Source organism: Melospiza georgiana, chromosome 15, assembly GCF_028018845.1.
Source record: "Melospiza georgiana isolate bMelGeo1 chromosome 15, bMelGeo1.pri, whole genome shotgun sequence".
Taxonomy (NCBI): Eukaryota; Metazoa; Chordata; class Aves; order Passeriformes; family Passerellidae; genus Melospiza; species Melospiza georgiana.
The window spans coordinates 9,525,927-9,667,905 of record NC_080444.1 but is presented as its reverse complement, the minus strand read 5'-3'; the positions used below and the strand labels follow the sequence as shown (position 1 = coordinate 9,667,905).

Here is a 141,979-nt window from a genome sequence, read left to right as displayed (position 1 = left end):
CACAACACTTTTTTTTTAACCATTAGTGCCTACAACTGCATCTCAGTGAATATAGTAATTATAACATCAGTGAATTTAAATTAACTGAAATACTTAGAAAACTGTGGACTGGCACTTACACTTCTGAATCTCCTTGGCATTTCTGAAAATCCCAACTTCTCTAATTAGCAAATTCTTATATGCCACATTCTTCCTGTGTGGACAAACCAATTAAACTCTGTGAACTCTCCATATGACTTTGGGGTAACAGACTGTAACTGGATGGGATTTCTAACAGGAAATGGGGTTTCTAATAGGAGATAGTATTTCAAGTAAAGCAGTGAGCTGGAGAAACCTTTTCTTTGCATTTTTAGGATGCTGAAGTTCAGAAGTACCATCCCTGAAAATCCTGGTTTCCATAAAAACCTCCAAGTTTTTTTTGGAAGTATCCAGCTGCTTGACAAACAGGACATTATGAACAGACAACAAATCAGCTGGTTAAAAGAGATATAAAGATTGTATACCATATTCTTTTTTTGTATCTATGTGGGGATTGGTAAAATACATTCCAAATCTCTCATCAAAAAGCCTACTGTCTTCAAAACTGAAATGAATCCAAATATCCAACACTGCTGTGCTGCTCCCTGTGCTTCCTCTCAGAGAAGAATCCTTCTCGCTGACTCATTCTGCTCTATAAACTGAGGTTTGAGACTAAGGGAATTATCCTGGCTTGTTATTTACCTTCATGTTTGCAGTTCAGCATGGCCAGCATAAGTGCTGCAGGGCGCTGCTGTTATAATTATTACTACTACTAATAATAATCAATATCTAAAGCATAGAGATTGAGACCATGACTTAGCACAGGAGTTCTCTCTCCTCTCCACAATTCCAAACCTCTACAAAATTTCATAATAGTAGGTGGACAATAACAGAATTTTATGCAGAATACAGTCTTTAGTGGAAATTAAGTACACACTTGGAAAAACTTCCGAGTTACCACATTGTTAACCATGTGTGCTATGTCTCCAAACTTCCACATTGTTGCTTCATCTTTTCCAGCATTTTCTCTTGCACTGCTCCATAGAGAACCCTTGTCACTGACCATCCAGGGGCTCAGTGCCAGCACTGATGGATGTTTTTGACATGGACAATATGGAAAACCATCTGCAGGGCAAACAGGCACAGGTTACCTGTGAATAACACAGATTGCCATCTTCTACAGGTTTATAAAACAACTCTGCTCTTTGGTTTATATAATAACAGCACTATTTTTAAAGATGAACTTTGCACTGCTTTGACTGAATCTGGAACCAGAACATAATGGCAACTCTGACCTTAAATGTAGGCACATTACATGTCACCAATTTAATTTAGCTTTTATATGATCATTTTCCTTTTGCTGATGTGGCACTGCATTTAGAAGTTCATGTGCAGAAAACTGCTTTTTCTGTGCAGTTGAATCAGAAGTGCCATTCCCCTCCAAAAAACCCCACACATTTATTTGTTTTGTGTAGGATCTCCTGAAATCAGTTAAGGAGCCCTGTACACTGTGTAAGCACATAATCTGTGTAAACATCACCAGGGGCAGCTCATCTTCAAGAAAAACCTAAACCAGCAAGTTTAGTAATTCCACTTTGTGTTAACAAAATATTTTCAGATGAAATCATGGTGTATAACAAAGGAAGGGGAAAAAATAAAAACCCAACAAACCCAAACAATACAGTTCAATAAGAAGCACATTCTGTTTGTTTTAAAAGTACTCAAGGCATGAAAGCATGGACTGAAAAAATCCTCCTGCTACATCAGAACTGACTCTGAGGCACAGAGTGCCCTCATTTCCCAAAGTCATCAATGTCCTGATCCTGCTGCAATTAGCAGCTGCTAATGTAGGTGATGAGCAAAAGGGAGCAGGATTTTGGCACAGTACAGAACAGATTTGGGCACAGTACCCAACCCATCAGCAGCAGGACAAACCAGAAGTGATTAAAAGACAGAAGACAGAGTGAAAGAGAAGGACAAGGTGGGAATGCCAAGTACTGAACACTTTTGGCTCTTCCGAATTTCAGAGAAGGGTCCGAGTTCTCTGGAGCAGCGCTGCTGCTAGCCAAGTCCTCCTTCAGTCGTTCAGTCCAATGTTCCAATTGTGCAGGCAATTTCATACCAGCTGGAAGCCTTAAACTACAAAACTAATCCTTATTCTTAATAAAAAAATAACACATTTGATATCTGTATGACAAATCAAAACAGTGAAGAAAAGGTGTGCTCTAGAAACAATAACATTTTATTTATGATTAATCTTTCCATGAGCTCTTTCATGATTATTGTGAAGGTACTCGATTGCTTGTTCTAACTGGAAAAGGTATTTTTAAGTCCTTTGTTATCCAAGCAATAGAAATAACACTGGAGCTCATCTAGAATTGTATGATTGATAAATTCCAATTCACTAAGTGAAGTTTTTTCTTTCTGCTTAAATACATTAATCAGGTTAACAATATCCTTGTGCTGAAATTGCTGGTAAAAGAAGAAAAACACTTTCTACCATGGCTTTTTATTTCAGTTCATAGAGACTTCCTCTAAAAGGCTGACAACAAAAGCTGAAATTTGCTTAAATAAAGACTGTCATTAATTTGAAAACATGCTGAAAGTCTTTGTTTCTGCTCCCTCAGCCTTCCTCCAAAATTCAAACACATTTACCACATTACTTTTGATGGTGCTCTGAACCAATACAGCAGCACCAGGGATACAGCAAAGAAAGGAGCAGCTGCTTTCAGCGGCTTAAAAATATCCTCTTGAATGTGTTTTATTTACACTAATAAATCATAGATAAGCACTCCTATATTAAAAGAATCACAGTAAAAATATACTTTTTCACACTGAGGTCCATTTACCATTTAATTTGTACATTACTAGCTGCTGATAATTTGAAGCAGTTTTAGGTTAACTACAAAGCTGGTTTTAACTCGATACAGAAGTTACTTTAATTACATCTCCTCCCCCATTTTTTTTTAATTGAGGGCTACACTCTCACTGGTGCCAGGTCTCCTTAGTGCTACCAAGAGCCAGGACATCAGTCTGTTTTTAGAGGGAACTTCGAGGGAAGCTGAGGAACCCATATGGCAAAATGCACCATTATCCCTAATTAAAAATTGATAAGAACTAAATTTTTAAAACATCCAGTTACTGCAGAGAGTGGAAATGGGATGGATATAAAGTACAGAAGTAAGAATCCAAATAAGTAAGAATCTAAATTTATACCCTTGCAATCTGACCACAAGCTATTGTTTCTGTACTTTGCACAAGTTCAGTTAAATCACAGTGAGCTGGTGTGTCTGGCAAGGAGAAAACCCAGCCTGACCCATGTCCAGACTGAAATTCTTGTGGACTTTTCACAGGCAGAGGTCTGGACTCAAACTGAGCTTTTAGGGGAAATCCCCACCACAATGCTGAAATAGGTCTGCGAGGAAATGCCTGTGGATAATCCCGGTGGTGTTTGGGGATGGCACAGCCCTGGTGCAGCAAACACGCCGCCCCTGCCATGGCCAATGTGTGCTGGGGAGCTCGGGGAGGAACCAGAGCCCAGTGATGCAACCCACGGCTGGCACGGGGCCCTGGGGAGGCACAGGGCTGGCTCTGAGGGTGGCCCCGACCTGCAGGGCTGGGAGAAGCCTCTCGGCTGCACTGCTGTCCCTCTCCATGGCTGGCTCTGCTGTCCCTCCCATGGCCACCTCTGCTGTCCCTCCCCATGGATGGCCCTGCTGTCCCTCCCATGGCTGGCTCTGCTGTCCCTCCCCATGGCCACCTCTGCTGTCCCTCCCCATGGCCACCTCTGCTGTCCCTCCCCATGGCCACCTCTGCTGTCCCTCCCATGGCCACCTCTGCTGACCCTCCCCATGGCCACCTCTGCTGTCCCTCCCCATGGCCAGCTCTGCTGTCCCTCCCATGGCCACCTCTGCTGTCCCTCCCCATGGCCATTTCTGCTGTCCCTCCCCATGGCCAGCTCTGCTGACCCTCTCCATGGCCAGCATTGCTGTCCCTCCCCATGGCCACCTCTGCTGTCCCTCGCCATGGCCAGCTCTGCTGTCCCTCCCCATGGCCACCTCTGCTGTCCCTCCCCACGGCCGGCTCTGCTGTCCCTCCCATGGCCAGCTCTGCTGTCCCTCCCCATGGATGGCCCTGCTGTCCCTCCCATGGCCAGCTCTGCTGTCCCTCCCCATGGCCACCTCTGCTGTCCCTCCCCATGGCCAGCTCTGCTGTCCCTCCCATGGCCAGCTCTGCTGTCCCACCCCCATGGCCAGCTCTGCTGTCCCTCCCCATGGCCACCTCTGCTGTCCCTCCCCATGGCCAGCTCTGCTGTCCCTCGCCATGGCAGCTCTGCTGTCCCTCTCCCACAGCCAGCTCCATTTTCTATCATGGCAATGGTCCCCTGAATGTGGAATAATCAGCATTGACTCCATGACTGCAGGAGGCTGATCAGCTGTTTTATTGTGCTATACTATATCATACCATACTATTGAGAAACTCGTAACCCTCACACACTGTCCCATCCAGCTTTGGCCTAATTGGTCAATCAATCCAAACACCATCCAGTGTCCAATTAAGAAACCACCCTTTGGTAAACAATCTCCATAACACATTCCACGTGTGCACAACAACAAGGGCAGCAAATGGGGATGAGAATTGTTTCTCATTCTCTTCTCTGAACTTTCTCACAGCTTCCCGGGAAAATCCTGGGAGAGAGCCGTGTCTCTCTGTGTTCAGAGGATATGTGATTAGCACAGCTGTCCCTCTCCCTCTGCCATGGCCAGGTGGGGCTGAGGACACCCAGGAGCTCCAGGATGGAGGCACCCACAGCAGGACCCAGGCAGGACACCAGGAGCTCACCCAGCTCACACACATCATCTTGTGATGGGTCAAAGTTACCCGTTTGTTTGGGTTTGAGAAATTGTTTGGGTTTTTGAAATGCTGCACAAGAATCTAGTACTTACTTGAGATTAATGTAGAATGTGCTGTAAAAATTAAAATTTATTTTAAAATATAAAAATAAAAATAATATTTAAAATATTAAACAGAATGTAAAACAAAATATATTAAAATATAAACAAAAATAGAAAAAAATAATATAACTAAATAAGCAATATGCTATAATAAATAATATAATAAAATATATAAATAAAGTATAAAAAGAAAAATAGAAAAATACAAATATATAAATATATAAAATATGCCTTATCAAATGGCATTTTTAAAAAAATAGAAATAAACATTGAACTTGAAACAGCTTCCTGATCAGGAAGTTGTTACATCCATCCCAGTATTACTCAAGAAGGAACACATTGCTTTCTGTTCTAGACCACAGGCTGTGTAAGGATTTTTTCCAAGTGTTTGAAGCACTGTTACATTGGATAACTTTAATGGTTGCACACAAAAAACCCTCTCCAGGAACCAAATGACAAAGTTAGTGTTGAAATTGTTGTTTCCACTCATCTTTGGAAGTCAGTGGTTTACAAGTACCTGATAAATTGAAAACATTTGAACTAAAATGCCCATAGTGACATTATAATGGCAGTGATGCATTTAAGTTCATTAAGCAAGGAAGTACTGGAAATAATTATCAGCAGATACAAATCTAAAGTGGATATTTAGTGCCGATTTCATTTTGAGACACATTAAACCACCTTTGCAGGGCCAGAGCCTATCTTTTATTGTTAGCTGGGACTGATTTTTTTTTTTTAAGTAGCTTGGGATATATCAATTTTAAAATATATACATGCCATGCAATCAACAGAACATAAATTGCACCTCTTCAGAGGAGAAAAAAAAAAGCTTTTAATTTATTATTAAAACTACCCGCTACACATGTTAGTGCCAGGTAGGATTAAAATATTCCATTAGATAACATCAATACACTGTTCCCTGGTTGTGTCAGAGAAGAAATATTGTCCCTGATGAGATGTTGCTGAAAAAGTTCCCAAGCTAGGTGAAAATACCAAAGGGTTTCAGGTTCAGCTCCAGCTTGGCGCTGCTGTTTGGTTTTTGTTTATTTCCCCGCACAGGCTGAGGGTGACTTGGGCTTCAAAGGGCAGAGAGCTGCCCTGGGGACAGGGGATGCCCTGTCTGGGCTCTGAAGCAGCGCCTGCTAATGCTGAATTAATTAAAGTTGTTAAGTGACCTTCATTTTGTGTACAGGTCCCAGCTTGCACTGGTTTTTACAGATTGCTTTCTGCCTTCCACGTTAACAGGAGCAAAATAAAAGCTGGATGAAGTTAGAGGAGCAGTGGAATGAAAAATGGGGACGTGTGTGGTGGGAGGAGGAGTCCAGAGGAGGGGATGGCTTGCCAGGAACCATTCCTCCTCACTGGTGTGGGAATCATGTTTTAGTGGCTGGGGTATTATAGTTTCCTATTACCCAGCCTTTCAGAAAAGCTTGCTCCCCTGCAGCACCAGGATCTGTGTGAATTCCTCACTTTTGGCATCTGACTATTTTTACTAAGCTGGGACATTGGATTAAAATGGTCTGAGTAAATCTTTGCAGAGTTAAATCCCACCCTGTGTGAAATGCAAATTCCTCTTCTAAATGACCCAATGAGTGGTGCTGCTGCAGCAGGGGGCATTAGCTTGGTGAAAAAGCATCTCTGAGCTTTGTGCTGTGAAACCCTGGGCTGTGCTGTTCCACCACCTGGATGGATGGCTGGAGGCAACGGGAATGGGCAGGGGATGCAGACAGCGTTTATTTCTGTCATTTCATTATGAGTCCCATGATGTTTTGACCTCCTTAAAATGATCTGAAAGAAAAGCAGGGAGGCACATGTAACCACACAAATCCAAGTTCAGGGATAACTTCCAAGACTGCATGTAAGAACTGGGTCACGGCTTCAAAGAGACCTGCTCTGTCTGTTGGAGTAATGGGATTTTCAAATAGGGCTGAGAGCCAGGACATCAGTCTGTATTTAGAGGGAACGTAAAGAAATGCCGAGGGACCCATATGGCAAAATGGACCATTATCCCAAATTAAAAATTGATAAGAACTAAATTTTTAAGACATCCAGTTACTGCAAATAGTGGGAGTGGGCTGAATACACAGCACAGAAGAACCTAAGCGTACAACCTTGTAATCTGACCTGGAGCAATTGTTTGTGCGCTCTGCAAAGTTCAGCTAGATCACAGCGAGCTGGTGTGCCGGGCAAGGGGAAAACCCAGGCTGAAACGCTCCGGGAGCGTCAGGCAGCGCTGCTGCTGCCCGTGCCGGGGGCGGCCGTGCCGGGGGCGGCCGTGCCGGGGGCGGCCGTGCCGGGGGCGGCCGTGCCGGGGGCGGCCGTGCCGGGGGCGGCCGTGCCGGGGGCGGCCGTGCCGGGGGCGGCCGTGCCGGGCTCTCCCGGACCTTTCCCGGGCCCTGTCCCGCCGGCAGTCCCGGGGTGCGACAGTCCCAGGCTTTCCCGGACCGTTTCCCAGATCCTGCCACCCGGCAGTCCCGGGCTCTCCCGGACCTTGTCCCTCCCGGCAGTCCCGGCTCTCTCCTAACCCTTTCCCAAGCCCTGTCCCTCCCGGCAGTCCCGGCTCTCTCCTAACCCTTTCCCAAGCCCTGTCCCCCCGGCAGTCCCGCTCTCTCCGGACCCTTTCCCAAGCCCTGTCCCCCCGGCATTCCCGCTCTCTCCCGACCCTTTCCCGCTGCCTCCTCCCAAACTCCGCCGAGCGCGGAGCCGCCTCCCCCCCGTTACCCCCCCGGCCCGGTGCGATGGTGCGGCCCCGCCCCCCCCGCCCCCGCAGGCGCAGTGGTGCGGCCGGCGCAGGCCCCGCCCCGCGCGCGGAGCCGCCATTGCGGGTTGTTTGTGCGGGCGCGCAGCAGCGCGGGCGGGAGGCGGCGCCGCGGCTCCGCCATGTCCACCCCGGCGCGCCGCCGCCTGATGCGCGACTTCAAGAGGTGAGCGGGGCCTGACCCGCCGCTGCCCCGCGCCCGGGGCTGGCACCGAGCGCCCCGGGCAGGGGAGCGGCAGAGCCGGGGGGAGCGGGGACGCAGCGAGGGGAGCGCGGGGTCCCGCCGGGCAGCGCCGGCTTTGTTCAGCCGCCTCGCCCGGGCGCCGACGGCTGGGGGCGTGTGAGGATCGGAGTTGGAGCGGCGGCTGCGGGGCCGCGAGTGCCCGCGGGGTCACGGGGCGCCGGGCTGGCGGGGCTGCGGGGCCGGGCCCGCTCCGCTGCCAGGGCCGTGCCCGTGCCCGGGGCTGGTCCGTGCCGCCCGGCCCGCAGCCCCGAGAGCGGCCGCAACCCGCCGGCTCCGGCTTTGGGATAGCTCCGGCGGAACTCACAAGTGTTCCGGGCTTGCTGATCAGAGGGCCTCGCTGAAAATAAGTTTGTTTTGATAGGCACCTGGAAAGAGTTAGCGAACGCTTCGTTAGTGTGTTATAAGAAGCAAAATGCCCTTTAATGTTTTTGGGTACTTTGTTTCTGTGATCCTGTGATAGTGTGTTTAAAGTTTGCAATCGTGAAGACTCTTGTGTAATGTACGCGAACTGCTAAAGGAGCAGTTATTAGTTGCACTTTTAAATGTTAATGACTGAACCACTGACTCTGGAATAAATTATTTCCAGTCTGACACGTAAACATACTTAGAACAGAGTGTGGAAAAGGGTGGGAGGTTTCCTTGCAGGATGTACAGTAAGAGCTCTCCAGACTGGGTCGCTCAGGAGTTCTTGGAGGTGAGTCAGCTTGATAGTGTCTCTTTTTTTAGCATAGCCATGTTATACCAGGCCCTGAGAACACATCAGTAAACACTTGACGTGTATTGTAGTTAATTTACGTGGCTGCACGTAAAGCAGCAGCGACAAAAGCCTGATTCGTGCATGTAGAAGCAGGAGGAGGTTTTTTGGGAAGTGGAGCCCTCCCCTGCTGTTGTGTGAGTGTTGGTGTTTGTTAAGTGGGTGTTGCTTGATTCCTGTTCAAATCAAAACAGGATATTCAGACTTTTATTTGTATTTGCTTACACAGATGAACCAGTGATTTTTTTTCAGGCTGGCTACCTCAATTTTTCAAGATTGCAATCAGATGTGGAGTTTTTATGTCTTTATATTCCTACAAGGACTGGTTTAATAATTTTGAAGTTATGGCTGGAGAGACTATTTAGAGAAGACTCTAAATCTGTGGAAAAATATAAACAAGTAGACAATGTAAATTAAACCCATTTGTTGTATATATAGCGACTTTGATATTCCAAAACTTATGTAACGTTTTCATGTCAGTTTTTGTTTTGCTCTTTTTTGCTGCAAGTTATGCATTTGTTTCTTATGTTGCTGATACTTCATACTGAAAGAACAGACAATGTGCTGTGAACTCTGATTCACTTCATTAAATATAAACTGCTTTTGCATACTGTGATTGTCAGGAGCAGTCAAGAGAGAAGAGTTCAGCAGATTTCTTACCTCTTCTAATTTGTTTGAATAAACAACAAAAAAAAAAGGCTGTTTATTTACTTTGCTGATAAAAAGGGAGTACTCAAACCACATTTTCCCTGCTGTTTAGGACTTTTCAGGATTCGCCCTATTTGCAGTCCTTGCCAGATCCTGTCTGCAGTTAGACCCTGTGACAAGCAGGGTGCACAGGTGCTTTGAAGTTGATCTAAAAACCAAAGTCATCTCCCAGATGCATTTGTCAGGCTAATGCTCAGGCACTGCTGCTGGCCTGCAGCCTGGCTGTCACGTAGGAAGAAATCCTGTTCCTGCTTTCCCTGACCAAAATAGTAGGTGGTTTATGCTGTTGATACTCAGCTGTCTGCACTGTGTGTGCTCCAAGAGCAGAGATGTAAACACAGAGTTTAAAGGGGCTCTGTGGGGCAGCAGCACTGCTCAGCATCCTTGGACCATAATTATTTGGTAAAACAGTGGTGTTTTACCCATGGTGTTACCCCAGGCTGAGGCAGAGCAAGTGCAGGGAGGATTGCCTGCCTGTGCTGCTGACAGCTCTCAGTAAATCTGCATTTGGCATTTAGTTAGAATTTGTCCCTTGGTGTGCAGAGCTTTTTGTAGTGACTTGTTTATAAGTGTGCTGTGATATTATCAAACCTCATGGTAACACTCAAGAGTTGTTTGTGACACAAGGGCAGTCTCTGCATTTTCCTTATTCTTGCATAACTCTGGAGGTAAAACAGGTGAGGGCAGTGGGAGCTGTCACTGAGGGGGTTTGAGCAGGTGGATTGATTGGGACCTGCTGGTGTACATTTGTCGGGGTCTTGTGATCCTTAATATGGATCAGTGATGGGCACAGGGGGCATTTGGATCCTGTCCTTTGGCTGCATTACATATTTCTGGTTCAAGTTTGTGAAGCTTTCAGTGAGCAACATGCTTTTGCCTAGTCCGAGGATTAAGGAACTAAAAATAATTTTAAATGTTCCTGTAATTGCTGTAGAGATAAACACATTTGTGGGGCTGGTAAGAGGGAGTAGCAGCACGCAGGTTTCCCCTTTGCTCTCTTTTGAAGCAATCAGCTTGTCAGTCAAAATAGGCTTATACCAAATATAGCCACTTGTCATGCACGGATCTGGGTGTGCAGGAAAAGCTCCTCTGATGGTCCCTTGCCTTGAGTCCCAGCAAGAATGCTCTGTGTGTGTGCCACTGCCTGGATTTCAGCTCTTGCTTGTGCCTGCAGCTTGTTCTCCTCTTCACTGAGGCAGCCAGCAGCAATTGCTCTCTCATAGTTCACAGTGTAGCACCATAAATCCCAGCTGTCCATGGTGCATAAGTTATTCTTACAGTTAATCCTTTGCTCCCTGAACACTTAATCAGACCTCTCGTGCCCTTGTGTCTCAGTGTAAAACATGAGAAAATCTTGGTGTATGTTGCCTTGTATATCTGTCTTTCAGAGTGTTGATAATCTGCATGTGATGCTTTGTGTATTCTCTGATCTGGAATGAGAAATAATTTATAAAATGTGGATATTACTGGTAAGTTATATCTGCAGGTGGAAGTATTTCATATATATGACTTGTCATTCTATGTTTGTAATTCTTAGATTGCAAGAGGACCCTCCTGTGGGTGTCAGTGGTGCACCATCTGAGAATAACATAATGCAATGGAATGCAGTTATATTTGGGTAAGAGTTTTTGGTCACTATAAAATTTGGTATTAGAAGGCTAACTGTGACAACCTGATGTTTATTTTTACAGTTATTCTCTTGTTTCATGTATGTAAAGTCAGTAAACTTAAAAAATTAGCCAAGGTAAAAATCTCTTTTCACAGATAATGGGGAATGGTTAGGAACAAAAAAAAAACTAAATTTAAAATTTGTTCAGCTTTTTTGTTGAATAAAGCTTGCTTGTGGCTTAATAAATAGGTTATACTGTGTTATGAAAAAGCAGAATTCCTCCTTAAAGTATGTAAGTGCCACATGTTCTCAGCCATTAAATCCAGATGTATTAGTGATTGGATGGAATCCCAGTAGGACAAGGTACAGGATCTGTCTGGGAAGTTACATTAAATATTTTGTGGAAGAGGGGGTGCCTTAGTATCCTTTCATCAAACTAGTCACCTAAAGGCCTGTGTATTGTTTGGGATGATGATAAAGTTGATATCCCAAATAGCAGGTGACTGTGGGACATGTCTTAGAGACAACAAATCTCTCAGAAGTTACCTATGGATGCTCTGTAGTCATTTAAATAATTGCTTCTGCCTGTATCTTGGAGAGGATGAGAAGTAAGATATACATTTATTGTGCCTGTGTGGAAGTAGGTAATGATCATTTTTAACTAGAGTTTCTTTTTAAAACCTTTCAGGCCAGAAGGGACACCTTTTGAAGATGGTAAGTTGCTAACCTTTGTATCCTTTGTCATTCTAATAAATATTAACAGTACTAACATTGTTCTGCTTTTGAAAAGTAATAGATGTGTATAATTTGAAACAAACCAAGTAAGTGAAGCAGTGAGGGCTATAAAAATATGTATCTTGATCTAAGCAGTGTCTCATTGTGCTGGCTCATGGTTGGATAGAAAGCTACAAAGCAATGCTCCTATCAAGGCTTTTTCATACATACCCACAAGAGCTTTTAGCAGGGATTATTGGCCTGACACTGCCAGGTGTGTTTGCACATCTCTTTAGCTGAGCTCAACAAGAGCTTTTCTCGTTTCATCTTTTGGCATGTTTGATTCATCACTGTTCCCCTAATGAAGAACAGGTGAAAAACCTGGAGGTGTTCTCGGTATAGAACTCAGTGAGGTTGAGGGAATCCCAGATTTGTACATAAACATGAAAGCTGGTGTGTAATGACCCTCCCTCAGGCATATGAGGAATAATGAGTTTAATAATTATAGTATTATTGCAGTAATTGGCAGCAGATGGGTTTTTCTCTGTGTTGGGTTGGAGGAATTACAGTAAATTATTCACTGATCCATAACAAAGGTTTTCAGTGAATCAGTTGTGAGCTCCAAAGACTGAGATTGCTGATTATGAAATTCCAGTGCTTCTTTGCTGGCACCACAATGCCTTCTTAATGAAACGCCTTAAAGTCACCCGAGTCCATGGGCCCAGCATCCCTGGGTCATGGAGAAGTGGGATAATGCTGGATAAAGCTGCCTTTGCCATGTGTACACGGAGTCTCCAAGCTCCTACCCAACCACTACTGCTGGGTTTGTTACTCTAAGCAGTAATTCCATAGTTCCAATATCACTTGAAATATGAAAAGCAATCAGATTCAGTGGTGCTTTGTTTTTTTTTTTTTTTTAGGTAATGGTGAGGAGAAATACTGTTCATGGAGTACATAAATTAATTTGTTGTCTATGTTCCTGGATATGTTCTTTTGTTGTTAATTATCTGATTTTCTTTATCTTTGTTTGGACAGGTACTTTTAAACTAGTAATAGAATTTTCTGAAGAATATCCAAATAAGCCTCCAACTGTTAGGTTTTTATCAAAAATGTTCCATCCAAATGGTGAGTAAAGCATCTTTATTTAGCTCTAATACTCATTAAATATTACAGTGTGGTCAGGCATTCTCTGCAGCTCCAGAATGCTTAACCTCTCTTCACTGCCATCTCCTAAGTAGATGTCTAGGACAGCAACTGCTTGACAAAAAATTGAGAGTTATGATGCTATTAAGAAGCAGCTATCTGCCTCTTACTGATCAATATGTAGCCTCAGTAGCAAAGCCTGTGAGTATTTTCAGCAGCAGAGGCTGCACTTTGGTTGGTTTAAAGAGGCAGTTCTGGCTGCAGATTCCTGCCCCTTCCATTTAACAGCAGCCATGTCTGTGCAGCCACAGCATGAGCTGCAGGCAGCTGCTGGAGCCAAGTGTTGATTATTGCTGCCAGGTGAGGTTTCACCCAAGTCCCTGCTTTCATCTGGTGCTCTGCGCCCACCAGGACAGCACAGGGAAGAAAATGAGGATGCTCAGTTGTAGAGGAGACATCTGACCCCATCTCAGTGGTGAGGGCAGCTGTGAGAGTGCACTGTGCTGTCTCCCCCAGCACTGATAGGTTTTGCTGAGTGCAGGAAAAAACCTGCCTGCTGCTCCTCTGTAGAAATTATATCTCAGATACTGTGCAGGCCAGGTTGTCTCTGCCACAAGGTCTGTAATTTGTTGGGAGCAAGCTGGAAGACAAAGGTGTAGAAGTTTGAGCAGTGAGTCTCAGGTTCATGTGAACTCCAGAAGACTGATAGGTATCCAGACAGAAGCAGGATTTCAGGCACTTTTCCATATTTTCTGTCTGCCTTGGTGCCTCTGATAGTGAGTGTGTGAAAATGGGGCAGGAGCTGTCCCTGCTCATGGTGTGAGGGTTCCACTCCTGCAGTGAAGCCTTGCTGCTCTCTGGGAGCCTCTCCATTGTGACAGTGTGGGTCAGTCACCCTGGAGGAGCAGGACACCAAATCTGCCCCTTCCTGTGCTAATGCCATAATCTTCAGACCTTCCTTCTTTCCCTCTTAGGTGTTCTGTTAATTTCAGTAATAAATCTTCAAAGTATGTGTCAGGCCACAGAAGATGGTGAGACAAACTGCTGTCCTTTTTCCTAAAGCATTAATAATCTCAGCACAGACTGCATTGGAACAATAACTGTGCCCTGAGCAGTGCCATAAATCTGACAGATTCTAAGTGACACCTGTGTTGTATTTACAGTGTATGCAGATGGCAGCATATGTTTAGATATTCTTCAGAATCGCTGGAGTCCAACATATGATGTTTCATCTATTTTAACTTCAATTCAGGTAACTTTGCATCTGTTTTACCAAATAATTATGGTGTTGTTGGTCTCTATTCCAGAATTAACAGCTCAGTGATGAGGATAGCCAGGTGTCTGTATCAAGGGGAACTTCAAATCCTTATGAGCTAAGCGGTATTTTTAGATCAAATAAAGACAGAGATGCTACATAATTGCTAATTCTGAGATAAAAAAAAAAACTGCCATTATATATTTTTGCACAGGAAAGCAGCTACTGGTTTGTGTTCATTTTAACTGTTTTTACTCAAGATAGGATATCAGATGCAGAAAATTTTCTCATGTTTGAAACATTTAACTTTACTGTGAAGCCCTCAAAGGGACAATATTGCTGAAACACACTACTTGGAATAAGTAAAAATGGCCGGGCACAGTGGAAACGCACAATTCCTTTGCTCCTGTGTGATTTTCTAATTTTTCAACAGTGATGTTTTGTAGTAGACATCTTAGTCCCTCTTTAGTCCTGAATGTCAGGATAATGTAATTACCAAATAGTCATTTAGCTCCATAGTGCTGACTAGCACACAAACTGTCTCTGTTTGGTTTGTGAAGCTACAAGTGTGTGCAGCACTGATGCTTAGGCAGGGTGTAATTGTGGGTCAGTAATATAATTAGGGGTGCCTAACCATGAGTTAGCTAGGTTTTTTAACTGGGCCATTCTGAGTTGTGTCTGCCTCTGAAACACATTTGACTTGAAAGTAGGTTGATTTTTTTCTTGATTTACATGTGTTGGTTTGTCTCACATTATATTTTCCCCTTTTTCTAGTCTCTGCTTGATGAACCCAATCCAAACAGTCCAGCAAACAGTCAGGCAGCACAACTTTACCAGGAGAACAAACGTGAATATGAGAAAAGAGTTTCAGCTATTGTCGAACAAAGTTGGAATGATTCATAACAGCTGCTGTGTTACTCTCCATCCTCATAATCATTATGTACAATTTAACTCTCAATAGAAAGGCTACCAGAAATTTCAAGTGCCACAGTTCTATGAATTTGCATAAAAACTCATTTGCAAACAAAATTAAGCCCTCCAGTTTAGGGGAAGCTAAAAGCTTGTGTATCTCAATTAACGTCCTTTTTATTGCATGGTAAGAACTAAGTTATTGCTACATAAATTTGTAATATATCCTGTTTGTATTTTTTTTCCAAGTGTATAATGTTGGTGTGGAGTTTTCATGACAGAATATACACATTTTGTAAATCTGTACTTTTTCAAATATTGAATGCCTTATTTTTGAATTCTTTAGATTTTTAAATTGGAGAAAAGCACTTAAAAAAAGTTTTTATATATGACTATTTCATGTAAAACTGTTAAATACATAACCTTAGTGCAAGACATTCTGCTCTTACTCTTATCTTTTTCCAAGGGCTCATTTTTTTTGTCCATGCTGTTGATAACCCTGCACTTTACAAACAGAAAAGTTAATCCACAATGCAGCTGTCTTCATGGCATGACTTTGCTTCTGCACCACAGCTTGACTTGACTCTGTGTGTCCTCAGTTGTATGAGGAAGAGACATTTTGGTAGCTGCCAATTACAAATGGGGAAACAGATAAAACTATTTTGCTAAAAGTCCCACCTTAAACCAACAGCAGAGTTGCAAACATAACCTGGGTGACCAGGCTTGATGAGAACATATTCTAATAAGTTTTATTTTTCTGAAATATTGTATTTTACAAACCTGGAAAATGTCATCTAAATCTGCCCTATATTCACATAGTGATACTGTAATATAGTTTTGAATATCTTCTAATAATTAAAGAGGTTTCCCATGAGTTTCCCTTGGGGGTAGGGAAAAATTAATCACCAACAAAAGAAAACATGTCTGCAGATTTAATGGAGTTATTCTTTAAAGCTGGACTGTGTACTGTGTGGTCAGGTCTCATGTCTGTATCACAGAGGCTCCACATATTTTTAAATTGACAGTTTAAGGAACTTTGGCTTTGTTTTTGTGTTGATGTGGTAATTTCTTACTGTATTCTGTAAACCAGGCTAGCTGACTGCAGTAAAGAATTAAGCCATGTTTTTTCTTCCAGCATTAAAATTGTAACAACTTTTTGTAATTCCAGCCAGCATTACATATATATTAAACTCCCCAAATCCCATACCAGAATACATGGCCTTTGGTGCCTAAAAAGCAGTGGAAATTTATTTCACCTAGAAAAGAAAGTGTTGTTTATTTACAGCAGTCATTAGTAGAAGTTATTATCAATGCACTGAAACAAAAATATCACTTTACACCTCACACCTGCTTGTAAAGGTCTGTGGCTTCCAGGAGCAGCACTGAAGTTTAGAAATGGCACTCAGAATACTGCCAAACCCGACCCTGACAGTAGCTTGTGGAGTAAAACTGCTGTTCCTTGGATAAGCATTAGTGTACAAAGGCTCAGAAAATATCAATGCTGTGTAATAACTTTGCTCTCATTAAGTCAGTTTGCTTTCCTTGAATTGCTGAATTTGTGTTTAAGAATTTTTCAATCTATGGCTGATTAATAACAGAAACTCCAAAGGATCCAATTTGCTTTTGGTTGTGGTGAAGTTTCAGTAACAATGACAAAGTGGTGCTACATGGCTTAAAACATCAATGCAAAGATTTTTTTGTTCATAAATATAACATGGAAAAGCTTCCCCCTTCTTAATCTAAACTTTGATTTATCTTTTTTTAATTTGCCTCCTCTTTCAGTATTTTTGTTCCTTTGACATGTGCATGAGCTGAGATTTGCTGTTCATTAGTATTCACATTAATTTGATTTTTCCTGAACAGCCAGTTTGGCCCAGTTATAGATTGATGACGCTCAGAACGTGTTTTTGTGTCTCTGGGATGTGTGAGAAACAAAATTGGAGCAGGGGTTTAATTAATGATGGGTGCTGCAGGCTGCCTGTGCTGGGACCCACACTCCTGTTCAGGGACAGGAGTGTCTGAAGGTGTCTGAGAGCATTCTGTGCAGAGGGCAGAACTTGGAGCCTACACCTGGAAAGTGTCCTGCTGTCCCTCAGACAAGGGTGAGGTGTCCCAGGGTGGGGAGGTGTAGGGAGATAGAATATAAGAAAATAAAGGGAATATAGAAAGTAATCTTACCCCTAAGGCATTGCAGCTGGGCTAATTAGTAAAGATTGGGGCAGCCCTGACTTTAACAGGCCACAGATGTATCCAATGAGAAGAAGATGCTATAAAAGAGTGGGGTGGCTGGTTTAGGGGAATTGGAGTCAGTTGGCTGCTGTGAGAAGAAAGAGTCAGTGCTTGGAGGAGCTGCCCATGAGAAACACCAGGAAGGTATGGAACCCCTGAAATGCAATGACAACAGGCAGGAGCATTCCCTTGCTCACCAGATTTCCCACAGTAACATTTGAGATGACTCTGCTCTTAACATGACTGTGCAGGGAATGTGGGAATGGTGAGAATCCAGGCTCCATGGTGACCTGTGGGGACACACTGGGACAGAGGAGCTCCTGTTTCTGCAGCTGGGATCCTGCAGCTGCACAGGACATCCCCAGGGGGTGTGGGAGAAAGGGTGACTTCTGTGAGCCTAATGCACATTAAAACCAGAGAGCACAGGTTAAAATATGCTAAAACTTGCTAGAGAGCAGATAAATTAGCAGGCAGAAGGAAGCAGGCCAGAGGTCATGGTGTACAGGATGCAATGTGTGTGAGCTGTCAGCACTCACTGGTGCTGCTCAGGGCCACAGATTCCTCCTGGAGCCTTCACATGCCCATGTTCAGCATCTCCAGTGGGTTTAGATGCAGTGACTGTTCAGGTCTGGGTGTTCCTCACTGCTCCCACCTCCAGCCTTTTGGGACTATCTGATCACTGGGCTGAGCCCTGCAGGCTGCCCTGAAGCTGTGTGTGGGTGCTGAAACAGGTCAGGAGTGTGGGTAAGGGACAGATGAAAGCCCTTTTCTTCTACAAAGAGCAGGAGTGATGACAAAGACAAAAAGGTTCAAGTGCCCTGATTCACAAGAGCACTCAGTAGTCACAGTGGCACAATTACCTTCTTAAATACTATACTGGGATGCTTGATTTTTAATGTATTGGGAGATGTAATGCACTAAGCTTGTTAGGACAGTGGGATTAATTAAGGAAGGGCTGATGGGTTCACATTTTGGATTTATAGCTTCTCATGGGGCTTTCGTTCATTGATATTAAACAGTTCATAATCACTTCTTTTCCATTGGATTCATATAAAGATTGAAAAACAGTGGAGATGTCTTTAAATTATTCACCCCAGAGTTTTTGTCCTATATATCCATGTCATTCCCCTGATTTTACAGTTGGACAGATGGAGGCATCCAGGTTTGCAGAGTTCCTGGGTCAGTCAGGAAGCCACTGGTGGGGCTGTGGGTGTGAACCATTCCTGGGCATTCCCCAGTCTGAGTTTCAGGTATAAAACCACCTTTGCCTTCAGGTTTATCACACTAACATTATTCATAAGAAGAATCAAACACTGCACTGCTCGTGCTGCTTTCTTCAGATCTCATTTCCCTGAAGATGTCTCATCCAAATGCAGTCCCAAGCCAGAACTAGGGGACTTGGATCTTCACAAATGTGATTAACTTCACTCGTGTGAGTCGTCCCATTGGGATTCTTCACCATAGTACAGATAAATGTGTGTAATTGAAGAATCAAGGCCTTAGGCTGTGAGAAGTGAAGAAATCACAGCTTGAGGTACTATATCTGCAGCTTCTTTGTGGGAGGTTTTGTATTAATAGTCAATTAATTCAGTGTGTCAAACAAATAAAGCTCTTAAATATTTAGAGATTAGGAGGTGCCTAATAAAAAATTTACAGGAAAAAAGGAAGATTCCCTGATCACTACAGGGACATTGAGATATTCAAAATAAAACAGGTAGGATAATGTAGACAGTTAAATACTTCACATTTAACACGTCAAGAGTCTGTGAAAAGAGCTTTTGATGTATATAAAAATGCACCAGGAGAGGAAGCAACTTCTCATCCGGCCAGACTTCCCAGCCTGTGTTTTTATTTGAGGTTTTTACTGTTTGTGGAAGCTGTCCCAGGCAAATACTATGCCTTATTTGTTTGGAATTGTTTTCTGGAAGAGGAAAGGTGTAATCAGCAGGCAATCTGCTGTAATGTGTGAGTTGGCAAGGCAGGTTCTCCACCTCTGCTTTGGATGGGGCTCCGTGGTGAGTGGGAAACAGTGACCAGAGACTCTGGGTGAGTGGGCAGCATTTGTGTGAGCAGTGCCAGCTCCAGCACTCTGTTTAATTTGTTGTTTAAGTATTAAAACAATTATCTGACCTCCTCTCCCTGATTTTGTTAATCTTTCTAATGGAGGAGCTTCAGCAGAGTACAGAATGTGTGTGTCCTGTTGTCACACTGACAATGGATCACAGACCCTCCTCAGCAAACCCAAATTCCTTAGAAGTGTAAAGTGGTGTAAACCCTTGGATCCAGCCTTGGGCCATATGAACACCTGTAGCTAGAGCAGTAAATGATTTAGGTGGTGTTCTTTTTATTTCATTGAAGTTTTGGGGATAAAACCTGTCCAAAACTAGAAGACCAGCAAAGAATGTGCGTTATTGCAGGTAAGTGGACAGTTTTGTTGAACATAAATCTTCACAGATAATCTCTGGAAATCTCTTCATATTCATGATGGTGAAAGAGGTGAGAGGAAAAGGAGCTAAATCTAAAAAAAAAATTAAATATGAAGAATCAATGAACAAACCCCATTAACAGGATGCTGCACTGCTTTAGCTGAGCATCCAAAGGATAGGAGTCTTCCAGAAAATAATTTATCTTGGATTATGTGTGTGTATGTACATAGGAGAGGGCTTTTTGAGCTATTGTAGAAACTTTAGGTAGTAGTGTTTGAAAATAATTGGGCTTTAGGATTTGAGGAGTTTTTGCTTAGCATTGTTATTGCTCCTTGAATTCATCTCATAGCTCAGCCACCATGAGCAGAGAACAAAAAACAGGCAGAAATTTTTAGACTTTCTGATAATGACTGAAATTAGCATCACAAGCTATGGAAATTGTGATATTCCCTAAAGCTTTCTTGTCATTATCCTCGGTTTCTGCATTAAAAATAAAGATTTTTAAGACAGGGTATCTTCTGTATTTGGTACTATCCCACTAATGGTAACATTCAGCCTCCGTGACTGCGTGAATCCATTCCTAATGCTTGTGTCTGCTGTGGTCTGTGTGAAAGCTGGATCCTGCCAGAAAGCAAACACACTCCTCCCAAGCAGGGGATGTTGTTCAGCATCCAGATGAGCCCTTTTTCATGATGTGGTCAGAGCACGTAGCGTGGGATTTTCTGAGCTGGTGCAAATGTTACTAGAAGAAAGTTTGTTTTAAAATCCCACTATGTCAGTGTTTCGATCAGGAGTTCGGTGAGGTCATAAAATAAATTATTTTTGCCCTTAAACAAGTGCCAGAGCTGGGTCACACCACACTGCTGCAATAAGGGAGATGTTGTTTGGTGGCACTGATAACAGGCTTGGCTGTAGAGGCTGTTAGTGCTGAAGGTGGGCAGGTGTCCCTGCCCCAGCCTCCACCTGTAGCACAGGGTGTTCAGCCCTCAGCCCCTAGGACTGAAAAGATCTTGTGTTTCTTCCCCTGTTTTTCAGTTTGGGTCATTAACTGCCGTGTCTGATGCATTTCTAAGCTGAATAATTTTGACAGCTGCCAATTTGGTACACATACCATGCGCTGAGCTGGGAGCCACCAGGCTGGGGAGGATTCTGGAGCCTGAGCAGAGGCTCTACCTGGCACAGCAGCAACCTCAGGCACAAAGGGGGCCCTAAATAGATATTCATCAGGGAAAAAGTTGGTCAGAGAAAGGTCACCCCAAGCATCTGAGACCCACAGAGGTTTTTATCCTGGATAAAGCTCTGCTTGCAAAAATCATTGAACAAATTCACATTGTTTTCAAACCCCTGTTTTAACCGCTCTGCCTCAGTGTTAGAATATTAATTACACTGTTCATTATCATCACCATTTATTTATTCCATAAATAATATTTTTTATATTTTATGATTTTTTAGTAGTTCTGTCAATTTTGAAATTGATTTGGTATGACTAGAAGATTATGGGTTCAGAGGTTTGTCTAGAATTCTGCCAGATAACTGCAATGTCCAGTAAATATAAATATTGCTATTTTATTACTTCATGTTAGTTCTATCATTATGGGACTTGAAGGATTTAATTCTGAAATATTATTATTCACACAGGCTGAGGCAAATTGTCTTCAATGACTGATCAAAATGGGAAGAAGGCAGAAATGCCATCTCCTCTGAATTAATTATGAACCACACAGCTCTTGCTATTATCTGTTTACACATTATTGGCCTTGTGATGTGCTGGTGAGAGATTTTCTTTCACTGTCTGGTCCAAACGTACATGAAGTCCAATTTCATTAAGAAGGCTGCTCGCCTGCCCTGTTGAAAGGGTCATTGTGTTAGTTATTACAGTGTTTTCTTTGTGCTGCCTTCCCCCAAATTCCAGTAACTATTTTGTAGAAAAGTTTGAAAGTGAACTTTTGATGCCTGTGAAAGCTGCTTCATTGACTTTATTGACTCCAGAGCCTGAAGTTCTTTATCCACAGAGATCTTTTAAAGGACTAAAAAGTTTCAGCCAAAGCTTATAGAATTTGGTACTTATAGTATAGTTAAGTATTATAGACCCAATGCTGTTCCCATGGAGACCTAAAGGAATTTCTCCATTGAATTAAGTGGTGGCAAAGCATCCCCTTTATTGGGTGGGAGAAGGACTGGACTGGAGAACTCCATTTGTTGTTCCCAGTTTTGTTTGTGTGCTCTCTCTTCTGCACAAAGAAATAGCAAAATTAAATTTTAGATATTTTCAGTGAAATTTAAAGTATTTTCATTGTGATTCATCTGCTTCAAGCTTGTGTTTGGGGGTAAAGGAGTATGTTGTTGTTGGGTGATAACCCATGGCAGGCAAAGGCAGAGCTCTCACTCACTGCTGGTGCCTTTCCCTGCAGTCTGGGATGTGATGAGAGTTTCAGTCTCCCACTCTCCTGCTTGGGAGAGGTCAGGGGTACAGCTGGTGGTGTCAGTGCATCTCTCTTGGGTTCTGTGCCACTATTCTTGAGGACACTTCATGTCAAGTTGTGGAAACACCAACTTGTTAGTGCTGGGATTCCAATTCTTTGCTTAATACTCAAAGAAATCTCAGGTAGACTCATAATTAGGAAGAGCTTCCCCATGCTGGAAGTTTGGGATATTGCTCAAAGTGTTGTTCAAAGTCCCTGCTGCAGCCATGGCTTCAAGTGGGAGCTCTGCTGCAGGCACATGGCCAGATCCTGCAGCTCTGGGGTACAAACTTACAGGAAAAAATAAAATTGAGCCCTCAGATTGTACAATACGGTGCTAAAAAGTGGTTTTGGTTGAAGCTGTGTCATTAAATCCTTGGCTACTGAAGTCATCAGATTTATGATTGATTTAGCCAGAGTGAGGGTCTTGTCTATAATGAAGTCCTTTCATTTTGTCTCACTGAGATTCCTCTTGTTCTTTCTTAGTGCCTTATGACACATTGACTCCATCCTTGCCTCAAACAAAGAGAAATTATACTATCATGATAGCCCTTTAAATATTTTCTATTTGAGGACCTACTGAAAAGGCTCCAGAGGCAAATTCTTGGTTTAGAAGTTGCTATTTATGTCTAGACACATCTGAATGTTGTTACTCTTTGAATGTCCTGGATTGCTTGCTGCTTTCTCTGTAGAGTTGGATGAGTCAAGAGAGAGAATGCATTATTTTAAATTAACTTGAAATAAGCTTTAACCAGCTCGGGGTTCTACTTGTTGCAACTGGCTCCCTTGATAAAAATACATAACAGAATAAGTGACACCAGAAGGAAAATCCTTATTTATTGATGTTTTAAAGCAGAGCAGAAACAGGTTCTCAATACATGACATTGGATTCTGTTTGCATGTTATGATTTGAATTATTATAGTGTCTCAGACTCCTGGATATGGCAGGGAGCCTACATGGGCTCTACACAAACAAATCCAGTGCCTTGTCTTTGCTCAGGACAGGTGTGAAGCAGGTGATGACAGGGAATAGTCAGGTACAGAAGGGAAGAAAATAACAAAACCACAATTAGTGCCAAGAGAACTACTGGTCTGTTTTTGCTAACCAATTATCAAATATCATAAAAAATCAATAGTTAAGCTTGGCAATTTATATATTTCATTAAAAATATGCACACCTGAAGTAGAAAGCCAGATTGTCCTCAGTGTGTGTATTTCAGCTCCACAAGGAGGTTACACAATACAATCCTCACAGACCAGCTGATCTCCACCTCTGTTTTTCTGCAGTTCTGCATTTTTAAAAGTCTTGTAAAGCACCACAAGTTAAATTGCTGCTTGTTTCTGTTCCTTCCTGCACACTGCATTTGCTTACCAAGCAGGTGAGAGTTATGAGGGTCAGCATGAAGAGCAGCCTGGTTCTCCAGCTGTCCTGGTGCACATCCATCTGAAAAAGGATGGACTCACAGCTCTGAAATTACACCTTCCTTGCTGTTTTTTAGGTGTTTATCTCACAGCATCCCTGGGTGGGTTATATTAACAAGTACACAGTTCTCTAGGATTTTTATTTCATGAGAAACAGTTGTTCTGGGTCAATCACAAGACTTCTTGTTTCTGAATTTGGTACCGGCAGGGCAGGTCTCACTACAATATTAGGAGGTAAAATGTTCAGTGTGTACAGGTACAGACACAGAACAGAACCATGGAATCATTTAGGTTGGAAAACACCTTTTAAATCATTGAGTCAAAGTGTTAAAATCTCCATATCTGCCCTGGACCTCAGGGGTGGAGCTGCACAGACACTGAGGGTCTGTCCTGGCTCTGGCATCCACACTCAGCTCAAATGGGAGCTTGGGCAGCATCTCCAGCAACATTTCATCCTTAAACCCAGCAAGATAGAGGCCAGATGTATGCAGGAGAAGTGAAACTCTGGGTTTACATCACTTGAAAGACCACAAAATGTCATTAAATCTCTGCATATTAATTTATCCAGCTAAATTGTCTCACTGCTGACTGCATGCTGGGTTACATTCATTTTCAAAGGATGAAGCAAATATTTCAAATGAATGATCAAAAGAATATTTTCCTCTTTTTGCATTCTGAGTATGGAGTCTATGAAACATTTATTCAGGAAATGAAGAATTAGGGCCTGACAGATATCTCTAGTGTCACAGAGTAAGCAGGTTATCTGGAGATTTCTAGTGCAAACAATCCTGCACTTTGATGAATACACGAGTAATTGCCATTACAAGGGGTTGAAAGCAATATTAGATTGAAGTTACAGTCATTTCAGCAATTATAAATAAAGTCTCAAAATTAAGTCGATTAAAATGAGAAATATCTTTTTTCATCTGTGCATTTCTTAAGCAAAAATAACAGAGAATTGTGGTTTAGAGTGTAAATAATAATATTTTTGTTGAGCAGGGGGCTGGATGTAAGGGAAGTGATTGATGCCTGGTGTCTTAGGGAATTCTGCAGGAGGATCTGTGAAATGCTGCAGTCCTACATGGTCACAGCTTGTTTGTCCTTGATTTTGCGTCTGACATTCGTCTGGGATTCTGACACTTTATTTTCACTCAGTGCTGTTGTCAAAATGATGCAGACCTTCTCTGTTAACTTGAGTGTTTAGGAGCTCTGAGACCTTAAATTGTAATTACATTGCTTCAAATGTCAGGTTCTTCAACATCATATCACTGCTGGTGATAGAAACCTAAGCAGCTTAGGTGATATAAACCTAAGGAGCTTAAATGGCTTCAGGATGCCATTTAATGTATGGGGAATCTCCCTGCCCAGGGAACCTGATAGGGGACATCTGAGTCACGGTGACAGCCTCAACAAGCAGGCAGGAGGGTGTGATGAGCTCACAGGAGGTGAGCTGATGACGGTTTGCTATTTATAGATGCACAAAGAGGCTCGGAGACAGGAGCTCCAGGCAGGGCCACTCTGCGCTCGCTACGGAAACGATTCCTCGTCAGAGCTGCGAGCAAAACACAATTTGTAGCTGGCAGAGTCTCGGGGTGCCCTCCTTGTATGAGCACATGGGCATGCCACAGCAGCAGCAGCTTTTGATGAGAGCCTGAAATGCGCACGTTTTAGCAATTCACTGCTGAATTTCATCTCTCTGTTCCTTGGTGTGTTTTGGTTTTTACAGGGAAGGAATGAGATGATGCTGTGTATCCTCTACACTAAAAGCAGCCTCCTCTCATTATTTTAAGCTGAAGGAGTGCCAATTTAGATCAGATATAAAGAAGGGGTTTTTTACAATGATGGTGGTAAGATACTAGCACAGATTGCCTGGAGAGGTGATGGGTCTATTGAAACACTTAAGGCCAGGCTGGACAGGGCTCTGAGCAACCAACACCATGGCATTGATGTCCCTGCTCATTGCAGGGGGTTGGACTGGAAGACCTTGAACAGGTCTTTTCCAACTCAAACTGTTCTGTGATTATGATAGGATAATATTCAGGAATTAATTATTCCAGTTTATTTACTGGAAGACTCTTCTCAGCCAGTTCTGGAAACTAGAGCTGTAGCACTTAAATCCAGTAACCTTCTCTTCAAAAAAACACTGATGATTACAAAAACCAGTTGAATTTAGCATCCCCATCACCTTCAATCAAAACCAAAGAGATTGTGTTTGTTTCAGTCACTTGGTAAAAAGGTGCAATGGTTTAGTGATTTCCTTAAAAAAATAAGGGCAGAAAGAGCAGACTGAGCTCAGAGTTCCAGCTAGAAGCCTCACAATCATTGCTTGGAGACCATGAGCAGTAGCTGTGGCACTTTCCTAGACCATTTGTGTCCTAGGTAGGGCTAAAGAGTAGTTTGGGCCATTTTCAAGCCATGGTTTGGCCATGCCCCTCTGCACCAGGGAGGGGATGGCTTTAATACTAAAGGTGACAGCGACCCTGTCCCAGCTACTCCCGGTTCCAGAGAGGAGTCCAGCACCTTCTGTGCAGCCAGGGAGACACCCCCTTTTTACTTGAGAAAGGAAAACATTCAATTAGGTGAAGCTGTAAACCAACAGACACAATAATCTTACAAGCAGGTTGGGAGTTTTGTCATAAGTTATTTTCTCAATACTCATAGAATCATAAAATAATTTGGTTTGGCAGGGCTCTTACAGATGATCTCATTGCGATCCCCCTGCCATGGGCAGGGACATCTTCCTCTATCCCAGGCTGGTCCAGCCCTATCCAGCCTGGCTTTGAACATTTCCAGGGATGGGGCAGCCACAGCTTCTCTGGGCAACCTGTGCCAGGGACTCACCACCCTCACAGGGAAGAATTTCTTCCTAACATCAAGCCTAAATCTCTCCTCTTTTGGTTTAAAACCATTCCCTCTTGTTCCATCACTGTCTGCCAGTATAAAAATCCCTTTCCCTCCTTTTTATAAGCTCCTTTAGGTACTGGGAAGTGCTGTGAGGTCTCCCTGGAGCCTTCTCTTCTCCAGGCTGAACAACCCCAATTCTCTCAACCTGTTCTCACAGGAGAGGTGCTCCAGCCCTCGGAGCCTCTCCATGGCCCTCCTTTGGAGCTGCTCTAATAAGATCTTTCCTGCCTTTCTGCTGCAAGAAAAAAATAAGATCTTTTGTGCCCCCACCCCACCCCTGCATGCCTGAATGCAGCTCTGCTTCTGCTGTGGCTCAGACCCATCCCAGCCCAGGATCAATGTCATGGCTGTTTCCCAGATGCTGAGCCCAGAGCCTGCACACTGTTAAACCCCCATGAGAGGAGCTGGGAGGGAGCTCATCAGAGGGAGCTCATCACCTCGGATCAGGCAACACTGAAGCCCCTGTCACAAGCTTAGAAAGGTCAGCCCCATATTTACAAAAGCCCATCAGAGCTGAATTGTGCCCTGATTGAGATTATACTGGAAGGAAGACCTGGCTGTGCTGATGTTGACATGATTTCCTGAGAAAGTGAAATTGAGGCATTTATTTCTGATGGTTTTGCACAGCGCAGAGCTCTCAGCCTGATTTGTATTCAGCTGCTGCATATTAAGACTGGTCATTGCTCTTGTAAATGGTAGATAGGAAGAATTGCTATACAGAGAAATATTTCCTCTGTTTTAGGGTAGATTTTAGCTATAGCCCTTCAAGTCCTGATAACCAAAGCCAGAGTGATGTGTCTGGCATTCTCTGCCCTGCACTCCCAGTTATTTATTCTGTGATGTGCAGGAAGGAAGGAGACGTGTGCAATCTCCATTCTTGTTACCAGGAATTGTGCACTTAATTCTCTGTGCATTGTACTGAAAATGAACTAGTAAGATGTGTTCTGCATCAGCAAAAAGGCTCCCTTATTCAGCTGGAATGAGAACATGCACACTTTAACTCGGGAGTAAAGAAAATCGCTGTAAACGATTTCTTTAAACAGAATCTGTTGGGTTTTGCCTTCAATTTTTGCTGAGAGCGAAGATTCTGCAGAGTTTTTTTCTCCTTTTTCCTACCCAATTGCTAACCTTGCTGTTGCATGTGTTTTTGCTGCTTCTAGCACTTTTCATTCTGATGGCAGTTTTTCATCTCCTCACTAGCTTATGGCTAAAACAGTCCTGGTAACAGGAATTCCAGTTACTCACTTTCCAGAATAATTATTTCCATTTGTTCCCACTCTGGTCCTGGGGCAAAGGGCTTCCTCGTGTCTTGCCTTCATGGATCTGTCCTCCCAATTCCTCTGCTTTGTACAAATGTCTTTTCTGCAGGTGTTAACACCAGGTGACAGCACATCCCTGAGATGTATTTTAAGTCATTCCTAGATAATATGTGATCTGTACATATTAGGACTTATTACTAGGACTGGAATTTCCCAGCTGGCTACTCAATTAATAAAAATGCATCAGCATCCACATGCATAATTATGGAAATGTGTGTAATTCTGTGACTTATTCAGTCTGAAAACTTTGCAGAATGCTTCACAGACGGGCTGTGAAGTACCACTAATCACAGCACAAACTCCAGACACACACAGGGAATGGAGTGGGTTTTCCTCACACTGTTACTCAACAAGTCCCTAAAATAACCAGGGAAACACATTCAAATCAGGATCTCCTCACCCACTGTTCTTTGTGTTAGCTACTACCTAGATCCAAGGTTGTTTCTGTAGCAAAAGTTAGAACAGAAAATTGCAACTCAGAGATTTTTACTGAAGCAAAGTCATTGGTGCAGTATGTGGTTGTTTAACAGTACAGACCCACAGCTTTATATGGTGACTAGAGCTTTGAAAATTACATGTCTTGATGAATCTGGAGCATCTTAAGCTGATAGATATCAATTAATGAAAGAATCACTAAAATTAGAGGGAAAAGTAGCTTCTTACCTGCTCCCTCCAACTAACAGCTGAGCACTGCTCTGTACAATCTTTTCCCCATCAAGGTGTGTAGGGTGAAGGTAAAACCACTGCAGTTCTGTAAAGGCAGATGTTGGGGTACAGCATGAGCACCTCCACACCAACCAAACATGCACCAGGGAAAGGACCAATGTTGGGAGCACAGGACAAGGCACTGCAGAGGGAATTCTGGCAGAGAATCCCTCTGGGGACAGAAAATCCCTTTGGGGACAGAGCCCCCTGTGCTGGCACTCACTGAGTGTCCTCAGCCTCACAGCTCAGAGATCACCTACAGGACAAAGCCACCTGCTACACCTCATCTCTAAATTTCAATCAAAACAAGTTAATATCAATTTTTCCTGGTTTGGTTGGGCCCACATTTGACTAACCTATAATCAGCCACTTTATATGGAAATCAGTGTCAGTGCAGTCCTGCTCCAGTCGGGCTGTATCAGTTTATGGATTCACATTAAGTTCTGCAGCAATACAACTTTCTTCTGCAGCAAAGCCCTCAGAGAGTCATCAGCTTCCTGTAGCATCAAGGCATGGAAATATGAAGTGAAGGCTTAGGACATTTCAGCTGTATCAAAGTTATGAATTCTGCCTGAATTCATGAGGCTGCTGTATTATTTAATGCCTCGCTGTATAAAGACTCAGAGCTTTGTTTCAAAATTTATGTTGTCTGCTTCAGGTCTGAGCTTAAAGAGTTTTGAGAGGAGCAGCCCAGTGTCACTTACTGCAATGATCTACTGGAGGGAGGTGAGGTTGCTGACCTGGGTGAAAGGCAGAGCAAATCTGGGCTCTGGCAGCAGTGGAAAAGCCCCAGCAGAGAGTAAAAGCAGATGTGTATTTAAGGGCTGTGAAGAGGGGATATGTCTGGTGATGGGAGGACTGGTTACAAACACATTGAGGGCAGGAATCATGAAGCAGCCCATGCCCACGGAGGCCAGGAGGCAAATGACAAAATTAAAGCAGAAACCAAGTGATGATGTGGGTTCTGAAGGGCTCAGAATCGCCTGGAGACGTTTAATATGCCACTTAAATCTGTGTGCACACTCAGCCTGTGAGTGAGTAAATGCCTTGTGAGCCTGTCTGCCTTCCCCTGAGAGCCCTGAGCACAGCGAGCCGGCTCAGGCTTTATTCCTCAAGGGTTAAACTAGAAACTGAAGTACCCTTGACTCTGAGCTTGAGTGAGGCTGGTTTGGAGCATCCAGCAGTCTTACGGCAGCTGGAATGTGGAGGCTCATTCCTGAGCAGTAATGCCTGTGCACAGGAACTGTGTCTGCAGAGACACACGGACAGCAGACACACGGACAGCAGGACACACGGACAGCAGACACATGGGCAGCAGGGACACACTGACAGCAGGGACACACGGACAGCAGGACACACTGACAGCAGGACACACTGACAGCAGGACACATGGACAGCAGACACACGGACAGCAGGGACACATGGACAGCAGGGACACACTGACAGCAGGACACATGGACAGCAGAACACACGGACAGCAGGGACACACGGACAGCAGGACACATGGACAGCAGGACACACTGACAGCAGGACACATGGACAGCAGACACATGGACAGCAGGGACACACTGACAGCAGGGACACACTGACAGCAGGGACACACTGACAGCATGGACACACGGACAGTAGGACACACGGACAGCAGGACACACAGGCAGCACGGACACACTGACAGCAGGGACACACTGACAGCAGGGACACATGGACAGCAGGGACACACTGACAGCAGGGACACACTGACAGCAGTTCCCAGGTTTATGTTAGTCCTAAGCCTCCCAGTATTGATCAGAGGGGTTTCAAGGGTGCTAACCTGCATAAAAGCGGTCTTTAAATACTAAATAAAATAGCCATTTAGAGTTTCACCACTTTGAGGATCTTTTGCTTGCTGGGAGCAATGTCTTGGCACTCATGGACTGTAGAGCTGCTTGAGGAATGAACCACGATGGATAAGCACACACAAATAAAATACTGACCCCAGTTCAGAGCTTCTAAATTTTACCCAAATCCCTTTGGCCAGTGTTTCACACTGGCCAGGCTTTGCTGGCAATGGGCACAGGGACCAGAGCAGACACTTCACACTTTATGATAAGTAAGAAGAAGGTTGAAAGACCTCATCCTTTATGAGAAGTAACCATGTGAAGTCAGAACATTCCAAGAGCAGAGGCCTCCTTTGGCTGTTTCCAGCTAATTAACATCGTAAAAGTCAGTGCAAGCATTTTGGGCAGGAGATCTTCCTGGGATGTGGGGCTGGGACACTGAGCCCTCCACACCCACCAGGAGCCAGGGCTGCCCACAGCCTCAGAGCTGGTTTTGTGTCTGGCCTCCATTAGACTCCAGTGCAGAGGTACCCAAAACTGCCTTTCAGGGTATATCCAGTAAAAGGATGATTTCCCTTCACCCTCCAGGGTTTGCACACCTAGGCTGGAGAACAGCAGGCTGTGTGACCCTGTTCACCAATACATCCACATACAGGGCCAGATTTCTTTATTTTTGGCTGCCTTGTGGTGTTTTATTTGTCTTCAGTCTGGTGACTCCATCCTGCAAAGGAAGTGTATTTAGGGAGGTACATCTATAGTTGCAGCCTTTTCATCATGTTCGCTTTCCCCTGTAGAGAATATTTAACTGCTGCTGCTGGAATGATTCTCCAGTGGTTCATTTACTAATTATTGAACACCCATTACAATTAAAGTACTCTCTTCTTTCAACCCTGGGGATAAATTTTAGAGTATTAAGATTTATTTTCTTTTTTTCAAAACCAGTGCAAAGCCGAACTTTCTGTGTTGCCCCTGGGTTTCACACTGCAAACTTGGTCAGTCAAGCATGCAAAAATCTGGTAAAATAAACCCTGGAGACCAGGTTTTAAATGTCCCTTTAACCATCCAGAATTCTCTTCTGCTGAAAGTAGTTGCCCAAACCCAGCACATAAGGTTTAATAATAATTAATTACTCTATGCCAGATAATGAAAAAAGTGGTGAGGACCGACTCCATGTACATGTACCAGTTGAAAGCATTAAATTTATTTTCTTCTGGTGCAAACCATCAGTAATCAAATTTCCATTACCCAGTGATGGGTGTGAATGGTCAAGAAAAATACTTAGTCAACAGAATTCCAATTAGAGATCTGTGAGTGTCCTGCTTTAAATATAGCAAAGTAAGGAAATATTTTCCCAGGAGGATGGTCCTCTGATGAGTAAGTGTGGTTCTGGGTATTTCACTGTAGCAAGTATTTGGCAGGAGCAAGACCAGTGAAACAAGCCTCTCTAAGTGCCTGAAGAGAGAAGGAGAAGTGGTTTCCTTTGTAAATGAATCAGTCCTGCTTTGAAATTGTTCTATAAAACATGGAGAAGCTTAAAAGTATGGTGAGACTGTCTCCCAGACATGACTTTTCATGCTGTATTTACAGCATGGTACTATTTATTCCATTTCTTCTGATTTGGAGGTACCGCTCAGATTTGGATGGTTGTTTGTGCCAGGTGAAGGTTCTCAGATTTGGATGGTTGTTTGTGCCAGGTGAAGGATGCTATGAGAGGCTACAGAATACAATCATTGCTTGGAAAACATGAGCAGCCATCCTTGCAGCTGGGGAGGAGGCAGGGTTGGGTTTGGTCCCAAAGACGAGGGCGTCAGGAGAGGGGTGCACTGACTTCACTGCAATCCTCACGCCTTTCACAGTCATGTAACTGGGGTTTGCCTCAAAACTCTGTCTTAGCTGCATCACCCATGAGTTGGAGACATAATTAATATTAATAAAGCCCATTATGTAAAATTAGCCATAGCCAGGAGATTCTTTAAAAGGTGAAATGATAATAGTCATGATCGGAGTGTCTGTGTTGCTGGGAAACTGGGAGCTGTCCTGGGCTGCTCCTCAATATCTGCCTTTCATTGCAGATCTTTCCTCCCTACTTGTAGAAAATGGGGTTTTAAAGGAGAGAAATGACAATGACTACAAAGAAAATTCTTTCTCTGAGTTTTGGTATTTTTTGCAGTTGGGTCTCAGGTCTGGCAGCTAAAAGACATGTGGAGATTCCTTAGCAATGCTGCCCTGCAAGGAAAACCAGCAGCAGCACAGGTGGGCGTAGGGCATGATGCTTGTTTGTTTGGGAGTATTTCTGGGGGATCCTCATTACTCATTCTTCCATTTTGTCTTCAGAAATTGTGGGGCAGGTTCCCAGTCAGGTGTTGTACCTGCAAATCCCTCAATTTCCCAGGACAGACCTTGGCCACTGACCTGCAAACATCTCCTTCAGCCACTCCAGTATCTGTAGATCTGCCACGAGCATTTAGGTGCAGCCTTCAAACAGAGCAGCTACACACTCTTGGAAAACCTGCAGCAAAACAACCTAAGCTTAAAAATAATCCCACAAGTGGAGCATTTAGCTAATCAGGAGTTCCAATTGTCTTGTGTTCCTGTGCACAAATCAGTTGTATTTCAGAGGCTGGAGCAGGGAGTCACCACTGGAGCCTGATTACAGATTTTAAGTGCTGCCTGATTAAATTAAACTTGGTGCTGTTTAAGGCTGATTTTGAGCAAATGGGAAAAATCAGAGATGCAATCCAGGCACTCTAAGCTGATCCAGATTTTGAGAGTGAAAAATTCAGGACTCAGACCTAGATCCAAGTTTTATCCCGAGGCCCCTGTCTTCAGAGTGGGCTGATTCAAAATCTTGCAAGGAAAGTCTCTGGGCTATTCCCCTGTAGTAAACTTATATTTGCTTAGGAATAAGTGATTTAATTCTTAAGGGCTCTGGAAGGCTCATGTCCTCAGTACTGAGTTCACCAGAACAAAATGCTAAACCACTGAGTGGTTTACGCAGACACAGAAATAGGCATCAGAAGGTATTTCATCAGTTCCTACAGTACAATCCAACCTTTGCAGGTTGGCACATGTATTCTCTTTCAGCCTTTTGATTAAATGCATAGTACCAAAACCATACGTATTTATAGCTTGCAGAATTAGATAAATTCTCCAGATGTGGCTTCCTTTTAGTTATGCTGAGATGAGTGGAGATCAAAGCCTTTGATCTGCAGCCTGACTGAAACCTGCTGCTGACACAAGTCTAGAAAATGATGCAGTGAGGGGAGCTGGCCACTCTCAACTTGCCCCAGAAGCATCTCAAACAAAATGGATGGGATGAAACTTTGTGAAGGGTATTTCTATACACACCATTGAGTCTTTACTCCTGAAAGTACAAGGCAGTTTTCAATGAACCTTTTACTCTTAACAACACATTTAAATAGATTGATTTTCTGTTCCAGCTCAGAAATTATTTAAGACTTTTCAGTGCATGCATATCCTCTGTGACACACAGAACTGGCAGGAAATGTCATCATGAGCTAGTTTATAACCTCAATTAAGGCCATTTCCATTGCTCCAGATGTGTAAAGCAGACTTGTAGCCGAGTTCCTGGTATAGGGAACTCCCTGATGCATCCTAGGCTCAGCACTGCCAGCTCCATGATATCTTCTTCATGACCCTTGGAAAAAATGATGAACAGCCAGGGAATTGCAAATTCAGGCTGAATTCTGGCAACATGAGCACTCTGTACAAGTCTTACTGGTTAGGCAGATAGCACAGGCTGAAAACCCTTATCTGGCACCACAGGCTGGTCCAGCAGCCCCAGTGCAAAGTTCTGTGTGGCCACTCCTGCCTTCTCTATCTCTGCATCTTCCCAAGCCCCACAGCAAGGCCATGAACCCTCAGCTCTTTGGGTGATGCTGCCCAGAGAGTTCTGACTCCCATGGCCCCTTTCATGAGCTGTTTGCTGTGAAAGAAGCTGATAGCAAAACACAACACACAAAATAAACAAAAATCAAAATAAGCAAAATAAATAAAATATAAAATATATTAAAAATATAGAATATATAAATATACAAATATATATACTATATATAAAATATACAAAATAAACAAAATAACTAAAACCAAACAAAATAAAACCCAACCAACCAACTACAACCAAAAAAAAACCCACTCAAAAACCTTATATTCAAACTTCAGTAAAATCACAGAATGGACAGATGTTCATTGGAGAGAATACAGAAATGTACTACCCTAGAGAGAGCACAAGAAATGCAATTTATTTACTAAATAATAAATCCTTTATCAACATCAGAAGGAAGAACTATAATTTTAATATTACTGAAAATTATCATAAAATATTAGCTCAAATATATAAGGGAAAATTCAAAAGGTAGAAAACCAAATCAAAAAGGTAGAAAAACAAATGAAAAAGGTATAAAACCAAATGCAGTCAGGAAGAGACATCAGGGTCAACAAGTCCTTAAATCCATTAATAATGTGAGGAAAAGCAAATGAAAGGCTTGTTCTCCTGAGGGGTTTGGACTAAGTGATCCTTGGACCTTATTTTGGACCAAATAGACCTCAAGGTTCATTCCAACCCATTCTATGCTTCTATGAATTAATGCCTATTTTACAATATTCAGTACAAAGTAAATAGTGAATAAGAGTTTACTAAATTAATACTAAGGAAAAGAAAATTCAGCACAGATTAGGGTAAAATCAGGTTAAAGAATACTTAGATAAGTTAGAGATTTTGAAATTGGCTGGGGCTGACTTAATCCTGCAGTCCTTGAAGAGCTGTAATCTCAGAACTATTAATGGTATCTCTGAATTCCTGGATGGGCTGGGGTGATAGCAGAGAACTGATGTATTGCCCATCTTTAAAAGGTGGGAGAGGTGAGAGAAAAAAGAACAGGAGAATTGTACAACAGCCAGCTTACCCTCAAAATCTGGAAAAATGCTGCAGCAAATAGACACATATCTGGAAAATAAGAAGATGAGCAACATCCAATACAGATTTGCCAAGCATGAATCATGTCACAGTGCTCTAATTTAATTTTAAAGAGTAAAAGGCCATGGGGATAGAAGAAAAAGAGGAAATATCAAATATATTGACTTCAGTAAGGTTTTTGACACACTGAGGGTGTTCTGCTTTTTGTCCCGTGCAGAATTTCTATTTCTTATATAATTTCTTTAAAAAATAATCTAGAGGAAAATTAAAATCTAATATTAACCAAATTAAAAGACTCTTTTAAGTTTAACAATTCAATATAATGCATAAAACAGAGGATAAAGCTTACAATTTGTGAAGGGTGCCAGGACATACTTCCCCCCACCTTTCAAGAACCCTTATGGGGGTTCACACCCCTCTAAGGTGATGAGATTTTGTGTCTGTGAAATGCACGAACACAAGGAAATGTGTGAGGAAGGAGATCTTCCCATTGCTGGCTCACCTGAGACAAGGACACCCTGTTTGCTCTTTTTTATGGTGTGGGTGTTTGGTTGTTGGTTTTTGTTGTTGTTATTGTTTGGGGGGGTTGTTTTGTTTGTGGATTTTTTGTTTGTTTGTTTGCTTACTTGTTTTGGGAGGTTGTTTGTTTTTTTCTTCTTCTTTTTTTTTTTCTGTAAGTCTGCTGTTCTCTGTTACAACCTTACCTAATGGAGACCACTAGGGAAATAGGGAATGGAAAAGGGTGAGACTGTGGAGAATGAACAATGGTCTTGTTTTTGAAATAAGCACAGTGCAGTAGTGTAGGGGAAGCAGAGATGAGCACAGCAGAAAGTCAGCAGTGAGCAGAAAGATAAATGACAAGTGCAGAGCTCACAAGCCGAAATACGGCCCTCTGGAGCTGTGCAGAGTGAGTAATGGGCCCTTGCACAGGCACAATGTGTGGCCTGAGCCCTCCAGCCTCTCTGGGCTGCCCAGCCGAGCTGAAGGCAGGAGCAGGAGAGCTCTGTTGTGTCCTGCAGAGCCCAGGCATTGCCCTCAGCTGATATTCTGACACACTGTGCTCTCAGTGGGGCAGACTTTGCCCTCCAGCCTTTATGGGATGTCCTGCTGTCACGCCAGACCCAGCAGCCTGCAATCACCTTCTGCAATTTTATCTCTCTCTCTATTTTTATGGCATCACCCTCCATCCCACTCCACCTGTATGTCCTCATTGCTCTTGGCTTGCAGCTCTGGGGCACACAGCTGTCCCATCAGTACCTCTGTCTGTAATGAAAAGAGTTTACAGCCTCCAAAAGCCCCAAACCCATATGGTTCAACATCTGATTTGCTTCAAGTCACTTAAGTCACAAGTTAAAAGCCCTGCCTTGTGCACATGCCTGGGAGTCAGGGTGTGGATTTCTCCAGGGAAAGGTCTCCTGTCTGCCTTTAAAGGGAGCAGCTTTGCTTTGATGTATCCATAGGTGAGGATCTGGCCTTGTCTCACCGTGTGCTCCCTCCACAGAGCCCTGGGCTGCTGGGCATTATTACAGCTCATACAGAAAACCAGAAGCAGAACAGCACCCTGCTAACCCTGCCCAGGCTGGATTTACAGACACCTGAAGCCCAGTACAGATGCAGGTTTGGGTATTGTCACATGTAAAGTATAGACATTGTCGCATATTTGAAGGGAAGTGAATGTTCCCACAGCTCCAGGGTCAGGTGTGGGCACTGACAGACAGTAATGACCTGGAGCAGCTGCTCCCTCTCAGCTGGGGCACCCTCACCCTGTGCCCAGGAGCCCATTTCAGCTCAGCCCAGGAGCCTCCACCTCTCCCTGGGCTGTGCCAGGGGGTGCTGGATCCAGCTCAGCCCCAGCCTGTGCTCCCTGTCCATCCCCTGCCTCACCCCACCCTGTGCTCCCTGTCCATCCCCTGCCTCACCCCAGCCTGTGCTGCCTGTCCATCCCCTGCCTCACCCCAGCCTGTGCTGCCTGTCCATCCCCTGCCTCACCCCAGCCTGTGCTGCCTGTCCATCCCCTGCCTCACCCCAGCCTGTGCTCCCTGTCCATCCCCTCCCTCACCCCAGCTCTGTGCACCTCCTGCCATGATGGACCTGCCTGGGAGCTGCTGGATGCTGTCTGACCTGGATCACCTTCCCTGGGTCTCACCTTGGCCTGTGGGTGTCCTTTGGGCTGCCCCATCTCCTGATGGTGTGGGCTCCTGGCTGTGACCCGTGGGGCTGCTCTACCCCTTGCTCAGGTACTGGGGGCTTTGCTGGGTGTGTTACCAGGCTGGGCTCCTGCCTTCCATCCCTACAAGCATTTTTAAACCTTAAATCTCTTTGTTTGAAGTTAAGTTTAATAAAATGACTCGTGGCAGAGGCTGAAGAACTCAGTAAAATATGAGCCTTCCCCAGGACTACAGGGCTGGTGCTGGGGAGATGATGCTGTCCAGGGCCACCTTCTAGCTGGTAAATGAAAGTTCTATTTTTGGGTGTAGGTGGATTAGGCTTACTACTGCAGTGTGGGGTATGACAGGCCTTTTTTGGGGTGCAGGAGGGCAATGGGAAGTTCAAAGGGATGTGGAGTGTTCAGATGCACCCACAGACTCCAGCTGACACAGGCCCACCACATGCTCCCAGAGCCCTGTACTCCTGAAGTATTATGAACTTAAAAAAAGAGAAAAATTATATTTATAGGCAATATGAATGGTTGAAAACACAGGTACTGTGTGTCTAGGTTGTCAGTGTGGAAGATGTTGCCTGATCCCCTGGCATCCCAGCCAAGACTGAAACCCAGGGATGTTGGTGTCACCAGGAAGGGCGGCAGGCAGTGACATCTGTGATGCACTCTTAAAATGTCTGACATTTTCCTAAAGAAGCCTACATGATATCAAAACAATGCATTTTATTCTGCTGCATAATGGAACTGATCAACCCAAATAACTGAGGGTTTATCCCAAACTGGGGCTGAATCTAAATTCTGACAGTTACTGCTGCCCACAGCTTGTTTTATACTTTGAACCATTTCTGCTGCCTTTGCTCCCTCCCAAGCAGAGGCTTTCCCTGTGAGCCCTGCAGACCTGCACAGCTGAGCACTGCTCCCATCTTTCTGCACCTGGTGCACATCCACTGTTTTGCCTGGATTAATCACTGGCTGCAAGTTACAGTCTTCTGCATCCCAACATTGGCACTGAGCTCTGTCAGAGGGGGAAAAAAACTCTTTTCTGATTATTAAATTGTCTGTCCAAAGTTGAAGAGTGTGTTGCAGCTGAAATGCTGATAAAAGCCCTAAATGTGGAGCTTGCTAATACAAAGCTCTAGCAGCAATTTAGCTGGTTATCAGGCAGTAAATAAGACTTACCTGCTATTCTTTGATCAACCTTTTTTCTGTTACGAACTGTGTGTGTTGACAAATTATGTCACCCAAAAGAAATCCAAGTCTTTGATGAAATAACAGGAAACATGCATGTGCTGGAAGGCTAAAAATTTAAATAAGGCTGCTTTAGGATTTTGGGTAGCAGTGGTGGATTTGCTTAAGGTGCATGAGGAAGGGCTGGGCTGGACATTGGGGGCCAGGAGAAGCTGGAGTGGCCTCAAAGTCACCCGGAGCCCCACACAGGCTTTGAGCAGTGTTTCCAGGACAGTGGAACTGCAGCTACCAGATGTGACTGATTCTCTTTGGGTTTGTAACAATAAACTGGCAGTTTCTGTGAATGGATGCCTCTTTGGAGGATGGGTGCCTCAAAGAGAGCTGTACTGTGCAGTACCCCACTGTGATAAGCAGCTCTTTAACGGTAAGATTTGGATCCAGGGCTCTGACACATGAAACATTATTATTATTAGAATGCTAACAGCGGTGCTTGAAGGGTCCAGTGGAGCTTAGACATGAGTCTTGGTCAAATTCCAGCTTTCTGAGCCATTTCCCAGAATATCAGACAGAACTGAAACCAATAGGTTTCCACGGCTGCCTCTTGAAAAACACGGCCAGAGAGCCAAGTGAAAGGAGATACCACAACAAGGGAGAAGTGTGAAGCTGGAAAGCACAGATTTGGCCCTGAATTCCCCCAGAGTCTGGAGGCTTTTAGATCCAAATTCCTCATTTGCTCCATCTCAGAGTGTGAGGCTGCCCCTTGCAAACTCCCTGCCTTGAACTCTTCCCAAGAGCAGGAGGGAGGCTGGGACTCTTCCTGAGGTCAGTTTTTTCTGCTGTAACCGAGCTCTGCAGTGAAAATCCCCAAAAGCTGGTTCTTCCCTGACTGCAGGCATGTGACTGAGATCAGCTTCTGTCAAGTGTGAGAGGTCTCAGACTGTGCCATGCTGGGGTCCAGCTGGCTCAGCCTCTCCCTGTCTCAGAGGCTGCAGAGAGCATCCCGGAGCTGTGGTGGTGGGGTGTGCACAAAAAACCTGTTCCCTGGAGTGTTTTCTCCCCCTAGATATGCTAGTCTAATACTTAGGGGGACTGGCTCAAAACTTGATCTCTGGATATACAGACATATTTACCCACACAGGACGTGGGGCTCTCCTTGGTTGTTGCTGATTTATGAGCATAGGATTTCTTCCAGCAGATCCAACAGTGCACTTTATCACTTTTGAGTTCATCTCTTCACCTTAATGAACATTAATTGACTACTAGATCAGGTATTAGGAAGAAATTCTTCTCCATGAGGGTTGTAAGGTGCTGGAAGAGGTTTCCCAGGGAAGCTGTGGCTGCTCCATCCCTGGAAGTGTTCAAGGCCAGGCTGGAGCAATCTGGTCTTGAAGAAAGTGTGGCAGAGGGATTGGGATAAGATGGGGCTCTAAGGTCCTTTCTAGCCTAACCCATTCTATAATGATTAATTAAACAATATTACAGTTAAATTATCCTTTATGTAGTAATATATTCAAATTAATAACAATTAAGCCCAGAGGAATTAAACAGGAATCTTTCACATATTTTTCCAGTGGCTCCAGCACTCATTGATCTGAGTCCTCATCCCCTTTTGCTGAACATTTCCCATGTGAATGGGAGCTACCCTGCCAGAGCAGCACTTCAAATTGACCTTGTCCAGCACATTTTAACCATGGCTGCTCTAGGAGTAAATTCATTTCTCCTTCCCCATTGGCTGGCACATGCAGGATGGTCAGGTAGACCCTGCAATTAACAGGGAGAGACTCACAATTCATCTTCATCCCTCTCACATGTGGTGCTCAATAAATGCATTTGATTGCAGCTTTGATGGAGCTGCTGGAGCTCCAGAGGGCTCATGAAATCAGTGTGTTCAGTCAATTTTTAACCTGCAGAAGCAACCAGTGAAAGGTGCAGATCCATTTGTTGGGAAAACAGCTGAATTGGAGAAATGAAACATCTCACCAGGAACAAATATTGTTTGACAAGGTCGGGGGTAGCAAAATACTTTTCACGGTGTTTTTCTGCCTGAGGCACCTCCCTTTTGCTGCCAGCGTAACATCCAGGAGGGGTGATGGAACAGTGCTGAGATGGGGACAGCTTTCCCCTCTTCTTTGCCTCTCATCACAGCCACCAGCACAGCACGGGGAAAAATTCTCAATGGGAAGCTCCTTTGCTGCCTTTTTGCTAAATTAACCTGCACAGGGGTGATAGCCATGGAGGAAAAAGGGGATTAGCCTTTCCAAATCCCTCTGATCCTCAGTTCCGCACGATTCCTCCGGAGACATTTTTCCCTTGCAGTAAGTGCAGAGGCATCCATGGGCTCCTCCCAAAGGTCTGGGAAGGGTTACTGAGAAAAGCCAACCTACTGCAGCCCCTTGGGGGAAATACTGGGGGTTTCTAAGGTGGAGAGGCTGCTGACCACCCCTTGGGAGCGGAGGCACAACCAGGTGGAGCTGTGCCCCTGCCCGAGCCTGCTCGCTCCTGGGCTGTGCTGCACAGACTTGCCAGCTGTGGCTGCCCACAGAAACAGGCTCCATAACCTGAAGGGAGCTTTGTGATTCCAGACAAGCCTTGCTGCACCACCTGTGCTGGGGCAGGTCTTTCTCCTCCCCTCTCCTTAGAATTCACCCATTTGTTTTGTCTGCATCTGCTGGATCTGGCAGGAGAGTCTCTGTAAGCCCAAGGAGTAGGAGGTCACAGCTGTGCAGGAATCAAGGACCTTTTTAATTTAGGAAAGGGCCAGAACTGCCGTGGGAAGCCTGGGATGGATTTCTTCTAAAGCTTTTTTGTACTATTTGGGTGATGTGAAGAGGACTTGACATAACCTGACTGCATGAGAAAGCCAAGAGACCAGCCCAGCCGTGGTAAAATGTCTGTGGTCTCCAGATCTGCCCTAATTTGAACTTGAAAGTGAGCTCCAAAGCCCTGCTGCTCACTTTTGAAACTACAGCCTTCTCCTTGAGCAAGTGAAGTTCAAGCAGCTTGAAGGCTCTTAGATCCCCATCCCTGCAAAGAAGAAGCTCTGCCTTCCCACCACCCCTCTCTGCAGGGGAACATCAGTGCCGTGGATGAAGCTCTGGGAGGATTTTTTTGAGCTTCCTGTAGTTATCTCAAACCTTCATCTCTCAAATGCAAAGGCTTTTATAGCCTTTGTATTCTATTAGTGTAACACTGAATGCCCTCGTTCTTCAGGTATTTATAGCAACTTCTGCAGCTCCCATAATAACTCTTGGTGGCTCAGCACCTCACAACATGATGTCTTGTTATCCCCATTTCACAGATGTGGAAATAGGGCACAGGGAAATTAAGTGATTTCTGCAGGATCTCCTGTAACCCACTGCAGCGCCTTGGCTGTGCCACCGCCTTCAGCTGAGTCTCAGCTCAGGTAGGATATTGTGGGCTTCTGCTATTCTCTTCATTTAAGATTATATAAAGAGACATAAATGCTAATTCTAGAGCAATGCCCTGATTTTCAGCAGCTCTGAGGAACCTCAGATGTCTCTGGACTCAATGCAGACATCCAGGAACTCAGAAAATTAGGCTGAGCTTTACTTGCCTAAATACTAAAGTGGTGAACTTGCTGGTAGAGCAGGGGATGAGCAGGAGGTGGAGGGTTTGGTGAATTCCTGCAGCTCCCCTTGGTCTCAATGAGGAACTGAGCTGAGGGGAGCCAGGGCCAGGCCCTGTGAAGCAGGGCAGGGGTGCAGGGCTGCCCAGGAGCTGTGTGGGCACACAGGGCATCAGGGCATGGAGCAGCAAGGCTCTCCCCCTGGCCTGATGAGGGTCCCAAGCACACTGCTCTCCCTCCATGCCTCAGTCTCCCCACCCACACATCATGCATGGTAATAGTTAACCACCACACTGAAGTGACAAACAGCTGGGTTATTTTCCAGCTTGGGTTTCAGGTCTTTGACTATGTGACAAGAGTGTGATGCAGGGGCTGGGCTATTTGGACACTTGATAAGCATGATGCTGTTTTGCAAGGCGATGCCACGTTATGGATTAAGTTCTTTGTTCCCTAACGATGGAGCAGCTTTGGAATGCTCTGTGCATGCAGGCAGTGAAGGATGACTGCTGGGCAAAGGGCTGGTGTTGGTACAGGAATCTTTCCCTAAGCTGATGGATAAACTGCTGCTGTGGGATGGTTTCATGCATCCAGAGATGTCTCCTCTTTTTCTGCACAGCAGACCATCACAAAGCTTGTGCATCACCAAAGTCCCTGCTTTGTTTGTGCCATCAGGAACAACTCTGGCTAATCACAGAATCACAGAATAGTTTGGGTGGGAGGGATCTTAAAGATCATCTAGTTCCACCCCCCTGCAGTGGGCAGGGAGACTTACACTAGACCAGGTGAAAGGTCTAAAGAATGGCACTGGACAGAGCTGGATCAGCAGGTGCTCACCATCAGTCCCCATCCTCAAAAAAACATCCAAAGCTGAACCTTCCATTTTTTTGAGGAGAGCTAGCCTTGTCCTGAGCCACACTGCTCTTGAGACTATGTGGGGAAATTCCAGGAAAATGGCTTCTCCCAATAAAAAACTGTATGAAGACAGCTGTTGGTAAGGTTTTCATTAACCTTGCTCTGGGAATGTCTATTATTTCCAGCCACAGTGTCTGGCACTGCTTGGTAGTGAGCACACGTGGGACAAACCCCTCCTGCCCCAAAAGAGCAGCAGAGCAAAGCTGTGCCTGCTCTGGGGCCGTTTGCACGGACATCAAAGGTCTGCAAACCCCTCTGTGTCAGTGCCACACAGATGGAGTCCTGGAAAACTGGCAGGTACCAGCACAGGACATTTTTGGAAGGATTACATTTGGTGCAGCACAATAGTTCCTTTATAGCCAGGGCTTGATGTGCTGCTGGTTCACGATGGCAATTAGCTGGATTAAGTTGCACCAATCTAAACAAAGTATTAATGAGACAGTTCCAGTAAATGGAACAGGCAGCACTCGGCCTGTGCCAGCTGCAGGGGCACTGTCAGGCATTTGGGATGCAATGTTTGTGGCACTGGGGAGGACATTCACAGCCAAGCCATGAACATCCACCTGCTGTGGTGGCCTCTGCTGCTAAACAGAGCAGGATGGGGAGCAGCAGCACTGCTGGCATCCCAATCCCAGCAGGCAGGATGGATCCAGCCCCCAGACAGGCAATGACAAACACTTCATCCTGGGCTCAGAGGAAAAGGTGAAGCAGCAAGGCTAGAAGTAGGACATAAAATCAGATTACAGCTTTGCTGTGTTTGAATTGCATTGTTCAATTCCAGTTTCTGCTGCTCTAAGACTAGACATCAAATAGAATGTTAAAATTATTTGAAACCAAGCTACAAGTCTCAACATCAGAATGCCTATTATACTTATCTGTGACCTTCTCACCATTAAAACCACCATATTATCATTATTGTACATTTTCAGATTATTATTAGGCTTCTGAACTCTGCTGCAGCTTGATTTATAGAAACTGCTTAGTCACTGGCAGCAGTGCTGTGCTGGGAGAGGCAGAGATGCTCGCTGGTGTTTCAGCACAGGCTCCTGCCAAGAAGCAGACACTGCCCTTGACAGATCATTGAGAGCTGGTGAGCATTTCCCTCTCATGTAAAACTCCTGGAATAGCTGCAAACCAAACCAACCTTCTTCCCTACCAACAGCGGGGGTGAAAAGACTCAAGGCTCAATTAAGGCGTCCCCTCCAATTGTTTTGGTAGATTTATGTCACCCTTTGCATGGAAAACGACCTTCTGGTTTGCTGTGTGCCCTGCTGGGAGTACTGCTGTGGCCTTTGGGGAGGCAGAGCTCCTGTGAAATTGGGATTTAGGCTTGGAAGGAGCAGTCTGATGGGACAGGAGCTGTCAGCAATGTGGGAAGGAGCCGGGCTGGGATGGGAGTGGGGGGCTCAGCAGGTCCAGGCACTGAGGAGCACATCCAAAATGAAATGTGGAGGAAGCACCTGCTGCTTCAGGACATTAATGATGTTTCTGTGACCCCATGCAGGGAGCAAATGCTCTGAGCAGAAGCTGCAGACAGGCCCTTACATGAAGGGTGTTTTCCCTGGCTTGTACACGCACCAGGGCACAGTAAATGCTAATAACTCACAGCCGTCTGAACAAACCAAATTACAAACCTGTTTCTTTTAGTTACTTGCTGAGTAGTGACTATGCTGAGCTCTTTATAAAGTGTAGACAAAATCAGAGTCCTCGGCCCTGTATGCCCTGAACAGGTAGGGAGTGATGTTCACCACTGCTTCAGTCAAACTTGCATCATCCCCAGGGCTGGTGCTCCAGAGCCCTCTGAAACCTGCAACTGAATTGAGCTGAAAATAAAACAATGGGTATCAAACACTTCCATTCTGATTTGAGGAAATGTTTCAGCAGCATTAATGAACTGTGCCTGTTTGCAACATGCTGGTATCCTGGAGATTCAAATCCAGCACTTCAAAGAACACACATTGGTTAAGTAGCTTACTCTTTAGTTTTATTCATGCTGGAGTAAACCACTGCCAGATATTTTCAGGGAGCTAGCAGGAGAGAAACAATGGCTCTATTTGGCAGAGTCCAGTGGATGAAAAGTATAAAAGTATAGAGTCCTAAACTGCTGAAAATAGTGAAAAATAATGGATTGGTTCTTCTCTCCTCACTCAATACCTTCATTCTTTTTGACATTTATTTTTTTTATTGCCTTTTCTCCTCTAATGCACTGTGGTGACTCATGTGAAAGGTCTGTGATAATGTTCCATGGCTGTGAAGTCACCAGATAACCACCACTCCTGCTCAGGCCCTGCACACATGTATGTTTAGAATATAGCCAGAAATGGGCTGACATTGATAGAACAGGGTAAAATAAGAGGTGGAAAGAGCATTTAAAAGCAGGTGCTGAGGAGTCCCACGCCCAGAAGACAATGATTTCTATATCTGTTGGAAATCAGAAAGGGCATGCTATAATCTGATACACAGAGATATTTCATGGGATAGCTGGTGCCACAGCAGCTCACGTTCAAATAATTGCACTTGCTCACAGACACAATGCTTGAGTCAATATTTTCAGGAACTTTGCAGCTCATGTCCAGACAGTATCTGACACTTTTTGCTGTCTCAAAGAGCAAACCCCATTCCATGTAGATCCTGCAGATGTGCTGGGATGAGGCTCTGGAGAAGGGACCCACTGCTTGGTTCAGCCTTGGATTTGGTGCTCAGGAGGGAGGTGCCACCTCCTTTGAAGTCTCTGTGCCCAGATTTGAGTTTTCCAGCTGGTTCAGATGCCTGGGTGTTGCTGTAAAATGCAGAGAGCCTGTTCCCAGGAACTGAACTTTGCTCTCTTAGCAGGGACATCCGAGGGCCATGTTCCAAGTAGAGACATCATGGCTTTGCCTAATAATAAACCTATTGACTTAGGGCATTTGGGGGCATGAATTCAATAATTTTGTGTTTTACTGAACATAATGTCAGCCAAGTCCCTTCTAGCCAAAGGCCATCTCTTCTGAAGCAATCAGGGCCTTAAATGCAGCAAAATAGAAAATTTATAACTAAAAATGGAGTGAGGAGTGCTGGCTTGACAATATTGCACAGGCCTGCCCCAGTCTGCATTCAGTTCTCAGCTATTCTCTGCCTGCAGTCCAATAGTAAAGTCATATTTATTTTCTTGGCTCTGCTGTGTTAATGAAAAAGCCACTTAACAAAACAAATAGAAGGAAGGACATTTGCAACCAATTATGGTATTGCTGATCAGTCACATAGTGCTGGAAATTACACACTGAAGTTCAGCCCAGGCAGCTGATCAATGACCTGGTAGCTTGGCACCAGTGCACGCCATCAACTTAATAAATCAATGTAATTCCAGTCCCTGTGCCAGCATATATATGTGGAGTCAATATGACATCAATATTATATAATGATGGTTAAAACTAATTGCCCAAACACTGAGGTTGAGGTCTCTTATCTGCTGTGCAACCCCACCAGAGCTGCTCCAGCGGGCAGGGTGGAATTTGGCTGTTCCTTAAACATACCCCTGGGCATCACTGAAAATCATGGGTTTAAGGCTTTTTTTTTTTTTTTCTGGAAACCACAAGGGAAGTCAGCACCCCAGCATGTCATTGAGGGCTGCCCAAGCTGCCAGCCAGCCCTCAGCCTCTGGGAGGACGTGGTGTGCACGCCGGGGCCTGGCACGCGCGGCAGGAACGGGCTTCTCCTTGGTGGCAGATGCACATCTTGGCTGCTTTATGCATGGCTTCCTCTTCTTAATTAGCTCTGACATTTTAGCTGTTGGAATATGGGTTTGGTTTAGGAGCTAAGGCTGAAAACTCTGGGAGTTTTCTGTTGGAAATGAAGTTTGGTTTAAGTGCAGGGAATCTGGGATGCTTCTAACTGAGTTTGAGCTTTGTGGGCCAGGGAGCTACAGGAGCTTCTGAGAGTGCTGGGGTCACTTCCTCCCACACCTGTACCCCCAGCTCCAGGGCTCTCTGCTCTTGTCGTTCACTCTTGTCACAGGAGCTACATAGTTTGTATGTATAAGAAACCTGCAATTTATATTAACTATTTAGAAACAGCTTTTTTTAAGGGTACCTGGACACTGAAGACATCATAATAGGATTTTTGTAAGTCCCAATCCTCTCCAGCCAAGTGATTCACTCATTTTCCCACCTCCAATGATTTATACACAATATTTTACCTGGAACCATAGCAACATCCATTCTGGCACATACACCAAGCCTCTTACCTGGCCATGGCTTCAGCTCTTCTGGGAACACACCTGGCCCTGTGTTATGTGGGACCTACTGTTTGTCCCATGTCATGACAACAGGAAAAGGGACATTTGGGCAGTACACACCCACCTGGGCACAGTAATCTGGTTGTGTCCTCACACCTCAGCTGCATTTCTCAGATTCATCATGTCCTGGAGCCACTGGAAAGGTATGTGAGACATTTCTACCTCATTCCTCTGTGCTTAGTTCTTATTAATTCAAGTGTTTTACTACATGAAGGATATTGTAACTGTAATATTGATTAATCAGTCATCAATGAATCATGATAAAATGGTTTGGGTTGGCAGAGACCTTAAAGTACATCTTGTTCCAACCCCTGCCATGGGCAGGTACACCTTCCTCTATCCCAGGCTGCTCCAAGCCCCATCCAACCTGGCTTTGAACCCTTCCAGGGATGGGGCAGCCACAGCTTCTCTGAGCAACCTGTGCCAGGGCCTCACTAATATCACAGAGAAGAATTTCTTGCAATAACCAACCTCTGTCAGTTTGAATCCATTTCCCCTCATCCTGACACTCCAGGCCCTTGTCTGGTCACTCTGATCTCCTGTCCCCCTCTGCTCTGTGCCAGTGCCAGCTGCAGCTCAGTGGTGGCTCCCAGTTCTGCTGCACCTTTCCCCCAGGGAATGCTCTGTTATCAGCACATGTTCATATTCTGGGAGCCTGTACAGGAACTGAGCCATGGCTCTGCAAGGTGCTCTGAAAAGTGGAGGGGAAAAGGCAATCTCTGCCCTGAGTGTCTTCTGTTCTGTTCTGCAGGCACTTGGAGCCAAGGGGATACACAGCTCATGCACACACACAAAATATATGTGTGTATATATATACACACACACACATATATATATATGTGTGTATATATATATGTGTGTGTGTGTGTATATATATATTTTATATATATATATATATATATATATATATATTTTATATATATATATATATATATATATATATATATATATGGCAATGACCTTTCTTTGGTACCATAATTTGATTTGCCTAATGCTTAGCTGAGAGCAGAGACAGGGAGCAAGGAAAGGAAAGGAGGGAAGAAAACCCTGATTCACGTTGCCCAGCCACAGCTGAAGCCAGGTTTGGCTGGGATTTTGGCAGAAGTGAGCTGTGAGGATAGTTCTGAAGGAGGAGAAAGGAGTGGCTGCTCAGATTTTATCAGGATGGTTTTCCCAGGCTTAAAAGAAAGCTGGGCAGAATGTGAGTGTGAGCTTTGGGAAGGAGCTGACAGCAGCATTACAGAGCCTGGTGGGGCAAAGGTTGTGGGCTGGCCATATGTGGGTAGGTGGTTGGTTCAGCCAGGTAAGAGGAGATGTGCAAAGGTAACAGGAATAAAGACTAGAAGGCAAGAAGCTCGTAAATTATGTAACTGAAGGGCTGGTATGGCTGTGGAGTGAATTGATGTGGCCTTGAGGGTAGCTGCTAAAGCTGAAGTGTGTAATAACTGATGGAAGAAGAGAGGCTTGGAGGAGATTATTTTAAAAAATAAAGTTTTAGACATGATAAAAAGAGTGAATTTGAGACACAGTTCCAAGAAATCCAGCCTGGTATCACTTCAGTGAGAAGGAAATGGAGAAAAGAAGGAGGATGGCAGAAAACAATTCCTGACTGACTGGGGGTGGAAAACACTGTCTGGGCTGCTCTATAGAGCTCTTGCAGTCTTTTTGAGTTATTTGGGTATTTTCCCAATTTATTTTTTGATTTATGGATTTTTTTTTAATATCGTAACTGATTCTGGTAACTCACCCAGAGTCACAAAACATTGCTGACTGTGGGTGTGCCCAGCCTGGTTCTTCCTCATGGGACACCAGCTCCACACCAGCTTGGTTTCTTTTGATATTTCCAGAAGTTCATAGCAGAAAAATACTCTGAGAAAATTTTGTCTTGTGGTGGTTTATGCTTTATAACTCTGGCCATCACTCAAATAAAAAATGGCAGCGGTCTGTGGAAAAAAAGAAAAATAATTGAAAAATTGATTCTTACTTATGTTTTTCCAAACCACCAGAGCAGTTTACCATTTCTGGGAAAAGATGCAATCAGGCAACATTTCCCTTAATGTCAGAATGCAGAATAATGCTCAGATGAATTTTTCAAAGAAGGCACTCTTATATTTGTGCTGTCAAATGGAGAAGCTGATTATCAGCTTTTTCTTTCTCTTACCTTAAATATTTACATCTAGAAATGTTAAGTGGATTTGTTTTCCTTCCTTAGTGTGCTTGGTTTTGGAAAAAAATAATGGGATTTTACATTGATTTTTCTGGTTTGTTTGTGTTGGAGTATAAAACCAGAATGTAGAGCAGCTGGAATTGGTTTGGGGGATTTATCAGTTACACTTGGAGGGCACCATATCTCAGTATGGAACAATGGGTGTGAAATTCTGGATCCAGCAGCATCAGCAGCAATACTTCCTTCAGTTTTCATTACCTTTATTAGATAAGAATAACAGAATAACTTGTACTCTTTCAAGGTTTCTCCAAAATAAGTGACTTCTTTGTGATCATCTCCAAACTGGAAGCTGCCTGACTCTGAGCTCCCAACCACAGCAGCAACACCTGTGTTGATGTGTGGAGAACCCTTCATCACAGCCTGGGCTCAGGGTTTGCACAGGAGACCCCAAACCCCTCCTGCAGGTGGGGTGGGATGGGATGGGATGGGATGGGATGGGATGGGATGGGATGGGATGGGATGGGATGGGATGGGATGGGATGGGATGGGATGGGATGGGATGGGATGGGATGGGATGGGATGGGATGGGATGGAGGAGCAGGGATGCTCCTAATCCCTGGCAGGAGATGTGGATCACACCTGGGCCGTGCTGAGGAGGGAGCAGCTCTGTGTGCTCCAGCATCATCTCCCCCTGAGAGCTTTCCTGAGGCAGCCAGGAGCTCTCTGAGGCTGCCAGGAGCCTCTGGACCTGCCCCCACATGCTGTGACAGACATTTCCTCTCCACAGATGGTGATGAGGAAGGTGAAGTGATGCATCCCAGGCTCTGTCCCCACCGAAAGATGCAGCTCCCGAGGCTCCAATTTGACCAGTGGACCCACAGCTCTGCAGGAGCACTGTCTGCTGACACACACAGCCCCAGAGGAGCCCTGTGCCTGTCCCTGTGTGTGGCACACACACGTGGGCATCTCCAGCAGCCTGAATTCCAGCTCCTGCCTCTGCCATCCCGGTGACAGCAGCACATTTGCATCAGGAGCCTCTGGGTGAGTAATCCCTGCCTCTGCAGCTGCAAATCCTGCAAACTCCCTGTGGCAAACCTGCTGCTGCTCTGGGCAGGGAGGATGCACTTTACTCCCAAAGCAGAGGATGAAAGACTCTGTGGCAAGGGCTCCTCTTTGAAAGGGCTGAGCCCAATGCTCTGCACTGTTTATTATCAGAATCACTGATCTCCAGAGCATTAATGCCCCTGCCTGCACACACTGCAGCCTGGCTGCCTTCTGCTGAGCATCTCAGCCTTACTTCAGCAATGCTGCTGCTAACTGCAATGAAACACTGGATTGAAGGGATTCACCTGTTTCAGCCACTTGTCAGGAGGGTGCACAGTGACAGGAACGGCCTGAAATGGCTGCATTTGCCCAATTCCTGAGCTACAGGTGTGCAGCCAGGCAGACCTGTGCCTGTCAGCACAGACCTGTCTAAAAATTAACCAGATTTGCACCTTCCCTATCTGTCTGCAGATAAGAGTGTTACCCCAGAGACAGGCAGGGGATATTGCTGATAGACTGAACCTGGGTGCTGGGGAACTCCTGACTTTGACCTTGGCACTTCTATCACTGGAGCAAAATTCTGCATGCTTCTGTTTGCTTACATGGAGATAAGGATGCTGGTCTCTGGATTAAAAGTGTCATTAAGGAGGCACATTATGATTATAATTATTATTTTACAAGCTGGCAGGGCTGCTGCTGAGGTTCTTCAAGGAGTGTGTGCCTTTGCAAAAAGCTGGAAGAAGCTGTACAGGAGGATTTTCTCATACATAAGCTGAGGAAAAGGATTATCTGTGAAACAGCTAACAGTTTTTATTTACTGTGAAAATCTGAGTCTCACTCTCAATTTCCCATCAAGATAAAATGCAGGCATTTGGTTAAAATGGTAACTTAATGCTCCAGAGGTTTAATTACCACCACTCTATAATCAAAATCAACACAGAGTGCAAGCTGTAGCTCCCAACTCCTACAAGAAATGCAGCTTCCCACAAAGCAGTCAATAAAAAGAAGATATATAGCATGTGCTTGGATTTTGTGGTCCTTCCCACAGCTGAACTTGCAAATCTGTTATTGCTAATGGTTTTCTTTCAAACCTCAGGTTCTCCCTTAGCTTTTATCAAGATCCAGAGCTCCTTATTTCTATATTTTAACTTTCTCTGGGTATAATATCTATATACAAGGTAATGAATTAAGGGAATTTGCAGTGCTGGAAGCTAAATTTCAAATTTTTTTCCTGTACCAACAGAAAGCACTGAACTAATCTCCATAGTGGTTATTATTCAAACTTTATAAAGGCCTTGGTTGGAAAAAGTGTCATGAAAGCAGGGATGTCTTCTGGGCTGAGGCAGGTGTGATCCCTGGCATGGATCTCCATGGATCAAATGATCCATCCTCCTCCACTGCAGTTCCTGGTGCTTTTCTTTAAGGACTTCACAACTTCTGGGTCATAGGACCAGCTTGGGCCTTGCTTAGGACAGATTTCCCTCTGCAAGTTGAGATTTCTTTTCTCCAGCGCATTTTCTGAATGGGGCTGTGGTGCTGTGCCAAGTGATGATCCCTGTGAAAATTGCACATGCTCTGTACTTTTCTGTTTCCTTGCAGGTCAAGTTCCTTGTGAGCAAAGCTTTTACCTGTCCTGCCAGGCAGAGGGCAAGGTGTCCAGCACAGGTGCTGTTAACAAGGCAATCCTCTGCCCTCTGCCAGGGGCTGAGCCCTGGATTTACATCCTGGGATGCTCCCAGATGCTCCACTAGCAAGCACAGAAGTTGCTCTCCAAAAAAAAATTTTCTATGGTTTCTGCCCTCTAAGCAAGGGTTAATTTTCCTCCTCATCAGCCCCCCATAAAAATCAGCACATTTTGTGACCTGCTCCTACCGACTTGTGGGAATAAGAGATACCCTGTTAGCAATCCCTGTCCAAACAGTGCTGCACTGGTTAGTGCCAGCACTTTCCATCCAGCACTAGTATTTGTTTTTCCATGCTCTTAATCTTAGAAATTGAATTGAGTCTGATAAAAGTGACTTCCTGAATATTGCATAACAGTTTACGTCTGTCAGGAGCGAAGACAAACAGACCTGACCTTGAACTGGAAAAGTTTCCTCCCAGCAGGTAAAGGCTTCCAAAAGTCTGAGCAGGGGCTCCTTGTGTCCCCACTGTCCTGGGACAGCAGTGAGGCTTCCCTGGCAGCCATTCCCTCCATAAAAAAGCTCAGTAAAATGTTGTGGATCCTCCTCTGGGACCTGAGAATCCCCCGGAAAGAGCCGCAGCAGGAAGGCAGCTCCGTGTTCTTGCTCCAAAAAGGAGGCAGAGGAGAAATCCTGTCCATATCTGGCAGGGTTTGGCCTCCAGGGATTAATTAAAGGCTTTTTCAGTTTTTCTTTCAAACCTCACAACATTCATCCCCGCCTCACTGAATAGGGAAAAGGGAGAGGCATTTTCTCTGGTGAAGCACCAGCCTGTTTCAATTTTCAGTTTTACATTGCAGTAATGTGCTTTTCCTAAGGGAATACCACAGGAAGGGCAAACTTTGGCTTCTCACCATTGGAGCATTACGTCATTAAAACGAGCTGGAAATCTGAGCAGCGGGCAAAACAAATTCCCTAAACTCAATAATTCCCCCTTTCCTTGGTGCTCCTGTCCCTCTGCCCTGCCCAAGGCAAGGCAGGTGGAGGTGTTGAGATGGGGACCAGTGAATGAGGAGTGGGTGATGATGCCACAGGAGCAGGGAGGTGTCCTGCAGCTTCTGAGCTGCTGGCACTGCCAGGGCTGGGACCAACAGAGCTCTGGGGAAGCCAAATCCTTTTTTCTTTGACTCAGGCTTTTGGTGGTGGCTGCAGTGGGAGGAGAAGGTGGCTCTCAGGACTCCCTGTGAAACATTTGGGGTCTTATGTTGGGGTCTTATGTTGGGGACAGCTTTCCCACTGCCAGAGAAGTGCAGGGTTTGGGAGACTCTGGGTTTTGGGCAGCATCCTGAGGAAGCAGCACAGCTCCCAGCTCAGCCCACCCTGAGTGTGTGTGTGGTGCCCTGCAGAGCCCCGGCTGTGCCCTGCAGGGTTTGTTTGCTGACCCCATTACCTATTCCAGTTTGGTTTTCAGCTGCTTAGGCTTGATTATTTTAAACCCCTCTATCTGATTATCAGCAGCCCAGCCAGGCCAGATATGGGGATTCTGGGGGATCCCCAGCAGTGTCACAGAAGGATCATTTGCCTCATTCATGCTTCTGAGGGCACTGGGCAGCTGAGAGGGCAGGGGCAAGAGTCACGGGGATATTCCAAACAGGGAAGGCAGCTCCCCATGAAGCCCCTGTGCCACAGCCTGAGGAATCCCAAACTGTGCTGCAGGATGCAGGACCTTGCTGAATCCCAAACTGTGCTGCAGGATGCAGGACCTTGCTGAATCCCAAACTCTGCTGCAGGATGCAGGACCTTGCTGAATCCCAAACTCTGCTGCAGGATGCAGGACCTTGCTGAATCCCAAACTGTGCTGCAGGATGCAGGACCTTGCTGCCATGGACATGTGGGAGTTCCTGTCACTGTGCCCAGCACCCCCAGGAGATCTCAGCGCTGGGCACCACAGCACACACCAACCCACACTGGCACCACAGGATGCTTCTGGAAGCAGAGCAGCCCAGGGACACGCTGGCATGGCAGAGTGCAGCAGATTGGTACCCAAACCAGGCATCCCCGTGCAACCTTTCCAGAGCTGCCTTGCTCCTGCTTTTCAGCTTCCTATTGTTGTCCGAGAGCTGTTTTTTCCTCCTCCTCCCCCCAGCAGGATGAAGAAGCCTCCAGCTGGCCTAGGAGGCTTATCAGCTCTGTCTGGCTGGGTGTTAACAGTTTATTTGCATAAGTACCTGTCCCCGTCATATGCCGCCTGCCTTTGTGACTCACTGGAGCTGTTTATTTTTCCTCCAGCAGCCAGGCTCGGGCTGCTGCTCCCTGAGGTATGCCAGGGCAGATGCCACCACCCCAGGGCATGTGGGATGCCTGGCACGCTTGGGGCAGGAGCTCACCCTCGCTGCCTCACCCGCTCCTCCTGCCCTGCGGGACCAGCTTGGAAATTAAATGTAAAACTGGTCGGGTCCTGATTTCTCCTGGCTGTCAAGATAAAATTAAACTGAACCCCCCCCCCCCATTTCACACCTCAGCAGCTGTCCCTGGCTGGGGAGAGCAAGGCTTCACCTGGGACCACAGTCTCACCTTGAAGGGAAGGTGATGGGCAGCTGCCTCCTCCCTGCTGACAGCACTCCTTGGAAGGGACCCACACAGATCATCGAGTCAACTCCTGGCCCTGCACGGACAATCCCAGAAATCCCACCATGTGCCTGAGGGTGTCGTCCTAAAGGAATCTGGACATTGTCCAAATGCTCCTCAGCTCTGTCAGGCTTGGTGCTGTGACCATTCCCTGTTCCTGTTCTCAACCTTCCCCCAGGGGAACAACCTTTTCCTGATATCTTTATTTTAAGGAGCTGAGACCATTAAAGCATTTTCTGACCCCAGGTCTCAGCTCCAAAGGCAGAGGCAGTGTAACCTGCCAGACAAACCCTTGGGGCTGTGCTAAAGCAAGCTCTGTGGAGCTCTGCTCCAAGTGTTGGTGCTGACCGCAGAGTCACCTCCTCAGCCAGGAGCCAAGCGATCTTGTTTCTGCTCATTAGCTCTGAAAGGTTTTTCCATCCATAATAAGAAAGTCGTTAATGTTAAACTTCCACTGCCAGGTAGGATTGATTTGAAGATTACAAGCACTATAAAGGGGGGATGCATTGCAAATACAATGTGTTAAAGTCCTGGCGTGCAGGAATTGTTGCTTCAATGGTTGCCTGTCATCTGTGGAGCTCACCAAAGCCCATCTATAGAGCTCAGGCAGATGTGGGGCTGCTCAGCAGCCTGGAAGGGGTAGCAATGAGTGGCTACTTTCAAAGGGAAAAGGTAAATTCAAATCAGTGGCATCCTCTGCAGAAGGGCTGTCATCCTGTCCCAGGAGATGACAGAATTGGTGATTTAACAAGTCTCCATGCTCTTCTTCTTATGATATGTTATTAATATGGTGCAAAGCCCAGATGTCCTCATTGTTTACAGATGGGAAATGCTCAGTATGAGACCCCCCTCTCAAAGGATCTACCACGACTGACTTACCTTCTCCTGAACGTGGCCCAGACACCTGGGTGCTGTTGTGTGGTGTGTTCTGCTGATGTGTTCTGCTTCCCCTCCATGGCTGATGTGTCAGTGGATCAGCTGCCCCTCCATCCATCCATCCATCCATCCATCCATCCATCCATCCATCCATCCATCCATCCATCCATCCATCCATCCACTCTTGGATGTAAAAGTTATTTCAGACATATATCATTCATCATATAAAATGCTTTTGACAATGAGCAGTGCAGGTGTGCTTTGCTCCTCTGACTGGGAGATGGGATGGATGGATGGATGGATGGATGGATGGATGGATGGATGGATGGATGGATGATGGATGGATGGATGGATGGATGGATGGATGGATGGATGGATGGATGATGGATGGATGGATGGATGGATGGATGGATGGATGGATGGATGGATGATGGATGATGGATGGATGGATGGATGGATGGATGGATGATGGATGGATGATGGATGGATGGATGGATGGATGGATGATGGATGGATGGATGGATGGATGGATGATGGATGGATGGATGATGGATGGATGGATGGATGGATGGATGGATGGATGGATGGATGGATGGATGAATGGAGGAACTTGGTGAGCAGAAAGAGGGATTTGGCTCAGCTCAGCACATCCAGCCTCAGCTCTGCTTGTGTGATGTTACAGGGCAGACCAAAGTGTGTGAGGAAGAAGTGAGCATGGCAAGGCAGGTAACCAGTAATTTCCTACGAGTATGATCATGGAAGAGGATCAGTGGATTCAGTTTGTCCAAAGAAAAATGCAGAGAGAGAAAAGAGAGAGAGAAAGAAGCAAGCAATACACCATGTGAACCATTCAAAAAGTGGTTAAAGGAGCAGAACCACAGAAAGATAAATTAATGAAGCCAGGAGAGTGCTGCAGGAATCTCATTATAAATATCATGTTCAGTTGTAGATCAAGAGATCCTCGACTTTCAATCTTTATCTCTTCTCCTCAAATGCATTAGCAGCTGATTTGTCCTTCTGGCTACTCTCGGGTCTTTCTGAGATGTTGTTTCCCATTCCATGTGCTTCCCTCATCCAGGCTGGGTTTGCTGCATGGGAACACTGATGGAGTGTCCATGTCAGCCCCCCTATGGTTAAAACTAACCCTGTAAGTAAAGCTTCATAATTTTATTTATGACTTTTGGATGAGATAATGGTTTTCCACTTTGAAAAGAAAGCTCACTACTTCAACATTTATTTTCTATAAATGCCATGGCATTTATATTGCAACAGGAGACTATTCAGTGACATTATCTGATAAATATCTTGTTATACAGCTGCAATTTACAATGCATATATTTTTAACGGTGCTTCTAAGCTAAATTAAATGCTTCTAAAACATGGTACTTAAGGAAAATAAATGTCTGTTCTAGCAATTTTGTTTTTCAGGGTGCACTATTTTTTTAAAACCAGATACCATCTTCATCCTGTCAGGCAGTAAATTATGCACTTGCACTTTCATAAACTCTCCCCTTGGGAACTTAGTCAATGAAATGGAAATGTCTTTTTCACACCCTCCAACTCTAGAGAAATACAGGGAAATAGCCAACTTGGTTATAAACTGAATGTCTAGAGGGAATCCATATGAAATGTGGATTAATGCAGTCCTGATGCATGTATTGTTTAGCACACGTACCATTCACTCAAATGGTGCATTGAGTTGTGACTGGGATCATTAATGTCTCCTTTTTTTTCTGAATTGGGAGAGTAATTGCATGTTCCATGGTGGGATGTGCAGGTGCAAAGACTCTCCCTGGCACTGGACTGTGAGCCTCCCTCCCAAGCCAGGACACTGCAGGAGGAGGAAGGCTCTGCTGGCCTGCTCAGGGAGTGAAGCACAACAGCATTTACACCTCAGCTGGTCTCTCCTGTGTTGAGGGGTGGGATTGGGCAGGACAGGGGCTTGCAATGGCATGTCCTGCCTTGTGGGACAGTTTTCACAAGGGAGAGCAGAGCTACTGAGGCAGCTGAATTTGCTGTTCCTTGTACATCCCTTCTAAGTGAATTATTAAAATCTACTTCTGTTTTCACCATCCATCACCCAGAACCACAGAGTTTTGCCTGTAGCAGTCAAATATCCTCACATGAAGCCCTGTGTGGTCCAAGGAGTTGTGTTATCCCCTCACCACACCATGCATGGAAAGTGTGAGAAGCAGCAAAAAGGCAGCAAAGGAAAGGAAGGCAGGAAGGGATTTGCAGGGAACTCTGCTGAGATGCCCAAGGACCCCTCAGAAGCAGGAGGAGCTATAGCAGCTCTCCTGAGCCAGGAAGGGCACTGAAGCTGTTCACCTGACCACTGATGGTCCTCATTTTCCCTTTGAGAGCCCTCTAAAAGCCCCAGCTCATCCACTCTGGGGAATGCAGGAAATGTGAGGTGTATTAGATGCATTCAGCAATAGCAGCAAACTTAGAGAAAACAGGAAAATCAACAGCAACAACAACAACAAGAAAGGAATCTTGAAATTTGGCAGGAAAAAATGCAGTGCAAACCCCACAAGAGCGTGAGTATCTTTACACAAAGCCACTTATGGATGCATTCCTTAAAGGTAATCCCTTCAGACACTGTGAGGCTGACATTTCTTTGAAAGATATTAAAGCAGCTGTTGCTAGAACACAGAGAATTACTGAGCTATCTGTCAAGGGATGGACATTTGTAATGCTATATCATCTACTTTTTTTTTTTAATTTACAGTTTGTTTTCATACCAAATTTCCAGCTAGTGAAGGTAATTGAGACTGCAAACAAAATCTCACTATCCACTGATCTGCCAAATCAAATTTTTTCTCCTGTAAGTATAGTGTATTTCCTTAGCTTCAGAGAGGAAAAGAATTATGCAGAATGAATGAGAAAGAAAAGGGGTTAGTTTGGGAAGGGATTAGTTTATATAATGACCATAGCAGCCATCTCTCTGTTGATCTGTCATAGTTCATTCCCAAAGATGTGAATTATTATCATTGTCATTTAGAACAGAGCTTGTAATTTTCCTTCTGCTGCATCTGCTTACCACTGTCCAAATTAACACAGATTTTAGTAAAAACCAAATATCCTGACTATAGCTGGGATATTGGATGACCCCATCTGGGACATGGATGCAGCAAGATTCTTTATCATCTTTGTGTTGCCCTCCTGGAATGACTGTGCACTGCCCTGGTCCTCCAAAGGAATTAAAGTAGCCATGAGGTGTTTTGATGACTTTTGGCTACCAGAGGCCCCAAAAGAGGGCATCTAAGGCAGTGAATTAGTAGCTGTGCATCTCCTGTGCTGTTTTCAAGCTGTGTGATGTTCCTGAGGGGTCTCCAGGAGCTCTCTGTCCCTGGAGCATCTCCCTGCTCCATGATGTCCTCCCTAACCCAGCACTGGGGCTGGGTGGGTGTCACAGCAGGAATGAGCTGAGCTCCCCTCGTGGCCTTTTCCCTAGCCAATGTCAGAAAACAGAATAGTTCTAAAGATCTTCAAAATGACATATGATTTTTGCTCTCTTTGGGGACTACATGCATTCCCACGGACCAGTCCCATCCACCTGGTTCTCCTGGGCTATGGCAATCAAATTTGATGCCAACATGGCAACTGGGCTTTCCTCCTTCTCTCTCCTGTCTGCACTGAGATTTTCACTGGTCTCAACTCTTACTGAGAGGTGTATTTCAATCAAAGTCTTGAAGAGTAATTATTTCATATGCTTGTTCTCCTGAAGTTGCTTTAACAATTTTGTAGCTCTAAGGTGAGCTAATTCACCCCTAAAATTCAGGTACTCACACCTCATCACTCCAGCAGGATGCTCCTCCAAGGTGGGAAAGCAGCCCTGAGGTGACAGCTCTGCAGCGTTTTGGGGGACTCAGGGTAAGTGATGGGATAACTCTGCAGAACTCACAGAAAACTCACAGAGAGTCTGTCCTTCACTTCAAAACATCTGTTAATTCTACTTGTGTGCTCATCATCGAAAGGCTGCCTATATTTTTCCTTTCAGGTTTGCGAAAATAAGCACCGGTGAATGAAGATGAAAGAGAAATGTTGCTGGTTTCTTCCCTGGAGATCGTATTTCTTACTTGTTGCATAACTGCTTATTTTAGCATCAATCAGCCAAGCCTTTGTTGTGCAGACAATTCTGTCCTTTTAAAGGATTTGTGCAGTATTGTTTCTTCCAAAATGCTTTTTTTTTGTTGTTTTTATTATTAGATTTATTTCCTCTCTTAGCAAATGCCAGCTGACAACACCCTGCAACACCCTGTCAGAGCTCTTCATAAGTGTTACATAAATGTCATACTGTGTAAACTGAGTGTTGTATGTAACATACACATGACCTTTCTGGAGAACCATCCATCAGGTGCTGCGTGTGCCACGTTTATGCATTTGTACACAAACTGTGTTTAAGTGTGCATATATGGTAGCCAAAAATCTCTTAATGAGAGTACTCAAAAAGTAGAAATGTCTGAACTTTGTCGGTGCAACTTCATCTACACCCTTTTGCTGAAGCAGAACAAGACTTCAGTTGCATGTGCAGATACTCTTTTCCCTCTGCATGGCTGTGTGCAGTGAGATGGTCAGCGAGGGGCTCAGCAATGCCTATTGTTCAGCACACGAGCCCAGGCAGAGCACATTATCCAGAGCATTATTCACATGTCTGACCAGTTTTGGATTTCACAGCAATAGAAAATGCAGCTCCAATACTTCTCCGTGCAGTTTTCAAAGCAGAGCAAGGTGCTCAAGTTCTGGATGGTAAAAATCTACTGAGGTTGTAACCAGGCATGCTGTGGACCTGCCTTGTCCTGCCATGACCTTGTGCAGAGATGTACCCCAGAAATCCTGGAGAAATGGCCCAGAGGGTGGTAAGGCTGTAGCATGCAGCACAGGAGCAGAGCAGGGACCTGCAGGTTCCTCAAAAGACAGAATTATTAATTTCCTCATGGCTTTTTCTACAGCACTTTCCACTAGACTGCCTCAGTGCTTCAGCACCTTCATTAATCCTCCCCAAACACTCATTCTGAAGATGGGTCAGAGTGACACATGGATGGATTAAGGTCAGTTTTGACTAATTCAGGGTACTCCATCTGAAAAGCATAACGTCTGCGTTTTCAGAGCATTTAACATGATACAGCACTTCATACATGCAAGCACAGCACCCACTGCTTCCAGCTGCACAAAGATGGATGTCAGCAATTCAGGCTAAAGGCTTCCAGCCACACACCACAGTGTGGGCAACACAGCCATCAGCAGCCAAAAGTTTGGGTTAATGACTTGGAGTGTTACACAGCCTGTGGCAAGGGCATGGAATGAATCTTTGGGAGAGTTTTATCCTTTTGTCACAGTCTGCCTGTGTCCTGCAGCCCTTGCATCATCATCAAAGACTCCTTGGGCAGTCTTTGGTGATGCAGGTAAGATGACAACATGGCCACAATTTGTTTCCTTTTTGGCTTACAGAGCAGATCCGTGCTGCACAGGTGTCACAGAGAAATCAGATTGTGACAGTGTAACTAAGAACTGCATTAGAGTGTGTGTGCACAAGAAAATCTCCAGAAATTGGTATGGAATGCCTCACTTTGGACACCTCTCATGTCCCAGCCAGGTAACACAGTGACCTTCACAACATCTCTTAAGGCAGACTGTGCTGTAGGTGAGGTGGGATCTGCAGGTGAAGTCCTGTCAGGGGCTGTGCTCATGAATGCCACTGCTCCTGTAATCCAAGGAAATGCTTTTTAGTCAGTAGCTGGTGTTTCCTGCTCCCTGGGGGGCTGCTGAGAGAGCTCCGAGCACCTGAAGCAGCAGGTGCCCCAAGAGCAGCATTTTGAGAGATTTCAGCTGCCAGAACTGAGCATGTTTATTGCTGTGTGGTGAACTGCTCTTCAAAACCCAGTAACACAACTAATTTGGGTGGATTTATCTAAAAGACCATAAAAGGCTGCTCCGTGCCAAATTTCAAGACCTTATTTCCAGTGTTAGTCCTAAGATCCACAGCAAGCTCAAGAATGACCAAAGTGATGCTCTTCCCCTACTCTGCTTTCATCCTTGGAAGCGCCAAAGGACTTGGAACCTTTGGAAAACACCCAACACAGACTGCCAAGGCAGAAAGTTACAGCCTAATTCATTCAAGTTTGGTAATTTATAACAAGCCACAACAGGGATGTAAGTTGGGGAGCATCTGGCTATTGTAGCTCTGGTTCCTAATGGTTTATAATTGGTAAATCACAGTTTTAGGGCTGACCGGCTTAATGAATCGAAAGAGATGATGGCAGATTGTCACTGAAAGAGGCTCTTTAACTTGAATTTTAATCTTCTACAGCATTGGTTTAAAACAGTACAAGCCAACTTCTGTAGGGCCCCGGGGAGTTGGGGCAGATATATGCTCTACATCCAATTATTATTACTATTATTTTAATTTAAGAAGCCGTTTCTATCCCGAAAGCACTGCTGTCGTTGTTTTTAATCCTGTGCAAAACAGCTGGCAACAGGCAGCCCTGAGCCACCCAGAGCCCGGAGCGCTCGCGTGGGGCGCGCACGGCAGGGTCACCCCGCGCGGAGCCGCCGCGCCGCTCCGCACCTCTGCGCGGAAACTCTGCCAAGTTTTCTGGGGGGCACACGCACACGCACACGCAGCACGGCCCGGGGGGGCTCCTGTGCTGCGGCGCATCCCCAGCCCCGCCGCTCCTCGCCCCTCCGGAGCGGCCGCGGTGCCGGCGCGGAGCCTCCGCGTCCCCCCCCCCCCCCCCGCGGTTCCCACGCCCCGCGGCCGCGGAACTTCGCTGCGCGGGTGCGGGAGGGAGGCGGCAGCTCCGCGCCGCGGCCCCCGCCCGCCCCGCGATGGGCAAGAGCCGTCTTTTTGACGCAGGAGAAATGGCAAATTTTAAGTACGTCATTAATATGGCGCCAAAACCCTTTTTTTTTTTTTTTTTTTTTTTAAAGTATAAGCTTATTTTTTATTTATTTATTTATTTTTTCAAAGGTTGGCGAAGCCGCCCCGTGTACGCGTGTGCACAGCGCGCAGAGGGGGAGCGGGCGGGCGCGGGGGGTGGGGGGGGCGGAGAGCGTGAGTGTGTGCGGGTGTGAGTGTGAGTGCGTGTGCAGGGCCGGGCTGCGGGGCGCCGGGGCTGCGGGCGAGCGGCGCTGGGGCTCCGGGCAGCGCCATGGGGCCCCGGCGGCCGGCGGGGGGGTGACGCGGGGCGGGCGGCGGCGGCGGCGGCGCGGCCCGCGATGGGACCCGCGCTGCCCGCACCTGGCCCTGCCGCGGCGCCCGGGGAGGGGAAAAGGCGAAGAAATTGAAGATTTGGGGCGGCCGAGGCGGGGGGGGGGTGGGTGGGGGGGTGGAAGCACCGCCACCATTATCCGTCCCCGCTCCGAAAGTCGCTTCCCCGCCTCCCTGCCGGAGCCGGAGCCCGGGCGGCGGCGGGGCGCGGAGCGCCGGAGGAAGTGCGGGGTGAAAAAGAAAGAGAAACAGGCGGGCAGGGCTCGCCCCGGCCGCGGCGGAGCGGCCATCTCGGCTGGGAGCGGGACCGCATCCATGGAGTTACCGGGCGGGCGCTCCTAAGGAGGGCCCGGGCGGCGCGGCCCTGGCAATGACACCGGATTGAGCCGCCGAGGGGGCTCTCCCGGCCGGGGACTGCGGGAGCATCCCCCGCCCCCGCCTCCTCCCGCCTGTCACCCCAGAGACCGGCGCAACTCCGGGCGGACACTCCTGGCCAAGGTAAAGGCTCGGCGGGGTGGCGGCGGGAGCGGGCTGGCTTTGCAGCGGATGGTTATTTTGCAGCTCCCCCTGCTTTTGCTGTATATATGTCTTTTTTTTTTTTTATTATTTATTTTTTTCCCCTCCCTCCCCCGGCTGCCGGGCGGGGGATGTGCAGCATTCCCGGGGCGGATGGCGCACGGTGGGCACTCTCCTTTGGAAGTGCGGGAGGGAGGGAGGCGGCGGGGACGTAAACAAGAACTTTTCAAGGCTCGGTTCGCCGCTTCGCCCCTTTATTCCCCGAATTAATGACTGCGGCAGCGGCCCCGCGCCCTGCCCTGCCCGCCGGGGGAGCGGGGGACGCCCCGCGGGGCCGGGGCGGGCGGCGGGGGCTCGGCGGGCGCAGCGCGGGGCGGGCGGCGCGCTCGGAGCGCAGGGGCCGCGGGCGCGGAGCGCTGCGCGGGGCCGGGATGGCGGTGCCCGGGGGCGTGGCGGCTGCCGGCTCCCGCCTGCCCTCCCCTTCCTCCCCCCTTCCCTCCCCACCGCGGGGCTTTCCCCGCCGCCTTCCCCCGCCGCACCGCGCCGCGCCGCGGGGTCCCGGGGCTGCCGGGCGCGGACGCTCCGCCGCTCTCCCCCCATGGCATCACCCGCGCTCGGAACCATCCCGCGTCCCCCCGCGCCGTTGTCCCCCCGGGCCGCCCCTCCTTCTCTCCCCGGCCACCTGCCCCCTCGCCGGGCTCCCTGCTGCATCCTCCGTGCCCCCGCCGTGCTCCTGCCCCTTCCCCACCTGCCGAGCCGCTCCCAGCCGGGATGCGGGGCTGGGAGCGCCCCCCCGGCTGCCCCGCGCCCGGGGTGGGAGCGGCGAGCTGGAAGTTGGGAAGCGCTGGAAAGGCGGGAGGCTGCTGGATTGTCAACCTCGATCGCAATTAGGGGGAAATAAATTTCTCTCTCTGTCTCTCCATACCTATACGTTTTGAGCGCTTTTTGAGTGGGAAGAGAAGGATGGCATGGCATTCGCAGGGAGAATTCTCAGTGCCTTTCTCAGCCCTCACAGTGAAAATTGTTTTGAAGGGCTGAAGCCAGGACCCTCCGACCGCTTGGACAGTTCTATGAGGAGGTTTTGCTTGGGGGGAAAAAAAACCAATTATCTGATCTCAGCCTTCTCCCCAGGGGTACGGAGCCCAGCTTTTAGGAATGGTGTTTGACCTTTAAGCACTTATTGGCTACTGGGGTTAAAATAAGCTTGAGATAGGAGTAAAAATAGCTTGCAGAAAGGTTAAATCGAAGGTTAAATTTGTTTTTCTTAAGAAAATTGAGGCTGATGTTCAAAAATGTAGGCTTGGAGCAGAGGATGGAGGGTACACGGTAGGGGGTCTGTAGGCAAGAAGATGCAATTCCTTTAAAGTATTGATGGCTGCTGATAGGGTTTGACACCCAAGTTCTGAAAGTTGGGGGGTGAGTGGTCCTTCAGACCAGCTCTGGTCTTTACCTTTCTGTGGGTTTTCATGATTCACAAAGGTTGGAGTGTCTGTAGCTCCTGTTGATTTCCTCTGAGTTCTTGATGCTCAAGAGACCTGCAGGATGGGGCAGCTGGCTGTGGGCATGGAGCTTTGCTGGTGTCCCTTCTCATGCCCTGTGTCACTGCCTGCACCTTCCCCAGGAAGGCAGGGTGGCCTCAGTGCCCTCAGTAACCTTTCTGATCACCTGTGCTCTGTCTGGGCTTGCTAAAGAAAAAATAGATAATTATAAGGTAACGAGTCAGAAGAGGCAAGCAAAGTTATAAACGTGAGTAGTAAAGGAAAAAAAGCCCCTTGTAGGTGTGGAGAAAGGCAAAGCACAGGAAGTAAACGAGCGCTTGTTTTGTTTTAAATTGAAATGAGATTAGATTTTGCCCTGGGGAGCCAAGACAGCAGCGCTGGTATGGAGGAGAGGAGGGATGGCTTGCTCCTCACCTGGGCACCTGAGCTTTTGCTGGAAAGCTGGGGCTGGCAGCAGCCTGTGGAGGAGGCGAGGGACAGACGAGCCCCAGCAGGCAGGGGCAGGCTCTGCTGCCCAGAAAATGGTTGTTGTAGGTACCAGGATCCTGCTCCTCAGCATCTGCACTTCGCAGGGTTACCAGGGAGGTCAGGAAAGGCTACTCCTCCCAGATGGAGGGGCTGAGCACCACGGCTTGCTGCGGGTCTTGTTGGCCCCGCTGCCGTGCATCCTTAGGTCCAAAAGTTTGTCCTGTTACTATGAAATTGGGGCTGTGCCAGTTTGGGGGATGCTGCTGCTCTCTCGGAGCCTCCCGTAGCAGCGCTTGGCTCCGGAATTTGCTCATGGGAAAAGGCAATGGGACGAGGACAACCCTCCCACGGCGTACCGGCTGGGATGTTCCAGCCCTCCACCCTTTTTATTGCACTTTCTAACAACTGGCTGGAGTTCCTAGACAGAGGATAAAAAGCACATTAGGGCAGAGGGGGAGCGCTGGGGGGATGCTCGGGAGCAGCCCCAGGCTCGGTGCCAGCCGCGGGCACAGGTGGCTCCGGGACGGGGTCCCCGAGCGGGGTCGGTGGCCGGAGCCGTGTGCGTGCCGCTGGGGGCACTATGTTCTGTTTGTGTTCCTATTTCTGGGCTGGAAGAACAAACAGGGAAGTGGTTTTTCTGCAGTCTCATTGCAGCTCACAAACAGAGCACATCATTGAGCCGGTGTTGCTCTCAGCGTCAGAGGTGACGGCGCATCGGGACCGAGCGCGGCGCATCCCTCGCTCAACCTGCGGGAGCTGGGAGGAGGTGATGACCAAACCCTTTCCTTTTTTTTTTTTTTTTTTTTGCTGCAACTTATGCAGGTTTCTGTGCCTGTTCCCTGTGGAAGTGGAGGGCACAGGCATGTATGAATTTCTCTGTTTGCTTGCCACAATTCAGAATGGTTCGTTCTTGGAAGCAGTGGAAGCAGCCTCTGCACAGGGTGCTGGGATGCCGCTAAGAAATCTCCAGATCGCACGTGGAGTTGATGTGCAGAAGAGTTTGCAGGGAGCTGGGGAACATCAGGGGGCTCTCCAGAGCACAGGGCTGCTGGAGGGGTCTGCAGAGGAAGATTTCTGTGCTAGCTGGAGGCTGGATGAGGCATTTCGGTTCAGTGTGGATGGGAGCGGGTGCCTGTCCCTGGCAGTGTGCCCGGCTCAGCTCAGGATCTGGGCACAGGCATCTCTGTGTGCCAGCAGTAGTTGCCTTCACCTCTCCCAGGTTGCATGGGCTGGGCAAAATTACATTCCCAAGAGCTCCTCTCCAGCCTTCCCCTGCTGTGAGGCAGGACCAGCCAGCCTGAGGCCATCATCTCCATTTTAACACCAATCCTGGTGCTAATTTGTCCAAGGACATAGTGATTTACATTTGTTTAGGCTGATGGAGGGCCATCATCTTCCTTGGTCTAGCATTTATCTGCCTTTCTCAGCTTTGAACAAAGGCAATGCTAAACATGTGTTGGTTTGCAAGCAGTTCAGTTTTTGGTTTCCAGGCATTAGCCAGGGCTATGCCTGTGGATTTGAGTTGCAGACACTTCAGGGGGATGTTCATTTGTTTATAAAAGAAACCCACATCTGTTTCTGTTTGAATTTTTTAAGCAAGCCTACATAGAAACCTTTCACTTGGTTTCTGGCTCTGTAAAAACTAGATTTTGGGCCAAGTTTGACCTAACAGTGACCTTTTCAAAGTATTACAAATTTTTTTGGTATTTGTTTATGACTTTATTAATGATGCCATGTGGGGAATGGGTCAGTTAAAGGTGAAATTAACTTCTAATGTAAACAAAAGATTAATTTTGGAGCAGAGATGGTATTTTGCTGGGACTTAAGTTGCTCAGTAGTTCACCAGCTGAATTGCTTCTGAGAGCTTTTGGGAGCCGGAGCTCCAGCCCTGGGAGGGATGTGGGCAGTGAGCCCTCCCCACCCCCAGCCTCGATGCCAAAAGGGTGGTGGGAGCTCAGCCACCGTCAGACTTTATAACTCTGGGATACAGATGGGGAAATGGCCCAATTACCCCTCTACAGTAAATTCCTCTCTTTAGTGCCATGTGGTTTACTACTGTTTGGCTGCTCGAGATGAGTCCCTCAGAAACAGCATCTTAGCACAGCCTGGAATGTTGTAACCATTTTCTGAAATAGCCTGGTTTTGGCCAAAACTTTTGTTCCTTTCAGGCACACAGTACTTTGTGTGCCATCCCCTGCCCAGCCTTTCAGTGCTGCTGTTCAGAGATGTCTGTACTTCGCTCAAGCCAGAATTTCATTCACAAATTTAATGCAGTTTGGTTTGGAGGATGCTGTCTTGCATCCTGCCAAACAGTGGCAAAATGATTTACTGAAGTACAGATGCTATTTTTACCTGCAATGTGAACCACTTCTGTATGTGAATATCAATTCATCTTGTTACCTAGTGAGTGTGTTAATTCTGCAGGCAGCTCTAGGGCAGAAGCAGAATGCAGGGACAAGTCCAGTGAGAGGGATGATCAGTGCATCTCCTCACACATACCAGCCCAAACCAGTGCCAGCCTCTTGCTACCTGAGCATTGATTGCAACCCTTTTTCCCTGCTTGGAAGGAGAGTGATGTCAGTGATGCTGCCTTGCTGTAAAAGCAAAGATGGGAAACCTGGGAAATCTCACTGGCTATCAGTGGCATTCCTTTGCTTCTCCTCAGGTGGTTTTTTCCCCCTCCTCTTGGCTTTGGCTTATTTAATCTCTGTGATTAGGAACTCCAGAATCAATAAAAGCATTGCCCTGTCTTTGTGCTCCAAATCTGTGTTTGTCACTTCAGACCAGTAGGAACCAGTTTCAAAGGTTGAGGTAGGATTTTCACTAAAAGTAAGTAAACTGCAGTTGGAGCTATCTTCAATTTCATTTCCCCCAAGCAAAATCTAATGGCTGTTTGGAACAAGGCTGGTTTAATAACATCTGTTTCCCCTTGAATCACCAGGGGAAAAGTATTGATATTGCCATATTCTTAGGGAGTGTTTTAAGTCACATTTTGACAGGGCAATGCCTTACCACAACACTGATAGTTAAAATGTTCAGGATATTTTGTAGTATTTTCCCTTATAATGCTGTGATACCACATATATTGTAAAATACACCTATTACAAGGTTTTTATATGTTTATGTGGAACATTTCCTGATGTTTGGGGGCAAATGTCATGCTCTAGCTTGCTGTCCCACTCTGTGTGTTGCTTGTACCTGTTGCAACCAAACCACACAAACCCAGTGTTTCATTATCATTCCCAGTTACCATTTGTGGAAGCAATAGTGGGTGTGACATATGAACACATTCAGATTCTTCAAAAATATCTCAGAAACTACTGGGAAGTTTTCAATGAGGTTAAGACTGATTTCTGTGCATGTATTTTGGCTTCTATCCTGTTGGATAGTTGTCTGGTCCACAGGTAGCCCTTTCCATCCAGAGCTGCCCAAGCCCTGTATTGGGAGCCCTGTATTGATCACCCACCAGTTACAATGGTAAAATTTGGATTTTCAAAAGTTAAAATACCTTTCTTCCTTTTTTTTTTTTTTCCTGAAGCACCTACTTTGAGTTCCGAGTGCTTGGTTCCCAAGGGGTGAGTTCAGGACAACCTGCTGATTTCAGGCACTCCTGTGGCTTGTTCAGAGTCTCAAAGCAAATCAGCTGAGCTTGAAGCCGCTCTCCTCATCAGTGCAGTGGTAGCTGCTGCTGTGATTTTAGCTCTGGGAGGATGGAGAAGTCAGGGCAGCTGAGCAGGAGGCACTTGCCCACCCCTGGGAGCTCCAGGAGGGCAGTGATGGGAGGGAGGTGCTTCCTGTGTGACAGATACTCCCGAGCTCTTAAAAGAAATAGCTGGTGGCTGAATGGGAAGATGAGTCAGAGGGTAAAACCCCAGGCTTGTGGTACCCAGGGGTTCTCTTCAGCTCTGGGATGCTCGTACTTCCCCCTGCAGACATACCGAGAGTGTGCAGTTTCCATTCTCCTGTCTTCACACTCTGCAGCTGGGACAGGTGGTTCCCAGGACATCTCTTCCCCCATCCAACAGCACCATGGTCCCTTGAGGACATCCTCCAGTCCCGTTGGAGCTCTTGCAGAGGAAGAGACATTTGGATGCAAATCCTGCACAGACACATTTCTATGCAAAGCTGAGTGATCCACATGCACCCACCATAACTACTGGGAGCGGGAAAAGCTGGTAGAAAGACAATTAAAGTTTTTTTTAAAAATCCATGAGAATTGTTTTCTTGCATTTTTTTCAGCCTCTGGGTAGTTGTGTGTCCTGAGGGTAAGGACTGACTGGTGCTGGGGTAGGAGGGGGTGCAGATACTCATATAGCAGTGCTTTGGTGTTGAGATGAGTTTTCTGGACATGAAGTGTAACGTTCAATTTCTTTTGTTCCAGATGGAAGAAAAACGACGCAAGTACTCCATCAGCAGTGATAACTCGGACACCACTGACAGTAAGACCTTTCATTCAAAGCTTTGAACAAGACTCACCTCCAGCAGTCAAAATGCTTGAATAATTACTGTACAAAGAGTGGAGGAAACTGCATTTACTGGGAAGTCTCTGCACAGTGAATAGTGTGCAGGGCTGGGTTTGTCAGAAATGCAGCAACAAGCTGATATCAATTTATTTAAACACTTGGCTGTGGCTCCTCTTAACTGATGAGAGTGTCTCCCTCGTGTGAGGAGTCTGGGCGAGGAGAGCTGCTGATTGCAGATCTGCTAACCAAGCAGCAAACACCCTTTGTAGATGAGTTGTCCTTTCCTGTGAGCTGCAGCCTGAGACTAGTTTGCTCTTGATTCGGGTTGTACCAGGGGAAAGGGAAGTTTTTCCTGGAGTCAGAGTAAAATTGGAGCAGTTTGCATTGTTCCCTCCTTGAAAACTGGAGAGTGATGTGGGAAAAGGGATAAGGCTCAAGCCAGCAAAACCTGCAAGCCCACGCTTGCTTTTCAACATCTACCTCACTTCATCCTCATTCAGGAAGGCCCAGAAGCATGTGTTCAACAATAAACATGTGCAAATGTGCTGAATTTTGTCTATAAATAGAGCACTCTCCTCTCCCACCTATTCCAGGGTTTTGCCTGCTGCACACATAGCGCACTGCCTCGGTGTTCAGTACCCTCAAGGCACCAGCCTAATCCCTTGTCTGGACTCTGGAGTTTCTTACTAGTGGCTCTTGGTTTCTTACAAATGTCACAGTAATTTCATCTGGGCCGTGCTGGGAATTTGCTCTCCACACTTTACAGGATCTGGCTGCTGGATATCCGAGAACGAAAGGCACTTTAGTAAAGACACTAAACTTCTGGGCTTTTTCCTAACAGGATGATGGAGAGATTACAGGGGGTTATGGAAAGGCTGATCTTGCTGGGTTTGGCTGCTGTTCCCACAGCTTCAGCCAAAAAAATTGTCAGTGTGAGTGGAGTTAGCACCACAACTGCCGACGGGAACCTGCTGTTCTGCTGCCAGCAGGGACCCCCGTCCTGCTGGAGCCCAGGGGGCCTGGGGCTGAGCTGTGCCTACAGAACGTGTTTCAGGCTCTGTCAACACCCTTGCTTCTCGTAAAATGAAACATCTCTATCTCAGAAAGGAGTTTGTTTTGGAAGCCATGCTCCAAACTTCCCGTCTCCTAATCCCCAGATGCTCAAAGGCTTATGGAGCCGAGCTGTGCTCGCTGCCTTCCCTGCCTTTCAGGGGTAAGGCATCCTTAATCATGGTATTAAACAACATGGCCTTATCTCTATGGGGCTTGGATATTTATGCTCCAGGTGATATCTAAGCTTTTGACAAATGCTCTCCTGCAGGATGGTTGTAAACAGAGTGGTGACCTTCTTTCTCATGCCTCTGCCAGCAAAGGGTAGTTGTGGTGTGTTATCCAAGCCTGTATAGCTGTAGCATCTCATTGTAGCTTGAGAAGAGGGGGCAAGGTGGGAATCAGTGGCTGATCTCGCCATGAAAGCTGTGGAGCTGCTGCTGCTGCACTCCTTGGAGCAGCTTGCTGAGTAAAGCAGTGTGTCCGTGGGGCTGCAGCATAGGGGTGTCTGCTCTGGGCTTTGTCCACACAGTCCTGTTGTGCTTGGAAGTGTTATAAAGAATTTCATTTGTATGGAACCCTCTTTAATAACAGCTGGCCTGCAACTTGAAAAAACAAGCTGTGTTTTGGGAACAGGTGATGCCCCCACATTTGGCCTTCATTTTCTGAAGTACAAGTGCAGTGCAAGTAAAGAATACAGGTTGGGCTGGTGCCTCTTCCCCTGTCAGGAAAAGTAGGCATGTGAAATTTACCTGGGCTCAGCTGCCTGAGCTGGAGGAAGAACAGTTTCCCACTGCAGTGGTACCACAGCCTGACCCCTGAGTCAGCTCAGCTCCTGGCTCCAGCCTGTTTGGATGTTGCTTATGTGCACAGTGCTGTTTCCTCCTGTTTAGCCCTCCAAGAATAAAAAAAAATCCGTGTTAAATAGGCCTATTGGTAGTTATTTTGTTGCAACCTCACAGAAACATTTTTATATACTGTAATATGGAGGGGTCCTCCTGTACAGAAGACTGAACTGTCATCATTATTATACAGAAATTCCAGTAATCAGTTTGTTATTTATTATTAACAAATACAGCCTTACATTTAAGCGATAATGACACAAATGGATTGGAAATAAAGATCAGTAGTGTATGGTTCCAGCACGTTTCAGGCTTTAGCTACCCTTCTTTTTGGAGTGGTGATGATACTGCACCAAAAAAAAAATGTCATGTCAAGGTGTTATTCCATCTTAGTGCTGACCCAGAGTGTTGGCTGGGGCTGGAGCAGGGGGCTGGTGAGGTAAGGAAAGGCTTTGACTCGTTCCCAAATAACCTGTCTCTGTTGCCTTGTTGCAGGTCACACCACATCCACCTCCAGATGCTCCAAAATTCCGAATACCAAATCCCCCTGGTCGCGGCAGAAGGAGAAGAAGCCCTCTGAGGTAGGTGGGCTTTAAGGCTTTCCCCAAAGGAGAGTGTTCCCATGGGACTGCACTTGCCAGCTGTGACAGCCAGTGTGGCCATGGCTTCTGTGGGCAGTGGGTGCCAGGACAGGATATCCCCAAGAAAGCAGAGCCTCAACTCCCAACAGCTGGGTCAGCCCAGCTCTCCTGGGGGGGAGCTGATGGGGACACACAGTGAGCGTCTCTGCTGAAGGCTGTGGGTCCTTGTGCCCCTCCATCCCTATTGAGGCAAGTAAAGACAAGTTAAGTTGGGTGGGGCTGGGAGTCCTACAGTACTGGGGTGTCTGCACACCAAGATTCCCTGGTTTGGGTGCCCCTCTGGGTGCCCTTTTATTGATGGCACAGGTCACAGCTCTGATGGCAGGGGAGGGTGATGTGGAGACTCCTCCCATGAGCAAGTGGGAGGCGTGGAGAGCTGTGAAGTGAGAGCACAGCTGAGTTGCAGGTTGTGCTGTGTTGGTTTCCCCTGTCACAGGGCTCGAGGACATCAAGCTGAGGCCATCAGTCTGACCTTGCTGCAGGGTTCCCCTGGCAGGGGTGGGCAGTGCTGCCACTCTGGGGACACTGCGCAGCTTCACCTGCTGGCTCTAGTGCAGGGCCTGGGCCTGGGTGGGAGGAGCTGTTTGTCCCCAGGACTGTTGGGAGGGGTGGTGCTGTGTCCTGTTTTTCCTTCTGTGCCTCGGATACATTTCCACTAGCCATGGAAACTATACCAGGCATGAGCTGCTGTTGTAGCAACCGCAGTGTTTGGCAGTGGTCATCTTCATTTCAGTGAGCAAAGCCAGAGGGACATTGTTCTCACATTCCCTTCCCTCTGCACTGGGGTCTGGAGTCAAACAGTGCTAAGTTTAGCAGCAGATGAAGCTGGCATGGCTCATGTGAACTCCCCATTTCACCTCTCCTGACGCTGTGGCCTGGTGAGCACAAACCTCTGCAACATCCTCCTTTTGCATCAAGCTGAGTAGAGATTTTGAGGTTTTCCTGTGGTCACTGCCTGAATTACAGCTGCACTTGGTTCTTACTGCTCTCAAAGGTTTACATTGAAATATCTGTGTTGGCAAAGGACACAGACTAAAAGAGTTGAAGTTATTTGTGCATTGGGTAAAGAGAGGGACTGGAAAGCTGTTACTGCCAGCTGAGTTAGTTGGAAATACTCCAGAGAGCAAGAACCAGGGGTGCAGGTGTCACTGACTGCTAACAAGGCTCTTGGAAAATTGAATATTAGCACTGGTAATGTTGAGTTTTGGTTGTAGATGTGTCTCTCAATGTGGTGTGGGGGAGATTTCTGTGAGCTGAATCCTCCTTTGGAAAGTGAAGCATTTGGGGCATTTCCTCCTCCTGTGGCATTTTTACCCCTCTCTGAAATAACTGCCCATCCCTGTGCCTGATGTGTCCATAAAGGCTTGGGTGAGCCCTCTAGGTGCTGTCAGGAGTCTCTGCCACAGAGATGCCTGATGTCAGATGTGAGAAGATGTGACTCATGTCACAGCAGTGTCACAGGTGCCACCCTGCTGCTGCCCAGTAAAATCCTTCTCCAAGAGTTGGGCCATCTTTCTGCCTCACTGGTGCAGACACATTTCTGTTATTAATATGAGTTAGTTTAATCATCCATGTAGGATTTTACCTGGCTGCTACTGAATATAAGTCCAAGATTCCAAGTGAAAATGCTTCTGGATTGGATGAAGTGTGGTAAGAGCTGGATCCAAGCTGCTGCTCTACAACAGCTAGAGTGAAAACTAGATATTAATCCATGGCACCTGGGGAGACATCAGATGCCTGCAGAGGGCTCCTCCCTCTGCTTACTGCTCCATTATCCCCCAGGAGGGTTCTCAGTGAAATGTAGCTGTGGAACAGATAAAGTGGAGCAAAATCTGAACAGGTCCCAGCTTAGCAGCAGTTGGGACAGAAACTGAATCTCTGTGGCTTATGTGAACTGAGAGTCTAGGGGAATTTGGGGAGGCCATGTGTGATTACTCAGGCTGGAGTTTGGCCAGGATGCTCAAGCTGACAAACCATCTTCTACTAAAGCATGGTGGGCACACAGGCAGATGGAGCAGTGCAGATCTCAGCTGTGCTCCCTGCTTGCTACTGTCTGGGTCTACTGGAAATCAGCACCAGTGAAACTCAGGGCTCAGGACATTGTTGGAGGTGGATAGAGTGTCGCCCCAAGACTTGCAGCTGTGCAGGGAGATGGTTTGGAGATCACTCCTGTATGAATTTCCTCTCCAGCAGCATCTTCTAAACTTTTCCATGAGTGACCCAACTTCTGCTCTTCCTGTGAGCACCCATGAATGTGTCTGGTCCAGGCACTGTGGGGTTTGGCACATCCTCCCAGGAGCACTGGGGGATTTCAGGCACAGACTGTGACCTGCATCATGTCCTGTTGGAGCAAGTGCTGGGAGCTGTAAAACACAAACTACACTGCTATCAAACTACTTCACATGAAAGAGTGAATCACCTTTTCTTTTGTCCATCCTGCTGAGGATGGATGTTGATCTCATCATCACTGACAGATGGAAACCACAGGAGAATAACAGGGAGAGCAGGATGAATGCATTAGCAGGTATTGAACCCCCGGCCATTTTGGGTCTGGACGCATCTTTTCAAACCACAGCTCGAACTCCAGCTTTACACATTGTAGCTTTATCAAGAGCTGCAGTGGGTGCAGGCGTGTTCTGAGGGATGGCCATGCTGAAGGATGGGCTGGGCAGATGGCAAATGGCCACCAACCTGTCCTGCCCTTCTCCAAGTCATGTCCCCTTTCTCTGGGAGCAGGCATTCCTCCTGACAGCCCGGGCAGGAGATAAAAAAATGGAAAGCATTAGTGTTACATAGTTATTAGTCAGGTCAGGGGGTGATGTTTATTATGAAAGACTCTGTGAGAAGGGATTAACTATACACATTAAAAACCATCGGATACAAGGCATCTGGAAAAACAAGCTTCTTAACATGGAAAAGTACTGAGCTGTTTGTAAACATCCGCAAAGGGGCCATTGCCAGGGAGGGTGATTATATTTATCTGTGCCTGTCACGGGGCTCTGCCCGGGCTCTTTCCTGACTGTCCCAGGCACCAGCCGCTGTTTCCTTGGCTCTGTCCCTCGCAGAGGTGACAGCTGTCCTTCCCTGCCCCTTGCCTGGGCAGCAGAGCCTTCAAGGCTCAAAGCTGGTGCTGATGGTGCCCTGGGCATGGCTCTGCTGCACTGCTCTGCCTGGAGGCAGGGATGAACGTGGGCAGCTGCCAACAGCTTCTTGCATCTGCACTGATAGCAGTACCAATCTGGTGATTTTAATTAATCTCATTAGTGCTCGTTTGTCTCTTAACTTGTCTGCAAATGGGGCGTGCTGGCTGGTACCCATCTCCCCGGGTCCCTGCAAGGAGCTGCTGGTCATACTCCCCACCCTGGCAGCTGCAAGGAGGGGATGCTCGCTCAGGTAATCCCTGCCGTGGATCTGGATCTGCAGCAGGGAGTAGCACATGCCTGAAGCACGGATTTCTGCTTCTGTTGGTGGCACATCAGTGCAATCCTGCCCCCGGCTGTAGAGCTGCTGGGGATGTGAGCACGAGCCTCACATCCCTGGTTTGACTGCAGTCCTCAAGGCTCTCTCCTGTTCCTGACAGGGAACAGTTGTCAGTGTCTAAGGAGAGAATCTAAGAACAAGGCAAGTGTGTAATGATAGTCTGTGGTTCTCTCTGCCAGCTCCCAGCCATCAGCAGCCCAGGGACTCCCTCGGATGCTGCCTCTGAGTCACTGCCTTAGCTGCTGTGTTAGTCATTACCTCCAGAGCTGTTTGAGATCCACAGCGCTCACCTGCACTGCTGGAATATATTTGGGAGGCACAAAAGCCTGCTATTTTGTGCAGAACACCTGCCTGCCAGCCCCTGCAGCCGTCCTTTCTCAGCTGAAGAGCCCTGAGCAGTCTGGGCTGTGCTGTGCAGGTGCTGCTCATCCCACCGGACATCCCCGCTGCCCTTCTCCCTCGCTCCAGACCTTCAGGAGGAGAGGGGACTGCAGCTGCAGGCAGGGCTCAGGATGAAGGGGAAACCACAAATGTATACAATTTACTTTATTTTCTGCTTGCCTTGTTTAGATATTACTTCTGTGTTTTGAAAGGCACCTTTTTATATCTCTTTACAAGGATTTAACTCCTTTCCCTTCTAAAATGTAATTCTTACTGCATTGGATCATGATTTTTTCCTCCTGCATTAGGTATATAATGACCCAGTGCAATGTGAATTTAGTTCCTGTGCTCTTCTGTGCTTGGAGAAGGGCTTTAATGGATGTGGCCAAGCAAGACTGGACATGCTTTTATGGGGCTGGATGGGGAGAAAGTCCCTCTCTGTTGAAAGGTTTGACTGCAGTTTGGCTTTGTCAGTTTTCCCTTGCCAGCATGGGGATAACAGATTAAAACCATTGTCTTCTGAATGCTGAGAAGGGCTGGACAAAAATGCTTCTTGTTCCTATTTTGAGTTCTGTTGTTCATTGAATCTTTAACATCCAGCATTTCAAGAGGAAACAAGACTAGATGAAGAGATAGGAGGCTGGCTCCCCAATTGGACATGGGAGTTCAGGATTTCTTCCCCCACAGGCAGATGGTATCTCCTTGCAAACACACTCCTGGCACTGCCACATTTCAAAACCTTGCTACCGACTATCAACTCTCTGTTCATATTGGAAAGGGCTGGGAAAATGGGATAGAGCAGCAGGGATGCAGGACTGGGAGATCCAGAGGGCAGTGGGGTGGGGCAGCCAGGGCTGCACCCACAGAGGTGCCATCTCGAGCTGATATCAAGACAGTTTGTACAACCAAAACCTATTCTCAGGGCTCCCATTGTTCCCGTTGTTTTCTCTTTCTCTAAAAATCCTTGTGACTCATGAGCTATAACAAACAATTTTATGCTTGAGAGAGTGAAGGGCTAAGAGAGCTGGCTGCAGTGAGGAGGGAGTCCTGTGCATGAGGCAGCTGGAGACTTCCCTGGTCCCAGTGTGGATGGAGGAAGGTGGTTGTGGCTGGGGCTATGCAGGACTGCCAGGACTGCAGTCAGGGAGGGGAAAAAGAGTGTTGGGCCAAAGCCTGAAGAAAACTTGATATGTCAGTGTCAGGAACAGCCCCACAGCTGCCTGCAGTGACCTGCTGCTGCCCCTGCTTGGAGCAGTGCTCACAGCACCCACCCACCACCCCTGCTTGCTGTGGAGGGTCATCACTGTGAGACACACGTGGCTGCTGTGGGTGTGAGGGCATCAGGGAGGATTACAGCTCTGCTGGGTGATGGAGGGAGTGAATTCAAAGGTGAGATCTCGGATGCAGGCTGTGACCATCCCTTCTCACCTCTCCGGCCCACCCTCACCCTAGTGAGCTCTGTGTTTTCTGCACACACTTCATTTTGGGCTTCTCTTCTCTTACATTGTGTACCACTGCTTTGGAAAGAGTTCTTTTCACTAAAACTTTTTAGGGACAGAGATGTTATTGTGTATTAAAAAAATGGCATCCCCTCCTGGCATTTGAAGGAGGAGGCACTGAGCTTATTTATTCCTGTGCCCCAGGAGCGAGGTCTGAAAGCTCCAGAGTGAGCCGGGTGCAGATGCAGGGGAAGATGTGTAACAGAACTGCTGCCAGCTCAGGAAGCCTGGTGTGCAGGGACCCAGCCTGCTGGAGCCCATCTGTGTTGGGCTGAGCTCTCTGCTCCCTCTGGGGCTGGTTTCTCCTGGGCTGGCTTGCAGCAGGCGCCGGGAGCTGAGCGCCTGTGCCAGGGATGCTGGGCCGTGCTGGGGATGCCGGGGCTGTGCCAGGGCCGTGCCAGGGCCGTGCCAGGGCCATGCTGGGGATGTCAGGGCCATGCTGGGGATGCCGGGGCTGTGCCAGGGCTGTGCCGGGGCCATGCCAGGGATGCCTGGGCCGTGCTGGGGGTGCCGGAGCCATGCTGGGGATGCTGGGGCTGTGCTTGGGTTGCTGGGGTCATGCCAAGGATGCCGGACCATGCTGGGGATGCCGGGGCTGTGCCAGGGATGCTGGGGCCTGGCCAGGGGTGCCAGGGCCGTGCCGGGGCCATGCCAGGGATGCTGGGGCCGTGCTTGGGTTGCCGGGGCCATGCCGGGGGTGCCGGGGCCATGCTGGGGGTGCCAGGGCTGTGCCAGAGATGCCTGGGCCGTGCTGGGGATGCCGGGGCCGTGCCAGGGGCTGTACCAGGAGTGCCGGGGCCGTGCCGGGGATGCCAGGGCCGTGCCAGGGCCGTGCCAGATCCGGCACAGCAGTCCCAGGCTGGCTGCTGCTTTCGAGCTAATTAAAGCCAGGGCTAGACGAGTGTTTCTTCTCATTTCGATGGAAAGCCCAAAACAGATCCGGCTCTGGCTCTCACCCAGGAGCTGGTTTGGTACAAGAGGGAAGTCATTACTGCAGGATCAGAGTTTGGTGGTTTTGGGTCTGTTTGGGGCAGAGGGGAGATTTGGCAAGCTCAGAGCCACAGTGCAGTCACTGGGAAAGCCAAGTCCTTGACAGAGCACATGGAGTGGGAACTCAATGGCAGGGAGTTTGCTGGCCACTTCATTAAGAGGGGTTTGTGAGTGAATCACAGAGCCTAGAAATTGATGTGAGAGTTGCATGGAAAGGTGGTGGAGAGACTCCCAGAGGGGCTGGGTGGTGATGGGGCAGAGGCAGAGAAGGAGGAGAATGCTGGAAAGCAGCACAGCTTGGGAGTCCTCAGCTAAGGGAGGGATGGGGAGCAGCATTTCTGATGCCTCATGGCATGTCCATCATCCTTCCTGTTGTGGTGAGGCACTGTGTGCCTTGGCATCTCCCAGGGGTACGTGTTTTTCTCTGAGGTTGTCTGGTTGTTGGACAAATTGATGCTGGTCCATGGAGAGCTCCCAGAGATGCCTCACAGGTGTCACAGGGAGAGGCTGCAGGGCTGTGTCCAGTGGGAGAAGCAGCAGATCCTCACCAAGGTGGAGCAGCCTTTGTAACAGGTGCCAGGGGCTCAAGGAGGAGCCAAATCCAACCCTTGCCTTGCAGGTTTCTGCCATACCTGCAGGAGCATCCCTCCAGTGCCAGGCTGGATCCCAGTGACACGTTGGGATGTGAACATCAGAGGATGTCACAATGGATTAGCTCAGGGTTTGGTTGGTTTTTTGGGGTTTTTTTTTTGGTTTTTTTTTTTTTTTGAGATACAAAAGGAACACAGCTTTTTGCTTTAAAATAGAAAATTACAGAAATTACAAAAGTACTGATGTATTGTTGGGGAACACTCAATGACTTCTCATGTTACTGGACTGCCAGGACTGGCCCTACTGGTGGTGTGTCAGTCCAACACCACATACAGGTGGGCAGCAACGATGGGGAGGTCCTAGGGGTACTCCAGATTTGCCTGGCCTGTGGGATACAAGGGAGATTAAAGTTTTTCCCATGTTCCTTTCTTTGCCTGGAGTCTGAGGCTGCACAACCACACCGACCTGGTGTGGACTCCATGTCCATTTCTTTTGGAAATATGAAGGAAAAAATATCTTGGGATTTTGAAATTTCACATTCTTTTTAACTGTGTTTAAAGCTGACAGTAACAGGGGGAGAGGCTGGCCCTGGGCACTGGTGTGATGCATCCTGAGCATCACTAAACCTCCATGAGGTTCCTGAGCAAGCAGAGGTAATAAAGGAACATCTTGGTTTGGCCTTTCCCATTGCTGGCAGATCGATAGGCAATAACTGAGATCCCATTCAGGGCTGAAAGGGGAGGACAGAGCCTGGCCAGGGCTGTGGTGGTGGAGGGGGGAGCGGGTGCAGGGCAGCAGACAATCTGTCAGCTCCCACGGCCGGGGAGAAACAGTAAACACTCCTATTGAGGGAAAATTGCTTGTTTTCTGGTACCCAACTTTCTCTTCATCGCCAGGTCCTCGGTTCATCAGTGCCCAATTTATCCTTTATTTGGTTTTCATAAATAATTCAGAAGAGTTTGAGTAGAATAATTGAGTCTTTTCCCAACCCTAATCCCAGACAATTCAAAACAAAAAGACATTTAGATTACAATTTGAGCGTATTAGCTGTTGGGAGATTTCCAGACAACTGATCTGCTTTCCTTTACAATTTCTGTGCTGTTCTATCATTTCTAAAGTGTTCTGCTTTGATAGTTAATAATTTGAGCATATCCAGTTCTTCATGAAAAGACAGAGGCGTCGCTGTGATAAAGTGCGGGCGCGCGTGCTGCCGTCGGATGGGTGAGCTTATCTGTTTTCCAAGAAGGACTAAATAAATGAAGTAGTGAGATTGCAAATCCAGCCTGCAATGTGCCTTATCTTCAGGGAAATAGATACAATCGTGCTTATTTGGCTTAAAATTAAAACTAAGCTTCTGTTCTGGTGCGAGCTGAAAGGCCAGAAGGGATGGATTTGGGGAAGACTTAATGCAGGAAACCACAGGGTTGGGATCTGCACCAGGCAGAGGGAGGAATTGTACCAAGGGCTGGTCCCATTGCTGTGCAGGCTCCTCCATCTCCCTCCTTATCAGGGAGGAGGGTGATGGGCCAGGATTTTGGCACTGTTCCATGGATGCCCTGGTGTTACCCAAAGAGACAGGGCTTGTCTCCTCACTGCTGGTGCTGACCTAGCAAAAGAAAATGGTGATTTTTGCTTGGGGTAAGGGTCTGGGAAGGCCTATGGGTGCCTGGAGGCCTCAGGGCAGGGTAATGATGTGGCTGGACCCTCCCAGTGGCTGGTTGTCCTGCAAAGGGCAGTCCCACTCCCAGTCCCACTCCCAGTGTTCTGCACTGCTCTGAGCTGGCTGCCAGGTCTGGGTGCTGAGGTGGAAGCAGGAGCATGCTGCCATCCTGCCCTGCACTGCCCTGAGCAGCTTCCAGCCACAATTGGGTGTATTTGCCTGCATGAAAGGATGCAATGCTCCTGTATCCCAGAGCATCAAAGGAGGTGTCCTCAGGAGGCACCTGAGCTGGCATTGAGGGAGGAGGGTACTCACATGTCAGCAGGATCCAGTTCAGATTGTTCAGAAAAGCTTTTGGGTGCCCTGAATGTTTGGAACCATTCCTGCTTGCCTTTGCCCAGAAGTCCCTAGGGCATGTGTGTTCAAAACAGTGTTTTCTATAACAATATTGTGCTGTTACCAGGTGAAGGTTAGACTGAATATTAGTAAAAATTTTTCACTAAAGGGTGGTTAAGCACTGCCACAGGCTGCCCAGGGCAGTGGTGGAATCCCCATCCCTGGAGGGAATTAAAGACAAGTGGATGTGGCTCTTGGGGACGTGGTTTAGTGCTGAGCTTGGCACTGCTGGGTTGAGAGCTGGGCTTGATGATCTTGTAGGGTTGGACTCGATGATCTTGTAGGGTTGGACCTGATGATCTTGTAGGGTTGGACTCGATGATCTTGTAGGGTTGGACTCGATGATCTTGTAGGGTTGGACTCGATGATCTTGTAGGGCTTTTCCAGCTTTAATGAGTCTGTGCTTCAGGGATTGTGTGGTGCTGGTGGCCAGAGCAGGGGGTGGCACTGACCCCATCACAGCCCTGTGTGGTTCAGGCACAGGGGAGCATCTCATCCACCCAAGCCAAGAGCTCTGAGGTGTGAGGGGTCCCTCAGGGTTGTGTTGTCCTCGTTGGAGCTGGGCGCTGAAATTGGGTTAAGGAGATGATGTTGACCCAGGCTGGACCTGTCAGGCCTGTCAAAAGCAGGGTGTATTTCTACCCTTTGTTTTAGAAAACACTCTACAGTGGGATTCCTGCACTTGTTTGGATACACAGACCCACGCTGCTGAAGGGACTATGATATCTCACATATTCCTTCTCATGTTTAATTAATGCCTCTCTTAATATTTTTTTAATTTCCGACACTGGCAGTGTGCTAAAAGGTTACTGTGGTGTTTGTAACCCACAGAGGCTTAAAGGACCCTGATCTTTCCCAAACTGAGCTGACTGTAATATATAGGCTGTTAATTATGTTTGTGGAAGGGTGTGCCAAGACTGGGTCTGACCAAGTCAAATCAGGTTTATATGGACATAGTTAAAAATGTCTCCAAGCAGCTGCATCAGGAGGAGAGTACCAGTGAAATTCAGAGGTCCCAACATAGCAAAGGTTGTTTATATATTGTATTAACTCTAATTGGGTTAGCAGCTGAGGCTCTGAGGATTAAACAAACTGACCTAAATACTGGTCTCAGTGGTCTTACTTAATGTCTAGTTTCCTGCATTTCAGTTGATTTGGGTTCCCAAATTCTCTCCAAAGTGTGTTATCTTTGTGTCAAAAAATGTAGAACTATCCTGTATTATTTCTTATGATTCTGACAAAGCAATTCTCATTTGGAGAGCAGGCTGTGAAGAGATTAAACAATATCCAAAGAAAACACCTGATCCACCCCAGCCTTGTGGAAGGAATGCAGAAGTAGCAGGGAGGGAGTGAGATGGTGTCCAGGCAGGATTGCTGGCACTGGCAGTTATTATTCCAGCTAATAGCAGATGGTAGAGAGGAGAAATCATCCATTTTCATTTACAATTTATTTTTGTGCTGCAAGAGGCAGGATTGCTCGAGTCATTGCTGTCAGGCAGCCCTCTGGAAGGAAAACCTTACTTACCGTGAGGGATATTTTTAGAATGAGTTTTTCATCCCTGTGTATTGGGAGAAGATGCTGCAGGGCCACGAGTGAGATGGAGAATGAGCCCATTCACTGACTGAAGGACTGGAGGATTTTCCTGCAGGAGGGGACCAGTGTTGATCTCACAAGGGGTTTATTGAGTCAGGAAGAATCTGTGTGGATATGTAAGCAGCACCTAGATCACATTTTAGCTGGATAATTTCTGTCTTAAGCTTTTGTCTGTCCCTGTTCAGGACAATGAGGTGATGTGATGGAGACATGAGGGTGCTTGGGGCACTGAAGTGACCTGAAGGGGACACAAAGGTGCTTAGGATGGTGAAGTGATGTGAGGAGGATATGAAGGTGCTTGGGATAAAGTGGCTGTTTTTCCCACACCTTCATTCAAGACAAGAACATTTTCTTGTGGCCTGTGAAGCCAAATGTGGAGAACCCCAGTTGCTGTACATCCCTTAGCATTTGGAGTAGATTTGTGTGGTCGTGCTGAAACCATCAATCCCCTAAGATAAAGCAGCCTGTTTCTTCAGTTTAAAACTAATTTTTGGTCTGCATCTTGTCCAGGCTCACACCCTGTGGCTGGATTTCCTGACTGCCTAGTATGGGGAACCTTGAAGGGGTTGCAGCTGCAGGGCTTGAGCTCTTGGCACTGCGTGGCTGGAGGGGAGTCCCTGCCTGTTGCCGTGTTCTCCTGCCCAAAACTGGCCCTGCAGGGGCTTAATTTGACACCCTGAAGCCACTCAGTTGGTGATGCAGACACCCTGTGCTGTGCCTTGGGGGCAGTTTCCCTGGACACCCTCCCTGGACCCTGCCCTCAGGATGGTTTGTTCCCCTGCAGGTGTTCAGGACGGATCTGATAACAGCCATGAAGATCCCTGACTCCTTCCAGCTGAGCCCTGACGAGTACTACGTGCTGGCTGATCCCTGGAGGCAGGAGTGGGAGAAGGGTGTCCAGGTGCCAGCAAGTGCTGAGGCCATCCCTGAGCCTGTGGTCAGGTAAGTGAGCAGGGTCTCCTCCATCTGGTTCTGTCCACAGGGAACCTGGTCCTGATTGGGAATTCTCCTTTCTGTGGGGTTCTCTCTGCCTTGGTGGGGTGCACACCATCTGGGAGAGCACTTAGAGGTGATGCTCAGGATCCTGGGCTTGCACAGCGATGCTCCCACCACATCCTGAGATGTCCCTCTCATATGTGTGGCTTTTTTTGGGCAGTGGCCAGCTGGGACAGCTCCTTGTTTGCTCTTGGTCAGGAAATTTTAAAAAAAGACCTTGTAAAATCAAAGGAATAATAAAAAAATAACAACAGAAACCCATGCAGAATGCCAGCCTGTGCCTGGCTGCTTGATGCCTCTCTGCCTAGGAGCACGTGGTTGTACCGCTGGTATTTCACGGCAGGGGAGCAGGAGTTGGCCCTTAAATTAAAAACTTCCCTCTTTACCATGTTTGTGCAGATTGGAGACGTGCTGGGCGTGCTGAGATTCAGGGCTTGGGAAAAGGAGCCCAGCAAACACAGAAGCATCTCCCAAGACCTTGTGGAGACGACGTCTGTCAGCAGAGATCGGGGGCTCATTAGCTATTTTAAAATAGGGAACTGAGGTTTAAAATAGACACTCAAACAGCTGCTCAGGCGAGAAGGAAACATGGGGGAGCTGCTACTCCCTGTGACGCGTGTGGGGATTATCCCAGGGCAGTGGCCAGAGCTGTGGGGGCAAGGTTGGTGCTGCCGCTGGGGGGAATGGAAAAGGCCGGGAAGGGACCCCAGAACTCGCAGGGTTGGACCTGAAAAGTTGCAGCATCAGACCCAAAACTCCCCACAGGGTTTAGAGGAGCTTTGCATCTCTGGTGTGTTCCCTTTGTGACGTGTGACACCGTGTGTGCATCCTGCAGAAACACTGGTGCAGCGTGGTGCCAGGGCGATGCTGGGGCTGCCCACGGGAGCGGGGTGGCTGCTGGGGGATGTGTTCTGCCAAGGGATTTGGGCACAGAGCAAAGGCTGGTGGAGGCTCTGCTTGTCCCACAGCAACAGCAGCTGCTGCTGCTGCAGCTGCCGACCCCGCTTCTGAAATAAACTTTTGTGTACGCTCCCCTTCCTCCCCCGGGGAAAACAGAGAAAGAAATGAAACTTTAATGAGTCTGAACACATCAAAAGGGAAGTTGTAAAGGGGGCTGTTGAGTTGATTTAATCCTTGGGAAAAAAAAAAAAAAAAAAGCAACCAAAAAAAAAGAGAAGGGAAGGAAAAAAAAGCCTGTGTGTGAAATATCTTTTTTTAGTTGTCTTTGATAGCTAACCGCAGTCTGGCCTCGCCAGTGCTCTGCTTCCCAGCTGAGGGCTCGTGCCGGGGCTATTTCCAGCTGAAAAGTGATAGCTTGGCACTGCCTGGCCTGGCAGTGCCCATGTAGAGCTGGGAGTGCTGCCTCCCACCAGTGGGATTTGGCATCCCAGACCTCACAGCCAGAGGCTCCTGGGGTGCAGGACAGGCTGGAAATGCACCTCTCTTCTTGGCTCCCAGCCCTTGGATTTGGGGGTGCTGGAGCAGCTGTGCTGCATGTTTTCATGAGTGGATATTCCTAGAGTGACATCTGGAACAGGTCACTCCTTCCCAGGTCCCCATCCCACCCTGTCCTGCTCTGGCACCCCCAGCACCATGATGGTGGTGGTGGTGTCCCCCTGTTTCTGGAGGGGACATCCTGGTGCTGCCCACTCACCCTGAGTGTGAAGTTTCATTTCCAGTGTCAGTTTCTCTTCCAGTGTTATCCTCTGAAGAATTTCCTAATTCTTGGGATTATTTTACTTGTTTGATTATTCTAATTGGCACTTTTCCATAATCCTTGATGAATTGCCTCCTGAAATAGTTCCAGCTCTTTCTTCAGTACCTCAACACTGTTTTTAGTTCAAGCCTTGCTCTACAAAGCATTTGTTTTATTTTTAAAGCAACAGATATTAGGAAGAAATTCTGCCCTGTGAGGGTGGTGAGGTGCTGGCACAGGTTGCCCAGAGAAGCTGTGGCTGCATCTCTGGAAGAATGTCCAGGCTAGACAGGGCTTTGAGCAGCCTGCTCTAGTGGAAGGTGTCCCTTCCCATGGCAGGGTATTGGAACTAGACGACCCCTTTAAAGTCCTTTGTAAATCTGTAATTCTGAAATCTGACCCATTCTCTATGACCTCTCAGGTAGTGATTGCTGACTCCATCACTCCTAGCTAACCCCAGGTCCCCTCTAGTTTGTGTCACACGCTGCTCATCCCAGGCTGCTCCTGGGCTGCTTGGAGATTGTGCTGCTTGCCCACAGCTTCAGCTTCCTCTTCTTTCTTCTGCTGTTGCTCTGTCTTACACTGTGTCTCAATTGCCTGAACCATCTCTCTCTGCTGGCTGGGCAGCAAGCATGGCCTGGAGGGCTTTGTCCTCGGATAGACTCCTGTTTGGGATATTTTGCCTTCCCCAGTGTGATGGGAGGGAAATGAAGAGCTCATTTTACAGCAGTGTTAATGGTTGCACCTGGTTTGTGGCCATGATGCACTCCCAGGGGGACAGGCAGTGACACTGCCAGATTTTTTTTAATCAGGACAGAATGCACGCCAGAAGGCACAGCAGAGATGGTGTGTTCTGCTGAGCAGCCCTGCCTCCCAAAGCATCCCTGCCCTCAAGCTTTTCCCACTTGGGCCACTGATGTGAGAATGGGAGGTGGAAAGGGCAGTGTTGGGCTGCCAGGGACAGAGCAGACTGCAGTAATTTTGCTATCTCCAGGGTTAGACAACTCCTTCTTGCATCTTGCCCTGTTTTGGAGAAATGTCAAATGTTTTTTCACAAGAGATGACTCTATTTCATCTGCCTTAAGAGAGCAGCCTTAAAATGCCTTACAACTCCATCTACCTCCCCTGTTTAACTGCTTTAATTCACCCCAGTGTCCCTCCCAGGAGCAGCCACCTTGCTGGTCCTGCCTGAGCTGCTGCTTTTGCCCCCACCCCGTGGCTGCTGCCCCATGGCCTCGGCATCACTTTCCTCCTTTACTTCCAAATTTTCCTTTTTCCCTACTCAAAAATTTTTGTCTAAACCGAACATCCTCTCTGTGTTAGCCGTGGACAATCCAAATTCCTTTAATCTGCTGAAAAAAGTCCCAGCATTGATGTTTTTTGTGCACTGGCAATGTGGAGCCCAGCGGCTGCTGCTCTTCCTCGCTGTCAGCGCTCTGCTTTCCCCATCTCAGAGGTGTGACAGAGCATCCTGCCCTTAGGGGGGGATGCCTGTGCTAATCCAGTCCTGATGCTGTCACTTCTGACAGCCACTTCCATGTGAAACTCCTAGGGGGAGGTGGGGAGGCTGGAGAGAAGAAGCCAGAGCCCCTGGAGCTGGTGAGCAGACAAACATTGTCTGCAAAATAATAGCCAGCCCATGGTGCTGCTGCTCAGGAGCTGGATCCTGGGCTGAGCCATGGGCAGCCAGCAGATTGTGCTGTGGGGTGGGAACTGCTTCCTGCTCTGGAGATGGAGCTCATTGTCTGGAAGGTGCCATGAGTTGGAGCAGAGATGGAGCTCATTGTCCCAGAGGTGCTATGTGTTGGAGCAGAGATGGAGCTCATTGTCCCAAAGGTGTCATGAGATGGAGCAGAGATGGAGCAGAGATGGAGCTCGTTGTCCCAAAGGTGCTGTGAGTTGGAGCAGAGATGGAGCTCGTTGTCCCAAAGGTGCTGTGAGTTGGAACAGAGATGGAGCTCATTGTCCCAAAGGTGTCATGAGTTGGAGCAGAGATGGAGCAGAGATGGAGCTCATTGTCCCAAAGGTGCTATGTGTTGGAGCAGAGATGGAGCTCATTGTCCCAAAGCTGCCATGAGTTGGAGCAGAGATGGAGCTCTCTGTCCGAAAGGTGCCGTGCACTCAGCCACTGCTGCTCTTTTCATCTCCCTCCTGGCTGCTTGGAAACCAGCTCTAGGTTTTGTGCCTCCAAAGCTGAAAATGAGATTTTTAAAACATTTTGTTTTCCTGGAGCTGTAAAATGTCAAAAGCTGGGGTAGAGGCAGAAGGCAAGAGCTGTATTTTAAGGAATGCTTTCCTCAGAAAGCATCTGTCTCCAAATGCCTCCACTGAGAGCCACCTTAAACTCCAGGGTCCTTTCTAGGTTAGCACAAATTGCAGTGCAGTTGTGAGGAAAGCAGGGGAGGAAGAGGTGCAGCATATCTTGGCTTGTTGTCTCAGGAGGATGCTGCTGGCAGCCACCTGGATGCCAGGGTCATCAGAGGCAGCGCAGGAGATCAGCTGCTTCCTCTCCACAATTACTTCTGGCTCACGGCTATTCAAAAGGGTTTTATTTGAACCTGAGAATTTTATTGGCCTGAGAATTGCCCAGAGCTTGAAGGGCTCCTGTGTGGAGATAAAAGGCACTTGCAGTCAGATGGGAGCTATCAGAGCAGTGAGCAGCCAGGGCAGCTTTCCCTTGCAGCAGGCAGGCAGGCTGCCATCCCCTGCCCTGTGCCACCCACCTGCCGTGAGGGTGGTGGTGGCACTGCATCCCCCTGGTGCTGTGTTCCACCTCTGCTAGAGACCATAGTGGAAGGATCTCCACTGGCTTTTTTGGAGCAGAGCTGAGCCTTACAGCCCCTGTGTGAACTCTGCAGTTATTTTACACTTGTGTAAACAGAGGCACAGAGATTTCCAGCGTGAGGAGATCCAGATGCAAGGTCCCATTCTGCTATGGGAATGCAGTTGGGTGTTGGAGGCAAAGTTGGATCATCTCAGTGCAGCCTCAGGATTAAATAAGGTAAAGTAAGGGCAAGAGTTGTCAGCAGTTTGGGAGCAGCAGGGCTTTGGGTACCTCTCCTGTTGTAAATGGGAAGATGGGAAAAAGTCAGATGAGTTTTGTATTCCCAGAGTCACACCATAACAAACCCCAAGGGACTTTGCTGGTTGATGGGTGCTCGTAGGAGGCTGTGAAGCCATTTTTGAGCAGTGGATGTGCCAGGGACCTGGGTTTGTCCCTTCCTGCTGGTGGCAATGCGTGTTGAGCTTGCACAGCAGAGCATCACTTCCTAGAGCAGCAGCACCTACGTGGGATTTTATGCACCTGTGCAGGTTTTATTTCCTCTTTTATTTAATGATTTAATGTTCTTGGCATGTGGCTCCTTCCCCAGGCTGACAGGGATGCAAGCAGGATCTCAAGGTGGCTCTTGGATCTCGCATTAAGCCACATTAGTATGTGCTGTAGATTCTGTTTCCTGTGAATTTGCACACAGCGGGAGGACGAGCAGGAAGGCTGCTTCTTGCTGGCAGCCTTCCCAGATATTCTTGGCATTGCAGATCTATACTTGCATCGTCGCTGTGGCCCTGTTTTAACAGAAAACAGAAAGTGCTGTGCTCACAGGAAGGCACAGCCCCGGCGAGTGCCGGCGATGGCGGCACCGGCACAATCCGTCTGCCGTGCACCACGGCCCTGTCCCTGTCCTGTCCTCCCTCAGTCCCCTCTGCCCTTCTCTGGTGGCCACACACAGGTCAGGCTGTGCTCAGGGAGCACATCCAGGTGGTGCAGGGCTGCCTGGGCTGGGTGGTGTGGCACTGCCCACTCAGCTTCATCTCCTCCAGGCTGTTCTTTACTGGACTCCCATCAGGAGGTGCCCCCACGTCTCCAGGAGCTCCAGCAGCTCTTTCCAAGGTGTGCATTGCTGGCAGGTGGTGGTTGTGTGGTGCCAGTGTCCCTGGCAGAGCAGGCACACGGAGCAGGTCTGTCTGTGGGAAGCAGTGCTGGAGATGAGTGTGCTGAGGCGGGCAGAGGAGTGAACTGGTGCACCAGCAGTGGGTGTGGGACTGGGACACGTCCCTGCCCCCATCTTGCACTGAGAAGACACCTCAGCTCCTCCTCACAGGGCTGGGTGCTGCACCCACAACACCCAGCAAAGGGAGAGGGCCCCTGCAGGAGCAGTGTGTGCTGCATGTGGAGCGTGGCAGCCCGAGGAAAGGCGGCCAGGCTGGCCTGGCACCAGGGTGGCACGGTGCAGATGTCCCAGCCATGCCTGGACGTCACCTCCCCGTGTCCCCTGGGAGCGCTGGCTGGCAGCCAGGCTGTATCCTGCAGCCTGGGGAGGGCTCCCCGAGGCTGCCTGCTCAGTGTGTACTCCATGAACCAGCACACTTTGTTCTCAGTGCTCACATTGGACTTCCTCTCCTCGGTCGGCGACGCAGGCTGGCTGTTGACTCATCAGCTGCTTCCCTTGGGCTTTGCTGCAGAAGGGGCAGGCAGGATTCTGCAGCAGTTTGAGGAGCTTTTGGAGCACAGCTTTTTTTTTTTTCTTTTAACATAATCCTTTTTTTTTTTTTCCTGTTTTTTTTTCCCTTCCCTCCAGCTCATCATGAAAAATGTGTGAGTTTGGAGCTTGCAGATGGCATGCTGGCGATTTTACAAAGGGCTATTTCTTGGGTTGGTTATCCCTGTTCTGTGGCTGCCTGCCCTTGAATGTGCCTGGGTTCTGGTATGCTCCAGAAATACATCTACACTTCCCTCAGAGACTGTGCTCTGATCAAAAGAAATGAAAATCCCAATTGCCCTAGGCCTAAATGTTTTGATCACAAGCCCTGGGCTGTGTGTGGGGAGAGGAAGAATCCCTGCCTGCCCATTCCTGGGGACCCCCACAGTGACAGCTGGGCTGTGAGGATGGGCTGGCCAGTGGCACTGATCCAGGGCTGCAAAATAATCCCAGTGATGTAACATCAGTGAGTTTGGTCTCCAGCTCTGCCCCTGGCCAAGGGAGGTTTCCAGTCAGATCTGCTCAGGCGTCCCTTGTCCCCGCAGGCAGAGGGGAGGGATGGTCTGTGCACAGGGTGGTCTGTCCTGCCAGGGCTTCAGGGACCTGGTTTGGGGTGGGATGAATCACACCAGGGCAGCAGAGGGACTGGGCCATGCAGAGAGGGGTACTGGTGCTGAGGAGGGGCACTGGTGCTGAGAAGGGGCACTGGTGCTGCAGAGGGGGACACTGGTGCTGCAGAAGGGGCATTGGTGCTGCAGAAAGGGAATTGGTGCTGCAGAAAGGGAATTGGTGCTGCAGAAGGGGCATTGGTGCTGCACAGGGTGGCATTGGTGCCGCAGAAGGGGGCACTGGTGCTGCAGGAGGTTGTTGGCTCGTGCCCAGTGCCTGTGAGTGCTTTGCAAAGGAGTGAGTGTGATTTACTCTGCCTGTTACTTGTCATCATTTCAGGTTTACTCTCTGCTTGACAAGTTCTTGTGTGGGCTTTCAGCAAGTCCTCACCTTTATTAGTTTGCTATGGGAAATGTGCTAATCCAGCCTGTTCTTACCTCATTCTGAGCCACTTGGACTTTTATTTTGAATGTTTGCTAATTTTCCCAGTGGATGCCTGTGGTTTATACTGGATCAAGCACACAGAAAGTCAAGTGTACTTCAGCAGCAAATGTATAGAACGAGTGAGCTGGATTTCCTGCTGCTCTGTAACAAGGTTTGCAGCTCTTGGGACCCACTCTGGTTTGGTAGAGCCTTGGGAGCCTCCACAGCTCACTGCATTGCCTCTGCTCTCCATCCAGAACCGTGGATTTATTGTGTAGCCAGGCAAACCCCAGCAGCTCTGACTGCTGGGCTTGCAACCACAGCCCTAATGAAATCACCTCCCAGTGATTTGGGGCACCTTGGGTCCCCTCTGAACAATGCAAGCAGCTATTGCATTTAGTGCTCTCCAGAGTGATGGGAGGAGAGGGACAGCCCAGCAGCAGGAGCAGCTGCTCAGTTCTTGGTGCTGCTGTGGGTAATCTTGTAGAATTTAGGTGGGGTGTTGCTGGAAAGTGAGCTGCACTGTGTTCCTGACATCTTGGGGAGGTGGAGGAGAGCTGCAGGTGGTTTCTCTCAGTGCACTTGAAGAAGATCTGGAGAATCTGATCTAGTTGAAGGTGTCCCTGCTCATGGCATGGGGTTTGGATTAGAGGACCTTTAAAAGTCTCTGCCAGTTCAAACCATTCTGGGGTTTCATGAGGTGCACCCAAAGCTGCAGGGGATGGTGGAAGAGGCAGATGGATCCCTCCCTGTTCTCTGGGATGGGCTCTGAGCTGCTTGGAGTGTCAGAGCTGTTCTCATGTGCTTCAGGGTTCAGTGTCAGTTCAGTGATCCAGAACACATTAAGAGAGTCTGGGTGCTGCCTTTTCAAATTCCTCAAAGCTTTGCTTGCACTGGGCTGGGTTTCTCTAAGGAGACCCATGTGCAGACACTGCTGCTGCTGCTGGATGGGAGTTGTTGTCATCTTGTGCTCATGTCTGTGTTTTGAGCTCTGCCACACTCAGCCCTGTGAGTAACAGTGTCAGGGGGTTTGTGCAGTTCTTGATCTGCTGTGGCTCCTGCTCAGACCCTGGCAGGTGCAGAGCTGCCACCATTGCTCATGTCTTCTGTTTCTGGTCTCCATTAGTAGGTGGATACAAAGGCAAGTGGAGCTGTTTGCATTACTGAAGTAATTATGGAAACATTATCTGGCTGGGATAATTAATTCCAGATGCTTTAATGTTAGTAGCTTGACTTAAGTTACATAAAGAAGCAACTTTTTTTTTTTTTTTTTGTCTTTTTATATCCAGAAAACACACACTCGAGTGTCCCTGGCTTCTCCAGTAGCAATTCCAAGACCTCTGTTGCTGAAATGGGAATGAGCAGGACGCTGGCAGCCTGCAGGCTGGGTCTGGAGGAGGTTGCTGTGTGACCCTGAAGGGCCATGGGGGGGTCAGGGATGCTCTTGGAAAGGGGGAGAGCAGCACCTGTGGGTGCTGGGGCTGCTCTGCCCTGCTTGCCTGCAGGGAGCTGTGTGAGCATCCCGGGCAGCTGCCCTGGCACTGGAGGCTGCTCTGTTTGCTGTGTTCTGCTGGGTGTCAGAGCCAGGAGAGCAGCACAGGCTGTGTCACCTCCCAGCAGCAGGGAGGGACAGTCCCCCTGCTGCCTTCAACACTGTTAGAGCTGGATGGCACAGAGGGAAAAGGGGGAAAGGAATCTGGAGAAGATCTTTGCACAGCATCAGAAATTATGTGTGCATTTTGCTCTCAGCCCAGACATTGCTTTTTTCTGGTCTGCCAGAAAAACATCTGTGTTTTGTTGTTGCAATCAGCCCACCAGCAAAGCACTGCCCAGCCATTGCTGTGTCTCTGCAGCCCTGGTTTTCCTCTCTCAGAAGCTGTGGAGATGAACCCTCTGGTGCTCTCCTCTGCCTTGGGAAAGCAGACACTGCTCTGCACCTGAATCCTTCTGTACCAGGTCCCTGCTGCCATCTACATCAAAATGATTCTCTGGGCACTGAATCAGAGTTGCAGCTTAAATAATTCATTTGTTGAGCTAAATCTCGGTGAGATTTAGGCTGGAATATAAATGTGAGAAAGACAGGGACATCAACACTGGTCTTCCTCTAGTCTGCTGGGTATCGGGCTTTTTATGTGGTGATAAACAGCTCAAAAATGGAATTGGAAAAGCTGTCTGGGTTTCACAAGATGGCTGTTTAGTGCCTCCTGTTCACTTGTTTTCCTCTTTTTATCACATCAAAGAAGAGTGAATCACTTTCTCCTTAGAGGATTATGTTATTCCAGGGGCCTGGAAGGACCCACTGTGGTTTAAGGCTGTTACAGAAGGAGATTTCAGATGGGGAGGGAACAACTGAGCATTTTTCTTACTGCACCTGTTAATTGTAATTGGGAGCTTCAGCTGCATTTCTGTAAAACTTCCAGATCCTGCCTATGTAAATCCTAAACTGCCAGCAGCTGGGAGGGGCCACCTTACCCCATCCTTAACAGTTCTGCATGGAAATGGGAATGGGATTGTCACAGGGGGATTTCCAAGCCCAAAGAGAGAGCCCTTGAACGATCCTGGGAAGGAATTTGGCTGTGCCCTGCAGAGCTGTGCTGTGCTGCTCAGGGATCAGATGCTCCCCATGGCTGGGGATGCTTTAATAATGAAAATTTCTGATGTTCACTGGGTAGCACCGAGTGTCAGAATTCAGCTGGGGAAGAGCAGCGGCAGCTGAAGGGGACACCCTGTCCTGGGCTGGGGACAGCAGGGTCCCTGGGACATGCTGGGGTCCCTGGGACGTGCTGGGGTCCCTGAGGCATCCCGGGGTCCCCGAGGCATCCAGCAGGAGGGCTGGGAGTGCAGCCTGCCCAGCCAGGCAGCATTGCTGCACAGCACCCAGCATTACATCACCCGGAGCTGCATTCACTGGCTGCTGGCACCAGGGCAGGAGCTGCTGCGAGCTGCATTAACCCTTCCTGAGCATCCTCTGTGCCACTCAGGCAGCACAAAGGGCCCTGAGCATCAGGCACCGGTGTCTGTGCAGTCAGGGGGTGCATTTTGGGCACGGCTGCTCCTGTTTCTGGATGCTCCTGGGGTTCAGCTGCTTTGTTCTCTCAGCACAGCAGCAAAAGGCAAATGGAGCTTCATGGCTGGACTGTGTGTGTCACTGCCTGTGTGGGTTTTTGGCACTTAAAGGAAGGTTTGGGTTGTAGCAAAGGGCAGTGCCAGCCCAGGCACGCCCTGTGCCCATCAGGGCAGGGGGGACAGACTGCTGGTGGCACTGAGCTGTGTGCCCAAGCAGGCATGTGCATGGGAGGGGCTGATGTTAAGTTCCCTCCATCAGCCTTTTTTGCCAGGAATGTGCTTGTTGCAGCCCCTGCCATGAAGATAGCCTACAAATGGTGCAGAATGGGTGGCAGATGGGGCCATCCAGGTTTCCCTTCATCCATCAGCCATCACAGGCTTCCCTTCCCAGACCAGAGGTTCCCATTCCTGTGGCTGCTCTGTTGATGTATGTATGCATGATGAATTTGCATGGATTTTCAGAGGCTGTTTCCAAATCTTGAGGGGGTTTTGGCTCCAGCAGCCAATAAGGAAATACTGCAAATAGTTTATTTTCTGCACAGAGTGGTCCCAGTGGTGCCATCTCATTCTTCTCTTTGGGTTCTTGTTTGTTTTAAAATAAGAGGGTTTGGTGACAGTGCCCTGTTGAGATGCACTGTGTCCCCTCTCTCCCTCCCTCTCCAGGACCAGCTGCCCCTAGCATCCCTTCTCCATGCACAGGAGGATGTGTTGGCAGGCTCTGGGTACCTGTGCTTCCTCTGCAGGGTCCAGGGGCTCTGGTGTCAGGTTCCTTGTGCCAGCAGGGTGCTCACAGAGCTCTGAACTCTCTGTGCTGGTGACCAGGGTGCTCCAGATGTTCCCTGGGGTATCTTCAGCCAAGGAGGGAAGGGTGAAGTGCACAGGTACCTGTTAGCACCAAGCCCTGGGTGAGCCTAAAGACACTTTTGGGCTCATCCAGCTGCTCAGGCCAGCTTGCTTGCAGGTCTGAACCTCAGGCCAGTTAATGAAAACCTAAAATATATACTATCTATATATCTAAATATATATTATCTTCTTGGCCTTCCCTCTTGTCTTTGAGCCCAGTTTTGGGAGTGTAGTTTTTGGCTCATGGTTTTATAGCCTTTACTAGAAGCCATAAAAATACAAGAAGTAGGAGTAACATGGTCAGTAAATCTGGGAGTGGGAATGCTGAGGATCACAAACCCTTGTGTGTGGGTTGTGGCTCATTATTGTGGCCATCCACCACTATCTCCAGCCCTATCCTTCACCCTTATATCCCCAGGCACTTTTTCTAACTTAAATGCTTAAATTCTGCTCTGCTGTTGAGAGGCAACAGCATGTATAAAATCTGTTAGCTTAAGTTCAAAAGAAAGTGGGGCATCCAGTCCAAATGGCCTGCTAGATACTATTTTTAATAAACAGAAAGTGAAAATCATCCCTTTAAATTGCCCTTTTAAAGCTGTTGTGTGCCACAGGAGGATTCCCCATAAGCAGAGCAGTATGTAGGAGCAGTATCAGCACTGAGGGCTGCTGGCAGAGCTGTCTTTGCACTGACTTTCTTAGGCTGACTTATTTATGGACATTGGACAAGACTAATTTAGGCTGGAGTGGAGGTAAAGAAAAGATTACTGACTAATGTCTTCCTTGTAATAAAATTAAGTATTTTTACATGAGAAACACTATGCAGGATTAGTTATTTCTGATATATTAAAGGGAGCATATAGGAAAAAAAAGCCTTCTCCCTTCAGCCAAGTGAAGCATTCAGTTTACAGAGATGATTAACCATGGGAATTTGCTGAGTATATTTTATTACAGTGTAATCTTCTCCAGGGATAGATGTGATTCTCAAGAGTGTTGGGGTCCACTTACTCCTTTTCCTCAAGTGCCCTTGAGACCCACTTTCAGACTAATGGCCTCAGGTTTGTTGTGATTTTCAGGCTGATCCCAATTTTCAGCCCTTCGTTTAAAGGAGCCTTTGATGGATACAGGATTTTAAGAAAATGCTGTGTCTCTGGATAAATAAAGGAGTAAATGCTCCTCCTGTGTAGCTGAGCTTCTGTGAATGGTCTGGCTCCTGGTGGAGGCTTTGCCCCTGTGATTCTTTGCCTTGATGGTGAATTTGGGTGGGTTGGTGGCTCCTGTGCAGACTCCTCATCACCCAGCCTGGGTATTTCTTTGTCCACCAAGCAAATTTGGGAACATGGTTTCCCAATGGATTAAGACTTGTCTGTGCACAAAAGGGGAGCCCCGATGACATCCCCAGCTCCTGGAGCCCAGCAGGAGATGGACAGACACTGCTGAGGGCGGCCTCTGGGCTTTGTTCCCTTTTTATTGCCATGTCTCCACTGCAGTGCTTGGACAGCACAAAGCTTAACACTTTTTGGGCTCCAGTTTCTTGAAGCTGCTGGAGGTGAGGAAGGTGCCCAGCTTGGTCTGTTCTCTGCATTGCTGTGAGGCAGGACATGGTCTTTCCCAAAGGATTGCTCTCTTGTCTTAAACTGTAGGATCTCTTCCTTCCAAAGCTCCTCCTGGCCTAAGGCACTGTCACTGCACTTACTCTTCTTTACATCTCGGCACCAGGAAGAACTTTGCAGGTGTGGTAGCGCATGTCAGGAAGGAGTGGGTTGCTTTTTAGGAACCTGATTTTATCCACCAGAGCTGATGCAGGAATCAGTGGCAGGCTGTGCATCTCTGGGGCACTGGGATGCCCCATGTGAGCCTCAGCATCTGGCAGCCTCCAGCTCCCCTCGGGGTGGGAGCAGTGCTCATGGGAGCAGGCACAGGCTCTCCTGGAGTTTGCTGAACTGTTGGCAAGCCATAAAACCCTTGTGTGTTTAACTGAGTGCTGCAGATGAGTCAGGGAGTTGATCTGGACCAGGCTTCCAGCAGGTCTTCATAGGGTTATACAAGTTTTTCACTGTATAAAAAATAATTTAGCAGCTATTTCAGTTTCTTCATTTCTGACCTCCTCTGTTTGCTGGTATTTGAAATGGTGAGAAAATGGCATGAACATATCCCAGCATCCCCAAGCCTGAATTAACTCCAGGGGATCCCAGCCCTTGCTGCCAGACCAGCATGGGGTTATGGGGAGTAAACTTCAAAAGTAAAGTTTAGTGATCCTCTTAGGAAGATACTTTTCATATTAATGCTTATTCCTTGTAGGAAAGTGCTGAGAGCTGCAGCACCTGATCATCCCTCCCTGATCCCTGCACTCCCAGATGGGGAGAGGCACCTGCCATCCCTGCACTGGCATGTTTCAAACCTTTAACAGAGTGCTGGTCAGCTTGTTAGATGTTGGTATCTTCATTACCGTGATCTTCATCATCAGTGACGTGGTGAGAGGCAAAATGTCCCTCTACAAGTGCCAGTTCCCATTAAACCAAAGCAAACTGCATTTAATTACAGTGTCAGAAAGAGCTGGACCCTGAGCACTGGTGGAGCTGCTACCATCAGTGAGCCCCTGAGGTCCCTGTGCTCTCTGCATCACCAGGGACTGTGCACAGCCAGAACCTGAGAGTCTGAACATGAGTCCAGGTTTGAGAGTCTGAACATGAATCCAGGTTTGAGAGTCTGAATGAATCCAGGTTTGGGGATATTGGGAGCACTGGGGAGGGGGGTACATGACTCGAGGTGACTGTCACTTGTCTCCTGTCCCTGAGCATCAGGTTCAGCAAAACTTCTCCACGAGATTCCTGCAGAAAGGAGGTGGAGCTGTGTGCCCAGGTGGAAGTGGATGTGCCCAGGCTCAGGCAGGGGCTGGTCCCACACACTCCTCTTGGTGGGTAGTACTGGATGCACTGTGTGAGGTAACCCCAAGGGGTTGCTCCATGTAGGGGGACAGAATATAAGAAAATAAAGATAGTGTAGAAAGTAATCTCACCCCTAAGGAGTTCCTGCTGGGCCAATTACCAAAGATTAGGAACAGGCCTGACTTTACCAGGCCACAGCTGTACCCAAAGAGAAGAAGAGTGCTATAAAAGAGTGGGGTGGCTGGTTGGGCAGGGGTTGGAGTCAGTTGGCTGCTTTGTGGAGAAGAAAGAGTCAGTGCTCTGAGGAGCTACCCACAAGAAACACCAAGAAGGTTTGGAGCTTTTGTGATAAGGAGACAACAGCATGGAACCCCTGTGATGAGATGACAACAGCTCCAGTCACACCAGCATCCTCATCACACTGAGTGCATTTCAGTGATGTCAGTGCAGTGAATGACCTGTTCAGGGTACTCCTTTGATGTGTACACAGAGCATTAATCTTTGCAGGTTCGTGCCAGGGTAAAAATAGCAGCTCTTTGCTCCTGCCATCCCGAGCATCCGCGGCTGGCTCGGTGTCAGAGCATCACCTGTTGCAGGGGCTTTGGGGTGAGCAGCTTGTGTAACTTGGCTTAGTGAGGGCTTATGGCCCTGACCTCGTGCTGCTCAGGCAGCTCTCCCCAACAGAAGCATTCATTGCAGGTGGAGGAGTGGTTTTCTCTCTCCTGTAGCACAAGGCTGTGCCCAGCCTGGCTGCTCCCACACCCAGGTTCTGTCTCTGTGAGGGCTGACCCTGACTTGGGCTCATGAAAAGGAGAGGTTCAGTCTGATGTGAACCAATTGTACATTGTACCAGCAGCTCTTGCTTTATTTTTTTGTTAATAGCATCTTCCAGTGGCTAAAGGGGCTACAAGAAAGGCTGGACAGGGAGTTTTTAGATAGGTATGTAGTGATTAGACAGAGGGGAATAGCTTTGAGCTGACAGAGGGCAGATTTAGATTAGATGTTAGGAAGAAATTCTTCCCTGTGAGGGTGGTGAGGCCCTGGCACAGGTTGCCCAGAGAAGCTGTTGATTGCTCTATCCCTGGAAGTTCCAAGGCCAGGATGGATGGGGCTTGGAGCAACCTGGGATGGTGGAAATTGTCCCTGCCCATGGCAGGGAGGGGTGGAACTAGATGATCTTTAAGGTTCCCTCCAAACCCATCTATTGTGTGATTCTCTGATTTTAAGGGTTTGGGAGCTCCTTAGATGCCAGTCCTGAAGCTGTGGCTGGAGCATCCCTCTAATGTCTGCATTAGAGAAGTCAGTGAATCTCCAGGTGCTGTCCTGGATTACAGTGAGGTTGTTCTCAAATGTGGGGACTGAGCTGTCCTTCCATGTGGCTCTTTTTGATTCTTTACCTTAAATTTGGAGATTGGACATTGGGTCCATGTTTATTTTCAATTTACTGTGGGGCAAGTAAAGCAAAAGAGATAAGAAGAACCAATTTCTTGATGCTTTTCTCTCTGAGCCATAATGCTTCTCCTGCTGGTGGCTCTGGAAGTGCCTCCAGTGTTTGTGACCACAGAGGACAGCAATTAAACTGCATGTCTGGCTCTGTAGGAACTCCATGTTCATTTTCCTGCCCTGCCACAGATTTCCTTCCCAACCTTGGCAAGGCAGGCAGGGTCTCATTCCCAAGGACAGCTGGGCTCAGGTGTCTCTCCCTGGCACATACAGACCTTGGAGCACCTGGTACCACAGCTCATCTGGTTCTGTGATGGACACCATGGCTCTGCCCCAGACACATCCCAGAGCACAAGGCACTCAATGCTCTGACATTAGCAGGACAGAAGGCAGATAAAAGTCTTGCAGGGACCAGCAGCCTTCCCAGCTGGCCCTGGTGCAAGAGTAGGGCTGGGTCCTCCAGCTCTGCATGGGGAGAAGCTGTGCTGCAGTGAGGTGTGTTTGGTTGCTGTTTCTTTGCAGCATCTTTCTGGCTTGCTCTCTGTGCCAGGAGGTGGATTTCAGGGAGGAAATGTGAGCTGTGCAAATCCTGCAGCAAGCTCCAGCTCCCAGCCTCTCTGAGATGTGTCAGCTGGCACCACAGGCTGCTTCTCATTTCCAGCCTGTCCTCTGCCTGCATGTCATGAGGCGTGACACTGCTGACATGTGCATGGCAAGTCTCATGCATATTGCTGCAGAGCTGCCAGAGAAAGGCAGAATTGCTGACAGCCAGAGCCTGGTTCCTCTCTGTGCAGGGAGTTTGCAGCACACGAGGCAGCTCCTCTCCCCATCCCCGTGGTTGTGATTAGAGAGCACTCAGAACAAATCTCACGGGCCACCATGGGATGTTCCCCAGTGCCAAAGAGCTGCCCAGTGGATGTGGGCTCACTGGAGGTGTTCATGGAGCAGGTAATGCCTGGGGGGGTTTGCTGTCAGTGCTTGGAGCATCATCTCCACTGCACCTCATTTTTCTCATGTAAAGAGTAATTTCTGAGGGTGAATGGGAGCACTCTTGCTGTAGTTGCTCTCCTGAGGCTGTCTTGTCAGTGCTTGGATTGACTTTAGGTGCAGTGGCTTTGTTTTCCTTCACAGAGTCAAGTGCCCAGTGTGCTCTCACCCTCCATGGCAAGAAACAGGATATTTTTCTGAGTTGTAGCTCTTTCTGAACCTCCCCTTCTTTCCTTCCAGGATCATCCCCCAGCTGGAGAGCTCACTCTCACAGGTTTCACCCAGCAGCCTGCCTGGCTCTGAGATCTCAGAGGCTACAAGGACTTACCTGCAGGGCATGAGCCGCTATGACCTGGACGAGCTCGATGCCTGCTGGTTGGAGCTTGTTAACATGGAGCTCAAGGAGATGGGTGAGTATTGCTGCCTTTGTTTTCTTTCTGCCCTGGCTGTCCCACAGTGGGCATTTTTGAGTAAACATGTGGAACTAAAAGCCTTGAAGAAGAACTGTCAGAAAGCCTGGTCCTGCTTGTTTCTTGTTCCAGGCATTCTCTAGATATCACAGCCTAACATTGCCTGCATCACTGCTGTTATATCACTGCACATTCTTCAAATCCTTTAGTGGATTTTAGTCAAGTGCAACTACCTGAGCTTGGAATTTGACCACTGGCACTAGCTTAGCATGGTCTGCTGGGCAGATTTGTTGGCACAGACCCCTGGGTGTGTGTAGCCCTGCCAGACTGTGGAGGGATTTTCCAGTCCTTGTTAGGGAAGCGTTGCTGTGGTGCGGCTGCTGCCCTGCAGGTAAGAGCAATACCTCAGTAAAGCATTCACCTTGAGAGGTCAGTGAGGGCTCAAGTGTGCCTGCATGAAGGGTTAGGCCTGGTGGCAAAGGCCTTTCAGGAGTGGGGGAAAGGATTTTACAGATACTTGAGCAGATGGGACAGTGCCCTGTGGAGCAGGAGGGTTGTGTGGCTCTCCCAGGCAGCTGGTTGAGGGCTGCAGCAGGATTCAGGATGAGGTCAGGAAGATGCAGTTCAATGAGCTTGCATGGAGCACAGACAAGCTCAGAAGTTGGCCATGACAGTGACTGATGTTGGTTTTGAAAGATCTGTCCTTCTGGTGTACTCATGGTTTACAATGAAATTTTGTTACCATGACCTTGAGAAAGTTTTAGAAGCTGCTTTCACAGTTTGTGTGAATATCTGGTATAGGTATCCTGTATATTGGATTTCCCATAATCTCAACACGGTGGAGCCTGTAGCATCACAGAGAAGTGACAAGTCAGTTCTGCCCTCACTAGCTGCTCCTGTATCAGCAGCCCCAGCTCTGTCATAAGCACACACAGGTTCTGAGGCACTGGAGCTGCACTGAAGTCCTTGTGCTGAGCAGAGGGTGCTGCTGGATAGAGCCAAGTGCCTCAGTCCTGCTCAGGACTTTCAGAGGATCCATCCTTCCTAACCATGCACAGCTGCTGCTGCTGCACCAAGAAACCACCTTCAACCACACTGGGCATCATTCTGACCTCACTGTGCCTTCACTGTACCCCCTGCTACATTTCCCTCACCATCTCCACAGCTGCAGGGCCACCAGAATGTCTCTGGGCTCCAGAGAAGCATTGTCTCTATTTCCACTTCCTCTTGTGTGTATTTCACAAGTCTCTAGAAATGAAGTGGGCAGAGATTTGGCTTCTCCAGCTCAGTTGGATTAAATTTGCCTTGCTTTATTATTTCTTCAGAGTATTCTGTTTCAAATGCGGTTTCCAGCTGTGGAGCTCCAGGGGTGATGGAAGGTGGAGACAGTTGGAAGGTCCTGCCCCAGGCCAGACAGGAGCTGGCTGTCCCCATGTCACCTTTGGGCTGGGAGGTGCCAACCCCACGAGTGCTGGGCTAGAGGGGCAGCTTCTCCAGCAGCTCTGCCTTGGGAGTGAGTTGAGTTTAGGAGGGGAGGTTTAGGCTGAGCTTTATCCCAGCCGTAGCCCTGCTCTTGGTGTGGCTGGCACCTCAGCATCCCAGGGAAGCCATCCCAGGTCTGGACACAGGCAGTGCTTTGTGCTGACCCCAGCCATTCTGAGCAAGCTGCATTTTTTCCCCTCCATCTCATTGTTTATCAGCCAGTCACCTTTTCCAAGGAGTGTCCTTAGGAGATGGCTGGATGAAACCACAGAGTCTGAGGAAGCCCTTGAGCCTTCCTGCCATCACCAGCTCTAGATGGTGATAGGACTGAGGTGATCCCAGCAGTGGTGGTGCAGAGAGCATCACTGCCCATTCCTGTCCATTCCTGCTTCTCCAGCCCATTCCTGTCACTCAGGAGGCTCTGTCATTACTGGCTGAGCCTTAAATGTGCTGGAGAGAGAGTAGCTTTGAAAACCAATGTTTGGCATGTGAAATCCACTGCAGATACAGCTTCAACCCAATAGATTCTGGTATCTTTCCCCCTTCCCCACTCCTCCCAAATTCTCTACTTGTGGTACATTTTTTCCAGTGACTTGGAAGAGATGTGGCTTTGATAATGCCCCATCCCTGCTGCTGTGGGGAGCTGGGGGTTTGGCAGGTGGGAAGCTGGATGGGAGTTGGTGCTCCTGGCTGCAGGGCCATGGTCACATCACCCTTGGGAGCTGTGCCTGCTGTGGAGCCTGGAGGTCATTGTGCTTCTTTGAGGGGATGCATCTTCCTGCCCATGGAAGTGATGGGGTTTGGGTGCTCGTAGAGGAAAGCTGTGGCAAATCTGTTGCTGCTCAGCTCCTAGGCTGGGCCAGAGCAGGGCTTTGCTCCCTCTGCTTCCCAGATGGGAAAAGCCAGGATGGGATTTGGGTGCCCTTCAGCACCCAAGGCAGTCCATAAATAGCTCTTTCTCCCGGAAGCCCTTGACATTAATGACACTGTTAATGACTCCCTGAGATCTCCAAACCTGCTTTGCTAATCTCCAAGATCATTAACATGACTTAACTAGAGAATGGCAGCCTGTCCTCCCATTCAGAGGAGCCAGGAGTTATCTCCCAGCCTTAATTTAGGAGGTAGGCAGAAGTTTAAATTCTTCACGGGTGTTTGGCTGAACTGTTGTCACTGGGCTGTGCAGGGGCACAGTATGTCATTCCCAAAATATTTAATGACAAAGAAGGATCCAGATCTCTGACTGGCTCCTGAGGATGTGTGGGGAGGAGAGCTGGAAAACACCTATGAGATCATCCAGCTCGCCTTTTGTGGCTCTACGTAGCACACAGCACATGCCTTTTCCAGTCCTTTTTAGGTCACCCCAGGGATGGAATTTTATCACCAAGATCAGATAAACCTCCAGATAGCTCCAGCTCTCTGCATTCTGCCTGCTGACTCCTCTCCCAATTAAGTGGAATTGCTCCAGAAAGCAAAGGTTTCACATGAAAAGCAAAAGTTTCAAACATGAAACAGCTTTAAATAGTTTTAAACCCCCTAGTAAGATGCCTCAGTAGCTGTTGCTGTACTCGATGGAAATGTGCTGTTTAAAGAACCTTTGTGTCCTAGAGATGAAGTCAGTATTTAGGCATGCCTAAGTGTTTTATTTGTTGCTGCTGCAATATGAGATTGTAAAAAAAGTGGATCTGAAGAAGACTGAATGGAGCCTGGAGCCAGATTAATGTCCATGCCACTCCAGGCAGCACAGGCCTGTCCTTTTAGACAGCAGCCATGCCATAAATCTTCATTTTTACATTAACATTTTATGCTGTGTTTTGTGATCTCTACTAAATCCAAAGCTATTGTAAGAGTGCAGCTAGAGAGACTTCAAAGAGCAAGGCTGAAAGATCCTTTTGCAGTGATGGACACTTCATAAACACACGGAAAATCCTCAAGAAATTGCTGAAATTGTTGTCGGAATCAATTTTGCTGAAGGCAGAGTCGACATTTCTAAGTATTCCCTTGACTTAATCCATATGGTGTATTCTGCTCACATATGCCCACCACAGCTTCTATCTTTGGAGCTGGAGGTGTTCCTGGTATTTTATGGCAGGAACATGCAAAGGTCACATGGATTGCTTTTGAAGCTCCGGGTGGAATTCAGTGCTTGCATGTTTGAGATGTGTCTGTGTGCTAATGAGCTGATCCCTCCCTGCTGGAGGTGAGATTGGTCAGTAGATGTGAAGGAAGCTGCAGTCAGTGGGGTACCCTGGGCACCATGTGCTCGGTGGAGCAGAGGGTGCTGTCAGTCCTGCTCCTCACAGAGCGGCTCCTTCCCACCCTGCCATTCCTGGGTGTCGCACTCTGAGGCTGCTCCCATCCCACTGCATCCTTCTGGGATTCTGGGAGCCCCTTTCTCCCCCTGAGGCAGGAGCTGGCACTCCCCAGGCACAGCCTGTTGGCAGCTGCTGCCCACCACCGTGTGTCCATGTCCCGCTGTGCAGGACACGCTGGGACAGAATTGTGGAATGGTTTGGTTTGGAAGGGACCTTAAAGCTCATCCCATTCCCACCCCCTGCAATGGGCAGGGGCAGCTTCCACTGTCCCAGGTTGCTCCAAACCCCATCCAACCTGGCCTTGGACACTTCCAAGGGATGGGGCAGCGACAGCTTCTCTGGGCAACCTGTGCCAGGGCCTCAGCACCTCACAGGGAAGAATTTCTTCCTGATATCCAATCTAAACCTGCCCTCTGTCAGTTTGAAGCCATTCCCCTCTGTAAAACATCACAAGCCTCTGGATCTGAGCTTATTTATCTCCTCAGAGATACAGATAATCAATACCACGTGTAAATGACTGTATTAATAGTTTGTATGTGATGTATTAATGTATGGATTAGCAGGGTGGGAGATCAGTGGGACATTTTCCCTCCACGTTGTCAGCACAATCAGTTTTTACATCAAGTCGCTGTTGTGCTGTTTCCATAATTCCTGGCAGTAATTGCAGCAGTTTCCAGCAGCACTCCAGCTCTGCTGCTGATGGGGTGAGGAGGCTTTCATCAGGAGTGCTCCAGGACAGCCCTGTCAGAGCCCAGCATCTCTGCAGCTTCCAAAGTGCCTTCTGAAACATTTTGTCATCATCTTAAATTTGAGCAATAATTGATGTCGGTGGGTGGCAGAAAGGGTGCTAATTGGTTCCTGTAAATCTTTTAAGTGCATTAGTAGGCTGTGTTTGTAACAAAATGTCTGGAGGTTTCGCTGTGGATGCTCAGTTCACTGTTTGTGTGTTGGTCCCGCTTTGCACGCGGGGTCTGTTTATAAATAACACTGATGAAAGATTGATGTACAGTTGCTGCATGGTCCAAGGGCTGTGTGGCTGCAGGTGGTGGGATGGAGGTGGCTCTGGGAGTCCCAGTGCTCTGCTGTGGTGCTCAGGGGGTTGGTTGGCTGCCATCCCCTGATGTCCCGCAGGATGCCCAGGGGGCACTCAGCCCGGGGCAGGGTGGCTGGTGTCCCCACTAGAGCACACAGGTGGCTGGTGTCCCCACAGGTGACAAAGCAGACGGGTTTGAAGTGGCTTGCCCAGGGCGAGCTGGAGGGCCAGGGAGCTGGAAGGAGATTCCTGCACTGTGTGGTCTCTGTACCATGTGTGAACGCCCCAGCCCATCAGGGACCCGTCATTCTTTCACCTCGGGTTTGCAAAGATAGTCAGAGACAAGCCTACATCACCTCACAGTTGCTTTCCCTTTTTAATTATAATTTTAAAAAGCAGTAATTTTACTTCTTTTTAATATATAGAAATACATTTTATTATATATTAATATAATAAATATATTATATTTATTATATTAATATATAATATATTATATTATATGTTATAATATAATTAAAGTATTAATTATACTTATATAATATATAAATATATGTGTGTATGTATGTCTATCTATCTATCTATCTATCTATCTATCTATCTATCTATCTATCTATCTTTCCTGAAAAGCAGACTCCCAGGTTTATAGTCTGTGAATCAGCGAATGGCACAGCCTGCACTCCTGATAGCTGTTTGTTCATGAGCTGTTTCTGTCTCCAGGTGTTCTTCACAGGGGGAAAGGATTTATTGTTTCAGTAAATTGATATTAATGGAGCACAGTTCAGTCAGAAATAGTCTCTATTTTGTGAAAGGTGGCTCTCCAGCTATTTTTTTCGTCCCCTCGCAGTGGGTTGGCTCCCACCACGACAAGGAGTAGCTGAGAATTCATTTAGCAGAAGAATATTGCTCCTTCATGCCACATAAATTACAATATTACAGGAATAATTGTAGGGAGGGCGGTGTTGTGTGGAGGAATTGCCTGGTGCTTCTCCCCAGCGTGGCTCTGTGGCTGCAGGGCCAGCCCAGTAACCCCAGTTCCTTTGGGACACAGGGTTAAAATTCCGTGTTTCAGGTGCTGTGTGGGCAGTTGTAAGGGCTGAGCTGTGCAGTTGGGAGCTCCTGGGGTGATGGGGATGCTGAGGAGCTGCAGGGATCACTGCAGACCCTGACAGACACACAGAGATGACTTTATTGCTTGGAGCAAAGTTCTTTCATGTTTTCTTTTCATGAATCAGATCTGGAGACCTCCTGTAGTGCATCATTATCTGTCATTCTCCTCCATTTCTGAAGAAATCCCATTTTCTGGTGCTTCCCTTAGCTGGGAAGGTGCTGCCCTGCAGCATCCTGCCCTGTGCAAGCAGGGGACAGATTTCTCCTCTGAGATGCTGTGGGAGGCACATTCCCTGGATTACACCCTTCCCACTGTGGGGCAATACTGGGCTGTTCCGGGGAGGCTGGGTGGCCACATCAAAGCCCATCATGGTTAATGAGCTCAGTGTTAATGGGGAAAGGGTGTGGGTGGCCTCCTGGAAGGGGTGATGGCACATTCTCCCCCTGTGTCAGTGTTTTGAGCTAAATAGCCGGGGATTATATTGGCACGGGATTGAAGCCTCACATCTGCCTGTGTCCCTCCAGACAAACTGTGAAGTTCATGACTATCACTGCTGTCTTCTGTGGGGGCTCAGAATAACTTTTGTTTTCTTGCCTGAGACCTTGACACCACCAGATGTAAATACTGTTCTCTTGGTCATCAGGTAGAGTCTGCTGATGTGGGGATGGTCCCAAATGTGGACATCACTGGATTTGTTAACTGTAGCCAGTATCAGTTGTCTGTCTTTGCTTTCCTTCTCTGGGGACCATAATAGTGTCACTTGTGCATGTGCACACAGGGAGTGTTTTGGTGGAGGATATTTTTGTTTGCTGTTTAGCTGGCCACGATCAATAAAGAGAGAGCTTTTGCAGCCAGAAAGATGACAATTTTATGAATGGAGTTCAGTAGCACAAACTTCATGCGATACAGAAGGAGATAAATGGAGCACAAATGGAAAAAGCACTTCACCCCCAGGCCCCATTGTTTAGTGTTTCACAAACGATTAATCGCTTCATCCCCATCAAGTGCAATTGTCAATTCAATGAGCTCCGAGGTGTTTGGGATGAGGCTTGGCAAACACATTCCTGATGTAATTACACCTAAATGGAGTGGGAGAGTGCCTCTGTGTGTGTGAGTGTGTGTGAGATCCATACTCCCATCTAGGGCTGCAATAGCTGCATGCTGGAACCCCACCAAGGCACTGCTCTCCCTCTCTCCTTCCTCTGGCCGGAATTTTGGGATCAGCATGGACTTTCTCCCCAGGATTAGGCAGGTGCTGGTGGAAAATTCAGGAGGTGGTGCTTCTTTCCACTCGAGGTGAAGTGGAACGGTGGCAATGCCAGCATGATCCTGACCCTGGGCAAGGTTGAGTTCTTGATTCCTGTGGAAAACCCCCTCCCTTTCCTTCCTCATGCTGCCTGCAGCTGCCAGCTCTCTGCCTGCCCTCTCCCATTAGCACAGGGCAGCTCTGGAGAGTGTATGGGGAAAAGCACTGGGAGCACCTTGATGATCGTTTTGCTTTGCACAAGAGCAGAGCCTGAAATGTTGGGAGGAATGGAGTAACTCCAGACTGGCACTCTGGTGCCCAGGCTCATAGTCCTAGATGGGGAGTTTAAACCCTGACCAAGAGGAGGATATTCTTGCTGGACTGGTTTAATGCTCACATAAAGTCACATTGAGCAAGTGCACTTCGGGTGGTGTGTTTGTAAAGGGACTCCAGTAAGGCAAAAATAATGCTCTGACTTTCTCTGTAACATGCAGACAATGACAGGACAAGGGGGAATGGCTTTGAGTTAAAAGTGGATTGATTTAGATTAGATATTGGAAATAAATTTTTCCCTGTGAGCGTTGAGAGGCTCTGGCACAGGTTACCCAGAGAAGCTGTGGCTGGAAGTGTTCAAGGGAACACTTGGAGCAGCGTGGTCTCGTGGAATTTGTCCCTGCCCATGGAGGGGAGGCTGGAACAGGAAGATCTTTAAGGTCCCTTCCAAGCTCAACCCTGCCACGTTTCCATGACATCCAACCGGAGCGGTGCCAAGAGCAGGATGGAGGCTCCATCCCAGCCCTGGTGCTCAGAACTCGCTGTGCTGGTGCAGGATGCTCCACATTGCTGAGCCGCAGAGCCCCAGGCAGCCTGTGCCAGCCTGGGGCTCAGATCCCACACCCATAGTGGGGCTGCTGCGGGATCCAGCAGGTATCAGCAGGTTCCTTGGCACGCTGCAGCACCGCAGCCCCAGCTCCTGCAAGGGCTGAGATAGGGAGCAGTGTTGTCTGTCTTAGATGGTATCTCAGACTCCACATAGACGTGTAAAATGCCAGGCTGGATGTTTGCAGGGACTTGTCAAGCCAAGGGAAACCGTGCCAGTGAAGCATTGGGGAAGAGCTTAAAAAGGCAGACAATGGTGTGTGTGCTTGCCGAGCTCGCCTACGTGGTGCTTTCCCCCTTGACAGAGTTTTTTTGGTTGATCAGTGGCTATGGGGGGAAAGATGCAGCCTCTGACAGCCCCATCCAGCCTGAGGTGCTGGTTCCCCTGCAACCCATCCCTTGGGGCCTTGGAGCAGCCCAGAGTTCAGCCCAGAACAGGGGCATCACACTGTGGCTTGAGAGATGACCAGGATGCCACATTTTCCACTGAACACTTCATTAGTAACTGGTTCTTATGGATTCTTCCTCAGGCCCTTTTTCCCCATCTCTGCTTATAAATGAAGTATTTTCTTCCGTTGCTTTGCAGCAAGGAGGGTGGACAGCAGTTTGGGTCAGGCTTCTTCACTGTCTGGCCAGATGTAGATATTTCACACTAATAAACTACAAAGTCTAATTGTTTTGTATTGCATCCTGCTGATACTTCTGTTGTCCCCATCCTTTCTCTGATGACATAGAGCTGATTGGGACACAGGGTGTGATGGGGGCTTAACTCTGCCTCTAACGCTTCATGGAGAACCTCACCCCTGCTCCTGACAGATTTTCTTCCTTGCGTAGAGTGACCTCACATTGCATTTGTGGCACCAGGATCTTTGTGTGCAGGTGGGAGGCAGCACTTCTGGGGCAAGCCTTCTGTGTGGCACCATTTTGGGTGGTGTAGACAGGGCAGCAGCATGTCCTGTCTAAAGGCAGCTGGGTGTCTCTCTCCTAGAGGCTGCTGCTCTAAAAAACCTCTGCTGGTTATTGACCTCACACTCCTGGTTGTCTCTGTGGAGAAAGCTCTGGTAAAGCATCTCTACCACCTCTCTCCATTAAAGGTCCTGGTGAGGGGGGAATAAAAGACCCACCTGGGTCTGACCTCCTGATTTCACTAAACCCAAACACAAAAATACCCCCCTCATTTATGCTCAGTTTCTGCCTTTGGCTTCAGTTTTATATTTCTGTTTAACTGGCCTTAAAATGGTCAATTTTCAGTTTTAACAATTAAAGCACTGACTTCGTGTTGCCAAAGCTTGTCTGAACCCTCTCTGCAAAAAGCATCTTTGCACAACTTGTCTCCTTGAACATTTAAACTGTCAGCCCCAATTATCCGCATTGCTTCAGCTGAATGGGTTTCCCTCCTCTCAGCCAGCAGCAATATTTTGTTACTGTCTATGAAATACAAACTGCATCCTGAGGTAGGAGCAGCCTTTTCACCCTGGCTGTGGATTTGCTCTTGAGTTTCCATCTGAAATGCTCAGCCCCTGGTCAAACGCTGCCTGAAGGTGGATGGGCGCCTGTACTGGAGCTGCTTTGGTGGCTCTGCCTTCACTCTCTGCCTTGTGCCTTGCAGAAAAGCCTGAGCTGGACGAGCCCACCCTGGAGCGAGTGCTGGAGGAGCTGGAGACCATGTGCTATGAGAACATGAACATGGCCATCGAGACCGAGGAGGGCCTGGGCATCGAGTACGACGAGGACGTGGTGTGCGACGTGTGCCGCTCGCCCGAGGGGGAGGACGGCAACGAGATGGTGTTCTGTGACAAGTGCAATGTCTGTGTGCACCAGGTGAGCCCTGGGGGCAGGATGGCACTGAGATGGTGCTCTGTGACAAGTGCAATGTCTGCGTGCACCAGGTGAGCCCTAGGGGCAGGATGGCACTGAGATGGTGCTCTGTGACAAGTGCAATGTCTGCGTGCACCAGGTGAGCCCTGGGGGCAGGATGGCACTGAGGTGGTGCTCTGTGACAAGTGCAATGTCTGTGTGCACCAGGTGAGCCCAGGGGGATGGACAGCACTGAGATGGTGAGGATGGCACTGAAATGGTGTTCTGCATGCACCAGGTGTGCCCTGGGGTGGAGCAGGGTGGCAGCGCGTGGCTCTGCTCATCACGCTCTGGTACCCTCCTGTTGGAATGCAGGAAATTCCTCTGGCTGCCCTGGAGGGCTCAAGACCCTGCCCAGGGGGCTCAGAGACCTTGGCACAGAGCCCAAGACCCCCCCTGTGCCTTTGATTTAGCCCTTGGAAAAAGCAATTACCAACCTTTATATGAAGAATTACAAGTCAAGAGAGTTTAAGTAGAATAATAGTTGATGATGAGGGGAAAAATAGATTTTTTTGGGGATTTTTTAGAATGGGGGTTCAGGAGGCAAGATGGAGGAATCTGGGCCTGTCCAGCCTTTCTTCTTCTTCTTCTTGGCCTCCATCTTCTGCTGTGATGTTGGCACTTTTGGATTGGTTTAAGGTAGAAGCTCACTGTCTAACATAGGTGATAGGTATGGGGAAGTTACGGTAAATAATGTACACATAGTTTTTAGTATGAAATATAACACCACCCCAAGGGTGGCCAGTGTGCTTCAACCCAGCCTGCCAGACAGACCTGCAGTGGGTTGGAGAAAGAATGGTATCGATTTCTTAATAATAAACAACCTTGAGAATGAGAACAGAAGAATTCTGACTCCTTCTTCGATGGCCAGGCTGGGAAAAGAGACTTTCTGATGTATCTTGGGATCCCCGTGACCAGCAGAAGCCCTGAGACCCTCCTCCTCTGGGTTCCTCCCATCCCTTCCCCTGGGCTGCTGCAGACACCTGGTAAACTTTCCTTGTGGATCCCAAGTGCAGCTCCAGAGGAGTGGGTTCAGCAGTGGGGTCTTGGATAGCTGGCAGACAGCAAATTTGCTTTTCTTACTTTCTTACCCCTATCTGGGAGTAAGGAAGTAGAAACTAACAGGAAGTTTTACCTTATCTCCTCTATCTTTGTATTTCCCAGCATTGCAATCTGAATTTGCTGAAACTTCTGAAAATGAAAGAAGTTGAAATTATTACTGGCACAGTCTCGTGAAGGAGTGAGGGCTGCAGTGGCTGTCACTGCTTCAGTCAAGGAGTGATGAACTCTCAGGGAATGAGAAGGGCAAAAGCACCATGCAACCAAAAGAGAAGGATCAGTTTCCACCACAAATAGTGGCTGAGGAAGCTGTGGGAAACCCCAGCCTTCATCAAGAAAAAGGAAAACCCAGGGACACCTTCACTATCTAGGTTACTCCAAGTCCCATGGATTTAGGGCAGCCTGAGATTTGGGGCAACTTTCTTACCCCCAGCCATTTATAAGTGCCCACAGACACACTCAACCAGAGGATGTGTCCCTTCCTCGTTATTCTCTGGTCTCTGGGATATTTTATTTTATATCTCTTGTCCTTTAATATGCTTATTCTTCTTTACACCACTTATGGAACCCCAGTGGGATCTTTAGCACATTCAGGTGACCAGCACTGTGTGCAAGGCTTGGCAGAGGGCTGGGTGGGATGTGGGTCTGCAGTCCTGTGCTCACCAGAGGGGTGGGCTTGCACAGGACCCCCAGCTTCCTCCTCCTCCCCCTCTGCTTTGTCTGGGGAGTGGTTGGACCTTCCAGCTCCACCAGTGCAGTCTCACATCACAGGGTTTCTGTCCCAGCTTCCCCACTGTGTGAGCGTGGGATTTCATTTTATTTTGCTGCCTGGAGGAAAATAATTTTATTTTTAGAATTGAGTGCTAATGCTTCAGGCTCTTGCTGGAGGGAGTCTGTGGGCCTCCTGCTTTTGGGGAAACCTTGACAAGGGGAAGGCAGCCACGTGAGGGTCTCCTGGGTCTCTGTGGACCCAGGGTGGTTTTACTGGTTGTGCTTCAAGGGGAAGCTGTGTGGTGCTGGGATGGCAGCAGCAGCACCTGGGCTTCACCCTCTGTGTGAACAGTTTTGGGTTTTTTAGTTCTAAAGAGAGCCATTTGCTCATCTTTTGGGCAGCTTTTCCATCAGTGCTTCCTGGAGGTGGGAGAGCACTGGAGATATCTATAGTTGCGGGTGGTGGGTGTTTTGAATGGTTTCCATCAGTGAATCAGATTCCACAAAATACCAGAATGATTCAGGGTTGGGTTCGAGGTATTTTTTTGTCTTGGGTTCTTTTTTAACAAGCCCAAGTGGCAGTGTCAGGCTGTGAGCTGCATGAGCCACAGCAGGGACTCAGGAGGAGCTGTGGCACCGTGTGGGCTCCACTTAAAGCAGCAGCCCCAGTGCTGCAGGAGGGGACACAGCAGCCTGGGCTTCGAGGCTGGTGAAAGAAAAGAGGGATTTTCAGTTTTTTTCAGGGAGCAAAGTGCAGTCCTAAGCCCTATGCCAGCCCATAAGCTGCCTGTGATTTAATCTCTGCCCCGATTTACACCCTAAGCCACGAAGTGCAGAGCCACAGTGCAGGGTGTTAGATGGCACCATGGTTATCTAACCTGCACCATGCCTTTGCCAGCACCACGTTCAAAACCTGCTGGGAATGATGCTTTCCTGTGGGCATATGGGTGCTGGTGCCATGGGCTTCACCAGAGCCCTGCCTTGTCCTCCTGCACCCCACTGGGAAGGGCTCAGGGCACACAGTGTGGGTTATGCTACCTGGTGATATCTTTGTGCTCCCTTCCTCTGCATAGCACAGGCCATGAGGCTTGCTATTAATTAATTCCTATGAAGTGAAGCTTTTGGAAAGCACGTGCAGTTGTCCTTTTAAAATTGTCAGCGAGGTGGAGCCATGCCCCCCACTGCTAAATCACAGTTCATTGCTCTCACAGTGACAACATCACACTTGTGTTTAGCATGGGAATGAGCCACCTCCAGTTTCCAGCCACCATGCCATGGGCCTGTCATCACTGAATTCCCTTTCCCTGGTGTGGCACATGGCTGAGCCCACCCTCTGTTCCATGGACCACACCAAGCTTGTCTAGGGCTTGGCATCCTCCCTGGTTTTTTGACATCTCGTTCTCAGTGATGTTGCACCCCAAATAGATGCAGCAATAAAAATAGCTGTGTTGCTCCTGTTCAGCATTCCTCTGGCTTCATATTTCTGGAGCATCTTCTGCCTGCTGCTGGACTTGGGAGTGTGTATTTAGCTGATAATGCTCCTTGTCTGGGACAGAAGACCTGTATTTGCTTGTCAGGAGCAGGATTGCACCTTCAGCTACTCTAAAATCACTGGAAATAAATAACCAAGATCCATGAGTCTGCTAGAGATGGTCATAATTCCTGCTTTCCCCTGGGTTTTGAGATGAGTCTGCCAGTTCATTCTGCTGCTAGTACATACCAGGCTGATTCCTGCCTGGTAATAAATCAGATTTTATAAAACTGTGTTCCAGAAATGATTTATCTATCAGATTTGGAGGCACTGTGAAACACAGAGTTAAGTCTCTTTGAACCACGTAGACTCACAGCAATAATATTCCTCTCTTAATTCCTTGTTATCCCAATAATCTGTTCACAAAATGGCTTTTTCCACTTGGAAACCACTATCAGTTTGTGATTTGGGGCAACCTCAAGTCATGTTGTAGTCTTCTGGGCCAGTAGAGACTGATGATGTACTTTTGCCAAGCTCACACATCTCCATGTGCCCCCTCTGTTCCTGTCCCCACCCACAGCACTGGTACTTGCTGTGACAGTGACCTTCAGCAGCAGGACAAGAAGCTGCTCTGCTCTTTTTGGGGGTAAACTTCAAGAAGTGGAGATGAGGAATGCCTGGGCTCAATTTACAGCTACCAGTGCTGGGGGTCCTTGTCAGCCCTGGCTGCTTGCCTTCTGCAGGGATGTCAGAGCAGCCAGATGTAGAATTAATTACATCTCCTCGCTTTAAATAGGGCCACAGCCCTGTGTTAGTGCCCAAGGCAGTGTCGCCCTCTGAAAACCCTTTAAGTGTGAGTTATCAGGACCTGCCAGTTAAAAACTGTCTAGTTTTAGCAGTAGCTGTTTAATACAGTCATAAATCATGGTGAAAGTGGGAAGTATTTATCATTATGTGATATAGCTTATCATTTGGCTCTTCCCCAAGCACAGAAGAGAAATATTTATGAAGCACTTTGGCTTCTCGGTGTCCTCCATTACCACAGCAGGTCAGGGAGCTCCAGGGAGCCCAAGTGCTTCAGTTCTCACTCTCTTGGCTGGAGACTTGTCTGTGCCCCCTTCAGATGTGTCATCCTTAAGATTTATTATCCTTTTTGGTTCCTCCCATCTCATTTACATTCATTACCATTGACTTCCCCTTTTTGCCTTTCCTTATTTATTTTTGCTTCCCCTTTGGGCTGTGCTGGGTCTCTAACCAGTGTGGTCAACTTTCTCAATCGTGGGCTTGTGGCTTTTCAGCCCTCAGTGACCTCAGAAGATTTCTGTGCACAGCATTTCTGACTTGTCCCAGTCATCATGGGTCAGGAACAGGCAGGACATGGGCAGATGTCTGCGGTGGGGGCTCTGCCCACCCCCAGCCTGGAGCCAGGTTGTGCTTGGCATGGTGCACAGCACATTTTTATACTTCGCTTTTAATTAACACCCAGGACACACTGATCCAGCAGGAGCATCCATGTGGAAACAGGGAAGGTGGTAAGGAAGAACTTCAGCTCCCTGTCTGCTGTTTGTTGGGATGCAGCAGGAGAAAGGTGGGAGGGAGGAGGTTTGGGAGGATGTTCATCCTGGGCTGCCGGATTAACCCTGTCCCTCCTGTCCCCACAGGCGTGCTATGGCATCCTGAAGGTGCCCATTGGCAGCTGGCTGTGCAGGACCTGTGCCCTCGGTGTCCAGCCCAAGTGTCTGCTGTGCCCCAAGAGGGGCGGAGCGCTGAAGCCCACCCGCAGCGGGACGAAATGGGTCCACGTTAGCTGTGCCTTATGGATACCTGAAGTAAGGGCTTTGCCAGCCTCCTCCTGGCACCTGGGTGGGCTCAGGGAGCTCTCAGGTCTTGGCCCAGGGGCTTCTTTAGCTGCGTAAATAACAAATGTGTAAATTACAAATGCGGTTTGGCTGTGCTGGAGTCACAACACAGGGCACAGGGCAGTTATCGTGTGTTTAATTAGCAGCCAAGGAGCTGCTAATTAAAGGAGGGCAGAGAATTGGGCTGCAAGGCCACAGAGGGAGGGGTGTACCTTTGAGCAGAGTAAAGCTAATTTCATGTGCCCATCTGAGATACACCTCTGATGAGGAATTCTGGCAGAGGAAAAGGCAACATAAATTTTTCTTTCTTTGTCATCCAGATTTGTTTCTGGTTTTGGGGGGTTTGGGTTTTTTCCAAATTACAGCTGACCCTGAAGAATAAGAAATATAATCCATCCCTCATTCAGACTGCCACAGACACCCCCTTGTAGGAGATTTTGGACCATATCCAGTATTTACAACTTGTGTTCTGTCTTGTGGCCAGGTTAGCATTGGATGTCCTGAAAAAATGGAACCCATTACGAAGATCTCACATATCCCAGCAAGCAGGTGGGCTTTGTCCTGCAGCCTCTGCAAGGAGTGCACTGGGACATGCATCCAGGTATGTAACTTGGCACAGGAGAAGCTCAGAGCTCTGGGGTTGTACCTGTGTTAGCCACTGGAGAGTCTTGAGATGCTGAAGGACAAGGTCTGAATGACTCTTATTTCTGTTCTGAGTAAACCTAATGACAAGAGCCTGTCAGGCATCATCAGATGTTGTTTGCAATCATTTAATGCACTGAGTGCTAGAAACCTAGATTAACTTTATTTGCATAACACAGTGGTGTTGCTGTAGTGACACTAATTACTGGGACTGCAAATGACCTTGATTTAGATCAGAAACCTCCAGGAGAAGGGCTTTGTGAGGATGCCAGGAAAGTGAGATGCTCATGGGATTCATAACACAAGTATTTCACAAACCTCAGGGGGTCAGCCTTTCAGTTGTGGGGATATCAGGGTGCACCAGGGTTGGATACTCCTCACTGACCTCCTGGCTGGGCAAATAAAGTACTTGCATGTGTTACATTTCCACATTTTCTGATGTGCCACAACTAAACAAACCACTGCAGATACCTGATTGCCTGCCTTGTCCACAACAGGGGAGGCAGAAATTCAGTTTTCAGATGGAAAGCAGGGTTCTCCAGGCTTTTCTATTGCAGAAGTGGGACATAGCCTCCCGGACCATGATCTCTATTCTTGGCGAGCAGAGCAGGAGCTCCCATCCATGGTGCAGCACTCTTGGTGTGAGGGCATTTGGGGAGCCCTGCTGAACCCCATGATTGCCTCTCCTTCCCCCTGCTTGCCCAGTGGGATGTCTTGGTGGTCCCAGAGAGCAGCCATTAAGCTTTGAAAAATTGAGAGAAATGTAGGGATGTGTCCTGACCCCAAGGTATCAGCTCTGGTACCTCAGCAGGAGCTCCAGGTGGAAGTCAGTGTTTGCAGCAGTGACCATGGACCAGGAGCTGCTGGCTGGTGGCAGAAGGACAGCAGGGATAGGAGCCCTGCAGTGCTGAGCTGTGTTTGTGCTGTCATCTTGGCTTTAATACCTTAAAGGCAGCTATTTAAAAGTAATCCCCGTAGTTTGAAATGAAATCTCACAATACTTCTTTAAATCTGTCGCATTGACTCATTTTTTTTTTTGATGGCTCTGGGTGCTTATTCACCCTGCCAGATGGAGATACTGTGTCAGAATGGCAACTGCTTTCAAAGAACAGAGGGGCAGGGAAGGAAGCAAACAGGCTTGGCAGCATCAAAAAGAATTCAGTGTCTCTCAGGCTTCATCCTCTTAGTGCCGTCGTGACATGGGAGCTGTGAGATCCTGAGAGCTGAATGGATTTGCATTAAAGGTCACCTGAGACAGAACAGGAGCCTTGCTGCCTCATGTGCTGGCAGCTCATGGTTTGTAAGTTTTCATGAGATTGCCACTGGGGCATTTGCCAAGGCCACCCTGCCGTGTGCAGGATGGTTTTGCTTCAAGGAAAAGGGGGAGAAGTGACAAAAAAGCAGGCAGTGCCTTTATGTAAGGATTTATGGGGTAAATTAACACCCCTAGGTAAATAAATACGCTCTGTACTCATCCATGGTACAGAGCTCTGTTTTGAAAGCTTATGTTTATGGAGCATATTTTGTGGAGCATATTTTATGGAGCATATTTTTGCTAGTGCCTGTTTATACAGGTGGGATCTACCCTTGTCAGCATTTTGGGTTTGTGACCCAGCTCTGAAAGGACGATGTTGTTTTCTGCAAAAGCATTTTTTGGGTGGGTGTTTGTTCCTGGCAGCAGCAGTCAGGTGCTGCAGGTGGGCTGGTCTGTGGAAAGATGGAAGCTGCTTCCAGGAGAGGCTTTTCCAGGTGGCCAAGAGGATTTTGTGAAGGTGAAGTCTGGGAGGCAGGCTGGAGGAGTAGAAGACTGTCATCCAAGCAGGGCATCTCAGAGGCAGCACTGCAGCTTGAGAAAACACCCACCTCAGCCACATTTGCAGAGACAAACAGGACAAGTCTTTGTGCGGACCTCTGTGTGTGGAGGTGTTTTTCCCCCATCCAAATCTGACCATCAAAAGGGAAAGAAACTCAGAGGAGCCTGAGAAAGGGCTCCCTGCTGCTGTCCATGCCTGTGCCCTTGCTGCTGCATGTGACTCAGCCCCTGCTCTCTGGTACAGAGCTGTGAGCCCAGTGCAGCTCAGTGTGATTGTGACTGAGCCTAAAGAAGTGGCTGCTGTGCAGGGATGCAGCTCTGGAGACACCCCTTGCCTGAGTCCTGCTCAGGGGAAGTCATTACTTCATGGTGGTTCTTGTGGTCAGACATCAGGAGATGCCAGAGAGCTCAGAATGCAGGAGGAATTTTCTTCTTTGCATTTCTGAGATGGAAAAGAGAGTGCCAGGAGCCAGGCTCTGGTGCAGCCTGAGTCCTGACCATGCTTTTTTGGGACTCCTCCTTGCTTGTCAGAGTGACTGGAGGAGCTCACCGAGGCAGCACAGAATGCCAGGGCTCTCTTGGTTGTTGGCAAGCTTCTCCAAAGAAGTCATCATCTTCCAGCTTTCTTTTTGCTGTCACTTTTTGGAGAAACAGCCCTTGGAAATGTCCTTCATCACTCCCCCGTTCATCATCACTTCTCTGCCCACTGCCACCCCCTCCCATTAGGCAAGCAGTGCCCCTGGTGCTCATCCCCTGGGACAACTGGTGGTTCCCAAAGCTGTCTTGTGCCCGTAGTCCTGGAAAGGCAGCACGTGGCACCAGGGATAAGAGCAGGGTGTGCTGCCCCAGCCCCATCCACCCTCTGCCCCTCATCCCCCAAGGAGTCTGAGGCTGAAATTGCCATTTTTAGCTGAGAAGCTCTTCCAGGCTCCAGACCATCTGTGGTCACAAAAAATCACATGGTGGATTTTTAAGGATGCAGAAGTGTTGTGTCTGATGGCTTGGCCAGTGTTCAGCACCGGTAATTAATTTTTCCTTCCTGAGCTCCCCTCGCAGGTCTGTTGGAGGAGCTGCTTCCTTCCCCTCAGCCCCAAACTGCAGCAGAGCACCGCTGCAAGCTGCTGAACTTCTGTTTGAGTGACCTTGGCAACTCAAATCATCTCTATTTCTTCCCAGTAAGAATGATTTTAAGACTAATTAGGAGCCCGTGTTAAATCTCTGGGGCAGTTTTTACCCTCTCTCTCTCTCTCTCAGAATTTTGTTTGGAAATGGATTTGCCTGGATAAGCAAAATGTGCTGAAGTGCTTGAATGAAAGGTGCTGTAAGATAATGAAGCACAATCAATAATGAAGCAGGGACTGCTCCAGTGTTTGAGCCTGGTTCATTCTGTGTGGCAGATCCCTCCCTCCTGCCACACATGGCTCCGTTCCAGCGCCATTCTGGGGTGGATCAATATGTTTTTATTGTTAGTTTATCCAGGGTCCCTCAGTGGCTGTAGCCAACCAGGTATCTTTCTTTGTTGCCCTGTCAGCTGAACTGCCTAATTATTTTCTGTTTGCATTTTGGGCACAGTTTCTGACAAGTGCTGCTTGCCATCTGTTGGAGTAGAGAGATCCAGGATGAGTGTCACTGGATTTGCTTTATTCCTAAGGTGGAGTGGTGGTCATTGCTGGGAGCAGGACACTGTCCTGGCAGAAGACATGGGCGTGTTGTTAATGCTGTTTTTAGCACCGATGGCAGAAACAGAAGGGAAGGGACAGCACTGTGTGTGCTTTAAAAGCCAGCATGTGATATACTGACTGCCCTGAGTAAATCTGGAAGCTGCAAGTCAGGCTGGGCTCCCTCTGTCCCTCCTTCGTTGCCAAAAATAAATACTTGGGAGCAGAGCTGGTGCTTCAGCTGCGTGTGGCTGTGACAGGGCTTGTCCCAGGGGAAGGGCAGGGTGGCAGGGCAGGCACCTTGTGCCCACTGTGGTGGTGAGTGCCCTGGGCTGGCGCAGGGAGCATCTGTGGGTCCCTGACAGTGCCAGGCTCCAAGCGAGTGCCAGCAGCACAGCTGAAGGAGTGGATTTTGCAAGTTACCAGATATTTTTGTGAGCAATTTCCGACTGAAACTAGGACCAAATGGCCATTTTTAAACAGGATGAGCGTGGTGTTGGAGTTCATAATCCGCTTGTTTGTGGTGCCTGTGGGAGTTGGTGCCCAGCATTGCTGCCCAGAGCCATGCTGGTACAGCCAGAGCTGCATCCAGCTCTTCCCACTGCTCTCTGAGGCTTTGGAGCAGGGCCTGGAGAGCTCTGGAAGTGAAGGATTTGGACAATGCTTGCCTAAGCTTTTCTTGGTCCTGGCGGCTTCTTGAGCGCCAGCAGACTCATAAAAAAAGTCAAAGGAAAATATCTAAAATCAGCAACGTCAAAAGTTCGCCCCCGGGTGCCTGAGCAGGATTCAGGGCTGATGGATGGGGTGATGATAAAAAGCTGTAAAATTTCTGTTCCTCAGCTACTACCAGAATATATTTTCGAGATTTAAGGTGCAGCAGAGCCCCAGTAAAACTAAATGGTTTGTCATCAACATTCAGGAAATTTCACATGCCTCCACCTGGTCCTTCAGGCCACAAGTTCCTCTTCATCCCCCACAAGAACAATTCTTCTATTAACCCAAAGTAGTGCCTACCATAATAGCCCACTTAAAAGGTCTAATTATTGCAGTTTAACTGGTCATTAGCAGCTGGAATAGACTGATTTCTTATGGATTATGGTTGAAATAATTACCTGACACTCTGAGCCATTAAAAACAGTTAATGAGTGGAGGTTCTGACAGGGACATGGCACAGCACTGGCTGGTGGGAGTTCCTCTGTGGGACACCAGGCTAAGATTTGTGTCCTGTGGGATCCAAAGTAATTTTAGCCTGAGGTAAGTTCAGAAGATCATTAAAAAAATCGATCTGATGCAAGTTTGACAACATTGTAGCCAATGTACAAGTTCTAAAGCACTCGTTTTCTGATGTTTTGCTCCAGTTACATTTTTCTTTCTTTTTTAAATGGAGCAAGTCAGAGGCTGTGTAATTTCCTGACGAGGAAAGCATTTAGGAGCATTGGCTGCTCCTTAGATCCCATGTTCACTCCTAAACCTTGCCATGTTCTGTATGCTACCAGTAAAAATGGCATGCTGGCTTTAGATGTGGTAACAGAGTGGGAGTAGCCTGAGGGTGAAATAAAGGTGAGCATTTCTCCATCAGGACAAATCCACTGACAGTCCTGGAGCATCCCATTGGCACAAGCTGTTCTTTGGCTTTTGACATGTCTTGTTGGAAAAACCATTGGAAGCTTCTGGTTGTGGTAGGTGAGGGATGAGCAGGGCCCTTTACAGAGGTGGATTAAAGAAGGTTAGGTGGGAAAATGCCACCTCTTGAACCCTGAGGTTCTTCTGCTTGTGTTTGTGGTGTTGGGCTCCTGGGTCTGTGTGACCGGGGCAATACCGGGGTTCCTCCATCAGGAATTCCTGTTGTGGAGCATCCATCACTCCATGGCAGGTGTCACCCTGGTGCTGTCCCTGGGTTTGTGGCGTGCCCGTGTCACCTGGTGTGTTGGTGGGTGTCCCCTCATTGCTGTCCCTGAGCCCTGTCCCTCTGCCGCAGTGCTCCATGCCCGCCTGTGTCACCGCATTCCACGTCACCTGCGCCTTCGACCACAACCTGGACATGAGGACCATCCTTGCAGACAACGACGAGGTGAAGTTCAAGTCCTTCTGCCTTGAGCACAGCACCGGCGCCACCAAGTTGCCCGAGGAGGCGCGGACAGAGCCCGACCAAGCCCAGCTGGACTTGGAGAAGGTGACGCTGCGGAAGCAGAAGCTCCAGCAGCTGGAGGAGGACTTCTATGAGCTCGTGAAGCCTTCAGAGGTGGCAGAGAACCTTGACTTGAGTGAATCACTGGTGGACTTTGTCTACCAGTACTGGAAGCTGAAGAGGAAAGCAAACTCCAACAAGCCGCTGCTGACACCAAAAACGGATGAAGTGGACAACTTGGCTCAGCAGGAGCAGGATGTTCTCTACCGACGCTTAAAGCTCTTCATGCACCTCAGGCAAGACCTGGAGAGGGTGAGTACAGCTTCTCCTTCAGTGCTGTGCCCCTGTGCCCATCAGGGCTGCTGGCACCCACAGGCAGCACAAGCCCTGCTCCCCCAACTCAGTTTGACTCCCCTCACAGTTTTGTTCTTCCATCTTCATTCAGAAACTTAGCAGTGCTCAGTGTGTGCACATCATCACTGCCAAAACACTGACAATGATGGAATAAATTAGTGTTGGGCTCATCTGGGAGTTCAAAAGAACAAATGTCTGCAGGGAGAGGTGCCTTGGCAGGCTGGGTGGGTGGGAGGCAGATGATGCTGCAGCTTGTGTCCACTATACCTGAATAGTTTCACAGAATTATCCTGTGTTGTCCCTCAGGTGCTTTGCAGCAGCAGGGCTTGGGAACACATCATTATTTACTTACATTAAACATCAAAGATGAGTGAAAGCAGAGTGAGGGCAGGGCCAGTGGGACTGGGCTTGGCTGCCCTGCTGCAGCCAAAAGTGGGTCATCTCCTCAGGGAGCAGAGGCAGAGCCAGGCCAGAGGATGCAGGCAGAGGATGCAGCACCTGCAGCTCCCAGTGGTGCAGGACAGCCTGGAATCCTCCCAGCCAGAGCAGAGGAGGCAGCAGCCTCCACAGCAGCTTTTTGGGTGAGAGGGAGCATTGGTGGAGCAGCAGTGCCCCAGTGGTGCCAGAGCTCCCTGGGCTGGGCTGGCTGCCACCCCGTGCAGCTGCCTCTGGATTTGGCTGTCACGGCTGCACGAGGGCAGGAGCAGGGATGGGGCAGAGGCTGGAGAGGAGGAGCAGCTGAAAGGTGAGAAGCAGCAAGGGGAAGAGGCACAGGGGAAGAAGCAGCACACACAGAACCTGGGGTGAGCTGGCAGAGAGGGGACAGGTGCAGTGGTGCTGCTGCTGGGAGGCACACGGGTGTAGCACACTGCAGCAGTGGCACAGGGACAGGGACAGGCAGGGCAGGGATGCCAAGCCTGGCATGCACAGCCCAGGCTCCTTCACTTCCTTTGCTTAATACCCAAGCCCTGCTGGTCCCCTCTCTCTGCTCCTGCCAGAGGGGTGAATCCACTGCCCTTGCCCAGGTCCCTGTTAGACCCCTCACTCACAGCTTAGGGAGCCTCTAGGAGCAAGGAAAGCAGGAGAACAGCATTGTTCTGACCTGGTGGATATGGTGCTGTGGTTTCCTGAGCTGAGGGTGCAGTAGGTGACATGCCCTTCCCTGGGAGGTGAAGGTGGTGGGGATGCTGGCCCTGCATGTCCCTGAGCCCTCCCTTCAGTCTGCTGTGGGTCTGCAGCATGACTGACCCTGTGGGGAGAAGGGGCAGTGTGGGTGGGCACTGTGTCCGTGTCCAGGTGGGGGTTCAGCTTTGGACCTGCCTGCCCTGGTCCCCTGCTGCACCCACTCCCGTGTGGATCCTGGAGCCAGAGAGCTTCTTCTGTGTGGAAATAGTTGGATTTGAGCCTGTTGGTCTATTTTCTGTGATTCTGTGGGCTTTCATCCCTGTGGTCATCATTGCCATCCCTTTGCCAGTCTGCTCCCCCTTTGTTCCTGCCTTTGCTTACCACATTTCCATCTCTGTGCTGGGCTGGTGCCACCATTAGTGGGTCTCCAGCAACAGGCTGCATCCGCCTGATGCAAGGGTGACAAGTTCAACTCACTTTTCCCCCTCATCTGCTCTATACTGTAAATCTGAACCAGGCTGCTTTGCCTCTTGCTGCTCCCTTTTGTTGCCAGCTTGGCTTTTCCAGCTGCACTGAACCACTGTGCATGCCTGGGTACCATGCTTTGCTCACGGCAGCTTCTCTTTGATTTCTTTGTGTCAAAACGACGTGTTTTACCAGATTTCTCATGTTCCAGAGATGCCTTCAGGCTTTGTGGGGTGTGCCCATCAGCATTCAGCCTCTGCTTAGCAACTCCCTGCCAGGTTTCACTGCCTGTGCCTGGAAGAGCTATTTGTTTGTTCTGCTTCCAAGAGTGGAACAATAAACACCAGCCAGATCAAAGTCCAGTGCTCAGATGGGTGATAGGGCTTTAAATCCAATTGTGGGCAGAGCATCCCAGGTATCTGATCCTGCACCTGGCAGGTCACTGCCACCCTGGCTCACTTGCAGATAGTCAGGAGTCACATCAAACTGGGATCAGAGAGGAGCAGCCTGGAAGGCTCTGAAGGCTTTCAGAGGGTGTCTACAGGATGTCATGTTGGATTTTAGCAATTTCAGCAATTAATCTGGCAGAAGTGATTCTGGGGCTGGTCATGGTGTAGGGGTGCAGGAGTTGGGGAGGCAAAAGCAGAGAGCAGATGACTTGGGGACAGCCACAGTGATGGTGGTTCTCTCTGTCATTTCTTAATCCCTGACATTTCTGTACTTCACAGTGTTAGCAAATTAAAGCTATTACCTGGGAATCCTAATACAGCCCCCCCATTTTATTTTTGGCCTTTTTTAACCCTCTTTGCCTTTTTTAAAAAAGCTTTTTCCAAGGACTGGATGTTTAAATTAACTTTAACAAAAAGCTGTGGTTTCCAGGCTTTCACACCAGCATCTAAACTTGGCTTGGGGAAGCAGCACTGGGTGGTGTTGAGCTGTGTAAGTGTGGGTAAATACCAGCAGTCTCTAAGCAAAGCTAAAGTAATGTTTTCTTCCAGGAATCAAATCATAGGGAAGAGATATGGCCAAACTCTTGGAGAGTCAGGTTGCCAGAAGCAGTTGTTTTCTTTATAAAGAAATAGTTTGATGTTTTCTCCAATCCAGAAAGAAAAAAAGAGAACATAGTAAAATATGCTATAGAACTCCCTGCCTTGTATTTACAGCTAGGGGATTCAACAACAACAACAAAAAAAGAGCAACTTCTTCTCCTTTTTTCTTAAACATTCCCAAATTGTCCTTAAGTGAGGCAGGGGTTGCCTGCAGTTGTCCTGCTGCCCTCACAGCCTGTGGTGGCAGATACAAGGTAAGTGTGGGACGATGTCCTGGCTTGCTGTGTCATTGTGAGAGGCTCCTGGCCACACTGGGACAGTCCCCCAAGCCTGGAAATACTGTCTGCAGAGAAGGGTGTGAGCATGAGGAGGGGAGGAATCGAAGACATCAGGGTCACACGTGGGTGTGGACATACCCATGTGCACGTTCCTCTGTTCAGGCCACCTCCCCCTTACCTTATTACAGGCAGCATCAAAAAGCTGAGTAAATGCTGTCAAATCCTGTTAGCTGCCATTAGCATTTTATGCTCTGCAGCTGAAAGCCTCTGCTTGCTCCAAAAGCCTTGATGTCCATTGTGGCAGCAGTGCCAGAGCCTGGCTCTCCAGCCACCCTTACGTGGGGCTGGCAAAGGCAGGGCATGAAACTCATCAAGTGCCAGGAGTTATCAGCAATAATTCTGTCATCTCGTGCTGCTGGGGGTGTTTATCAGCAGCAGGGTTTAGCTGCTGCTGCTGCAGGGCTCACGTGAGCTGTTATATTTTGTGCTTTGCTGTTTGTGTTCAGAGCTTCAGATAATCACAGAATGGGTTGGGTTGGGTGGCACCTTAAAAGATCATCTTATTCCAGCCTCACTGCCATGGTTAATGAAAGTTCTTGAGCTGGGACAGAATGCACCAGTGATTTGCAGGTAGCTGTGGAGCAAGTGTAAATATCCATATGGAGGGGCCAGGTTTGAGGCAGGGAGCTGCTGCAGCTGCTGACCTGGGGCAGCATCACCAGGGAATTTTGCTGTGTTTTCTGTGCTTTTCCCTGGGATCTGCTTTAGGGCAGTCCTGTGAACCTCTGCCATCCCCATCCCAGCTCAGTCCCTCCCCTGCACTGGCTGTGGGAGGAGGGTTTGTCCCTCTTGCAAAAGGTGCAGTTTGTGTATGAGAACTGGGGGCACTGAGCTGCTTCATCGAATCTGGCATTTTTTGTGCAGTGGCCGTGTCAGGCGTGAACAGGAATGTGCATGGTGCAGCTGCTGGGCCAGGGGCTCAGCACAGTGCTCAGGTGTTGGTGCTGGCCCTGTCCATGCCTGTGTTAAATGCTCCTTCTGCAGCACCTTCCTCATCTTCCTTCCCAGCCTCCCCTGCCCACCGTGGGCTCCTGGCTGATCCCAGGACAGAGCTGTTTGGGCTTGGAACGATTCACTGCCTGGCTCTTCCCAGATGTACCACACAGTTTGGGTCCAGAGCCCGCTCTGCCAGCCCTGGCTCACCCAAAGGGCCATGGCAGGAGGGCAGCACAGATGATGGTGAGGTGCAAAGGATGGAATCCCAGGGAGTGGGGATTTCCCTGGGTAGCAGGAGCAGCAACACAGCTTGAGGGGACCTGCTGTGACCCTGCCTAAACCAGACACTGTTTCTTGTGTTTCTGTAGGTTAGAAATCTCTGTTACATGGTGACAAGACGGGAGAAAATGAAACACACCATTTGTAAGCTGCAGGAGCAGATCTTCCATCTCCAGATGAAGCTGATTGAGAAAGATCTTTACCCAGGTCAGTACCACAAAACTCACTCTCACAGATGCTTCCCACTGAAGCCAAATTGTGTGCCAGGGAAGCCAGAGCTGCCCCCTCCCCTGATGTGTTATTTTGGCATGGCTCATATATTGACTCAGAAGCACTCAATAAAGCCAGACTGGAGTGCTGGAGCTGTTTGCCTTCACAGATCCCTCTTGATCCTCCCCTTCCCAGAAATCACTCAGGACCAAGCATTTGCTTAGGTGGGGGTGCTGAGACAGTATTTGGTGACTTTTTGTGATCTGGGGCTGCTTGGGAGGAGGTGGCACATCCTGGGCACAGGGCTGCTCTGCAGCAGGCATAGGCTGGAGCCCTGCCTCAGGCTCTTTGCAGATGCCTGTGAGCATTCTGTCAGGAATCAAGGGTTAAGCTGCTGGTGGGGAGCCTGTTGCTCCAGGAGACCAGCTCCTTTAGCTCTGGTCAGCTGCAGCTCCCTGCTTCACATACCCTTAGTGGAGATCATGCTGCTGGCTGCAAAGCCTCTGCCAACTTTTATTAAGGAGCTGAAATAAAGCTGGTTTCCTTTTGTCCTACTTTTTTTTCCTTTTGCACAAGCAGTGGCGGAGCCCAGAGCTCCTGCTCCCTCCTCCTTCTCCTCCTGTGCCTCCTGTGGCAGGGCAGAGCAGCCCCTGTGGCTGCAGAAGAGTTTTTCCAGCAGCAGCATCTGGTGCTTTGGCAGCCGCTTCCGACGGTTGTTGTGTTTGTGGCTTTGGAGTTGTGTTTGAAGCCATCACATGGTTGGGGTTTCTTCAGGAACTGTCTGGGCTGAGCTTTCCTTGACAAAAGTCTCCTTTGACTGAAGTTTTGGAGGCTGAGGAACGTGTGTGCTGAGATGTCTGTGAGTCGGGCCCATGCAGATTGCTGCTGATAGCCAAGGCCAGGCAGCGGTGGGGCACAGGAGGGCTGGGGGGCCCCAGAGTGTGCTCTGGGCTGATGTGGGCCCTGCAAATCCCAGTCCCTGGCGTGCTCTGAGTTGCTCTGCCTGTCCTTACTGGACCAGAGGTACAACTCAGCAGCCTGAACACACACAAATGGTGTTTGCACTACTGGGGACCCCACATTGCACATCCATTCCCTGGCACCCAGAATGTTATGTGCACTTTATTCCTGAGCTGGACCCCCTCCTCATTATCCCAGCCAGCAGCATCCCTGCCATGTGCTGTCACTGCCAGCTTCTGTGGGTTTTGGAGGCATCACAGGGGACTTCAGGATGCTCTTTAAACCCAGCCCAGCATTCACAGCTCTCAGAAGGAGACAGGCACAGAGTAGTTTGCCAGGACAGATTTTTAAGCTCTCCTCTCTTGCAGACAAGGTGTTAGATAGCTGGAAATGCCCTTGGGGACCTGTGTTCCCTGAAATGCCCTTGGGGACCTGTGTTCCCCAAAATGCCTTGGGGTTCATGTCCAAACCTCTCTGATGCAGCAGTGGGATGGGAGCCAGCAGTTCCTCCCAGGGACAGTGGGGGTAGGTGAGCTGGGAGCCTCACCAGTGGGGTGCAGATGCCAGCCAATGATGGGGAGCTGTGTTGAGGCTCTGCTGATGGTGTTTTGGGGCTGTCTGCATTGCCCATTGGTGCTGTGCAATTGCCCTTCCCCAAAATGTTATGGGTGTACTTGAGAACAGCATGGCTGCTCTGCCCATGGTGTTTGCTCTGCCTGAAGGTGAGTGATCAGAGACAAGCCCACAGTGGGAGGGTGGCTTGGATGGGAATTGCTGTGCAGGGATCACATTGTGATGCAGATGCCCTTCCCTCCTGCCCTGTCTGGCTGGTGTTTGCACTTTTCCACTGTGAACCAACTGAGCTGAGCTGGCTTGTCTCCCCTGGGATGGACTTACTGCTTGAGCCTGAGCAGGGACTGACTGCTTCCTCCCTGCTGCCAGGGAAACAGCCCAGCTCCAGGAATTTGGTCCTGGCATCTCCAGGTGGTTTGGGCATCTGGGTCCTTCCCATGCCAGGGGGACGTTAGGCACCCTTCAGCATCAGTCTGTAGAGTGTCCTGAGCTCAGGAGGAGTTCCCCTGCCAAGACCACACCAGGAGCTGCAGATACTCAGCGTCCAGTGGAACCAAAGCTTTGGATAACTCACTGCTGCCTTTTCCAGCATTACAAAGCACTCACTGATTTGGAAGGGGGGAATGGTTCTGTTAGCATCCTCCCCCACAGCTCCTGACCAGGATGCTCCCCCTCCATACCTGGGCTTCCTGGGAGAAAGGAAGATGTCTCCATTATTTCACCAGGATGAGGCCAGTTTTTAGCTGCTGTACAGTAGCCATCCACTGAGATCTGTTGGGGTTGTTCCAAAGATGGTTTTGGCACAAAGGTTTTTTTGGACCGGCTCCCACACAAAATTCAGAACAGGAGGGGTTTATTTTTCCCACTGTCAAATGATCATTTAAGCAGGAGATTCTTAATAAAATCAGTGAGAACTTCCTGTGTAAAATGAACCTTCCTCTCTTCCCTGTATTTTTCTTGCACTGAGTGGAAAGTAAACACTGTCTGGCTTTGAAACACGGCTACTATTTTGACAGGTTCCTCTTCAAAAAGTGCTGCTCGGGTTTCTCTTTAGCCCCGTTGTGCTGTCTAAACAAAGTTAGATTTTGATTTTGTAAGCGAAGTGAAAAATGTGTCTGCCTTCCTCCCATTACTTGGCAGGAACGTAGCAAATACCAAATTTGCTTTTGCATTTCTTCCTTTCTTTTTGTAAGTCCTTTGGTCAGGAGGGGTTCCTGGCTAGCAACTCCAGGACTGTAAATCCTCTGTTAATTCAGACTCAGGCAGGTGCAATGCAAATTCCCTCCCCTGCCCACCCAGTACATTTCCACTGCTGCTGCAGGGAGAGAGCTGAGGTTATTCCCTCTGACCCCTCCACCCCATGGCCTCTTTGCTGAGGGTTTGCTGCTGGCTCACACAATAAACTGATTTCTTCCTTAAGATCATTGTTTATAGCCAATGGCTAAACTCTGAAAAACTGGCCAGACTGAAAAACTGCCTGTCTTGCCTCCATTTCCACGAGCCACCCACATTTTGGTTTAAAGGCAATATCCTTCCTTCTCTGAAAACTAACAGAAGTTTTAGCATGGACTTCTGGGGGAGAATGGCCTAAAAGAGAGTAAGTAAAAACTGCTGAAAGTATTTTACTTGGCAATACAAGTTGTACTTTTATAGGGTATTTGTCCTGTTTACCCAAGAGGAATAAATCCAGTAGATGTTCAAAGCCATTTAGGAAATGTTAATTCTTAGCTGAATGTCTTTATAGCTAAGAGTTAGATCCCTACCTTTCCATAGGCAGTCCTGGCCATCTTTCCTACCTATATGACTTTGGGGTTTTTTCACTCCTGCACAGTTTTACCAAAAGGTCAGATCAAGGTTGGCTCTAAAACTGCTGGTACCTTTGCTCTGTCAGTCTGGCTGTGCAGCAAATCCCCTCTGGAGATGCTCTCGTTGGTGATGGGTGACACAGCACCAGGTTTGTAGGTCACTATGGCTCCTGCAAGGTGTCTGAGCAGGATTTGGGGTTACTCCCTAGTGGGTCCTCACCCCATAGTCCTGCTCCAGGTCTGTGGCTGTAGAACCTTCAGCAAATCACCTGCCTTCAGTGGGGCTGCTCTGGTGGCCACTCCTCTCCAAGGCTAAAATCTCATGCTTTTTTATAACCTACAGGATTAAGATTTTCTTAAAATGTGGAGACCTTATCCTACAGCTGGCCAGAGAGTGGCCCTTGCTCTCCCTTTGGCTTGGAGGTGTTTGCAGGTCTCCACTGCAGGGGTTGCCCAGGGGAACTCGCTCACCGCAGCATCCCTGATGCCTCGTCTCACACGGCGTTTTCCTTTTTTCCTAAAAAATGCCAGAACAAACTGGGAAGAAGACAAAGGGTAAGAAAAGTGACCCAAGAAGGAAAGGAAGAGATGGTAGAAAAAATAGTCCTGAGAAGACAGAGAAAAGGAAATCGGTCAACGAAACTGTTTTGGGCCAACTGGGTAAGTCTGATTTTATGGCGCAGAGCTGACCCGCGGTGCTGGAGGCTCCCTCTTTTGGGGAGCAGAGTTGAGAGTCCCAGCCCCTGATCCCTCCTGCATGTAACACCGTGGAGTTACACTTTCCATCTCACTTTTGTGGGAATCAGCCTGAATTATCCAGGTCCTGCTAGAGAGACTGGTTCAGAAACATGCTCACTGGCAGGGCAGGGGATTTAAAATTCCCTCCTGTAGCTCCAGGGCTGGGGGAATGTGTTACAAAATCTGTGATGTGCTGCTGGAGCGGGATTTCACTTTCAGGTGATAAAATCAGACTTACCCACCCCATGGTAGGGCTGCTGCCCTGTGCTTTCTGTGCTGTGCAGTGATGGTGAGTGCAGCACGTGGGCTGTGAGGTGTTCTGTACCATCCATGGCATGTATGGCCATGCTGGTTGTGCCAGTGGTGCAGGAACATCCAGGAGTCAGGCACAAAGCTCATCCATCTCTTGAATTTGCTCAGGGGTGAGGAACCTGGCCCTGCACATGCTTCAGCCACCTCCAGCAGGTCCCCATCACCCAAAAGGTTGTTTTGGACAAGGTCTTTGACAACTGCATATGATTTTTATGTGGAATTGGGCTGTTGCTTGACTTCCTCTGTAGCTGCCACCTCCACCAGCAGAGGCAGGAGGTGATGAGTTCATGTGTGCCTGGCTGCCAGGGCACAGGGGAGCACTGGTCCTTTGAGGCTCTCAGGCAGTCTGGAGATGCTGTAAAACCCTCCAGCAGGTACAGGGCATTTCTGTGGGAGGTCTGGTGGTCTGGACCTCCCTGCCTTGCTCTGCTTTGCACATTGCTCACCTGACTATGCTGCTTTCTGGTCATCTCAGAGCTGTTGGAAATGGGGCTTTTGCACTCATTCTGTCTCTGCTCTTGTTTGCTAAAGTAGTTTTGGATTTACTGGGGCAAATTCCAGCAAACAATGGAGGCTGGAGAATCTCAGAGGAAAACTACATGGCTATGAGCTTAGGAAACCAGGCAACTTGACCCAAGCTTCACCAAGGTCTTGTTACCTCCTCCATTTTGTGAAGGGTTTGAAGCATCCCTTGGGGCTGCTGTCATCAGAGCAGGGCTGGGGAAGGTGAGCTGGGCAGTGCTCTTGCCCACAAAACTTGGGCTGTTTGGTGTTTGGGTACCACACAACACTCAAAGTTCATCCTTGCTCCTGCTTCACCTTTCCTGCCTTGGGCTGCTGTCAGGGTGGGTGCTGTCTTCTCCAAAAAGGCTGTGGTGAGTTGCAGGAGGTGCAGGGTCACAGCCTGTGTTGCTGCTCACAGGTGAGGGTGATGTAAGGCTGACACTGCTACCAGCAAACCTTGTGGGCATGAGTCACCCTGCCCAGGCCACTGCTCTCTGTTGCTGGACTGACTGTTTCAAAGGAAAGCTCTTCCTGAAATCCAAAATCAAACCTCATTTTTCCTCCATCCATAAAACCATCTCAGATGTTGAACCCGTGGGTTTCTGTTTCAGAGATTAAAACTGCCTGTGCCTGTGTAGGTGTGCACCTTTCCCATTACTAATTGGACCCAATTAGCCCAGCCCACAGTGCTCACTCTTGCTCTCAATGATCATTATCAGGAAGTTTTTCAGCTCTTTCCATTCCAGCCTTCATCTCTGCTCCTCTTCTTCAGTTTCCATGCCTTCTGAGATGTTCTCAGACCTGCAGGGCAGGTGGTCCCATCACAGCAGTGGTCCCATCACCACACTGGCTGATTAGCTCTGGGGGTGGCCTTGCAGCAGCTGCTTCCTGGGGAACCTGTCATTCCCCTGTCCTGCTCTGTCACCATGTTTTTTAACTTATGCTTGAATTGTTTGTCGTCCACCTTTTCATGAGAATGTTTCCACCTGTGCTGGGATGTGCCATTCCTTGTCATCTTCACTGAAGGAAGAAGCTTGGTTTGGGTTCAGGGAGGTTTGTGGAGAGTTGGATGTGAGGGACTGCTCGGGCTGTTGTGCTGTGACCCCAGTGAACCCCACGTTCAGCACTAGTACTAGAGTAGCCCCTGCTCTGTGTCTGGTGGGTTGCATTGTAGTTCATCTTCCAAGGGTTTCTCCAGTGCCAGGGAGTTTTGGTGGTGTGGGTGATGGTGATAGAGGGCAACATGGCTGTTCCTGTTCCTGGCTTCTGAGGCAATCTTCCGCTCTTGTTTTCCCCAGGCTTGTCAACCTCCTTCCCCATCGACGGGACCTTCTTCAACAGCTGGTTGGCACAGTCAGTGCAGATCACTGCGGAGAACATGGCGATGAGCGAGTGGTCACTCAACAACGCCCACCACGAGGCCAGCACCCCCGGCCTCTCCGAGGAGCTCCTCCAGGACGAGGAGACCTTGCTGAGCTTCATGATGGACCATTCCCTCAGGTCCCCGTTCAGGCAGAGCGAGACCACAAAGAAAGTGAAAAGCAGAACGAGAACGAACACTAAGAAAAAGCTGCCGAGGAGCAGCCCCTGTGCAGTGAGCGGGGGCCACCCGGAGGGCTCAGAGCCCTGGACTAACAACGCCAGCAACTTGGAGGATCCCACCAAGCCCTTCTCTCTGGATTCCAGACCCAGCAAGTCGGAAAAAGGGGCGGCAAAGCTCCCCACCGACCGCAAAGGGACGGGCGAGGCCAAAAAGGTGGCCAGGAAGGGCTCTCTCCAGAAAGCCAGCGAGCCTCACCCCCCTGCTGGGACACGGGGCTGCGCCAGCAAGGAGGAGGAGGAGGAGACGCCGCGCTGCGCTCAGCCGGAGCCCAGCCCCGCGGCCAAAGTGCCTGACTCCATAGGTAGCCCCAAAACCATCGTGCGGTTCAAATTACCAAAGGAGAGCCGGGGGGCGCGGCGGGCGCAGCCCCCCAAGGCCGAGGGCGCTGGCGGAGCTGCCCTGCGGCGCTTCGAGGCCGACACGGACGGATACTTCTCCGACGCCGAGATGAGCGACTCGGACGGGGAGTCCCGCGGCGGCCGGGCGCAGCGGGGCCAGCTGGAGGCGGCCGGCGAGGACATCGTCAGGATGAGCATCCTGGCCTCCTAATTCCTCCGACCGCGCCGGCTCCGTGAGGCCTCAACCCAGTTCCAACTGCCATGTCCAATTTCTGCCTGGTGTCGCGGCGAGGGGGGTTTTTAATATGTGTATATAGTTGGAAATTCGGCACTGTTGTCTTTCTCTTCTCGAAACGCCTGAGATACAGCTTCAGCTTCACCGACATCGACGACTGTGACAGCAGTGGTCCCTCCCCGGCTCCCTGCCAGACCCCACTGCCTGGGAACGTGAGCCGGCACCTGGCAGGACCGACGTCGAGGGCGCTGAGAGGGCGGAGGGTGCCGGTATACCCGTGCTTTCTGCAGGGATGGCAGTTCAATTAATGGGCATTATTTAATGAGGGGCAGATTTCTGCCTGGGACGGTTGCCCTCAGAGCAGGGAGCGATAGAGGGTCCGGCAGTGGCCAGCTGTGGGAGGGGAAATTCCCACCTGTGTGTGCGGAGAGAAGGAAGTGAAATAAGCGATTCTAAAATAAATAATGACTAAAGCACAAAAAGCTTGTTGGAGGAAAACGCTTGGGGTGGAAGAGAGCAATGTTACATTTCTATTTTTAGGGAAAAAACCTCTTGGTCGTTATTTTTCCCCTCACCTTTCCATCTGGTTGGGATCCGTCCAGGGGCCAGGATGCAAACGTCCTCCCCGTCCATGCCCCCAGTGAGGTTCTTATAAACATTGAAGGGATTTACTCAGGTGAATGGATCAGCAAGTGGAGAATGGAAATGTGGGGCTGGATGGAGGAGGAAAGCATCCTTTAAAACCACCATGGGGAGTCAGGGTTGGTGTAACCTGGGAGGCTGAGCAATTTTTTTGCCCATGCTTCCCTCCAATGCTGCTGTGGTCCCACCATGCCAGGGCAGCACATTTGAAATCCCCCTTGCAAACCAAAACCATGGCCCCAAGGCCAAATGTGCCGTCACTGAGGGGAAATTATGTTGCCACCACCATTATGTTTTCCTTCTAAATGCTACAATGGAAATGGTGAATTTATTCCTCTCCATCCTTTGTTTTGTTTTGGTTTTTTTTTTTTTAACCTTAAATCCTGGTTACAAGCTGTTGACTCGTTGTGGGGGGGTGATTCACAGAAGCTGACATTACAAATATTACAATAATTTAATGCATAAAATGTCCCCAGTAAGCCTTAAATGTTGTTTAAAAGCCCATGTTACCTATAAGTCAGGCGAATTTCCATGTTTGCACTTAATTGCACCATTACTTCGGTTTTGGCTTCAAAGGTCACAGTTAAGTCATGCTACGTGTTTTATTGGAGTGACCCCAGTGTGAGCTCAGGGAACAAAAAAAAAAAAAGGAATTCACTGAAACTTTTGTTGTTGTTGTTTTTTAAAAATAAAAAATGTTTTAAAAAAAAACTAAAAAAAAAAAAACAAAACCAACCCAAACCTGGGACACTTCTGCAACCGGTTAAAACCCATCACTAAACAAAAAAACCTTGCAATTGTCAAACCAATCAGTCAAAGAATTTTGTGGATGCCAAAGAAATATTTTGACAGTCAAGCAGCACAGCCAGAAACCGGAAACTTGTCATTATGAAAAAAATAAATTGGAAGTTATTTAGCAACCAAGGACTAAAGACACACTCATACCACACTGCTGCGGCGTTAGGTTCCAAGCTTGCTCCGAGGGATGCTGCTGCTCCGAGACCGCATCCTGCCATTTTGGTTTCCGATGCTTTTTGCTCAATTCACTGTGAGCTTTCTTTTTGAAACTCTGAGACTATTTCGATTGGTGTTTTAGAGTAGATCATCATCTTTATCAGCCTTCCAAAGTCCTTATTATTGATCAAATTGCAGCAAAGATCAGCGATGACAGCCCAGCTGATCCCAGACACGGCGACCGGTGGGGGCTGCGGGTGGGATGCCCAGCCCTGCCTGAGCCCAGCACTCACCTGGCTGAGACTGACCGTGCCTGGGAAGGAATCTTCCTCAGATGGGAGAAATGTGACACAAGTTATTAGTGGGGGAAAAAACAAAAGAAAACAAAAAAACAGCAAAATACCAACAAAACAGGAACTACCTTTGTTATAAATTAGCATAATCCATTGAGGTTGGAAATGAAAATCTGCTCATTAATTAAGGCTCAGTATGTTCAGATAATGTTAAATACAGTAAATAGGACTTAGTTTATCTTATCAGGCTTGCTAGCTTTAGCTCCAGTATCCTAGTATACGAGTCATAACAATAATCAATATGCTGCCTTTTAATGAATCTTGCTTCCGTGTGCTTCACTCAATTATGGTTAAAAAAAAGCAATCCACAAATTTCACTGTACACAGTTCCATTCATCAGCTTCTGCACTACTTGTCTTCTCAGTACAGGAAAGCAAAAATGGGGAAACTTTAAAGAACAACCAACCTGGCACCTCCAACATTGGGCAATAGCACAGTTTGAAACACTTCCAAAATATCAGGCATCATGTTTTGCCATCAGGAGATGGGGGGAAAGCTAAGCAAGCTGGTGGGGCACAGGGAGATGAATGGGATGGCAGGAATAGAGAGGAGGAAAAGGGCTCTGGTGAGCTTTGGGGCTGAGCAAGGGCTGGACCATGGCAGGATGGCTGCAGCCACCCCAGAGCATCCCCTGCCTGGAGCGTCCTGGGAGCAGGGGAGTCTGGTGTTCTGGAGAGAAAATGCACAAGGAAAATATTTTTGATGTTAATGTAAATGTATTTTGAAATGAATAGAAAGAGAAGAAAAAAAGGTTTATTTTAGTACAGAAATGTTATCTTTTAAGATGTATAAACTACAGGAACTGACATTTGCACTGTAAGAGCACCTGTTTCCTTGGAGAAGCAGCCGCTGTTGAGATGAGGATGCAGAAAGCATCATTCCCTGATGGAGCACAGCCCCTCACCAGCCCCAGCCCTGATGGCTGAGGGAGTTTCCCCAGGGCAGCTCCCATTCCACACTCCCATTTTCCCCACACCCATCTTTTGATTTTTTTTTTAATTTTTCTTTTTTTTTCTTTTTTCATTTGCACCTATGTTATGGGGTTAGGATGCCTGCTGTCCCATGGAGCTCACCCCAAGGTTGGATGCAGAATGGAGCCAGGATGGAAGATGCTGCAGGAAGATGCTGCTACAGGGCAGGGCATGAGATTTGGTTGTTCTTTAAGGAAATCCCCTGCAGTTTGCACCATTCCACATGCAAACCAACCCACTTCACATCAGTTACAGGAAACGATATGAATGTCACAGGAGGAGAAACCCTTCTGTTTTCTTTGTTTCAAAGAACGTGATGTGCCATTTGTTAATACAAAAGAGAAATATTGAAAATATATTGAAAAGAGCAATTTTAAATTATTTTTGGCTTATGTTGCAATATTTATTTTCTTGTATTAGAAATTCCTTTGTAGAGAAAAAATGTATTTTTCATTAATGCAAAAACCTATTTCTCCTTTTTGTACATTTTCCATGTTAGTTAATCCTTAAAGCAATATAATGTTATCAAACTCGTTCTGTGTGAGACTGTATTATGCATGCTATTTGTGTTGCCTTGGAATAGCTCTGTCTGCCATTATTTTCATCCTGTTTAGATACAGTGTATGCTTTAATACACATTGGGACCATGGCCCATTGCTTATGAAAAGAAACCCCTTTGCATTCCTCAATGTGTTGGCTAATGCAGTCAATAAAGCAGTGTTTTCTGTGTACCTCGTGTTGGTGTAGTGAGCATGGTCACACAGAGCAAGCTCATGCCAGGGTGCAGGGATGCTGGTCCAGCCCTGCTGATGCAGCCACTCTGCCTGTGAGTAGCACATTTTTGAACTTTCATCGCATTTCCATTGCCAAATCTTAGCCAGCTCTTGGGGAAACACAGCTGGAGATGTTTCTAACAGCTGGAAGGGCAAGCCCAAGCAAGAGGATGTTCACAAAGTTCCCCATGCCTGAAAGTTTCTGTAATTCAAGGTAGCTCCCTTTCTGGTGGAGATTTAAGTCTTGTTTTGCAGACTTGGAGCCAAGCCCACAGAGGAAGTCCTGCTGTGAGACAGGATGCTCAGAGGAACAGCTTCTTGCACCAGGAGCTGCTTTAACAGGCAGGGAAACACTGCTAGATCTGCTATTCATGGGAGCAAAAGCAAGCTGTGAAATCCAAAATACTCCAGTGATGTGTTCCTGTTTGTGAGACACTCCTTGCATCCTGCTGATGCCAACCAGCAGCCAATACAGTGAGTGGCATCTCTGCCCATGGGAGGAGATGGGAACTAAAGCTTTAAAAACTTGAATAGGATCCACATCTTATGAATGCTTGGCTGGTTTGGAGGCCACAGGCAAGGGTGCTGCCTTGTTTCAGCAAATATTCAAGTCATTAAGGAATGGCTCTTCCACCATTTTTGGCCTTTACTGGCACATTTTTCTTCTGTAAAATTGCCCAAGTGCCAGAGCTGCTGAAGGAAAAGGAGCTATTTAGCAGACATACTTCATTCAGTTTGTTTGTTAAGTGATTAATCAGGTAGGTCATGGTGCACAGTGAAGTCAGAGCAAAACTCATCTGAGATGGGTTTTCTGGGGGGTGGAGCAACTACCATGGCCTCAAATTTAGCACTTCAATGAAAAGGAAAAGGTTTATTGCTAAGAATAAGGATTTTGTTACTGGGCTGTGTTCTTGCTCACAGCTCTCCAGGCACCCTAGAGATAAACTTCAGTCCCCAGAGCCCCTCAGTGCAGGTGTGATGCCCACAGCGATGTGCATGAAACTGTCAAAAAGCCAGTTCAAGAGTTGCCTTCTCTAGCAAGTTTTTCACCTGTTCAAGGCAGGGAGACATTCTGGAGTTCCATTCCATAGAGCAGGGAGCAAGGCCAGCCTGACTGTTATTGTTTAACTTGAATCAGCAACCCCTTTCCCAGCCCCAAAATGTCCAAGGGGATGATGCCAAGCCCAGATGGATCTCAGAGATCTGATGCTGGGGAACATGAGGCATCATCTTTACAAACTGGCAAGGATTTTGTCTCCAAAATATTTAAGGCTCATGGAAGAGAGAGCTGGCCAAATTCCTGGGAAGATGCATCCCTGCCTGCTGGCACCTGCATTAGACCAGAGATGGCTGGGATGGTCCAGCTGGATGTATCATGGAAATGGGCATGGGGAATGAACAGAAGTGCCTGCAAGCAAAGGAAGAGAATTTTGGGCTGCTGAAAAGACCACATCACCTCTGTATGTCACCTCCTCTCCCAGAGACCCCATTTCACAGGAGATAAAATAATCAAGCTGACCAACACACCAAGAACAGCCCAGCAGCTCATGTCTGACATCTTGCTGTTTAGACAGACACCTGCTAAACCCCAAGCTGCCTTCTGAAGGAGTGAGGTGCAGTTCCACGAAGCCAGGAGCCCAGCCCTGAGTACCAAACCCAGGCAGCACCCCCAGTGCCCCTGACCATCACCAGAGGAGAGCCACCAGCCACAAAGGGCACTGCTGACAGGGCAGGGACAGGCAGACGTGGGGCACTGGGGCTCCACCAGCAGCACCACACCATCCTACAGCCCAGCCTGAGAAATTATTCCTCAATAAAGTCACAAAAAGTTATTATTAAACTTGTCTTTGTAGGCAGAGCACATAGGGCTATGGTACTCACTCAGGGCTTGCCTATAGTATCTTCAGCACAGATAGTGCTGAATGCCTTGGTTTGGAGTGAGTAGCCAAAGATTCATTTCAATTTAATTGCAAAATAAATGTTAGGCTTGTCCTTATATGTTTTGCATACAGATTGCAAGTGCCACCATAAATACTAATGGGTCAAATACCCCCCGGTGTCAGTAAATCATCAGCAACGGATGTGCAAGGGAATTAATTTTCCTTCAGCTTATCCTGAAAGAATTGCAGTAAGACCTTGTTTTATTGTGTTTGATTAAGTGCTGGTGGTATAACATAATTTCCCTTACCCATTAAAAGCGCTGGTGCTGTACTTCTGCATAAATGCCTCTAATGTGATGAGACCATATTTAATATTTACTCTTCCAAAGTTAATACATTTAGGAGAGACATTTTGTGCACTAAAAATAGTTCCTTGGTCTTGGATTTCCATGTAGGGCTGTGAAATGATGTGTCTGCTGTGATTGCAACAGATGAATAAGAAAAAAAATCCCTAAAAAAATAAACAAACCTATGACTAACCCACAAAACAAGGGAAAAATCCCGCTGCAGCCAGGCTGGACCCTGCCTGATCCAGAGGGTTTCACAAGCACTGACTCTGCTCTCTTGCCCATCCCAAACTCTATTTGACAAACTCATTCCCTGTTTGTTTAACGCACAAGTGAAAACTAGACTTGTGGAGGGTCTAACTAGGCATTTTTCATGGAGGGTTTAAACAGAAATGTTTTCCCAAGGTAACTTACCTTGGGATGAGTTGAGACTGGTGCTGGTTGCTGGTTCTTTCTCCTGAGATGGCCAAATGTGCTGGGATCCATCATGATGTCATGGTGGGGAGGTGCCCAGCCCCCAGGGAAGGTTTGGGGGCACAGGGTGGGCTCACAGCTCTGCCCATACCCATCCCTCATCCATGAGAGGGTGCTGTGGGCACAGATCCTGGACCTTGTCTGCATTGGGTATAAATCATGCAAACAGCAGAGTTTAGAGGGGAATTAGGTGGTAAGAGGGATGCAGCTCCCTTCCAGAATCACAAGTCAGGTGCTGGTGGTGCTGTTAGTGCTGTGGGTGCCCTGAGAAATGAGCCCTGGGGAGTCTGAGCTCTGCTGCTGTGTGCAGTGCTGGGGTGGAGTTTCCCAAAGTGGGATTTTGGCATTTCCCAAAGTGCTGGGATGGTGTTTCCCAGCTAAACCCACTCTGCTGAGTGTCAGATGCAGTGTTTTTCCTCAGGAGTAGCTGCTGTACATTCAGATGTAATAAAGATTAAAGTAATTGACTGCCTCTGCTTACATTTTAAGTGGTACTTTATAATGCTGACACTGAGCACGAGGAGAAAATGCAGAGGTTAAAATGCTGCTGTGCCACCTGGTCATTAGCAGCCCTGCAATGAGCTCCAAATGGTCAGATCAATGAAATGGAGTTTTTGCAGGGGAAAAAACGGCAGGTCAAGAAAGCAAAATAACACATTGATAACTCCTGGGAAAATTATTCCCAAGAGAGAGCTGCTGAGGACACCAGCCATCCATGTGGGAATGGACCTGCCACGTGCTCTGCTCCATCCAAACATCTCCCTGTGCAGGCTGGAGTGCTGTAGCCTGCAAGAGAGAAAATTCCCTGCAGACAGCAAGGTACCAAAGCCCCTTCCAAGAATGCTCAGCTATAAATAGGTGTTTGTTGTGTGGGATACCACAAATAACACTGACACTCCACAGAGCGACTGTCAGGCAGGGGATGAATTCCTGCCCTTAATAAGAAAGCAGGATAAATAAAGCATTTCTAAAAGAGGGAAATCGGCAATTTTTGCAGCTCCAGCTTTAAAATGAGTAAGTTTGGGGGATAAAGCCCAGCAGCAGGGATGCCAGCCCTTGTGCCCTGCATTCCCAAAGCCAGCTGGAGCCAGGTGCCATGCTGGGAGACACAGGAGCCCTCGACACACACAGAGACCAGCACACAGACCTGGCATGCTCCAGCCCTCCTGAAGGGCTGTTCTGGAGAGCCATGAGCAATGAGCTGGTTCCAGTCAGGTTTTTTAACCACCCCACAGGGAGCAGCTCTGGAGCAGCACGGGCCAGGCAGCATCACTGTGTGGCCAGAGGCAGGCTGGGGACACATCCCTGTGCCACGAGCATCACCTGCTCAGCACCAGCTCTCTCCTAGCAGCAAAAGCACCCATGGCTGAGATTTCAGGCTGAGTCACAAGGATGCCAGGGCACAGCCAGCCACAAGGCACATTTATTGGCACTGCAAGAGCAAGATGTCTGCTGAGCCGTGAGGACTGAGGTCACTGCTCTGATCTGAAGCCTGCGAGCATCTCCCCAGTCCTCTGTGTGTGCTGCACAACAGCTCCAAAACCAGCTGATACCAACACACCAGGAGGGAGGAGGAGTGTAAATAAAGGAGCATAAATAGCTGAGCTCCAGGAGCACAGGCTGGGAGTGGCAAGGGCATG

At 48.2% G+C, this 141,979-nt stretch overlaps 2 protein-coding genes across 4 annotated transcripts; both read left to right on the top strand.

Moving 5' to 3' along the window:
• Nucleotides 1-7,801: 7,801 nt before the first annotated feature.
• On the top strand, nt 7,802-16,204 carry UBE2B (ubiquitin conjugating enzyme E2 B). Its single transcript, XM_058034561.1, has 6 exons — nt 7,802-7,897; nt 10,975-11,055; nt 11,735-11,760; nt 12,796-12,885; nt 14,067-14,155; nt 14,933-16,204. Exons 1-6 carry the CDS (start codon nt 7,854-7,856, stop codon nt 15,059-15,061), a joined length of 459 nt encoding a protein of 152 aa, XP_057890544.1. The 5' UTR covers nt 7,802-7,853; the 3' UTR covers nt 15,062-16,204.
• A 46,877-nt stretch (nt 16,205-63,081) lies between these two features.
• JADE2 (jade family PHD finger 2) lies at nt 63,082-137,596 on the top strand. 3 transcript variants are annotated; one of them, XM_058035119.1, is made up of 13 exons: nt 63,082-63,455; nt 66,084-66,206; nt 69,822-69,879; nt 72,291-72,376; nt 83,812-83,969; nt 100,694-100,863; nt 110,533-110,744; nt 115,683-115,850; nt 116,365-116,481; nt 121,972-122,433; nt 126,757-126,874; nt 130,747-130,875; nt 133,068-137,596. In XM_058035119.1, the coding sequence occupies exons 3-13, from the start codon at nt 69,822-69,824 to the stop codon at nt 133,919-133,921; spliced, it is 2,532 nt and encodes an 843-aa protein (XP_057891102.1). In that variant the 5' UTR covers nt 63,082-63,455; nt 66,084-66,206; the 3' UTR covers nt 133,922-137,596. The 3 variants fall into 3 exon arrangements, with proteins under 3 accessions (XP_057891102.1, XP_057891101.1, XP_057891103.1); XM_058035118.1 differs by lacking the exon at nt 66,084-66,206; XM_058035120.1 differs by lacking the exons at nt 66,084-66,206; nt 130,747-130,875.
• Nucleotides 137,597-141,979: the final 4,383 nt, after the last annotated feature.

What these genes read in the sequence shown, in the direction of transcription:
- UBE2B (XM_058034561.1), top strand. Translation starts at nt 7,854, where the DNA reads ATGTCCACCCCGGCGCGCCGCCGCCTGATGCGCGACTTCAAGAG. An exon ending in AGGGACACCTTTTGAAGATG is followed by an intron (nt 11,761 to 12,795) that starts GTAAGTTGCTAA and finishes TTGTTTGGACAG; the next exon opens with GTACTTTTAAACTAGTAATA. An exon ending in AAAAATGTTCCATCCAAATG is followed by an intron (nt 12,886 to 14,066) that starts GTGAGTAAAGCA and finishes TTGTATTTACAG; the next exon opens with TGTATGCAGATGGCAGCATA.
- JADE2 (XM_058035118.1), top strand. Translation starts at nt 69,822, where the DNA reads ATGGAAGAAAAACGACGCAAGTACTCCATCAGCAGTGATAACTCGGAC. An exon ending in GCACTGGGACATGCATCCAG is followed by an intron (nt 116,482 to 121,971) that starts GTATGTAACTTG and finishes CCTCTGCCGCAG; the next exon opens with TGCTCCATGCCCGCCTGTGT. An exon ending in TGAGAAAGATCTTTACCCAG is followed by an intron (nt 126,875 to 130,746) that starts GTCAGTACCACA and finishes AAAAAATGCCAG; the next exon opens with AACAAACTGGGAAGAAGACA.